General features: G+C 43.9%; 1 protein-coding gene across 2 annotated transcripts; it reads left to right on the forward strand.

Moving 5' to 3' along the window:
* Positions 1-62,120: 62,120 nt before the first annotated feature.
* Positions 62,121-121,508, forward strand: LOC143933898 (prolactin-like). Of its 2 annotated transcripts, XM_077457006.1 has the most exons (5): positions 62,121-62,193; positions 64,367-64,548; positions 73,819-73,926; positions 99,075-99,236; positions 120,675-121,508. In XM_077457006.1, exons 1-5 carry the CDS (start codon positions 62,163-62,165, stop codon positions 120,858-120,860), a joined length of 669 nt encoding a protein of 222 aa, XP_077313132.1. In that variant the 5' UTR covers positions 62,121-62,162; the 3' UTR covers positions 120,861-121,508. The 2 variants fall into 2 exon arrangements, with proteins under 2 accessions (XP_077313132.1, XP_077313133.1); XM_077457007.1 differs by lacking the exon at positions 73,819-73,926.
* The last annotated feature ends 388 nt before the right edge of the window (positions 121,509-121,896 follow it).

Consider the following 121,896-nt stretch of genomic DNA (forward strand, 5'->3'; position numbering starts at 1 on the left):
ATACAATTGATGAAGCTGAAAAAAAGCTATAAAAAAAAAAGGGGGGGAGATATACAGTGGTGTGAAAAAGTGTTTGCCCCCTTCCTCATTTCCTGTTCCTTTGCATGTTTGTCACACTTAAGTGTTTCGGAACATCAAACCAATTTAAACAATAGTCAAGGACAACACAAGTAAACACAAAATGCAATTTGTAAATGAAGGTGTTTATTATTAAAGGTGAAAAAAAATCCAAACCATCATGGCCCTGTGTGAAAAAGTGATTGCCCCCCTTGTTAAAACATACTATAACTGTGGTTGTCCACACCTGAGTTCAATTTCTCTAGCCACACCCAGGCCTGATTATTGCCACACCTGTTCACAATCAAGGCATCACTTAAATAGGAGCTGCTTGACACAGTAAGGTCCACCAGAAGATCCTTAAAAGCTACACATCATGCCGAGACCCAAAGAAATTCAGGAACAATTGAGAAAGAAAGTAATTGAGATCTATCAGTCTGGAAAGGGTTATAAAGCCATTTCCAAAGCTTTGGGAATCCAGCGAACCACAGTGAGAGCCATTATCCACAAATGGCGAAGACATGGAACAGTGGTGAACCTTCCCAGGAGTGGCCGGCCGCCCAAAATTACCCCAAGAGCGCAGCGACGACTCATCCAAGAGGTCACAAAAGACCCCACAACAACGTCCATGGAACTGCAGCCCTCACTTGCCTCAGTTAAGGTCAGTGTTCATGCCTCCACCATCAGGAAAAGACTGGGCAAAAATGGCCTGCATGGCAGAGTTCCAAGGAGAAAACCACTGCTGAGCAAAAAGAACATCAAAGCTCGTCTCAATTTCTCCACAACACATCCTGATGATCCCCAAGACTTTTGGGACAACATTCTGTGGACCGATGAGACAAAAGTGGAACTCTTTGGAAGGTGTGTGTCCAAGTATATTTGGCGTAGAAGGAACACTGCATTTCAGAAAAAGAACATTATACCAACAGTAAAATATGGTGGTGGTAGTGTGATGGTCTGGGGCTGTTTTGCTGCTTCAGGACCTGGAAGACTTGCCGTGATAAAAGGAACTATGAATTCTGCTGTCTACCAAGAGATCCTGAAGGAGAATGTCCGACCATCTGTTCGTGTACTCAAGCTGAAACGAACTTGGGTTCTGCAGCAGGACAATGATCCTAAACACACCAACAAGTCCACCACCAAATGGCTGAAGAAAAACAAAATGAAGACTTTGGAGTGGCCTAGCAAAAGTCCTGACCTGAATCCTATTGAGATGTTGTGGTATGACCTTAAAAAGGCCGTTCATGCTCGAAAACCCTCTAATGCAACTGAATTAGGACAATTCTGCAAAGATGAGTGGGCCAAAATTCCTCCAGGACGCTGTAAAAGCCTCATTGCACGTTATCGCAAACGCTTGGTTGCAGTTGTTGCTGCTAAGGGTGGCCCAACCAGTTATTAGGTTTAGGGGGCAATCACTTTTTCACACAGGGCCATGATGGTTTGGATTTTTTTTCACCTTTAATAATAAACACCTTCATTTACAAATTGCATTTTGTGTTTACTTGTGTTGTCCTTGACTATTGTTTAAATTGGTTTGATGTTCCGAAACACTTAAGTGTGACAAACATGCAAAGGAACAGGAAATGAGGAAGGGGGAAAACACTTTTTCACACCACTGTATATGTATATATATACGCATACATACACACTCATGCGTGTGTGTGTGTGTTGTTGTGGGAGTATCTAGGGATATATCTAGACAGGTCGATGTGCTTGTATATCTCTCTGATGTGAGTGGTATATAGTAAGTATGCATATACACACATGCGCGCATATGTGTATGTTATTTTCTCGTATCCAGAGCTGCAAACACAGACTTCTAGTGTATATACAGAGTAAACCGAAATGTTTTTTTGTGCGTTGCGCTGCTGGATTATATATGTCCAGGATGGGGGGAGGGGGGGAAGGGGGGAGGTTTGTGGGGAAAAAATGGAAAAAACGGAGGGGAGAAGAATGGGATGGGGAAATGGGGTATCTGCTGTGGTTTTTGGTGTATAACAGATTTAGGGTTTCAAATCTGCTGCTCCACAGAATTTTGCAGTTCTTAGTGAATATGGCAGAAAATATGGCAGATGATAGTCAATAGGTAGCTGGCAGGTTTTGATACAGAATCATAGATTATAGTCAATAGTTATAAGGATAGCCATAGGAAAAGGAGGATTTCTTAGCACAAGCAGGTAGGCAGCATGTTCAAGGGTAGAAGGCACCTTTAAAAGATATACAAACAGAAGAAAAACAGCGCCAACCTAAGTGCAGTATTTTACATCACAGGTATTTATTTGTAAAGTAGTACACTCGCTCTCTATCGGAATGTTTCAGGCACATCACGTTTTACGTGTAAGAAAAGCTTTTGGGGGACATCACAGGGCTCCCGGGGAGAAGCGGTTCCTCTTTCAGCTGTTTCTTTCGTCCGGTGGCGCCGGTGGGTCCCAGCGTCTCACGGCCCGGTGTCGCAGCGTCAGGGAGGTCCGTTCATTGGTCGTGCCGGGTCGCGCTGTGATGACGTTAATTGCATGCGTTCGGAGCATGCGTGCTCCTTCCTCAGGCATATCGACCACCATATTGGAAGTGGTCAAATAGAGAGAAGGCAGTTATGATTGGTCCATCAGGTTAGGGTGCCACCCTCTGTGGGGCGGGGTTATTTCGGCCAGGGCCTGGTGTTAGTAGGCTATGTGTTGCAGGCTGGCTGCATATCATTGTGCGTGTACCTATGTAGAGGACTTGGTCATTGTGGAAAAACCTTTTTAGGAGTGGTATATTTGTGAAATAAAAAAGTTTTATTTATGAATATATGGGTAAAAAATAATTTGGGGAAAAAATAATAATAATAATAGTAAAAAATTATAAAAGATGGAATTTTTATTATTAAAAGCAAGAGGATTTTTGCAAAGAAAAATAAAATAAAATAAAAATAAAAATAAATATAAAAATAAAAATAAAAGTAAAAATAAAAATAAAAATAAACAGATGAAAATTATATGAGTAAAAAATAAAAACAAAAATAAAACTGAGTATACACCTTATTATATAAAAAAGGGCAAAAAGGGTCACCAAGGATGTATTTCTTTGAGGGATATTCGGACGTTAATTTTTCTAAAAAATATAGAGAATTCGATAATATAAGAATCAATAATAAAGAAAGAAATTTTGTTTTAAAATTATATACATACACACATATATACATATATACACATACATATATATATATATATATATATATATATATATATATATATATATATATATATATATATATATATATATACACATGCACACACGTGTGTGAGGGATATGAAATAAGAGAAAATATATGGGAACATAGATATATGTAAGATGGAATTAATTTAATTAGTGATGGTACAAGCTTTTTTTGTTGATGATGGTGGAGAGTTGATAAACACAGATATGTGTACATAAGGGAAAGGAGGGGGGAGTACTTTGGATGATAACCGAATAGTGTAGAATAGGTAGAATAGGTAGGTAAGTTGGGTTCAGATGGTATATACATATACACACTATGTATATACAGTGGTGTGAAAAAGTGTTTGCCCCCTTCCTCATTTCCTGTTCCTTTGCATGTTTGTCACACTTAAGTGTTTCGGAACATCAAACCAATTTAAACAATAGTCAAGGACAACACAAGTAAACACAAAATGCAATTTGTAAATGAAGGTGTTTATTATTAAAGGTGAAAAAAAATCCAAACCATCATGGCCCTGTGTGAAAAAGTGATTGCCCACTAAACCTAATAACTGGTTGGGCCACCCTTAGCAGCAACAACTGCAACCAAGCGTTTGCGATAACGTGCAATGAGGCTTTTACAGCGTCCTGGAGGAATTTTGTCCCACTCATCTTTGCAGAATTGTCCTAATTCAGTTACATTAGAGGGTTTCCGAGCATGAACGGCCTTTTTAAGGTCATACAACATCTCAATAGGATTCAGGTCAGGACTTTGGCTAGGCCACTCCAAAGTCTTCATTTTGTTTTTCTTCAGCCATTCGGTGGTGGACTTGCTGGTGTGTTTAGGATCATTGTCCTGCTGCAGAACCCAAGTTCGTTTCAGCTTGAGTACACGAACAGATGGTCGGACATTCTCCTTCAGGATCTCTTGGTAGACAGCAGAATTCATAGTTCCTTTTATCACGGCAAGTCTTCCAGGTCCTGAAGCAGCAAAACAGCCCCAGACCATCACACTACCACCACCATATTTTACTGTTGGTATAATGTTCTTTTTATGAAATGCAGTGTTCCTTCTACGCCAGATATACTTGGACACACACCTTCCAAAGAGTTCCACTTTTGTCTCATCGGTCCACAGAATGTTGTCCCAAAAGTCTTGGGGATCATCAAGATATGTTGTGGAGAAATTGAGACGAGCTTTGATGTTCTTTTTGCTCAGCAGTGGTTTTCTCCTTGGAACTCTGCCATGCAGGCCATTTTTGCCCAGTCTTTTCCTGATGGTGGAGGCATGAACGCTGACCTTAACTGAGGCAAGTGAGGCCTGCAGTTCCTTGGACGTTGTTGTGGGGTCTTTTGTGACCTCTTGGATGAGTCGTTGCTGCGCTCTTGGGGTAATTTTGGGCGGCCAGCCACTCCTGGGAAGGTTCACCACTGTTCCATGTCTTCGCCATTTGTGGATAATGGCTCTCACTGTGGTTCGCTGGATTCCCAAAGCTTTGGAAATGGCTTTATAATCCTTTCCAGACTGATAGATCTCAATTACTTTCTTTCTCAATTGTTCCTGAATTTCTTTGGGTCTCGGCATGATGTGTAGCTTTTAAGGATCTTCTGGTGGACCTTACTGTGTCAAGCAGCTCCTATTTAAGTGATGCCTTGATTGTGAACAGGTGTGGCAATAATCAGGCCTGGGTGTGGCTAGAGAAATTGAACTCAGGTGTGGACAACCACAGTTATAGTATGTTTTAACAAGGGGGGCAATCACTTTTTCACACAGGGCCATGATGGTTTTGGATTTTTTTCACCTTTAATAATAAACACCTTCATTTACAAATTGCATTTTGTGTTTACTTGTGTTGTCCTTGACTATTGTTTAAATTGGTTTGATGTTCCGAAACACTTAAGTGTGACAAACATGCAAAGGAACAGGAAATGAGGAAGGGGGCAAACACTTTTTCACACCACTGTACACACTCATGTACGTATATGAACATGTGGGTGGGACCAGGAGATATACACATATACACACATATACACACATACACATCCATACACACATATACATATATATATACACACACACACACACACACACACACACACACACACACACTTATAAGAACGAAGACAATGTGAAGATAATATGAGGAGTGCTTCCGTGCGCTACTATATACACGTGTGCACTCCTATATAGAATCAAATATACAATATGGACAGGGGGATCTGAAAAGGCGCGTCGATTTTGATTTGTGTTGGGGGGGGGGAATGGGGTCTCGTTAGGAAGGCATAGTGGATGAAGATTACACAACTGAGTTTATTTCTATTTCTTCGTTGAGGCCTCCAGGCGTGAGAGTGTCTAACGTGTATATCCAGAAGGTTTCTCTCTCGCAGAGACGTTTAAAACGCTCTGCGAGGGAGAAAGATCCAGGTATCTGTTCAATGGCCCATACTTGCATGCCCTCTGTAGACCCTTGGTGGTGTTCTTTGAAATGTCGTGGGATGGTGAGATCGGAATCTCCTTCCACTGATCGGCGATGCTCACCGAACCTCTTTCTTAGGGTACGAATGGTACGCCCAATATAGAGTAGGTTGCAGGGGCAGCGGATTGCATATATTACGAATTCAGAGGAGCAGTTGTAAAAGTCTTTAAATTGATATGTATTGCCCTTAGTGGTAAAAGATTTTTGGCGATGGTGGATGAATTTACAGGTCAGGCACTTCAGTTTTTTGCATTGATACATGCCCTTCAGGGTGAGAAATGTCCTGGGTGGTTTTGACTTGTTATTGGTTGTTTTCAATTTACTCGGGGCGATGAAACTTTTTACATTGCGGGCTTTGCGATATGTGATCCTGGGGGTATTTGTAATGGAGGTTTTTAATAGGGGGTCTTCCAGAAGGATACCCCAATGGTTTTGGAAAATCTTTTTCATTTTTTTGTGTTGAGAGTGATATTGAGTGATGAATCTGGTGATATGAGTTTGGGAATGGGCAGTGTGTTTGTTCGGTATGGTTTCGTGTTGTTGGAGTGTGTCTTGGTGTGTTTCTAACTGGGTGTCCAGGAATTTGGCAAAGGCTTCCTCCACTAGGGTGGAGGGATAGCCTTTGTCTTCGAATTTTCTTTTAAACAGGGTACCTTGCTCAATGTAGTCTGAATTGTGAGTGCAATTTCGTTTCAGACGATTAAATTAGAAATAAACTCAGTTGTGTAATCTTCATCCACTATGCCTTCCTAACGAGACCCCATTCCCCCCCCCCCCCCCCCAACACAAATCAAAATCGACGTGCCTTTTCAGATCCCCCTGTCCATATTGTATATTTGATTCTATATAGGAGTGCACACGTGTATATAGTAGCGCACGGAAGCACTCCTCATATTATCTTTACATTGTCTTCGTTCTTATATGTGTGTGTGTGTGTGTATTTATGTGTGTATATATATGTATATGTGTGTATGGATGTGTATGTGTGTATATGTGTGTATATGTGTATACCTCCTGGTCCCACCCACATGTTCATATACGTACATGAGTGTGTATATACATAGTGTGTATATGTATATACCATCTGAACCCAACCTACCTACCTATTCTACCTATTCTACACTATTCGGTTATCATCCAAAGTACTCCCCCCTCCTTTCCCTTATGTACACATATCTGTGTTTATCAACTCTCCACCATCATCAACAAAAAAAGCTCGTACCATCACTAATTAAATTAATTCCATCTTACATATATCTATGTTCCCTGGTGATATGAGTTTGGGAATGGGCAGTGTGTTTGTTCGGTATGGTTTCGTGTTGTTGGAGTGTGTCTTGGTGTGTTTCTAACTGGGTGTCCAGGAATTTGGCAAAGGCTTCCTCCACTAGGGTGGAGGGATAGCCTTTGTCTTCGAATTTTCTTTTAAACAGGGTACCTTGCTCAATGTAGTCTGAATTGTGAGTGCAATTTCGTTTCAGACGATTAAATTAGAAATAAACTCAGTTGTGTAATCTTCATCCACTATGCCTTCCTAACGAGACCCCATTCCCCCCCCCCCCCCCCCCCCCAACACAAATCAAAATCGACGCGCCTTTTCAGATCCCCCTGTCCATATTGTATATTTGATTCTATATAGGAGTGCACACGTGTATATAGTAGCGCACGGAAGCACTCCTCATATTATCTTTACATTGTCTTCGTTCTTATATGTGTGTGTGTGTGTGTGTGTGTGTGTGTGTATTTATGTGTGTATATATATGTATATGTGTGTATGGATGTGTATGTGTGTATATGTGTGTATATGTGTATACCTCCTGGTCCCACCCACATGTTCATATACGTACATGAGTGTGTATATACATAGTGTGTATATGTATATACCATCTGAACCCAACCTACCTACCTATTCTACCTATTCTACACTATTCGGTTATCATCCAAAGTACTCCCCCCTCCTTTCCCTTATGTACACATATCTGTGTTTATCAACTCTCCACCATCATCAACAAAAAAAGCTCGTACCATCACTAATTAAATTAATTCCATCTTACATATATCTATGTTCCCATATATTTTCTCTTATTTCATATCCCTCACACACGTGTGTGCATGTGTATATATATATATATATATATATATATATATATATATATATATATATATATATATATATATATATATATATATATATATATATATATATATATATGTATGTGTATATATGTATATATGTGTGTATGTATAATTATTAAAACAAAATTTCTTTCTTTATTATTGATTCTTATATTATCGAATTCTCTATATTTTTTAGAAAAATTAACGTCCGAATATCCCTCAAAGAAATACACCCTTGGTAAATCTTTTTTGCCCTTTTTTATATAATAAGGTGTATACTCAGTTTTATTTTTGTTTTTATTTTTTACTCATATAATTTTCATCTGTTTATTTTTATTTTTATTTTTACTTTTATTTTTATTTTTATATTTATTTTTATTTTTATTTTATTTTATTTTTCTTTGCAAAAATCCTCTTGCTTTTAATAATAAAAATTCCATCTTTTATCATTTTTTACTATTATTATTATTATTTTTTACCCATATTATTTTTTACCCATATATTCATAAATAAAAAATTTTTATTTCACAAATATACCACTCCTAAAAAGGTTTTTCCACAATGACCAAGTCCTCTACATATGTACACGCACAATGATATGCAGCCAGCCTGCAACACATAGCCTACTAACACCAGGCCCTGGCCGAAATAACCCCGCCCCACAGAGGGTGGCACCCTAACCTGATGGACCAATAAGAACTGCCTTCTCCCTATTTGACCACTTCCAATATGGTGGTCGATATGCCTGAGGAAGGAGCACGCATGCTCCGAACGCGTGCAACGAACGTCATCACAGCGCGACCCCGCACGACCAATGAACGGACCTCCCTGACGCTGCGACACCGGGCCGTGAGACGCTGGGAACCACCGGCGCCACCGGACGAAAGAAACAGCTGAAAGAGGAACCACTTCTCCCCGGGAGCCCTGTGATGTCCCCCAAAAGCTTTTCTTACACGTAAAACGTGATGTGCCTGAAACATTCCGATAGAGAGCGAGTGTACTACTTTACAAATAAATACCTGTGATGTAAAATACTGCACTTAGGTTGGCGCTGTTTTTCTTCTGTTTGTATATCTTTTAAAGGTGCCTTCTACCCTTGAACATGCTGCCTACCTGCTTGTGCTAAGAAATCCTCCTTTTCCTATGGCTATCCTTATAACTATTGACTATTGACTATAACCTATGATTCTGTATCAAAACCTGCCAGCTACCTATTGACTATCATCTGCCATATTTTCTGCCATATTCACTAAGAACTGCAAAATTCTGTGGAGCAGCAGATTTGAAACCCTAAATCTGTTATACACCAAAAACCACAGCAGATACCCCCATTTCCCCATCCCATTCTTCTCCCCTCCGTTTTTTCCGTTTTTTCCCCACAAACCTCCCCCCTTCCCCCCTCCCCCCATCCTGGACATATACAATCCAGCAGCGCAACGCACAAAAAAACATTTTGGTTTCCTCATAATAAGCATAGCACAGGGATGGTGGGAGCCCCTCATAATATGCACAGCAGAGGTACAGCCCCAGGAGGAAGTCAGCACAGCACAGGGATGGTGGGAGCCCCTCATAATAAGAAGCCCCAGTAGAAATATGACACCGCTCAACCTCTTCAAAGAGGAGGGTACGGGCATATAGTACGGTGTGCTTTTTTTGGACAAGGAAGTGAGCCAAATGAAGAAAGAAGGTCTGTGTGCTCGATTAAAAAAATTGTTTATCGACATATACATGGTCTACTGGTCACATGTGTTGAATTCCTCCGAGATCCATGCCTCATTCATTTTTAGAAATGTGAGGTAGTTAACACTGTCGTGAGCTAGGCGAGTACGCTTATCGGTCACGATCCCCCCTGCTACGCTGAGCGTCCTTTCGGACAGGACACTGGACGAGGGGCAAGCCAACAGTTCGATTGCAAATTGGGCAAGCTCTGGCCAGAGGTCAAGCCTGCCCCCCCAGTAGTCCAGGGGTTCATCAATCCTCAGAGCGTCCACATTGGCCGTTAACCCGATGTAGTCGGACACCTGACGGTCTAGGCGTTCCCTGATGCTGGATCCGGATGACACCTGTCGATGGGTCGGCTGAAAGAATGACCTCATATCCGAAGTCACTAACACATCTTCAAACCGGCCTCTTCTTGCAGGCGCTGTTGGATTGGTACCCGCAACCCCTTCTCTGGGAGTGGGAATTGCCAGCGCACGCAAAAGCAGAATGCAGCATTTCTCGAAGCAAGGCCTGGAAGTGCTCCATTCTGCCAGCCCTCTGTGACGGCGGTAACATTTCTGCCATTTTGCATTTGTACCGGGGGTCTAAGTACGTTGCCACCCAGTACTGGTCCTTGACCCTTATGCTTTTTATACGGGGGTCCCTATTAAAACACTGGAGCATGAAGGCCCCCATTTGCACTAAACTGGAAGCGGTGTGGTGGCCTGGCTCCTGCTCATCATCCAGGATAATGTTGTCCTCTTGATTCTCCTCTCCCCATCCACGCACAACAGGGATCCCAGAAAGGTTTAAAGCATGCTCTTCTTGCTCCTCCTCATCCGCCCCGGCACCATCCTCCTCTGACTCGTCTTTAGACTCCTGTTGTTCACTTGTCTCAGATAGAGTAGCCCCCCTGGGAATTCATCCAGCATTGCGACTTCCTCATCTTCCCGCTCCTGCTCCTCCACAGCTTGATCAATGACGCGACGCAATGCACGCTCCATAAAGAAGGCATAAGGTACCATGTCACTGATGGTGCCATGGCTGCGACTGACCAGTTTGGTGATCTCCTCAAATGGGCGCAGAAGTCTGCATGCGTCGCGCATGAGCAGCCACTAGCGCAGTGAAAAAAACCCCAGCTCCCCAGAACCTGTTCTGCCGCAGAGTTCATACAGGTAGACGTTAACTGCACGTTTCTGCTGGAGCAGCCTATCAAGCATATAGAAGGTTGAGTTCCATCGCGTTGGGCAATCGCAAATAAGACGTCTGTCCGGCAGATTGTGTCGCCGCTGAATGTCAGCAAGGTGAGCCATGACCGTGTAAGATCTTATGAAATGGGCCGAGATTTTCCTTGCCTGCCGCAAGATGTCCTGGACCCCAGGGTATTTGACAACGAATCGCTGTACGACCAAGTTTAAGACGTGTGCCATGCATGGCACGTGCATGATTTTGCCCTGTTTCAATGCGCTAAGCAGATTTGCACCGTTGTCACACACCACTTTACCAACTGTCAAATTGAACGGTGTTAGCCACTGATCTGTCTGTGAACGCAAAGCTGAAAGGAGTGCCGGGCCAGTGTGGCTCTTGGCTTCCAGGCACAACAGACGCAGCACAGCATGGCAACGTCTGACCTGGCATGTCGAATAGGTTCTGGGGAGCTTGGGCGGCGCAGCGGAAGAGACGCTAGCAGCGGAAAAGGAGGAGTCAGCCGAGGAGGAGAGGGAGGAGGATGGAGTAGGAGGAGGAGGAGAAGAAGGGCCAGGCCTGCATGCAATCCGTGGCGGTAAAACCAAATCTACACGGCTGCCACGGGTTACATGCTTGACGGCCGTCAGAAGGTTCACCCAGTGGGCAGTAAAAGTGATATACCTTCCCTGCCCGTGTTTGCTAGACCACGTGTCTGTGGTCAGATGTATCTTGGCACCGACACTGTGTGCCAGAGATATATTCACTTCCCGCTGAACATGGCCATATAGCTCTGGGATGCCCTTCTCTGAGAAATACTTCCTTCCTGGGACCTTCCATTGTGGTGTTCCAATGGCCACAAATTTGCGAAAGGCCTCTGAGTCCACCAGTTTATATGGCAGTAGTTGGCGGGCTATGAATTCTGACAAGCCAGCTGTCAACCGTTGGGCAAGAGGGTTATCCAGTGTCATCATTTTTTTACGCTCGAACATTAGGCCCACGGAAGCCTGCCTTTTTGCAGAAAAACGTGAGCTTGGTGTGATGGAAGGTGGAGTGGAGGACAATTGTGAGGAGAGAGGAGAAGGAGAAGTAGAAGACGAGGCTGGACGGTGAGAGCCTGGAGTGTGGCTTTGTGTGTTCCTTTGCTCCCACTGGGCTCGGTGATGGCTGCTCATGTGCCTTCTTAAGGCGGTCGTCCCTAGGTGAGTGTTGGGCTTACCGCGACTAATGCGTTGACTGCAAAGATTGCAGATGGCAACGCTATTGTCAGCAGCAGACACATTAAAAAAAGCCCACACTGCGGAGCCATGTGCCGGTGTCCTGGGAGCGCCAGATGTGACCGTACATGGTCGATGACTCGCTCCTGATACATTTGCAGTCTGCTTTGGCCCTCCTGTGCAATGTAAGTTATTCCTGCTTCTCCTCCCTATCTGCTGGTCCATATCTCCCTCTGAACTCCCCTCCTCTTCCTCTCTTGTGGGCACCCACGTGACATCACTAGACACGTCATCATCGATGTCACCTTCCCCACCACTATAAGTAGAGATCTCGGAGTAGGCAGCAACACTGGGGACCAACCTCCTCCTTGGGCTGATCTGGGTACTGTCGTCAGACTGCTGAGTAGCGGTTGTTGCTACCTCCTCTTCCTGATCCAATACCAAGAGTGGCTGCGCATCAGAAATGTCTTGATATGGATCGGAAAATAGTTCCTGTGACTCAAGCGGAATGTATGTGGGGGTGGTGGTGTTGTTGGTGGTAGTGTCTTTGGGGGTGCACATAGCAGTGAAGAAGAGGGTGCAGATCGAGAGGATGAGGAGGGTGCAGAAGAGTAAGGCTGAGTGAGCCACTCAACCAAGTCTGGTGCATCCTTTAAATGAATTGAACGCACCTTCTGCAACTTCCCACTTTGGCTCAAGCCTGTTGTTCCTGCCCTACCCCTACCACCCCTGCGGAAGGGCCTGCCTCTTCCTCTGCCTGTCATTTTTTAAATGACCCTGTGACAAAACTCTCAGTCCCTATACTGATAAAGGACTGCTGCAGTATAGGGCAGCGGTCAGCAGTAGTGCACCTCAACCCTATGTATTGTGGACCTATACCAGTCCTTATAGAATAGCAGACTGTACCTCACTCAACCCTATGTACTGTAGCACCCTACACCAGGTTACCAGTCCTTATAAGGACCTTTGTGGAACAAGTAGGTTGTGTGTGACTGATTAGCAGACTGTACGTCAGTCCCTATACCGATGAAGGACTGCTGCAGTATAGGGCAGCGGTCAGCAGTAGTGCACCTCAACCCTATGTATTGTGGACCTATACCAGTCCTTATAGAATAGCAGACTGTACCTCACTCAACCCTATGTACTATAGCACCCTACACCAGGTTACCAGTCCTTATAAGGACCTTTGTGGAACAAGTAGGTTGTGTGTGACTGATTAGCAGACTGTACGTCAGTCCCTATACCGATGAAGGACTGCTGCAGTATAGGGCAGCGGTCAGCAGTAGTGCACCTCAACCCTATGTATTGTGAACCTATACCAGTCCTTATAGAATAGCAGACTGTACCTCACTCAACCCTATGTACTATAGCACCCTACTATATAAACTGACAAAACAGAGGCTACTGGAACAATAACTGGAATAGCACTTTTGTGGACCTGATAGTAACAGCTAATGACTAAACTGACTGTCCCTGCAGCACACACCGTCCTGTCCCTTTCTCTAAACTGACAAAAGACACTCAGGCTGCTGCAAAAATCAGTAGCACAGCAAACCTATATCCTGAACTATACCTAACACCTATACCAGTCCTGAAAAGAACTTTTGTGTACCAAATAGCTAGCGATTTGGGTCACTGCAATCTCTCCCTGCTCCACACAGCACCCTCTCCCTTTAGTGACAGAAGAAAGAATGTAAAATGGCCGCCGGATCGGGTGTATTTATAAGTTAGGGGGAATGTCCAAGTGTCCATGTGCTGTAATGTCTGAATTGGCTGTCCTGTACCCCATGATGGATGTGTCATCATAGGTCAAAGTTCTTTTACACAGTAAACACGGAAGTCCGCCGGGCGAACGGCGGCAATAGTCCGCTGATCGGGCGGACCGCAAATAGCCAAAATTCGCCACGAAACGACCGCCGGGCGAACCGTTCGGCCATCACTAGTCTCCAGCCTCCTCCAATAGAGGCAGTAAGGTGGCTGGATTCAAATGTACACATTTTTCATTGTTAGATTTGTAAATAAACAAACAAAACAAATTCATATTTTGAACCTTTCATTAGACAAACATTTAGTTTAGCTGTATATTTGCTGCATAAAATGTGGGACCATTAACAATTAAATATTTGATCAAAATAATGTCTAACTTTGTCTAATAGCACCTTTGCATAAAAGCTACAGCTGTGATCGGGGAGAACTCTTCATTACTGGGTCCAGCTTGCATAAATATATTACAAAGGCTTGTTTTCTATCATGCTGTTTGTGTAAGAACTCCAGTTTCATGTTTCAAAAAGAAAGAGAGATGTCCATTAAGCCAAAATATTCTTCTGCTTATACCACAGCACTTACAAGGAAAAGGGGGACATCATTTCACAATCCACACATGCTGCTTTGGATTTCAAAAATAAAAACAAAAGGATCAACAATCTGTATATGATGGACCAGAAAGCTCTCAGCCACATCAAAAACTATACTATTGGCTGCAGGTGGCATCTATCCTAACAGGGTGTGTGAACTTAAATTTTATTTATTACTGCTCTCACATTATGGACCACACATCAAGTTATTATCAGACCTTTAGATTTAATTTTTATCGAAAAACTTCTTATGTATCCCATCCATCTTGGCTTTGTTAAATATTTTGGCAGATGTATTCCAAATAACAACCTCATCTTAATCTTTTTTGGGTTTATTGTATAAATGTAAACTTACAAAATTGTTATCTCAAACTAAACTAATCCCATCTTACACATTTCCCCAATAACCTGGATTTCATTTCCAACCAAAGGTTGTCTAAACCAGTTACAATATATCTATATTATTAATAAAACTGTTAAACTCATATCAGAAATTAATACTCAATGATAATCTCAATATCACACCCTAATAAAAATATATATCCAGAGGTAAATTTCCTTAAAGGAGGTCATTTTTCACTATCAAAAGATATTAAATCTGTATAATACACAGTTAAATGTAACCTTGTTTAATGTAACCTTGGTTAAATGTCACCTTGTTTATCATTAGATTAATTTACCCGGCACATTTTGTTATAAATGTTTTGTCTAAAAAAACTGAAATTGGCATGGTATCCTTGCAGCTTATCACTGAGCTCTCATCCCAGCTACATTCTTTCAGGAGAGTGCAAAGGAGGGGGTCACATCTGCATACATGACACTCACACAAGAGATAGAACTAAAGGTTCCAGCATTCACGAACATCTCTCTAAAATCGCTGACATTTTTCTCATTTGTACACAACACATGCATATCATTCTCTCACTTTCTTTTAACTTTCTTTAATATTTCCCTGCTTAAATTCTGCTTTTCTTATTTTGTTCTGATATCCCATGTATTGTAATCCCATACTACAAATACTCTAGCTTCTATGATCAGACAGGCAGCCATAGTACTCATCCCATCTTCCCTCTCTGAAAACATATAAAGTATTCTGTTTTACCTCTCATTTCTCTGTTATGACTTTACTAGTTGTAGTGCCTGATCCCAAATTCGTCCCACAACTTAACATCAAAATTTCCCTTTCTACCTAGTGTTAATTGTCACCCTTGATCCATCCTGCTCACATAGATAACTGTTTCTCTAGCTGTTTACTCTGCATGATTCTTAGTCCCTGTGGACTTTGGTGTTAACCCAGTTATCCACAGTTATCCATTGTGGATCCCTGTCCACTTTAACCATTAATCTAGGGGCTCAGAACAGACGGAACCGCACCTTCGGTTCATATATTTTATAGCGCTCCTCTTACGCTGGGCATTTTTGAGGGTCTCTTACCCTTCATTCCCTTACTTATTTAAAATACCCATAATGTCTGACCAGTCTTCTCTACTTGTGCTTATACCCTCTTGCCTCTAAACTACTTTATCTAGCAGATGTGTACTACATATACCTGTGAACAGCACTTTTCTTCCCTTTCTAATCTGTAACACGCTGATGGACAATAGACAGTGACAACATATAATCACCAATCAATACAGTTTGATTAAGGGGAGTAAAGTAAGTACCCTTTGTACTGAAAATGCCTTACCAATCAAGGAAATCAACTCAAATGTAAGCAAAAGGCTTACCTCAGCCCGCTGATTATCAGAAATTCCCGGATCGTCTCAAGCTCCTCGTTTTGGATACTCGGGTCACCTGTAAATCTTCCTCTTGCAATTTCGAAGGCCCTGGAGCACCAGGACAATGGAATCACCCAAAAAATTAAAATAAAACACCCCAACGTATAATCTATGAGGCATAATAAGTCTTTTGAACATGTAATTTTTTTCTACAAATTTTTGGAAAATGTGGAAAGAAAATGAAAACGCATTTTTTTGTTGTGCATTTATACAATATTTCTAACACATAGCATGTACATAGCAAAAATTACACCCCAAAATAGATTCTCCTACTCCTCCTGAGTATGGCGATACCACATGTGTGACTTTTACACAGCCTGTTCACATACAGAGGCCCAACATGCAGGGAGCACCATCAAGCATTCTAGGGGCATACATTTCAAATCTAATTTGACTACCTATTACACTTTGAGGCACTGTAGTCGCACTGATGGGCACTATAGTGTCGTGGATGCAAACTGATGTGGCATGGATGAGCCGTGGATGGGGGTGGCTGAGCATGGTTGAGCCATGAATGTGGATAGCTGAGTATAGCTGGGTATAGCTGAGTATAGATAGGATGGCTGAGTATGGCTGGGTGGGTATGGCTGGGTATGGATGGGATGGCTGAGTATGACTGTCAGGGTATGGCTGAGTATGGCTGGGGGTGGCTGAGTGTGGATGGGATGGCTGAGTATGGATGGGATGGCTGGATATGGCTGAGTGTGGCTGGGTGTGTATGGCTGGGTGGGTATGGCTGAGTATGGTTGGGTATGGCTGGGTATGGATGAGATGGCTGGGTATGGCTGAGCATGGATAGGATGGCTGAGTGTGGCTGGGTATGGCAGAGTATGGCAGAGTATGGCTGGGTATGGCAGGGTATGGCTGGGTATGGCTGAGCATGGCTGAGCGTGGCTGGCTGAGCATGGATGGATGGATGAGTATTGCTGAGCATGGATGGATGAGCATTTATGGATGGATGAGTTTTGCTGAGCATGGATGGATGGATGAGTATTGCTGAGCATGGATGGATGAGCATTTATGGATGGATGAGTTTTGCTGAGCATGGATGGATGGATGAGTATTGCTGGGCATGGATGGATAGATGAGTATTGCTGAGCATGGATGGATGCATGAGTATTGCTGAGCATGGATGAGTATGGAGGGAATGGATGGATGGATGGATGAGTGCTGGAATGGGCACAGATCTGCGCTGTGGGCACTACACATCCAGCCCACAGCGCTGATGCACCCAATCTCTCCCTTCTCCCCTCGCACTGTACTGATCGGTACGAGGAGGGGAGAGATGAATGGGAGATGACGCCGGTTTGTTTACAAGTGCTCTCTCCATCATTTGATGGAGTGATTACGTAGTAAATGTCCTCTGTCAGTGGCCATTTACCATGATGCACCAGGTTCTCCGGACCCAGTGGTCACGGATTTTCCTGAGTGCGCCCAGGGGACGCTCTCCCAGAATAAGCCGACCGCGCTGCAGCCGTCTTTAAGCTATGGCCTGGTCGACAAGTGGTTAATTATGCTTAAAAGGAATGGATGGCTGCACATCGAATCTCTTTATTGTAAAATACGTAACATGAATAACACCACAGGACAGGCAACCAGGTACAGGTAAACGCGTTTCACACAGCGTCGCTGTGTGGAATGCGTCTACCTGTACCTGTTTATGGATGTTACAATAAAGAGATTTATCACTACCTCGGTGTGCAGCCATCCATTCCTTTGATCTATATTGCACGGCCGGTGAGCCGAGGCTAGCACCCCTGGGAGGAGTCCATTCCCCAGCTTACCTGGTTCCATCACTCACCTTGAGCTGCATTTTCTTTTCTTATTGGTTAATTATGCTTAAAGTGCAAAAAAAAATCCTTTAAATATAGTGCCTGGTGGGTCCCCTTAATGTTCCTGTAAAGTGGTGCATCTGTTGCATGCCTAAAACATGCCACAGCAAAAATGCCATTTCTAAAGAAAAAAAAATCCCATTTAAAATGACTCGTATTTACAATTGCCAGCACCCCGCTATTGGAAGGAAAAAAAGAAAAAAAAACGTTGTGGGGTCCACCCCAAAATCCATACCGAACCCTTATTCAAACATGCTGCCCGGCAGGTCAGAAAAGGGTAGGGGACAAGCAAGCGCCCTGAACCATACCAGGCCACATGGCCTTAATGTGGGGGGGGTGGGTGTTTTGTTGATGGGGACAGAAGTCTCTTCTGGCAACCCTGGGCTGTGGTTGTCTTGGTCTGTGGGTGGGGGGCTTATCAGAATCTGAACCACAATAAACAGTTGTTGACAAGTCCTTTATTAAAAAAAAAAAATAGTGTCCCTCAATGTAAACCCATCGTCAATCACGATGCCCGCCAAACTTGAAAAATATAATACCGATCTCACCTCCTGGTAGGCCTCCCGCCATATGTCTGGCGCTTTGACATTTCTTATATAGGCAATGGGCAAGGCCACCCAGCTACGTCACCTTGTGGCACCTCCCCCTTCTGATGTCACGTGACTCATTGGTTGTTAAGGAGTGGGGACAGGAAGGCGGCCACGGCGTCCTTAACAACCAGCTTACACTGTGCCCTGATTAGGCAAAGCTTTGCCCAATTAGAGCACAAAATGCACTGTGTAGCGCTCAGTGCATTGCAGGGTGTTCATCGGGGCCAACACCCTGAAAATGTGGTTATTCAACAAACGGCCAAGCAGGCAAATGTTGGGCACGAACTAATGCTTGTGCCAAACCATTTGCCCATCCCTAATCTTTCTCAAGGGAGGCTAGTGGCAGATGAAACTCCCCTTTAAAGTTCCCTTATTCCCACTCACCCAGGCTCCTTAACCCTTAATCCACTTTTATGATTTATAGTCCCAAAAAACTGGTCTCTTTCACACTCCAATTGTGAAACTCATTATAATGTCTGAGCTGCTCTCCAAGACTAATGCTGGCCATACATGAGATGAAAAATGAGCTCTCTCGAAAAACAAACATACGTTCATGAGATGACACCATCAGGTAAGTAACGATTTTCGAACATAGTTTATGAACATCAATGTATCTTTTTTTTGTGTGGTTTTTGCATATAAAAAGGAAGTGACAAAATGTGTTTGATCTCTGCACCGTGGCTTCCTGTGGAGGAGCAACGTGCGTTCGTCAGAGCGAACCTTGTGCATAGTAGAGATTTACTGCATCAGCACCACCTTCAATATGGATGTGGATGAGAGGACCATTGCCATAGTAATGCTTGGAGTGATGGCTATACAGCAAGTAGAGGAACCCAGAAGCAAAAGGTGAAGGTTATAAAGTAAAGAGGGGCTGCTGAAGAACCGTGATAACTTCTCTCATATGAGATTGGTTCAAGAGCTCAAGGAAAACAATCCCAAGGATATCGTAACTATTTGAGGATGCCTGAGGAGTCCTTTCAGCTGCTACCGTGTCAAGTGTCACCCCTCATAACAAAAAAAGACACAGTCTTAAGAAGTAGCATCACAGCGGACAGCAGACTGGTAGCAACCCTTCGTGTTCTGGCAACTGGACGAAGTTTTGAAGACCTCAAGTTCACCACTGGAATCTCTGCCCAGTCGCTTGGCCACATCATATCTGAGACCTGCCAAGCCATCATAAGAATCATGCAAGACGAATACTTAAAGGTAATGACACTTACTTTTATTTTTAACTCTGAAACACTGTACAGCTTGCTTCATTAAACTTTGAATTTAGAAGCTGAAAAGTAACAGTAACAGCTCAAACTAGTTCATAACATGTCAAACTGACAAAGATAACATTTTTAAAATCAAATGTATGTGATTCGTAAAGATGCGTACTGCTAATGTCCCCAGTTGCTTTGTGGACGATTCTGCTGTGTGAATGGTACGTGCCACTGATACATTTGTTGAGGTAGTTGCGATGATTGGGTGTGTGTGGTTTTGTGCTCAGCTACGTGCGTATTTGTGGTCAGCTCCCTTCTTCACCATTTATTAAGAAGCGGAATGAATTATGGGTCCAGTAATTGTTTTTGGTCTTCTGACATCCTGAATATTTTCTTGGCAGCAAATGCACTCAGGTCATCACATCCATCCCTCTTCTGATTTAACGCTGCAGATGCTTGTAGTAGAAAGTTGCCTGTAGACTCTTGCCTTTTTTTGTTCCTGCTTACTGGTGGTGATGTGACAGTTTGTGTTTCATTGCCAAATAGATCCTGTATAATAAAGCAAATAATAAAATGTATTGAGAATTATCCTTAAATTTTTTAACATATATTTTTACCTTTGCACATCTACCAGTATCTGTGGAGGAGTGGAGAGCAACAGCTAAACAATTTAAAGACTATTGTAATTTCCCCAACTGTGGTGGTGCCATAGACGGGAAGCATGTTCACATAATGCCCCCAGCAAAATCTGGCTCCTTCTATTATAATTACAAAGGCTACTTTAGCATCGTCCTAATGGCAATCGTGAATGCAAAGTATGTGTTTAATCTTTGTGGACATTGGCAAAAATGGTCAAAATTCAGATGGGGGAATGATTGAGAAAAGCGTGTTTTTTTTCGTAGTTTAAAAAACGGACTTCTAAATCTACCATCCAGGGAGGAAACAGTGGAAGGACTAAACTTCATTTTTGTTACAGATGGAGCGTTTGCATTATCTGATGTGTTGAAACCATTTGCCCTTAAAAACCTTACACCTGATCAAAAAATCTTTAATTACAGGTTATCTTGTGCTAGACAAGTTGTAGAAAATGCTTTTGGTATTATGACCAACCACTTTTGTATCTTCCATACAGCAATAAATGTAGTTAATTGTTGCTGTGTGTTGCATAATTTCTTGAGGCGTACTAGCTCCACCTACATGCCACAATCCCTGGTGGGCCGGGAAGACACTCTGTCTGGGGATGTCATGCATGGTGAGTGGTGTAATGATACAGAAGGGCCATTAAACCTAGGCCGTGCCCCACCATGACTCTAGTCAACTAGCCCGTCAGAATCGCCTGGATTATATATCTGGGTCGTGGAGCAGTAGATTGGCAAAACAATCTCTAAATGATATATGTAAATTTTGAGTGACTGCATTTATCTCTTATTTCCTTAAAAATAAAAATGTACAAAGGTACATGTGCTTTAAATTTTGATGTGTGTATAATAAAAAAATAATATGATTACTTACCTGACTGTCTGCCATTTCCTCAAACGTTCCATCTTCTTCATCTCCAGAAATATTTCCACTGATATTGTCTAAACTTGACACAGAAGTTTGTGCTTCCTCCTGGTCAGTCAGAAAACATAGACTCTCAAAACACCACAGGCGTGGCACGTATTCTTGATCTGCATCTGCATCAGGTCTTTTGGATTCATTCATTTTATTCAATTCTTTTTTGAAGATAGTACGCAGATTTGCAATTTTTTTGGTCACATAGGATATATCTGCTTTGGAATACACAACAGTGCATAGTTCCGTTAATTTCGTACATGCTACATTACATTTTTTACAGTCAGAATAGTCTTTGGAGCGTACTTTCGATAGGCATGGAAGGTCTCGGTACATTTCATGGAATTGTGACAGAAAATGTGGTGAGGTAAATTTGTCCACCATTGATCCTGTAATAATAAACAATGCATCATTGTTCAGTTGCCAGACTACACCAAACAATTAATACCCTAGAACTATTGTACTAGTCTGCTTAACTTCAGTTGTTACAAATCTTCTGTGGATTGATCAGTGTAATCGTTCGTCTGGTCAGTGTAATCGTACGTGACAACGTTCTGCGTTCGTACGTGACAACACTCTGTATGCTGGGTCGGAGTTTACAAGCTCTGCCACTCTTCATCCAGTGCCATCTTTAGCAAAAGAACGATGGCTGAAGAAAAGGAGCATACCTTACTGAACGATTTAGCCTGCAAAGTTTTTTTTTTAAAAGGCAACACCTATGTCCCGGGATGAGGTGAAAACTATAGTAAAGATTGTTGAAAAAAATCATTATGACGGGAGGCACAAAAACTACTCCAGGACTAATTCAAGAAAAGACAACATCATGGAGAAGGTTGTCCATGTGCTGGAGAAGAGGTATGGTGTAGAGCGAACAAAAGACCAGCTGCGCAAAAGATGGTCTGACTTGAAGCATAGGGAGGAAGCCCAGTTGCATAAAATACATAGAATGATCAAAAAAGGTATTTTCTGCCATTTCTGCTCTCTCAGCTAGGCATGCAATCCATGTAGCCTCTCTGCAATGTGTTCATCGATGCAAACTATATTCTTTAGCATGCATGCTTTTTTCATAATTTTTTTTATTTTCCTAAACCTAGAAAGACCCAAGAAAGCACACTTTGATAACAGAACTGTGACAACAGGAATGGATATTGTTCAGGACACAGCTCCAGCTACTGCTATAAGACCAGATGATGATGATGATGATGCAGAACCAGGCCAAACTATACCAGATGTTGAAGCAGACCAGGCCCAGCATTCCTCTGATACTAGGGCTGCAACGATTAATCGATATTATCGATAATAATCGATAATGAAAATCATTGTCAATGATTTTCATTATCGATTAGTTGGTCCGCACCTTCCACCTGTCTGTCCGTTGAAAAAAATCCTCCCCTCCTGTGTAATCCTTCCTGTGTCATCCTTCCTGTGTCCTCGGCACCGCTCTCTGTGACCAGGCACGTAGGCCCCACTGCACGTTCGCGGCACGCCTCTCCTCCACGCCGATGTCATGTCATTCCCACAGATCTTCTCAGCCCCGCCTGCTGCTGCCTCGATGGAAAAAAGAGGCAAGGGCGAGAACCTGTGAGGAGACTGAGCCAAGCTGCACACAGTGACAGTGTAAAAAAAAGGTAGCGGCTATCGGCTAAAACTCACACACAGTACAACATTCAGTGCCCCAACTAAGCATTCCTGGGGGGGGTGGGAAGTGCCCCATCATCATTAGTTTTCCTGGGAGGGAGGGGGGAGAATAGTCATAGTGCCCCATTTGTGTTCCTGGGAGGGGGAGGGGGGATAGGGGCCAATTGGTGTTTCTAGGGGGGGATAGTGCCACATTAGTGTTTCCAGGGGGGGGATAGTGCCCCATCATTGGTGTCAATGGGAGGAATAACGCCCCGTCATTGGTGTCAATGGGAGGAATAACGCCCAATCATCGGTGTCAATGGGAGGAATAACAAGGAATAGATCTGGCGCTATACCGTTTACTACTGAAAACTTGTCAATAAGAACTCAATTACATATAATTTTCAGCGTGCTGGCAATTAAATGAAAAAATAGTGGGATGAAAACCATAAAGTGAAAGCTGCTTATCCATATACCCAAAATAGCTATAACAATATGCTGCTATTGGTAAAGTGCAAGTGCCAGTGCATCTACATGTGCCAATATTTATATATTTTAATAAGTAAAATATGAATAGGAAAAGAAATTAAATATAAAATTAAAAATAAGAATAAGAATAAATAGAATAAGGCAGGATGTGTTATCTTTAAACTGCCAGTGAATGTGGTGACTGAGGTGTTTACACAAACTTCATGTGAGATATAAACAAATTAATATTGTAATAAATAATAAATAACACAATACTAGTACATAAAAGTGGAAACGTGTGCAATAAAAATTAAAAATTATTAAAAAATGTGAATAGTCTCTGGTAAGTGACGGAATCTTCCGTAAGTGAGGGAGGGGGGGTGATGATTTCAAATATTGTTCCCCGTGTTCAGTGGTCACTTCTATATTATGCTCTCACCGGAAAAAAGACCCCATCCGGGGTGGATCAGCCTTCACAATATCAGCGATTGTGTCGCTCTCTGGCTTGCTTCAGATGTAATGCTGGGGATCCCTCGTTTTTCCGTGAGTAAAGTGTGCCACGTTATGTATGATAAAAGAGAGGCACATCCATAGTGTGATAACGTTTAAAGAATCATATTTATTCATAAATAGATTAAAACTACTTACAAAAGCAGAAAATTCAATTGCGGTTGTTAGTGCAGCTTTAAAACAGCTTTAAAAGTCCCGCTCGGCTTCCTCGCCGTCTATGCTAGAGGTGTACGTCGCCTGGCCATGCCCTACGCGTTTCGTCATTCAGACGTCATCTGGAGCGGCCATCTTCATACACCTTTTGCTCTATATAGGGTGTAATGTGCCTATCGCGCATGCGCGGACAATCGCCGCCATTTTAAGTGAGGGAATGCCCTCATAATTTAGTACTGCGTGATGGACATTACACCCTTGTGATTGAGACTGCAACTTAACCCACTCGAGGCTTTACAGAGAAACTTTAGCAGAAATACACTTTATTAAACAATAAAACTAAAAAATAAAAAATAAAATAAAAACGAATGTGGGGACAGCTGTGGTAAAGAGTCTAGCAAAGAGGATGATTATAGTTAAATGAATGTGATTAAGTTTAAACGGGAAATTTGATACTGGCTGCTTGTATGACACCCGTATGGCTGAGACTGGAATAATGGGTTTAAACAGTAAATTAGATTTACTGTTTAAACCCATTATTCCAGTCTCAGCCATACGGGTGTCATACAAGCAGCCAGTATCAAATTTCCCGTTTAAACTTAATCACATTCATTTAAATATAATCATCCTCTTTGCTAGACTCTTTACCACAGCTGTCCCCACATTCGTTTTTATTTTATTTTTTATTTTTTATTTTTATTGTTTAATAAAGTGTATTTCTGCTAAAGTTTCTCTGTAAAGCCTCGAGTGGGTTAAGTTGCAGTCCCAATCACAAGGGTGTAATGTCCATCACGCAGTACTAAATTATGAGGGCATTCCCTCACTTAAAATGGCGGCGATTGTCCGCGCATGCGCGATAGGCACATTACACCCTATATAGAGCAAAAGGTGTATGAAGATGGCCGCTCCAGATGACGTCTGAATGACGAAACGCGTAGGGCGTGGCCAGGCGACGTACACCTCTAGCATAGATGGCGAGGAAGCCGAGCGGGACTTTTAAAGCTGTTTTAAAGCTGCACTAACAACCGCAATTGAATTTTCTGCTTTTGTAAGTAGTTTTAATCTATTTATGAATAAATATGATTCTTTAAACGTTATCACACTATGGATGTGCCTCTCTTTTATCATACATAACGTGGCACACTTTACTCACGGAAAAACGAGGGATCCCCAGCATTACATCTGAAGCAAGCCAGAGAGCGACACAATAGCTGATATTGTGAAGGCTGATCCACCCCGGATGGGGTCTTTTTTCCGGTGAGAGCATAATATAGAAGTGACCACTGAACACGGGGAACAATATTTGAAATCATCACCCCCCCTCCCTCACTTACGGAAGATTCCGTCACTTACCAGAGACTATTCACATTTTTTAATAATTTTTAATTTTTATTGCACACGTTTCCACTTTTATGTACTAGTATTGTGTTATTTATTATTTATTACAATATTAATTTGTTTATATCTCACATGAAGTTTGTGTAAACACCTCAGTCACCACATTCACTGGCAGTTTAAAGATAACACATCCTGCCTTATTCTATTTATTCTTATTCTTATTTTTAATTTTATATTTAATTTCTTTTCCTATTCATATTTTACTTATTAAAATATATAAATATTGGCACATGTAGATGCACTGGCACTTGCACTTTACCAATAGCAGCATATTGTTATAGCTATTTTGGGTATATGGATAAGCAGCTTTCACTTTATGGTTTTCATCCCACTATTTTTTCATTTAATTGCAGGACGCTGAAAATTATATGTAATTGAGTTCTTATTGACAAGTTTTCAGTAGTAAACGGTATAGCGCCAGATCTATTCCTTGTTGTCCCCTTCAATATTTTCCACCTAATTAGGTAGAAATAAATAGAGGCTGCTCTTACCTATTTTTGTATATATATATATATTTTTGTTACTTTTTAAGCTGAGTGCTCCATAGCGCAACCTACATCCCTCCTAATGGGAGGAATAACGCCCAATCATTGGTGTCCCTGGGAAGAATGGCGCCCCATCATTGGTATCAGTGGGAGGAATAACGCCCCATCATTAATGTCAGTGGGAGGAATAACGCCCCATCATTGTTGTCCCCAGGAGGAATAGCACCCCATCATTGGTGTCAGTGGAAGGAATATGTCCTGTCATTGGTGTCCCCGGGAGGAATAGTACCCATCATTGGTGTCCCCGGGAGGAATAGCGCCCGTCATTGGTGTCCCCGGGAGGAATAGCGCCCCGTCATTGGTGTCCCCGGGAGGAATAGCGCCCCATCATTGGTGTCCCCGGGAGGAATAGCGCCCCGTCATTGGTGTCCCCGGGAGGAATAGCGCCCCGTCATTGGTGTCCCCGGGAGGAATAGCGCCCCACCATTGGTATCCCCGGGAGGAATAGCGCCCCGTCATTGGTGTCCCCGGGAGGAATAGCGCCCCGTCATTGGTTTCCCCGGGAGGAATAGCGCCCCATCATTGGTGTCCCCGGGAGGAATAATAGTGCATATATATATTGAAGAATCACTTATTTTTATAAAATATCAACTGCAAAGTTTCTTGAACAGTTATAGTTCACCTTTTTTCAGAATGTTTTTGTACTGCTGCAAAGTTGTGTAATGTTAATGTTAAACGTTTTTTATTCTGCAGTTTGAGTGTAAGATTATTACTTTTAAATAAACGAAAAAATTTAACATTATTTTTGTGATTAATCTGATAAAATCATAACGTAATCAGCCAATTAATTGATTATGAAAATAATCGTTAGTTGCAGCCCTATCTGATACCATTACAAGCAGTATGGGTAAGCATGGGTAAGCCACTACACTTAAGCCTCATGACACGATAGGACTTTGTACAAAGGGCGTCGGCCCTGAACTTGTATTACATACACACAGCAGGACTTTTTCAGCCAACTTTCACCAAATCACGTGTTTTTTCTGCTCTTTACTGCCAACTTTGGTCAACTTCTGAATTGTTGTCTGATCTTTTGCATTGGTTCTGCGCATGCATGTTTGTACTTTGTACAAAAGTCCTATGGTTTTCTGTACACACGATCAGACGTTGCTCCATCGGACTTTTGTTGCCAGAAAGTTTGTCCGTTCGCACAGCCAACAAAAGTCCGATGAAAACCAAAAAAGTTTGTCCGATGGAGCGTACACACGGTGGGATGTTGCTCCAAAACAGCTAAATGTGCATGTTTGTTGTCAAAAAGTCTGATCGTGTGTATGGGCCTTTAGAGAAAATCAAAGATCACTTGACCTCTGTCCAAAAAAGTTTTATGGTTGTAGATGACACACAATGTAAAATTTAACACGTGTTTTTTTTTTTTTCTTTCATGTTTGCACAAATTTGCACCAAAACTTCACCTAATTCTACTGTTGAGGACAAGAACTTTATTGTGGAAATACACATGGGATAACAGAAAGGCAACGTACCAAAAAGAAAACACCAGACACAGAGTTTATTTTGTATAAAAGCTGGCCATGGCCATTTATTGTTGGTTTAAAATAATATACTTCAAAAAAAATAAGAACATTGTAAGTATATTTATACACTCCAGACCAGCTTAGCCACCATGGCTCAAGCTGTAACTTAAATAATTTAAATTTTCACTTCCTGAAGAACTCAACTTCACTTTAACACTTTTTAAGACCTAGTCATAAAAAACTCGAGTACACTTCTTTTAACATAATACACCGCCTCCCTTGATTTCAAGGTGACACCACCACACAATATTGACTGCGAAAAAATATTTTTTTTATTTTTTTATTTTTTTGGGTGGGTAACACCACGGCTATGCCTTCTGAGGCGAATGAGTACCCCTTCACGAAACCCTCTTTTATAGGCAGGCTCAGGTGGTTTCTGGAAGGTTCAGAGGTAAAATTTACATGGCCTATCCTAGTCTGCCATGTGACACTACCTCGAATTTGCCAATCCTAACCTTGTATTTTGCCTGCCTGTATACCTCTGACCTGACTCACATGGCCTAACCTCTATAGATCATGTGACCTCACCTTAGTCCACATGACATAACAAGGCACCAGTGTGACTCATTCACACAGGAGGGGGAGCCTTGAAACTGCCTCCTGCTGTAATCCCATGAGGAAAGGGGTGTTCCTAGAAACCTCTTCCCCTTTCCTTCTAGTCTATTTGTAATGTGGGTGCTTCATGCACATTTAAACTTCAGGCCTGCCACGTAAAAATATGGTTGGAGCAAAGCTGTCTTTAAAGTTTGTGCAGCCAGTCACCTCTACTATAGTTGTGTTCAGACACAACAAGTCAAATATGTATGAACACATATGTTAGTAGTGGTTTCAGGCACACAAATATCACATATGTGGACATGCACTTATAGTAGGGGTGACTGCCATCGCAAATTTTAGCTACTTAACCACTTCCCGCCCGCTCTATAGCCAAAAGACGGCTACAGCGCGGACGTTTCCTGCCGGGAGGGCGTCCCTGGACGTCCTCCTATTTACTTCCCCTCTGCATGCCGCTGCAGGCACACATCGGGGAAGTTCGGTGCTGGTCGTGTCCCTCAGACACAGCCAGTCACAGATCGCTGTAAATGGCCAATCACAGCGGCCGTTTAAAATGCGATTGGCATGTCCAATGAGAGATGATCTCATATGTAAACATATGAGATCATCCCTCAGCGCCACTCTCCCTCCTCACATAGACAACGTGTGAGGAGGGAGAGATGAACAGCTGCAAGTTAAAAAAAATAAAAAAAGTTGAATAAAGTGCCATCTGCCCCCAGTGCCACCTGTCCCCAGTGCCATCTGTCATCAGTGCCATGTATAAGTGGCATCTGTCATCAGTGCCACATCAGTTCCACATAGTGCCATCTGTCATCAGTGCCACATATTAGTGCCACCTGTCATCAGTGCCACCTGTCAGTGTCACGTGCCATCTGTTATCAGTGTCACGTGTCATCAATGCCACTTATCAGTGCCATCTGTCATCAGTGTCACGTATTAGTGCCATCTGTTATCAGTGCCATGTATAAATGCCATCTGTCATCAGTGCCACATATTAGTGCCATCTGTCATCAGTGTCACGTGTCATCAGTGCCATCTGTCAGTGCCACATCAGTGCCATCTGTCATTGTCCTGGTGCTCCAGGGCCTTCAAAAGTGTAATAGGTAGTCAACAATTTAGATGTGTAATTTATGCTCCTAGAACACCTGATGGTGCTCCCTGCATGTTGGGCCTCTCTAAGTGGCCAGGCTATGAAAAAGTCCCACACATGTGGTATTGTAATACTCAGGAGGAGTAGCAGAATTTATTTTGGAGTGTCATTTGTGGTATACACATGCCATGTGAGAGAAATAACAATGACAATTTTGTGGAAAAAAAGAAAAAATCTTAATTTTGCAAGGAATTGTGGAAAAAAAATGACATCAAAAAGCTCACCATGCCTCTTAACCACTTCAGGACCGCCGTATTGCCATTGTACGTCAGCACAATGGCACAGGCAGGCAGAATCACGTACATCTACGTGATTGCCTTCCAGCGGGTGGGGGGTCCCATCGGACCCCCTCCCGCTGGATACGGCGGTCCGATTCGGTCCAGGAGCGCTCCGTGATGAGGGAATGGCCGTTCGTTTTCGGCCACCCCCTCTGGATCGCTCCTGGCCAATGAGAAGCTTCCTCCCCTGTGTATTGTTTACACAGGAAGGAGGAAGTGATGTCATTCTCCTCGGGGCGGTCTTTTTGACCGGACTACGAGGAGAAGAGTAAAAGTAAGTCTGCACGAACACTACACTGACATGTAGGTACACACAGGCACACAAACCCCCCCCGATCCCCCCCCCGATCGCCCCCCGATCCCCCCCCCCGCCCCCCCTCCCCCCCCAGTCACAGTGTCACTGATTGCATTGATCATTTCTTTACTGATCAATGCATTCAGTGTCAGTTGTGACAGTAAAAACTGTCAGGACAGTTAGTGTTAGGTCCAGGGTAGCCCCCTATCACCCCCCAATAAAGATTTAACCCCCTGATTGCCCCTAGAGTTAACCCTTTCACCCCCTTTTGCCAGTGTCACTAAGCGATCATTTTTCTGATCGCTGCATGTGTCGCTAGTGTCGCTAGGTAGCTAGTTATTTTTTTAGGTTCACCGCCAGGTTTTTATATCGCTAGGTACCCCGATATACTACCCAATAATGTTTTTAACCCCCTGATTGCCGCTAGTTAACCCTTTCACCCCCTTTTGCCAGTGTCACTAAGCGATCGTTTTTCTGATCGCTGCATTAGTGTCGCTACAGTCGCTAGGTAGCTAGTTATTTTTTTAGGTTCACCGCCAGGTTTTTATAGCGCTAGGTACCCCGATATACTACCCAATAATGTTTTTAACCCCCTGATTGCCGCTAGTTAACCCTTTCACCCCCTTTTGCCAGTGTCACTAAGCGAACATTTTTCTGATCGCTGCATGTGTCGCTAGGTAGCTAGTTATTTTTTTAGGTTCACCGCCAGGTTTTTATATCGCTAGGTACCCCGATATACTACCCAATAATGTTTTTAACCCCCTGATTGCCGCTAGTTAACCCTTTCACCCCCTTTTGCCAGTGTCACTAAGCGATCGTTTTTCTGATCGCTGCATTAGTGTCGCTACAGTCGCTAGGTAGCTAGTTATTTTTTTAGGTTCACCGCCAGGTTTTTATAGCGCTAGGTACCCCGATATACTACCCAATAATGGTTTTAACCCCCTGATTTCCGCTAGTTAACCCTTTCACCCCCTTTTGCCAGTGTCACTAAGCGATAATTTTTCTGAACGCTGCATCAGTGTCGCTAGTGTCGCTAGGTAGCTAGTTAACTAGGCTCCCAAAAAGTCCCCCACATGTGGTATCCCCGTACTCGGGAGAAGCAGCAGAATTTATTTTGGGGTGTAATTTGACTTCTGCCCATAGCATGTGTGAGCAATATATCATTTAGTGACAACTTTGTGCAAAAAAAAAAAAAGTTTGTAATATTCCCGCAACTTTTGGCAAAATATAAAATATTCCATGGACTCAACATGCCTCTCAGTAAATAGCTTGGGGTGTCTACTTTCCAAAATGGGGTCATTTGGGGGGGTTTTGTGCTATTTTGGCATTTTATGGCCTTCGAAACTGTGATAGGTAGTGAGGAGTTAAATCAAAAATTTGCACCCTTAGAAATCCTGAAGGTGGTGATTGGTTTTCGGGGTGCCGTGCGCGACTAGACTCCCAAAAAGTCCCACACATGTGGTATCCCCGTACTCGGGAGAAGCAGCAGAATGTATTTTGGGGTGTCATTTCACATATAACCATGGCATGTGTGAGCAATATATCATTTAGTGACAACTTTTTGTAAAAAAAATTTTTTATTTTTTTTTTTGTCATTATTCAATCCCTTAGGACAAAAAAAATAAATATTCAATGGGCTCAACATACCCATCAGCAATTTCCTTGGGGTGTCTACTTTCCAAAATGGGGTCATTTGGGGGGGATTTGTACTGCCCTGCCATTTTAGCACCTCAAGAAATGAGATCGGCAGTCATAAATTAAAAGCTGTGTAAATTTCAGAAAATGTACTCTAGTTTGTAGACGCTATAACTTTTGCGCAAACCAAAAAATATACGCTTATTGACATTTTTTTTACTAAAGACATGTGGCTGAATAAATTTTGCCCTCAATGTATGACTAAAATTTAGTTTATTCGATTTTTCTTATAACAAAAAGAAGAAAATATCTTTTTTTTTCAAAATTTTCGCTCTTTTTTCATTTATATTGCAAAAAAAAAAAATCGCAGAGGCAATCAAATACCATCAAAAGAAAGCTCTATTTGTGGGAAGAAAAGGACGCAAATTTCGTTTGGGTGCAATATTGCATGACCGCGCAATTACCAGTTAAAGCAGCGCAGTGCGAAATTGCAAAAAGACCTCTGGTCCTTAAGGTGTTTATTGGTCCGGAACTGAAGTGGTTAATAAATACCTTGGAATGTCTACTTTCAAAAAAGGGGTCATTTGGGGGGTATTTCCTGGCTTGTTCGGGTCGCAAGAAATTAGATATGCCACCAGTACATCAGATGGGATGAATTTTGTATGATTCGCACCACAGATTGTAGACTCTCTAACTTTCACAAAGACCAAATAATATCCACTAATTTGGGTTATTTTTACCAAAGATATGTAGCAGTATAAATTGTGGCCAAAATGTATGAAGAAAAAATTAATAATTTGCATAATTTTATCACAGAAACAAAGAAAAATTGGGGTTTTTTTTTCAAAATTTTCTGTCTTTTTTTCATTCATAACGAAAAAAAAAAAAACCCAGGAGGTGATCAAATACCACCAAAAGAAAGCTCTATTTGTGGGGGAAAAAAGGACAAAAAATTCATTTGGGTACAGTGTTGCATGACTGAGTAATTGTCATTCAAAGTGTGAGAGCACCGAAAGCTGAAAATTGGTCTGGGCAGGAGGGGTGTTTAAGTGCCCAGTAGGCAAGTGGTTAAGGACCAGGCCTCTTTTTCAGACTCGGTGTTTACATGTTTAAAACATTTTTTATTTTTTTTGCTAGAAAATTACAATATAGGTTTGGGGTTCTAACACCCTGGAGAATAAAATGGCGGTCATTGCAGTACTTTTTTTCACACTGTATTTGCGCAGTGGTCTTTTTTTGGAAAAAAGTCACTTCCTGACAGACTCCATGGCAGCCTACGTATGGGTTAATCCCGCCTCTCATACCTCATAGGACCCCACTCCCATAAATCTTTTGCTCCTAATCAGAGACCGTGTTCCTTTTTTGTCCTCCTCCTTAAGGACCAAAGGGATAGTTCTTAACTGAAGGAGTCGTGAATCCGGTTCTGCTTCCTGTTTGCACGCATGATGGCATTTTCTGGTGTCTGGAGTCCAGTATCCCAGCTACTAGCAGGGAGGACATGGGGATGTATGTCATGAAGCTGGCAAGCGGCAGTATGGCCATTCGTCCTAGAGACTAGCGGGAGGCCTTTCCCTTTAATTGATCCCCAAGATCGTGCCTATGGATGGGAGCCAGGTTGGGTGGTCGCTGCGCTGGAATGGTATCGTATGGCAGCCTGTGTATGTTGTTTTCTCTGTGTCCTGTACCGATTGTTTTGGTGGGGGATGGCGGCTGGAACGGAAGAAGAACAACAGCAACAACAAGTAGGACAAGAAGAAGAAGAACAACAACAACAAGTAGGACAAGAAGAAGAAGAACAACAACAACAACAACAAGTAGGACAAGAAGAAGAAGAAGAAGAACAACAACAACAAGTAGGACAAGAAGAAGAAGAACAACAACAACAAATAGGACAAGAAGAAGAAGAAAAACAACAACAACAACAAGTAGGACAAGAAGAAGAAGAAGAAGAACAACAACAACAAGTAGGACAAGAAGAAGAACAACAACAACAACAAGTAGGACAAGAAGAAGAAGAAGAAGAAGAAGAAGAAGAAGAAGAACAACAACAACAACAACAACAACAACAACAACCACAACAACAACAAGTAGAAGAAGAAGAAGAACAACAACAACAACAACAACAACAACAACAAGAAGAAGAAGAACAACAACAAGAAGAAGAAGAACAAGAACAAGAAGAAGAAGAAGAACAAGAAGAAGAAGAAGAACAAGAAGAAGAAGAAGAACAAGAAGAAGAACAAGAAGAAGAAGAAGAACAAGAAGAAGAAGAACAAGAAGAAGAAGAAGAACAAGAAGAAGAACAAGAAGGACAAGAAGAACAAGAAGAACAAGAAGAACAAGAAAGTATAAACATGTATATCACTACCTGAATTGTAATAGAACAGTCAAATCAGCCAATGCTCTGTTGTGCAATATTCGGGCTGGGCGAGCTTGTTCAAACTGCGGTTGTCAGACTGCCTATTGCTCTGCTGTCTGCCCATTAGCCGGAGGAAATACTGTGCTCCAGCAGACCTCATGGTGCCTCAGCAGACCCTTTGCTTATTCATACTCAGGTATGTGAAATAGATGCCGGTATGTCCCTCATATGGTGACCACTATACACCAAAGATTGTAACATATTTTAGTACCTGTCCCTATTTATTTATTTTTGCAAATTATTGCAGGGATTCCTTTCTATCTGTCCCTTGATCAAAATCCGTTAAGAACAAAGGAACTTTGAATCTGAATATTGCACAACAGAGCATTGGCTGATTTGACTGTTCTATCACAATTCAGGTAGTGATATACATGTTTATACTCTTTTACTATATATATATATATATATATATATATATATATATATATATATATATATATATATACAGATGAAATATCTCTAGACCTTTTATGTTTATTTAGGTCCTAAGGTTTTGACAGCTCTCCTGTGACCCCCAAATTGGACTGCCTAGCATCAATTTTGGGACCTAATTCTGGTCTAAATTCATTGGATGAGTTTAATAGTATGGGCTGCGAATTGCACAACAAAGACGGTGTTTAGGTGAGATCACATTTGGAGCTATTTTTTTATTTCATTATAAATGATTGCTCCGGCATTATATAGGTTTGATCCATACCTTGTTGTACATACAATTTGAGACACTATAGATTATTTCCAGATGTATGTAATTTTAGATATATCCATATCTGTATTTATTATTTTTTGATTTATATGTATATTCATATCTATTTACAATTTATCTACTAGATATACCGACTACTCCTGAAGAAGCTCATTTCGGAGCGAAACATGTTGAGTGGTATATTCTATAAGCCTCATAAGCTGTATTCAATTCGCTAATCAATGATGTGAATAATTGGTTTTAACTAAATGTTTTGTAATTATATTTTGTATGTATTGTGAAATAAAATATCTCTGTGCTTTTTATGATATTACCTCTTGGCTACTATTTCTATCATCATATACCAGCACCTTTAAAGTCCCTAAGGGCTAGATCCCTTATCCCTGTTTTTGTTTTTGCTTACATACTCTGTATTCAGGAGAAAAGTCAATGTGTAAAAATTTTCCTATGCACACAAAATCTTCTGCAGCTATCCCAAGCTTGGTCCATACAAACTATTTAAAATGACAGGAAACATAGATATCAGCTTTAAGTATTTTTTCACTTTTTAAACCTATTTAATTTACTATTGCTTATGTGTGTTCTGCAATCTCTTTTCTGTAAATTATTATTTTTTCATTAAAATTATATTTAAAAATCACTGAATGCTCTAACTCAGGGGTGTTGCTAAGATTGTGAAAGGCCTGGGGCACCCCTGGACGCCCTGACAAAATGTATGTGTGCCATGGCAAATGGTGGGTATGACCTAATTGCTCCAACAAATGGACTATAGTTAAATAAAAATTGAGCCTACTCACTGTATAAAATAATTGCAGCAATCATTGGGGAATTGGGAGAGGCCAGGTATCTTAAATCCAAGAATCTATCAAAAAGCAACTATTAACAACATTAAAGGCTTTTGAGAGACATGTGGCTTGCAAGTCATAGGTTGGGTACCACTGCACCAAACTTTAGCGGGATATTCTAAAGTGTATCTGTGATCAAAATATAACATTGTATATCCATTTCCACACAGAAATTCAAATTACTTCTATTAATTGGAACAATCTTGAAGATTGTACACTTTTTGAGGAATACCCCACATCTACTTTTTCCTGAAACACATATTCACTGTTTCACACATGTCCAAAAGCCTGCCTTTTGAATTACAGGGTTGCTTAGAGGAGAGAAGAAAGTTAGTACAGGAATCACAGCTAGCATGCAGCAAGGTACCGGTACTACAGTATGTAACATGTAGTCCTTAGAATTTGTATTGCTCTTAATATGCTCATGGTATAAAATGTGAGTGGAAGCTTTGACCATAGAACTTCTAAAAATGTGACCAAATTTGGCATTATACATACATATAGAAATCAGACATATGTTGTCTTCAACAATATTAAAATTCATTAAAAGTGACTTTGCTATTCATGAATTACTCAAATTAATCTTGACATAAACCAGGATTAAATAAACTGACCAGACAGTGCACTTTGAAATATTTATCTATTCATTGTATGACTTTACTACATGGTTTATTTAATTACCAGCTGAGAATTAGTTTTGTATAAATAATGTCAGCACTGTTGGATAAGTAAAGGATGTGGCAAAACCAATAAATGAACCAACTGTTCACTTGAATAAAAGTGGTAAACAATTGTCTGTGTTGCCTTTTGAGAAATTGATGGGTTATCTGACTGAAAAAATAACTGCATTTTTTTAAAAGCATGGTAAGTTAAATGTAGAATTATTACAGTCCCTTGCATTACCAATTTTTCTTTACTGCCTCTTGTCTTGGCTTTCTTTATTCACCCATCTTTTCGGGTTTTTGTCTTCACGCTGTATTTTTCTCTCTTGTTATTTTTGAAAACATCAATAAACTTTATTACAACTATCAGCGGAATACTCATTAGCTAGTTTGGTACTTTTATTAGGTAAACGCATGTAAGAGCCACAGTGAAAATGGGATCCCTCACCCTGCACAGCAAGGCACACTGAAATACCACAGGCACACTAGAGTCAAGAAACAGTCCAGCAACTTTTTTTTTTAGGGGTTAATAAACTTGAATTGGGATAGCAGTATTATGAGATGCTCGCTTGACTTTGCCAAAGAAACTCTTCAGGGACAAAAACTATTTACAGACCATATATACACTCTTCTGCCTCCTGCACAAAATCTTGCTTGCAGATCTCCCTCTGGTGTCATCCTTGAAGAATTTAGTAGCAATGGCCCTGTTCAGGCAGCGACCGTAGGCCCCTATACTTGATAATGGTGGGGCGACACCAAAAGCACTTTCACTACATTTCCTGTCTGTGGTCACTGAGCCCAGCACCACCTCTTCAGGCTCTGCCTGCCTGCCTGACTGCAGCAGCCCCTTTCTCTAGCTCTCCTGGCTGACTCTACAGTTATCCCAAACCCTCACTGACCAGTCCTCTCAGGCTGCCTCTCAGTCCTCCCAGACTGCCACTCAGGAGATCTCCTGGACAGGCTTGCTGGCTCCTGCTGTTCTCACTCTGCTCCCGTGCCTCTGGCCAGGACTCCTCTCATGTGTTGTAGAGGATCCCCCAAGCTCCCAGACCTAAGGTCACCCCCCCCCAGACTAGGGGTCTCCCTCAAAGGCCTCCTACAGCCTCCTCAGCACCCCATCTCCAATCCCGACACCACTGCCCCTGCTGGTCTGACTCTGAGTATTTAAGAGGTGCCTTTCCCCTTCCAGAACCTCTGGAGATTGCTTGGGGCCCTCATGAATACTCTCAGCAGCTCCTCCTAGACCCCACCAAGCAGCTTATGGAGAGTTTTCCATGTTTCCAGCAAGCAGGGAGAGTCATCATAAATGCTGCTGATTAGTCACCCAGCCTCCCTGAGTCACCCAACCCTGACCAGAATAAAAACCCAGGTTTAGCTTCCAACCAACCTACACTGCAAAAAAACCTATGTACAACCTAGCATGCTACACTAGAGGTTGCTGCATGCAGAAGGGTGCTCTAATGCTGTCTGAAAAATCACCCCTTTACACTGTACTTGGAAGGACTAATCTCTGTCTAATTCCTAATGTGACTTTTTTGTTTCTGAAAAAACTAAAGTTTCTGTAAAATTATCTTCTGTATCAAATACACAAGATCAAAGTCAATGCATGACTTTGTAGTTGACAAAGGCAACATTTTTATCTTTTCATTTTTTTCACCAGAAGTAGTTCCACATTAGAAGATTCCTTCCCTCTATAATGAGGGTAAAGGCAGCCATAAGAACCTGTGCCTACTCCCCCTATAGACAACATATAATTAGCACCCTCTACTTAGGTAGGTGTTAGAAGTCAGATTTAATGCATTGTTGTTGGGTGGAAGAACTGAGGATGGAGTGCTAGGATGTCAGGGCTTTTGAGGCCGCTCCCCAGTCTGGGGGGTGACCTTGGGTCTGAGGCTTAGGTGCAGGAAGGATCCATTGAAGAACGCATTAAGGATCTGGACAGGAGGCACAGAGAGGAGTCAAGAAAGACAGCAGGGGCTAGTACTTCTGGGTAAGTCTTCTGGCGGTATCCACCAGTGTGTGAGGCCAGGAGGGTCGTGAGTGGCAGGCACAGTCAGGAGAACTGGCGGAGGCACGCCTGAGAGGACTGGGAGTGTGCAATCTGGGATAGGTGCAGAGCCAGCGGTAAGGACTGTGATGTCACGGGCAGTGGAGTCAGGCACCTGCAGCAAGGAGGGCTGGAAGGGCCTAAAGAGGGATTACTGGGAGCAGTTCCCCCCATTTACTGTACGAGCTGAGGTCTACAAGGGTGAGTTCAGATGGTAGTGATAAATGGAGAGTACTTGGAATGGTCCAATGTGTAGAGTGGGGTTTCTCAGTGTTCTGTCCTGGGACCAATCCTATTTGATTTATTCATAAATGATCTGAACGATGGGATAAACAGCTCAATCTTAGTATTTGCAGATGATACTAAGCTAAGCAGGGCAATGGCTTCTCCGCAGGATGTGGAAACCTAGCAAGAAGATCAAAATGGGGTGGGCAACTACATGGCAAATGAGGTTTAATGTAGAAAAATTTGAAATTATGCATTTAGGTGTCAAAACATGAATGCAATCTACTCACTAGTGGGAGAACCTCTGGGGGAATCTAGGATGGAAAAGGACCTGGGGGTCCTAGTAGATGACAGACTCAGCAATGGCATGCAATGCCAAGCTTCTGCAAGCAAAGCCAATAGAATATGGGAATGCATTAAAAAGAGAATTAACTCCAGAGATAAAACGATAATTCTCCCACTCTACAAGACTCTGGTCTGGCCGCACCTGGAGTATGCCATCCAGTTCTGGGTTGCAGTCATCAGGAATGATGTGCTGGAAATGGAAAGTACAGAGAAGGGTAACAAAACTAATAAAGGGACTGGAGGATCTTAGTCATGAGGAAAGGTTGCGAGCACTGAACTTATTCGGAACCAGACATACCTCTTATAGAGGTAATACTCAAGGCGGGTGCCTGCACAGAGACTGGTGCAGCAGCAAGGATGGCCTGCAACTCAGGTTGTACTGGAGCAGCCACAGTGGGAGAGTCTAGTGAGCCCTGTGGCTCAGGAGCTTTTGTAACACTGTGGATCCATGCAGTGATCTTGCTCATCCAATCTGAAAAAAATATTACCAACAAGTGTATTGACTGTATCATCTGAATTCATGGCTTTCACCTACTGTCAGAAACCATGAAATCAGACCGAGACAAGTACAGTTAAATCACACTTGTTTAATAATAAAAATACATAGAACAAACGTAGTCAAAACATAGCCAGAGTTCAGGAACAGATAGTAAGGCAAGCCAAACGTCACGGAGCTGGAGATGAGCATGGGGAGATGGGAGAGAATATTGGCATCAATGGGCACAGAACAGAAATGGGAATTCTTCAAAAAAGACTGTTTGTGATCTCACTGCAAAGTATATTCCCATGGGCAATAAGTTTAAAAGGCTAAAAATAAAACCTATGTGGCTCATGGCCAAAGTTAAAAAAGCTATAAACTATAAGAAAAGAGCCTTTAAAAAAATATAAAAATGAAGGAACACTAGTGTCATTTAAATATTACAAAGAATATAACAGTATATGTAAAAGAAGTCAAGGATGCAAAAATTCAAAACAAAAGGCAGATTGCAAAAGATAGTAGGACAAACCCCAAAAAATTCTTCAAATATATTAATAGTAAAAAGGTCAAGTCTGAGCATGTAGGCCCCTTACAAAATAATCTGGAGTGAGTGACTGGGGACAAAGAGAAGGCTAATTTATTAAATACTTTCTTCAGCTCTGTGTATACAAAGGAGCATGGGGGAGCTCATGTCCATCATGGGGGTGGTATTGACACAGCCCCAAGTCCACAATGGCTCAAAAGTGATATGGTCCAGAAATATTTGGACAGAATAAAGGTGGATAAAGCACCTGGACCTGATGGCATCCATCCATGGATCCTAAAAGAATTGAGCTCTGTAATTTCAAAGCCATTGTATCAAATTTTTAGGGACTCCTTAATGACAGGAATAGTACCACTGGATTGGCGCAGAGCCAATGTGGTGCCTATATTTAAAAAGGGAACAAAGTCTTTACCAAGTAACTATAGACCTGTTAGTTTAACTTCTATAGTTGGGAAGATACTGGAGAGATTAATAAAAGACCACATAGATAAATCATAAGCTCAATAATAGCATGCAATGCCAAGCTGCGGTTTCTAAAGCGAGCAAAGTCATTTCTTGTATTAAGAGAGGTATGGACTCCAGAGAGAGAGAGATATAATTTTGCTCCTGTTCAAATCATTAGTAAGACCTCATCTGGAATATGCCGTTTAGTTTTGGGCACCAGTTCTCAAAAAGGATATCGGTGGAACTGGAGAAAGTGCAGAGAAGGGCAACCAAACTGATAAGAGGCATGGAGGAACTCAGCTATGAGGAAAGATTAGAGGAACTGAATTTATTCACTCTTGATAAGAGGAGATTAAGGGGGGATTTGATCAACATGTACAAATATATGAGGGGTCCATATAGTGAGCTTGGTGTTGAGTTATTCACTTTACAGTCAACAAAGAGGACAAGGGGGCACTCTTTACATCTAGAGGAAAAGAGATTTCATCTACAAATACGGAAAGGTTTCTTCACAGTAAGAGCTGTGAAAATGTGGAATAGACTCCCTGCAGAGGTGGTTCCGGCCAGCTCAGTAGATTGCTGTAAGAAAGGCCTGGATTATTTCCTAAGTGTACATATTATAACTGGGTACTAACATTTATAGGTAAAGTTGATCCTTGGAAAATCCGATTGCCTCTCGGGGGATCAGGAAGGAATTTTTTCCCCTGCTTTAGCAAATTGGATCATGCTCTGTTGGGGTTTTTTGCCTTCCTCTGGATCAACTGTGGGTATAGAATTGGGTATATGGGATTGTATGATATTATTGTAGCACTGAACCCCGAAGGAGCTGCTGGTTTTATTTGGGATTACCATTACCTCACCTGCTTGCTTCTCCGTCTTGGGGTTCCCATGGTAGATGGCCCAAAGAATGTTGAGATTGACACTGAATCCTCTTTTAAGTTATTTATTTAGAACAAAACAAAATCTCTTAATAGAGGGTAGAGAGTTAGGAGTGAGTTCAGGCACTTATATTGCAAGATGGAAGTATTGAGAGAAAATCCAGAGAATAAAAACTGTTTCACAACTGGATTTAACAACCGCCGGATAGACCTCTCTCACTAGGCCTAGCAGCCGGTGGGATGCTCGACAAAGTCTCTGCCACAGACTTGTGAGATACACTTGAGCGTTACTGACGGATGTGGATAAATTTAAAGAACTGACATACGGTACCAGTTTCTCTCAGCCGATCCGGCCATACCATATGAGTATTGATCCAGGTTGCATCCTTCAACAAAGCCTCCAGGCTCCTTCAGAGAAACCAGCCTTGCACACAGTCTTCTCCTGAAAGAGTCCTCCCCTTGGGTTCTTCAGTTGCTGGGCCTCTCCCTCCAGAGGAGATGGCACTGGACCATCCTTGGATCATTAGGCCCCGAAAGACACAGGATGCATAGTTCCGCACCCCAGGCCAGAAGGGCCATGGGCCTGAGTCAGGAGGACCACCAGAACCGAAGAGACAGAAAATAATCCCCCACCAACATGGCATCGATACATTAAATACCACCCCCCAGAATGCACAGCAGGAAAACACTCCCATTGGACTGGTTCCGAGAGATAAGTGGCATTCAATGCACCCAGCTAGACTGCGTTTCTACTCTTGCTGGCGGGGACAGCGACACCTATGGTCAAGGAGAACCCAGTGCAACCCAGCTGGACTGGTACTGAAACCAGAAATTTTGAGAAATAGTCCCGAAGCCCAACTGTGGCTTCGGGCAACTTTAACTTTTTACAAACAATAGCGCCTGCTCATCAGGAGTCAGCACTACATTATTTATTTATTTTGTGGTTGAACTAGATGGACTTGTGTCTTTTTTCAACCTGACTAACTATGTAACTATGATCGTAGTAAAACAGCAAGCAGGATCTGGAGCCAGAGGGGATGTCAGCCAAGCAAGTCTTTTAACAGGAATGCAGGAGAGGTCTCTGTGATGTTGACTAAGGTGAAGGCAGAGGTCCTCTGTGCTGGACGGCTTAAGTAGGCAGGACAGATGAGCAGGATATCATCAACAGCTGTGTTACTGTGGAGAGATAGGAGCTGGCAATTAGCCAACAGCTGAGCGGCCAGCTCAGAGAAGGAAGGGCTGAGCCCAGCCCTGACAGCAGCATAGTGGCTAAGTGGTTAGCACTTCCACACAGCAGCACTAGGGTCGCCAGTTCACATCCCAGCCATGACACTACCTGCCTGGAGTTTGCATGTTCTGCATGTGCTTGTGTGGGTTTCCTCTCACACTTCAAAGACATACTGGTAGGTTGATTGGATCCTGTCTAATTTGGCCCTAGTATTGGTATGAATGTGAGTAAGGGACCTTAGATTGTAAGCTCCATGAAGCAGGGACTGATGTGAATGTACTATATATATATATATATATATATATATATATATATATATATATATATATATATTATATATATCTGTAAATTGGTGGTATATATATATATATTATATATATCTGTAAATTGGTGGTGCTATATAAGAACTAGTAATAAATAAAAATAGATAAATCCAATTGGTCAAGTGGTTGCAGACTTGATAGGTGAAAATGCAACAAAGTGTAGTTTATAAATGCTGCTAATCATTTGATCAGTGGCAAATAGGGATGAGCCGAACACCCCCCGGTTCGGTTCGCACCAGAACTTTCAAACGGACCGAAAATTTGTGTGAACTTTAGAACCCCATTGAAGTCTATGGAGCTTGAACGTTCTAAATAAAAAGTGCTAATTTTAATGGCTAATATGCACGATATTGTCCTAAAAAGGGTTTGGGGACCCGGCTCCTGCCCCAAGGGACATGGGTCAATGCCAATTTTTTTTTTTAAATGGCAGTTTTTTCGGGAGCACTGATTTTAATGATGATTAATGTGAAAAAAAGTGAAATATTCCTTTAAATATCATGCCTGGGGGGTGTATGTAGTATGCCTGTGAAGTGGCACGTGTTTCCCGTGTTTAGAACAGTCCCTGCACAAAATTACATTTAACAGAAAAAAAGTCATTTAAAACTGCTTGCTGTTTTAATGTAATATCTGGTCCCAGCAATATGGATGAAAACCATTGAGAAAAATGGCATGGGTAGCCCCCCCTGCCCATTACCAGCCCCTTTGGGTCTTGTATGGATATTAAGGGGAACCCCATACCCAAATAAAAAAAAAGGAAAGGTGCGGGGCCCCCAGGCCTTATATACTCAGAACAGCAGTATACAGGCGGTGAAAACAAGACAGGGACTGTGTAGGTTTGTTGCTAAGTAGAATCTGTTTGTTTTTTTGTTTTTTGTAATTTTGGCACATTTTTAACCACTTTCAGACCGGACCATTTTGCTGGTAAATGACCAGAGGTCTTTTTACACTTTGGCACTGCGCTGCTTTAACTGGTAATTGCGCGGTCATGCAATGTTGTACCCAAACAAAATTTGCGTCCTTTTCTTCCCACAAATAGAGCTTTCTTTTGATGGTATTTGATTGCCTCTGCGATTTTTATTTTTTGCGATATAAACGTAAAAAGACCGCAAATTTTGAAAAAAAATGATATTTTCTACTTTTTGTTATTAGAAAAATCCAATAAACTCAATTTTAGTCATACATTTAGGCCAAAATGTATTCAGCCACATGTCTTTGGTAAAAAAAAAGTCAATAATTGTATATTTATTGGTTTGCGCAAAAGTTGTCACATCTACAAACTAAGGTACGTTTTCTGGAATTTACGCAGCTTTTAGTTTACGACTGCCTATCTCATTTCTTGAGGTGCTAAAATGGCAGGGCAGTACAAAACCCCCCCAAATGACCCCATTTTGGAAAGTAGACCCCCTAAGGAAATTGATAAGAGGCATGTTGAGCCCATTGAATATTTTATTTTTTTGCCTCAAGCGATTGAATAATGACAAAAAAAAATTTTTTTTTTTTTTTTTACACAAAGTTGTCACTAAATGATATATTGCTCACACATGCTATGGGCGTATGTGAAATGACACCCCAAAATAAATTCTGCTGCTTCTCCTGAGTACGGGGATACCACATATGTGGGACTTTTTGGGAGCCTAGCCGCGTACGGGGCCCCGAAAACCAAGCACCGCCTTCAGGCTTTCTAAGGGCGTAAATTTTTGAGTTCACTTCTCACTACCTATTACAGTTTTGAAGGCCATAAAATGCCAAGATGGCACAAAACCCCCACAAATGACCCCATTTTAGAAAGTAGACACCCCAAGCTATTTGCTGAGAGGCATGTTGAGTTCATGGAATATTTTATATTTTGCCACAAGTTGCGGGAAAATTACAAACTTTTTTTTTTTTTTTTTTTTTTCACAAAGTTGTCACTAAATGATATATTGCTCACACATGCCATGGGCATATGTGAAATGACACCCCAAAATAAATTCTGCTGCTTCTCCTGAGTACGGGGATACCACATATGTGGGACTTTTTGGGAGCCTAGCCGCGTACGGGGCCCCGAAAACCAAGCACCGCCTTCAGGCTTTCTAAGGGCGTAAATTTTTGAGTTCACTTCTCACTATCTATTACAGTTTTGAAGGCCATAAAATGCCAAGATGGCACAAAACCCCCACAAATGACCCCATTTTAGAAAGTAGACACCCCAAGCTATTTGCTGAGAGGCATGTTGAGTCCATGGAATATTTTATATTTTGCCACAAGTTGCGGGAAAATTACAAACTTTTTTTTTTTTTTTTTTTTTTCACAAAGTTGTCACTAAATGATATATTGCTCACGCATGCCATGGGCATATGTGAAATGACACCCCGAAATAAATTCTGCTGCTTCTCCTGAGTACGGGGATACCACATATGTGGGACTTTTTGGGAGCCTAGCCGCGTACGGGGCCCCGAAAACCAAGCACCGCCTTCAGGCTTTCTAAGGGCGTTACAGTTTTGAAGGCCATAAAATGCCAAGATTGCACAAACCCCCCCCAAATGACCCCATTTTGGAAAGTAGACACCCCTAAATTTAGGGGTACACTAGTGAGACTAGGTAATAAATGGCGGGTGCCCTGAAACTATAAAAAAATAACTAACCAACCAGCGTCACCTGTAACAGTTATATGGTGATCACTGGTGAAAGGGTTAACTAGGGGGCAATCAGGGGGCTTTATGCGGTAGTATATGGGGGTCCCTGGCGCTATAAAAAGCTGCGGCGAACCTAAATACCTACCTGCCTAACTAGCGTCACCTGTGACACTAATACAGCGATCAGAAAAACGATCGCTTATTAGGCTGGGTTCATACTGGAGCGATGCGGGAACGCCACGAATGCGCGGCGGGTTCCCGCATCGCATGCCTCCCGGCGGCAGTTCACACTGCCCTATGCGAACTGCTGGGAGTGTCAGTGAAATGTTACTGACACCCCCAGATCAGTTCGCATATCGCAGTGCGATCTGCAAACTCGGATCGCATGGTGTGAACACCCATGCGATCCGATTCTGCTGCGGGCCAAAAAAAGGGTCCCGTGCGAATTTGCGGCGGGTGCGGCGGGTGTGGCGGGTGCGGCGGGTGCGGCGAATGGCTGAACTCGAATCGCACAGAGATCGGATGTGATTTGCACTGCAGTGCGGTGCGAATCACATCCGTTCTCAAACCGCTGCAATGTGAACCCAGCCTTAGTGACACTGGCGACGGGGGGTGATCACGGGGTTAAACCTTTATTGGGGGGGTTAGGGGGGTACCTTAGAACTAAAGGGGGCTAACCCTAACTGCCCTAACAGTTATTAGTCACAAATGACACCCGCCGGGTGATCAGGGGGTTAAACCTTTATTAGGTAATAAATGGCGGGTGCCCTGAAACTATAAAAAAATAACTAACCAACCAGCGTCACCTGTAACAGTTATATGGTGATCACAGGTGAAAGGGTTAACTAGGGGGCAATCAGGGGGCTTTATGCGGTAGTATATGGGGGTCCCTGGCGCTATAAAAAGCTGCGGCGAACCTAAATACCTACCTGCCTAACTAGCGTCACCTGTGACACTAATACGGCGATCAGAAAAATGATCGCTTATTAGGCTGGGTTCACACTGGAGCGATGCGGAAACGCCGCGAATCCGCGGCGGGTTCCCGCATCGCATGCCTCCCGGCGGCAGTTCACACTGCCCTATGCGAACTGCTGGGAGTGTCAGTGAAATGTTACTGACACCCCCAGATCAGTTCGCATATCGCAGTGCGATCTGCAAACTCGGATCGCATGGTGTGAACACCCATGCGATCCGATTCTGCTGCGGGCCAAAAAAAGGGTCCCGTGCGAATTTGCGGCGGGTGCGGCGGGTGTGGCGGGTGCGGCGGGTGCGGCGAATGGCTGAACTCGAATCGCACAGAGATCGGATGTGATTTGCACTGCAGTGCGGTGCGAATCACATTCGTTCTCATAAACCGCTGCAATGTGAACCCAGCCTTAGTGACACTGGCGACGGGGGGTGATCACGGGGTTAAACCTTTATTGGGGGGGTTAGGGGGGTACATTAGAACTAAAGGGGGCTAACTCTAACTGCCCTAACAGTTATTACAGTCACAAATGACACCAATGCAAAAAAAAAAAAAAAAAAAAAAAAAAATGACATTGGTGTCACTGTGACTGGGGGGCAGGGGTAATTGGGGGGGTGATCGGGGGGTAAAGGGGGGGTGTGAGTGTGCCTGGCATGTTCTACTGTGTGTGTAGAGTGTTGGTGCAACTCACCGATCCGCTCTCCTCCGTGTCGGAACGAAAAATACCGACACAGAGGAGAGAATACATCACTTCCTCTCCTGTGTTTACATTACAGGAGAGGAAGTGATGTCACGGGGGATTTCCATTCGTCGAGAGCGATCGCGAGGGGGTGGCCATGAATGAATGGCCGCCCCCTCATCCCGGATCGCTCTCGAAGGAATGCCGACCGCCGCAGGCACCGGGGGGGGGGCCCGATCGGGCCCCCCACCCGCGGGCAGGCAGGGACTTATATATACGCCCATATGCCTGCCCGTGCCATTCTGCCGACGTATATCGTCGTGCGGCGGTCGGCAAGTGGTTAAAGTGTAGTTCCAGTCAAAAAATCTATTTTTAAGCTTTTTGGAAAACATAGGGAAGGGTTATCACCCCTGTATCATTTTTTTGGCCATCCGTCTTTTTTCATCTCACTTCCTGTTGTCTACTTGCAAGTAGGAGACATTTGTAAGTTGGATGTTTGAAAGTACGGGCCTGCCCTATATGCTCTGCAAAAATGGGGGTCTGAGTGTTGGTGTTGCCACAAAACTGTAAGCCCTCAAAATGACTCTTTGGGTGCTGGAGCGCCCTGCTGTGAACGATTATATCAAGAATTGTAATTACATGCCATTGTTGAACAGTGGTAGAAAAATTGGGCCTTTGGTGGTTGTGGTGGTGGTGCTGGTGCCACAACACTATAAGTCCTCACAGTTACTCTTGGCGGGCGCAGGAACGGGCCCTGCTGTGAAATATTATATCAAGAATTGTAATTACATGCCCCTGTTAAACAGGGGCTGAAAAATTGGGCCTTAGGCACTGCTTGCTGGTTCCACGACACTGCAACCTCTCCCAGATACTCTAGTTGGAGTGCAGGAATGAGCCCTGCTGCAAAGCATTGCATCAAAAATTTTAATTACACGCCCCTGTTAAACAGGGGCTGAAAAATTGGGCTGGTGGCATCACCCGGAACCAAAAATGTTCTTCCAAGATATCAGCAGGATCATTGAGGAGGAAGAGGATAGTCAGTCAACATAACAGGACAGTCACTCAGCATCAGCATAGGCAGTCTTGAAGGGATGTGACATTTCAAAAAAAATTATTCGGTTACTGTCAGGGCTGGCTTAGCCCTTCCTCCTCTGGGCTAGCCGCTCAGCTGTTGGCTAATTGCCAGCTCTCTTCTCTTTCCACGGTTACCAGCTGTTCCCGATGATGCTCGTCTGACCTGCCTATTTAAAGCCTTCCAGCTCACTTTTTCCTTTACCTTCGCGTTGGTCACATCACAAGGAACCATCTCCTGCTGTTTGTTTCAAGACTGGCTTGCTGACATCCCTCCTGACTTCTTATCCTGCTTGCAGTTGCTCTCCTTGGATCCCTGACATCTGGCCTGGCTGATTACCCGATCTGTTTAATGAACTTTGGACTGGCTGACTACCCGATCTGGCTACTGGACTCTGGCTATGCTTGACTACGCTTTTTTCTATTTACCTTTTTATTTTTATTAATAAACAAGTGTGATTTGATTGTACTTCTGTCTCAGTTTCATGGTTTCTGACAGTTACATCAGCTTCAGGTGCTTGGTAACTGGTGGTGATCCAAGAATGATTCATCTTTATGAAGGTCAACCAAGTCGGTGGACAGGCGCATCCTGTGATCGGTTACAAAGCCACCAGCAGCACTGAAGGTGCGTTCCGAAAGAACGCTGGATGCAGGACAGTCCAGTAGCTCAATTGCATACTGTGCAAGCTCTGGCCAGTGATCCATTCTCAAGACCCAGTAAGCCAGAGGATTTTCTGTGGGAAAGGTGTCCAAGTTTGACCTTGCCCCTAGGTATTCCTCTACCATGTAAATAAGATGCTGGCGATGGTTGCTGGAACCGATCATAGTTTGGGGCTGCAGACTAAAAAAATTGTCTGAATGCATCGGTCAGACGGCCACCTTCTCCACCACTCCTTCTGTGACTGACCGAAGCCTCAGCAAAACGTTGTCCAGGACCAGGAGTTTGTAACCTCCCAGTCTCTGGGAACGCGTTGCACAGACCTTTCTGCAAGGCCTCCCGGAGTTCTCATCCTTTGCTCCATTTGCGATGGCAAGATAAGGTCTGCAACCTTACCCTTATACCGCGGATCAAGGAGAGTTGCCAGCCAGTAATGGTCCCTCTCCTTGATCCGAAAAATACGAGGATCCTTCCGCAGGCTTTGCAGGATTAGGGAGGCCATGCAGCGTAGGTTAACTGAGGCATTCGGTCCAGGGTCCTCTGGGTCACTAAGGACAACATGATCCGCAGCCACCTCCTCCCAGCCACATACAAGTCCAAGTGTTTCTTGGGACTGTAAATCATCCCTAAAAGACTGCTGCTGCTGATGCTGAGTGCCAGGCTCCACCTCCATGCCGACACAAGCCTCCTCCTCCTCCTCCTCTTCCTGTGTGATGAGTGGGACAGCAGGAACACTGTCTGGATAAAGGGGGCCTTGAGAGGCAAAGAAGTCCTCCTCTTCCTGCCTCTGTTCTGCCTCAAGTGCCCTGTCCATTATTCCAAGCAGCGTATGCTCCAACAAGTGAACAAGAGGTACAGTGTCACTGATGCATGCATTGTCCCAGCTCATCATCCTCGTGGCCTCCTCAAATGGTGACAGGACAGTGCATGCATCCCTGATCATGCCCCACTGGCGTGGTGAAAAAAAGCCGAGCACCTCTGAGCCTGTCCTGGTGCCGTAGTCACACAGGTACTCATTGATGGCCCTCTGCTGCATGTGCAGCCACTGCAGCATGGCCAACGTTGAGTTCCACCTGGTGGGCATGTCACATATAAGGCGGTTCTTGGGCGCGTTCAACTCCTTTTGGAGATCAGCCAGCCGAGCACTGGCAATGATTGGCAGAAATGCACACAGACTTTCCTGGCCTGCCTCAGGACATCCTGTAAGCCTGGGTACCTGCCCAAAACTGCTGCACCACCAGGTTAAGGACATGAGCCACACAGGGCACATGGGTCAGTTGTCCCTGTCGGAGGGCGGAGAGGAGGTTGGTGCCATTGTCGCAAACCACCATTCCATGCTTAAGCTGGCGTGGCATCAACCACCTCTTGGCCTACCCCTGCAGAGCTGACAAAATATCTGCCCCAGTGTGGCTCCTGTCCCCCAAACAAACTAGCGCAAGCACGGCATGGAATTTTTTTGCCTGCGTACTTGCATAGCCCCTTGAATGCATACGGAGCACTGCTGGTTCCAAGCACAGAGCACTGGAAGAGGTCATGGAGGAAGAAGAAGAGGAGGGGGTGGAGGAGAGAGGTGTGTCACAACCAGTAGTAGCATTTTGGAGACGTGGAGTCGGAACAACCTCCAACACTACTGCACCTTGTCCTGCATCCTTCCCAGCTGCCAGAAGAGTGACCCAATGGGCCGTGAAAGATAGGTAACGTCCCTGTCCATGCCTGCTGAACCATGAGTCAGCGGTAATATGCACCTTACCGCTGACCGCCCTGTCCAGCGAGGCAAGGACATTGCCTTCCACATGCCGGTAGAGAGCCAGAATCGCCTTCTGTGAGAAAAAGTGGCGTTTGGGGACCTGCCACTGAGGAACCACACATTGCATTCAACCGCTGGGCATGTGGACGGCTGGGAGTGTACTTCTTTCGACAGTCCAGCAGCTGGGGCAGGGAAATTTGCCTGCTACAATTGGACATGGGTGTACTGCTAGCAGAGTGCCCGCAAGTACTTGGCTGTGACACATCTAATTCTACACCTTCATTCCTCTCAGTGCAGGTTTCAGAGGACTGAAGGTCTAGTGGGGTTGGAGATCCCAGCTTATGAGGAGCAAGGAGAGGTCCGCTTTGTTCTTTGGTGTGGGTCTTTAAGGTACGCTTGGCAACGAGCTGCATGGCCGGTCAACATATGTCTGGTCAAGCATGTGGTGCTTTGGGCCACGCGAGATACGCTTGAGACATATGTTGCAAATAGCAGCAGTGCGATCTGATGCACTCGTCTCAAAAAAGGCCCACACCAAAGAACTTTTGGAATAATGTGCAGAGGCAGCGCCCTGCACAGGCGGAGCTCTGCTTTGCGATTCAGTCGGTGTGCTGCCCCTAAGCTGGCCCCCGGAGGGCATCCTGACTCATTGGAGATGTGCCTCCTCCTCCTCCTATCAGGCACCCATGTGGAGTCAGTGACCTCATCCCCTCCCTTTTCATCACCGGAGCAAACCTGGCAGTATGCTGCAGCTGGTGGAATATGACTGCAAAATTGCTGTCCTTCTTGAGCATCCCCTCTCTCTGTGCTCACACTACTGCCTTCCTCTAGCTGGGTATCATCATCAGAGCCTTCAAAGCGCTGGGCATCCTCCTGGAGCATGTACCCAACACTGTGCTCAAACAGTTCGGGAGGACATGGTGGGTCTAGGGAAGGAGTGACTGATGACGAGGGAAGAGGATGCGTTGGCAGCTGCTTGGCTAGTATCCTGAGCCTGGATGAGAAAGGATGAGAAGGATGAAGAGGGCTTGGTCATCCACTCTACCAAGTCTACGGCATGATGCATCTCAACACGTCCAGCTGCTGAAAATAAGGACAAGCGTGTCCCATGGCCCCGTGCTGATGACGATGCACCGCATCCACAACCAGCACTGTTTTCTCTAGACACAGAGCCTGCTTGCCCTCTTTTATTGGCTCGTGACTGTCTGCCTCTCCTTGTTGGCCTTCCAGACATAGTAAAGGGCCTGCAGGGAGATGGTAAAATCAGCAATTGGGTAGTGTATATTGTGGTGGAGGCACACAATACCCACTAACTCCTGCAGATGCCTGTATTAGAGAACACCAGCAATAAAGGATAGATACAGGTTTATACTGTGCTGGAGGCACACAACACCCACTTTAACTCCTGCAGATGCCTGAGAAAAGAACACACTGTCCCTGCCTATCTAGCTCTTTCCCTGCACGCTAGAACACACTACACAAGGCCATCGTGCTGGCGGTCTTATATAGTCTGGTGCGTGTACTAAACCCCTGAGCTATAATTGGCCACAGGCATCCTGCCTGTGGCCAATTATGGCTATCTTCGCTGCTGGCGCTGTGATTGGCCAAGCATGCGGGGGTCACAGTGCATGCTTGGCCAATCATGAGCCAGCAATGCACTGCGATGACGCAGTGCATTGTGGGCATTAAGCGCCACACGAATTTGGCACGAACGGCCCATAACATTCGGTATTCGCCGAACGTGTGAACAGCCGATGTTCAAATTGAACATACGTTCGACTCAAACACCAAGCTCATCCCTAGTGGCAAATGATCAGACTATGTGGATAAGTCAGAAGGCTACCAGAATAATGTTTTGTGGATGGATGAGACTAAAATAGAATGAATTAACATTATGCTTGGTGAAAAGCAAACACTGCATTCTAGCATAAGAACCTTATCCCATCTATGAAATGTGGTAGTACCATGTTTTGGGCCTGTTTTTCTTCCGATCAACCAGGATGGCTTGCTATAGCTGATGAAACTATGAATTCTGAAAATGCAGCAAATTATCCAGGAAAGTGTCAGGGTATTCATCTGAGGATAGAAGCACAAAAATTAGTGAAGATCCCCCCTCTCTTTTCTTTTCTCCTGGTAACTATTGTCACTGACTGACTGTGATGGAAAATCCAAAATTTTAGTATTGTGATTAAAGCAAGAAGTGAGGGACAATTCACCAATTGGGACACCTGCTTCTTTCTTCTCTCTAAAAATGTTTTTACTTTAGAAAGATTTCCTCTTATTTCCTTTAGCGTCTCTGGAGCAGGAAGTGAACTCTCCCCATCTGGAAATGGGAAACAAAAAACAACCATTCCCTACTCTAGCCAAAACAAAAAACAATTATTAAATAAAAAAGGTTTTGTTTGCATACACTTTAATTTGGCTCTCATTAGCTAGTTTTACAGTAGGACTGTAAAAAACATATTCCAGGTCATATTTGCAGAAATATTGAAAACTCAAAATGGTTCACAAAAACTTTAAAGCGCCACTGTACATACAAAACATACCAACAATGTACACCATTTCACTTTTTCACAAGACGTGTTTTCCATTATAAAACAATTGTGTAACATTAGAATAATAACCATTTATATAATTCATTACAAATAAGAAGTTCATGAGTTCAAAGTGTATACAGTATAATCCTCCAGATAATATAAGCATAAATAAGCTGTATTTGTTACTATTCATAAACTGTTCCTTTTTCAAAAGTAGAAAGAGTAATAATGAATCCAACGTTCAGGTTTCTGAGCTGGTTACATATGTAAGATACTGCAGGTCAAATACAAATATTCATATATGTAGCATTCTGCTCTTATACCAAGCTCTCTTCCTCATTACTAGCCGGCATTTGAGTTTGTATTAATAATGAGGAGACTGAATATATAACAACTTGTAATACCAATTTGCAATAAACTTGTTTTCATCTAAAGCACAAACTGTCACAGGTAATCCTAAAGCCAAATGCATTATTTAGATAGAGAACATTTCTTCACGGCATGGAAAAGCTGAGAATGATGCTCATTAGTGTTTAAATGGCTAAAGTGTGTCACTGCCAAGTGTCTCTGAATTTCAGGGTCAGATGTAGCTTTTGGAGATTTGCACCTAGTGATGGACCGATGCATCTGCAGGCCTTGATGCAAGTATAACTTTGAGACCCCTTCAAAAAAAATTGTATGTGTTTTTAAAACAACCCTAGGAAATAAGTTACAGCTAAAGAAATAAAGAGTAAATAAAACGAAGAATGATAATAAATGTGTGTGACTATGCTGCGCACATTGGATAATAAGTTTCATTGGTGGAGAACTGATGTACATAGTTCAGTATTCTCTGTACTGTGAAATATGTCAGAGCTATATAGATTAACAAAAACAGATCTATATAAATGTATAATATTAATAATACTCGGGGCTGGCCCAAGACATTGTGCTGCCTGGGTACAAGAATTAAATGCTACTCCCCCCCCCTCCCAAAAAAAAAAATCATGCCCACCAAAAGACCCCACATCCATTATTTTATATCATGATAATTAAAACTAAAATTGAATTTATCAGAAAGTCAGATTTACATGCAACAGCACCTTGTCTATATGCAAAATTATATGGCATACCTTTATGGTCAGTTCCAAGGGGTGGGCTTGGGCAGTATAGGGGCAGGATAGGGCAGTATAGGGCGAGGATAGGGTTGTATAGGGGCAAGCTAGGGTAGTATATAGACAGGCTAGGGTAGTAAACAGGCTAGGGCAGTATATAGACAGGCTAGGGCAGTATATGGACGGGCTAGGGTAGTATATAGACAGGCTAGGGTAGTATATAGACAGTTTAGGGTAGTATAGGGGCAGGTTAGGGTAGTATATGGACAGGCTAGGGTATTATATGGACAGGCTGGGGTAGTATAGGGGCAGGCTAGGGTAGTAGACCGATCTGAGTGTGCAATGTACAGGGATAGGGACAATTGTAGACACTCACTCAGGTTGAACTGGATGGACTGGTGTCTTTATTCAACCTTACTAACTATTTTTACTATGTAACTATATATGACCAGGCTAGGGTAGTATATGGACAGGCTAGAATAGTATATGGACAAGCTAGAATAGTATAGTATAGGGGCAGGCTAGGGTAGTATATGGACAGGCTAGGGTAGTATAGGGGCAGGCTAGGGTATTATAGGGACAGGCTAGAGTAGTATATGGACAGGCTAGGACGGTATAGGGGCAAGCTATAGTTCTATAGTATATAGACAGGCTAGGATAGTATACTGCTAGGGCAGTATAGGGGCAGGCTAGGGTAGTATAATGACAAGCTAGGGCTGTAAAGTGATTATTGAGCATGACAGGTTATGCAACATTTGGCAATCCAGCAGTGCAGGAGCCACTACTAGAAAAAATTATGGAAACCCTTTGTGTCCTGTCACACAGAACTAACTTATATTACCGCTCTCTTGCTCTCTCTCAGTGCTCCCACAGTCTTCAGTGCCTAGCTTCACGCATGCACCAGAGCAGAAGAAGGCGGGCCCGCTGCACCCCTCCCTCCAGTTCCACGCACTAGAAATGCAAGTCTCACAAGTTGTGCCTAACATCAGCTGCTGGTGGAGCTGGTGGGGAAGGGATCTTTCATTGCTCTCAGTCTCCTGTGGGTACCCTTCCCCCGGCACCACACACACCTGAGTTTGTTTTGCTATTACCAACAGGGGACCAGCGGACAGATCCCCTGATGATCAAACAGAGACCACCCCCTGTGAAAGGGCTCTTAGCTTCCCTGCAGGGATCTGTGTGAAATTAACATTCCCCTTCCTCTCAGCAGTGGACTTGAGCCAGTCCGAGTGCAGGAGCATTGGAGCCAATGGGAGCTTCAGAGAGGGGACTTGCTGTGTAACAGTGAATCATGGGATATGTAGTCCTTAAAGGGGCACTGCTCCATACAAGTGAATAGAGACTAATGACTGCAGAACTACTGGACCATAATTCCCTGCACACAGAAGAGGAGAGATACTGTGTTTTTACCAGGCAAAATTAGCTGAGCTTGGAAAGACTAGCTTGGGGAGTGAACAGAGGCAGACTTGTGCTGGGGATTGTGTCTAGCATCTGTGGAGACTGAGCCTGCCAGGCCAAGAGAGAGAATAAACCACAGAAAGAGTTGTTGTGCCTTGAAACTCAGGCTGGGGAGACCTTTTCCCACCACCTCACAGAGGATTGCTTGTGAGGATCTAACCATGAGGGGGCGATCATGCGGATTGAGACTTCTGGGACAACTGATTACTAAGTAGATTAGACATGAGCTGTTGCATACTGTGAGTGGTGAGCATGGCTATCAAGACTAACTCCTTATTGACCCCAGTTAATGCCCACTAAGACTGACTCTATTTAAAGGCCATCAACAATTCTACGTGTACAGTCTTAAAGGAACAGCTTCATATGCACTGATGACAGAAGGGCCCCAAATAAAGATGACCAACATTGGCAATTGGATGCCAGATATATTACAGTCACCTCCAGGGGTAGCCCTTTGCCAGTAACTTAAACACCTACCCACTGTAGAGGCTGTATGTATAAAGTGCAGTCAGGGACACATTTTGGGTAGCTAATACTGAGAGTTTCAGGTAGATTTCTCTTCCATCTATGCTTTCATGGTTGATACTGGTATTGCTGATGTTCTGTGGAATACTATAATGGCCTTATTGTGGCCTTAGGTGAGGGCAGGGGCGGACTGACAACTCATGGAGCCCCCGGGCAATAGGAGATTTTGGAGGCTATGGGAGAAGATTATGGGGCCCCCAGGCAATAGATTATGGGGCCACACAGTATACACACACACACATACAGTATACACACACAAAATACAAATACACACACTGAAAAGGTACTGGAGAGGCGGGGGAGCTATAATCTTGAGATTTAAAAAAAAAACACAGATTTTTCCATACTGTCCCTGGTTTTATTGAGGCTGGCAACCCTGATGGGGCCCCTTGGTGGAATGGGGCCCTCGGGCAGTGCCCAAATGGTCAGTTCGCCCCTGGGTGAGGGTAACCTGCCCGTCAGTCAGTCAATCTAACATATTATTTTTCCTATTTATTCATTCTATGCATTGCATTTGCTCACTCTTCAGTAATACTCTCACTAATTACTTCCTAAGTTGTTTGTAGACCACGTTTTCTGGGCACTGCCATAGAGTGATAGAATATTAACAATTCAGCTACATAGGTGTGTCACGGACTGAGCAGGTAAAGAGTTGTGGCAGTGAACAGAGGGCCCATCATTCAAAGCGGCTCCTGTGGGGGTAGAGCTAAAGAGGGAAATCGATTTGAGATGCTTCAGAGCAGGAAAGCAAGAAGGTAGAACAAAACCCTAGTGGGAGGCAGAAATCATTTTGGACAGAAAAGCAGCTCTGGGATTCAAAACAACCTTTTTTCGTGTGAAGAACAAGAAAGGGTTCTTTACAGTTTAAGGCTATCTCAGAGACCCACCTCCCAGAAGTGATGGCATTAACTGCTTCCCGACCAGATGCCACAGTTGTACTGCAGCAGGTTGGCTCAGCTGCATGAATAGCCATCATTGTACGTCAGGTGTGTACACGCCGATAATTGGGCACGCGAGTGCCCATTCGCTAGAGGGAGAGCCAACCAGTGGGTTCGGCGGACTCAATATCTGCCGGCCACTCGCAATTGCTCCAGAGAGGCAGAATGGGGATTTGCCAATGTAAACAAACAGATACCCTTTCTGTCAGGGGAGCAGAGTGAGACTGTCTGTTCCTAGTGGAAGGGACACAAAATGGAGTCATTTACTTTCCTGTAAGCAAAGCCTGCTGGGATTTGTATTTCTCCCTGAACACGTCTGTGGGGCCATTTTATGTGGGAACCACGTGTCCCAGAATCCATTGCAGCTCTCCCTGCAGTTCAGTACACTCTCTTCCATTGGCTGTTGTAACTGTGCCCTTAATTGGTTTTCTTCTTCCGGTCAATAGGGGCATAAGAGAGGCCACTGAATCCAGAGCTCTGTGAGTGTCAGCTCATATTACATTAACTCAGTCTGTGAAAACAGAAAGGAGGGGGGGTAAAGAATCACCCTTACAACTGCTAGCAGGCAACTCTCCCTAACTCAAGCTGGAAAGCCTGTATACATTGTTACGGACAGCTTGGCAGCATTGCCAGTTATAGAGTGACACCCCCTGCTATTATATATATATATATATATATATATATATATATATATATATATAAACATTTTTAAATTGTAGCTATTTCTTTGTTTATAGCACAAAAAATAAAAACGTCGCACGTGCAATTGTCAGTTAAACAGTTAAAGCAAGGCAGTGCCATATTGCAATATAGTAATAAAGGCAAACATAAACATGCAAGGGAAAATAAAGGAAAATCCAGAGGAGGTTTTTTTAGAAGAACCAACAGGATACGGTTGAATTTCCCTGTAGACACTGAGGAACTCATATGTGAGGGACACCCTGTACAAGGGCCTTCACTAATGAGTGAGAGGAAAGCACTCTGTCATTCCCAAAATTCAGAGGGTAACATCGCTATTTTACACTCAAACACCAAGAACCACCAAATATCACAGAATAAATGAAGAAGCATAACTGCTGACTAATGTCATTCCATCACTTATCGGTATATGTCCAAAGAAATGCAGTATTTATGTGTAGGAGGGTTCCACCACTATTGCAAATCATGTCATATGTTTTCCATGAGCAAGAACAATAATCAGCCTTCAGATTTCCCCACCAGTACTAATTGCAGCCTCTTGCCAAGCAAAAAGCAACAAAATTTAAGATGGTTTAGCATGCTGACAGTAATCAGCCACACCCAGCCTTCAAAACAGATGGTATATGCCAGAAACAGGTGTTTCAATGGTTCTCTGGCCTTCCACAGTACATCCGCATTGATTAACTTATTGCACCCCTGGGAATTAGGACTGTAGGGCACCACAGAGATGCAGCCTCCATCCATATGGCAGCACAGTGGATAACGGGTTAGGACTTTTACTTAGCAGCCTGGGGTTGTTTGTTCAAATCCCAAAAAATGCCACTTCATGTAGAGAAGTTGTCTGTTCTCCCTATGTTGTTAAACATAACTCCTGACTCATGTCCTACACATAAATGTAGTATTTATGTGTAGGAGGGTTCCACCACCATTGCAAATCATGCCATATGTTTTCCATGGGCAAGGACAATAATCAGCCTTAAAGCCTTGTGTCTTTTCACCTTAATACATCCTATGCATTAAGGTGAAAAAACTTCTGGCAGTGACTGACCCCCCAGCCCCCGTTTTACTTAGCGGAACCCCGTATTTGCTTCAGCGGAGACGCGCTGTCCCTCTCTGTATGGGGTCCTGGCTCTTGATTGGCTAGATTGATAGCAGCGCAGCCTTTGACTCCCACTGCTGTCAATCAAATACAATGAGGCAGGAGCCGGGGGCAGGGCTGAGTCTGGCATTCGTGTCTATGGATGCAAATGCTGGACTCGGGAGCCCTCCCGCAAGGTAACGTCCGGGAGAGCTCTTTACCTAGGGGGTTACCTCATGTGGGGAGGAGCCACGAGAGCCACCAAGGGATCCCAGAAGACAAGGATCGGGCCACTCTGTGTAAAACGAGCTGCACAGTGGAGGTAATTATGACATGTTTGTCATTTAAAAAAAAAAATAAAAAAAACGAGCCTCTAAAAATCCCTTTAAGAATTCCCCACCAGCACTAAGTGCAGCCTCTTACCAAGCAAAAAGCAACAAAATTAGAGATGGTTATCTAGCAGCTTGCTGACAGTAATCAGCCGTACCCAGCCTTCAAAACAGATTCCATTTCACAGAAACAGGTTGTTCAATGACTCTTTAGACTTCCACAGTACATCTGCATTGATTAACTTATTGCACCCCTGGGACTTAGAACTGTTTGACACCACAGAGATGCAGACTCCATCCATGTGGCAGCACAGTGGCTTACTGGTTAGCACTTCTGCTTAGCAGCACTTAGGTTGTTGGTTCGAATCCCAAATATGCTGCTACCTGGCTAGAGGTTTGTATGTTCTTACTCTGTTGTGGTGTTAAAGTTTATTTTTCACCAGTGATTACATTGTTGATGGATTTCACATAATGGAAACCCAAGAAATGCTATTATAGATTAAGTGAGCGTGGGTTTGCACCAAATCTATAACTGTGCGTTTTGGGCCAGATATGGATGTATAAGTCTGGTGTGATCCTGCACACATTTTAATGTTGTAACCTGATCATGAATGATGAATGCACTTTGTCAACAATTTGTATGAAGCAGCCCTCACAAAGTTATCATTTCCTGTTTTGTACCCTCCACATGCCAAACAACGTACGAGTTTCATTTTTAGATTTTTGGTATCCCTGATTATGGCCTTGGAAATTTGTTATTTTTATGTTTACCCTGCACAGATATATATGCTGATGCATTCTTTCATTTGTAAAGACTGTGCGTTCCTGATGAATAAGTGTGAGCACTTGAGGCATATATCAGAAGACAGAATCAATTACACTGGTGGGTGTGTCCTTTTACTGAGTGAGTGTAGGTATGCTAGTAATCCTAGCTAGGTTGTATAAAGGCTTGCATTTGTGGTGATTGTTTGGCCTGAGAAGAGGCCAGAATCTTTGTTTGCTCTGCTTATATTGGTTTACAAATAGATATGGTTTTGTTTTTGGGAGTGTGCATAATGCTCGACCCACACCCCACTAAGGGTGTGGTTTGATGATTGGTTTATGTGTTTGCTGGTATATTTATGCATTAAGGCCCTCAAAAGATTTTGTTTTTCTGGGCATGCGTTAGGTACCTGGTGGTGAGCCTGACTTGACGGAAGAAGACCTCTCTTACAGCTCTGGTTCAGGGGCCACTGGAATGGAGACCGTGGTCCCGTGAGCGCAGCGGGGTAGGAGTGTCTGACTGGAAGCAGCAGCTGGGTCCTCCTGGGTACTGGAACTGCAGAGCAGATGGTGGATAAGCAGGCAGCGATCAGCAGACACAGGAGCAGCGGCAACAGGAACAAGGTGCAGCACACTTGAATGACAGAAGAATAGTCATGCAGGCCGGGTCACAACGGGTAATGCAGACAGATATGTTCAGCAGGCAGAAGCGAGGTACAGGCAGGCAGGGGTTCGGCAACAAAGGTACAATCCAAAGCAAGGTCAAGCAGGCCGGGGTCAGGGCAGGAGAGGTCAGCAAGGTCAGTCGGAAGCCGGATCAGAGATACAAACAGCAGGCAGATTGCAGGAGTTTCAGATACAGAGCTGCAGACAAACAGCAGCAGCCTTCCTTAAATAGGGCCACTGGCGCCAAATCGCCCTAACGCGCACACGTGCGTGTGCCCGGGATGCGCGCTGTCGCACACACACGCACCGATGCCTGGCTTGCCCAGTGGCGTGCGTGCGCACTTGCCTGTTTCGTGCGGAAAAAACCCTGACAGCATGGTTTCCAAATTGTGTCTTTGTCCAGTTTTACCATGTGGTCATTGTCTGTGAGCCTCAACAGACCTCTATCTTTTTCTAGTTACTTCTAAATCTCACATGTTAGACTTACAACTGCTAATGTTACTCTAGTTTATGTTATGGTTTAGATGAAAAGGAAGTTTCCTGCTAATTCAAAACATAAGTGTGTGTGTGTGTATTTTGTTTGTTTACTATCTTTTTGGATTTTGTGTTAATTTTGTCAGTTTTCGCTAATGATAATCCTACACTTAACTTTTTAGGGGTTTGGGATGAGGAGTTCTGATCACCAAAAAGGTTTGTCATGGTTATTAGCGTGATTGGTTTCCCTGCTTTTCTAATGTGATTTTTAATGTGTCAAATTTTTTGTGTCCTACCCTTCTAGATTGTAAGTTCTTTTGAGATGGGTCCTTCTAACTATATTGTCAAATGCTGGACCATCTTTTCCACGCCTTTTTAATTTTTGTTTGCCCAAGTACATTAATGTACCAAATGTTTATACTAATGTTGAAAGAGAGAGTTGATTCTTTTTTGCTTTATGGTTGACTTTTGCAGACTATAAATACATATTTTATAGGTGAAAAATATTCCTATGTCTTCAAATCTGTATTAAATCTAGTTGCATATGAAAGTATTTGGTTGTGTGCACATGCAAGTCCTTAAGTAAAAAGTGTAAAGGCGGGAAGGGGAAGGTAAAAAAATTCCCTCTCCAATGCTGAATTTCAGGGCTCTATTCTTCTATGGACTAGGTAAACCATGAAATATGTCAACCCCCTTTCCCTGAAATCCATACCAGGCCCCTTGGGAATGGCATAGATTTTAAGGGGAACTCCACGGCAAAAAAAGGGGGATCCCCCAAAAATCCTTACCAGACCCTTATCCGAGCATGCAGCCTGGCAGGTCAGGATAGGGGGGCGACCTGAACTGTACCAGGCCACATGCCCTCAACATGGGGGGTGAGTGCTTTGGGGCAGGGGGGCTCTGCACTACAGCAGCTGCAGATGGAAAAGGGAAGATCATTTTAATAACATTAAATTACAATATGGCTTGTGTAGTAATTGTATATGCTAGATTCTGTATTTGTTTTATATATGTTTTGCTCCTAATTGTAATTTGGCCCTTTTACCTAAGAGTATACATGATATGTTAATAATAAAATGTTGGGTAATTAAAGTCATTAAGTTTTACAAATCCCTTAAGCTTAGGAGCAAATTAATTAAAACACAGTTGATCCAGCGGGGTGAAGCTCCTAAATATGAATGTAGGGAAGACAAAGGTTCCATGTTTCTGATTAGCACAGTGATTATTACATCAAATAATCTAAAAGGTAGGAGGAGCCAGTAGAATGTATATAAACTACATCTGTCAAAATGCTGATAATAGGCTGATAATTCCAAATTAGATAGAAAGTCAACACAACCATGATTACCTCAAGAAAAACTTCATTTACAGGTAAGAGCATGTTTTAGAGTTATTCCTGTCTTACTGCACTTTTATTGGGTTTCATAGAACAGAGGTCTACAGATACAATTGATACTAGCAATGCCATGTGTCACTCAAACCAGCCGGTGTCCCCAATGGGAGATTTTCCTTGTTTTCCCTATGACCATGGTCAATACAGAAATCGAGGGAAAATCCATAACTGTCAAAGTTGAAACTTCTCCTCATGCTTGTGTTTCTGATTTCCTGTCCAACATGGAACAAGTAACCTGACAGCAGTTCTAGTCCCTACCACTGTATCACGATTTGTTTTATTTTAGTTTTACTTTAAACTATCCAGATGTTTCTCAAGTATTCTGTTGGCGAGATTGCTCTTCTTTGCTGCAATAGCTATGTGGGAATCCCACTCTGTTAGATTGTTACATTAGAATAGATACTGCTATGTCATGAAGAAGGCATTAGAAGAAATGGGGACATCTGGTATCACCCAAGTGTCTTGGGAATAAGAATTCAAGCTAAAAGAAGACGCATCCAGGAACTATAATGGGATCTCCCCAGGGCCAGTGCAAAGAATTTTGTCTACTTAGGCAAAGGTGCAAGATGAGGTTGTACTGAGTAAATCGGTACCCATGTCAAACGCTAAAATTTGCGTGTTCCCGCAACGTTTTAAAAGCTCCTACAGGTCACCAGTGTAGCGTTACAAAGGAGCACTAGTGCTAAACATATTCCTCTCACTCTGGTGTGCATGCTGATATATAACATGTGTAGGACAATTGTTGTTTTCATACTGTATGAACAACTGAGGTGTTTTTTGTAGTGGTGGGTGTGTGGGGGGGGGGGCTCCATTTTTTTTACATTTTTATTGAAATAAAAAAAAAATGTATGTCTCCTTATATACTTAAAAAATGTTGGTTTATTATTTATTTGTACATAACTTGTATTGCTATCACATGGGGGACCAATGTGATAGCATATAGGTGACAGGTTCCCTTTATGGAGACACCCAGGGTACATTAGACCCTGGATGCCCCCCTCTACAATCCACTGCAGCTGATAGAACACAGATCGTGCTCCATCAGCTACTTCCCCCAGTACTGATCTTGGAAAATGACACCTGCGATCCAGAAAGTGACGTTATAAACATGACTTCCCGGTTTGTGTACAGGAGGGAAGCTGAGCAGACAGAGATCTGCTAAGCTCCTGCTGCCCTTCCCAGCGACACCTGCCATGACAACACTGTGCCCACAGGTGGGACTGCAGAGTGGTTGCACAGATGAAAAAGAGGGCACATCGCAGCGGTGGTGGTAGTGATAGATGGCTTCACAGCTGCTCGTATCAGTTCCACATGAAAGCTGACAGTCAATTTTACTAAAGTACACACACTCCCAGTCATTATAGCGGCTGGGAGTGCGTAAATAAAACCATGTCTGCAGCACTGTAAAAATTAGAATCCTCAGCACGTGGCCGGGGATCCAGATTTTACCCCACCCCCCCAACCTTTTGCCCTAAGGTGGCTGCTTAAGCTGCCTTATGGTAGCAAAGGCCCTGGACCTCCCCCATGGAATTCCCAAATGATATAAGAGGTAGAGGGTTTCGAGGCCTACCCGATTTCCTTCTGTAACTGAAATATTACCATTGAATGGACTGCTCCTTCTGATTGTGTAACAATAACATCCACTATTTACCTTCGCTTTGCAGCTTCTTGTTCTGTGTTGTCATATATCATAAAGGAAGCTTTCAAGTAGCAGCCATGGCAATACAGATCAGGAAGGCATCTGTGTAAAGGAAAATATTTCCTTCCAAATTACCACATTATTTTATATTATAATTTGATAAAATGTTTAATGATATAGGTTCTTCAATAGAAAATGGTTGATGGTTCTGTATTTAAATTAGTTTTTCACTTTAAAAAAGTAAGTTAGGAACCCTGGTGAGTTTTCAAGTAAGAAGCCATGTATTTATTTCTCTAATCCAATAGCGAGGGAACAGGGGCCACAGCAGTTGCTTCTGCTAATGGGTTCCTGCTCAAGAGGAGTCTTCCCTCTACAACCCTCACACTAACATTTACTGTATAATACAGTCAAACACAAAAAGCTTACAAAGTACAGATTATAGATTGGAAATTACTGTGGTTCAGTACTATGAATATATTAATAATGATAGTTATGGTTTGTTTTTGCTATAGGAAAGTTGTTCTTTGCACTCCTAGTCTCTAATTTGGTTTTGGTGAGAAAGCTGGTCTTATCCAACCCAATCTGCACCCCAGGAAGCCTCCAATGCCAGGTCCTACTCAGTGATCTTTTCGACAGGGCAATCAGAATCTCACATTATATCCATTTACTCTCCACTGAAATCTTTGAAGACTTTGTAAGTATTTAGAAGATGTAACAATTGTAAATGTTTATATACTATGGTTCTTTAACCACTTGCTTACTGGGCACTTAAACCCCCCTCAGTCCCAGACCAATTTTCAGCTTTCAGCGCTGATGCACTTTGAGTGACAATTACGCGGTCATACAACACTGTACCCAAATTAAATTTTTATCATTTTTTTCCCACAAATAGAGCTTTCTTTTGGTGGTATTTAGTTACAGCTCGGAGTTTTATTTTTTGCTAAACAAACAAAAAAAGATGCAAAAAAATAAAAAATAAAAATCATGTTTTAATAGTTTGTTATACAATTTTGCAAACGGGTCATTTTTCTCCTTCATTGAAGTGCGCTGATTAGGCGGCACTGATAGGCTGCATTGGTGGGCACTGATGGGCTGCATTGGTGGGCACTGATGGGCTGCATTGGTGGGCACTGATAGGCTGCACTGGTGGGCACTGATAGGCATAGTTAAGGCGGCACTAATAGGCACAGATAAGGCGGCACCGATGGGCACAGATAAGGCGGCACTGATGGGCAAAGATGGGCACGGATAAGATGGCACGGATGGGTGGCACGGATAAGTGGCACGGATGGGTGGCACGGATGGGCACTGATAGGTACCACAGATAGATGGGACTGATGGGCACTGATAGGTGGCACTGATAGGTGGCTCTGATAGGTGGCACTGCTGGGCACTGATGGGCGGCACTGCTGGGCACTGATGGGCGGCACTGCTGGGCACTGATGGGCGGCACTGGGGTGCAGCACCTTTGAGGCAGATTTTGGGTGGCACTGTGGGTGGCACTGTGGGTGGCACTGTGGGTGGCACTGGGGGTGGCACTGTGGGTACTGCTGGGTGGCACTGTGGGCACTGCTGGGTGGCACTGTGGGCACTATGGGCACTGCTGGGTGGCACTGACAGGGGGGCACTTACTTTATTTCAGGATGGCACTGCGGGTGGCAGGTGGGCACTGGCAGGGGGCAGGTGTCCGCTTGAATTGCTGGCCGTGATCGGGACTGATGTCCCGAACATGGCCGCCGGCGATCGGCTTTTTTTTTTTCTCCTCGCGCTGTCAGCGCGAGGAGGAATACTAGCCGATTACCGGCTCCGTTTTATTACATGATCAGCTGTCATTGGCTGACAGCTGATCACGTGATAAGGGGTCGGGATCGACCCCTTACACGGATCGGTGATCAGGCGAGTCTCACGGACTCGCCGATCACAGAGCGCGCCGCGCGCGCCCCTCAGGGGGCGCGCAGGCCGCTCGTAACCGGGACGACGTCAATAGACGTAGTCCCGGAAATCTAGGTCCGCGCTAATGCCGTCATTTGGCAATAGCGCGGATCTGAAGTGGTTAAACCTTAAGAATACTAATATTGTATTAACATGACACAAAGACATGCAGGTAGGTTAATTGGCTTCTGTCCAAAATTGGCCCTAGTATATGAATGGGGATCTTGGATTGTGGGCTCCTTGAGGGTAGGGATCGATGTGAGTGCTCAATGTACAGGGATAGGGACAATTATAGACACTCACTCAGGTTGAACTGGATGGACTGGTGTCTTTATTCAACCTTAGTATGTAACTACTATGCAAGTATTCGCTATATTTTGCATGGTAAATGCATGCTTAGTAATCTTTAAGTGTAACACATGCAAGTATTTATTACCTCTCACAGAGATCACAGGTCGCAATTTGATAATACTTTTGTCTACTTTTCACATCAGAAGGATGGCAACATCTTTATTTAGTCATTACCTAGGGTCAGTACCTACTTCATGGACTGAGATTCTGACTCAGAGCTGTGTCCTATACTGTATATCTCCCAGGATTTTGGAAGTTCACATATGTCTGAGCCCCTGTACACACGGTCGGAGATTTCCACAACCAAATCCGTTGGATCTTGTCCGAAACTGTTGCATACACACGGTCGGACAAAGTTGGCGAAAAATCCAATCTTTCAGAATGTGATGACGTAATTTCGTTACGATGGGACTACATTCAGGCTAGTAGCCAATAGATTTGATGTAGGAATTTGATCTGAGCATGCGTGGCACTTGGTCCGATCAAAATTCTCTACACATGATCGGAGTATGTCCGATCAGCCCAGTTGGTCGGGAAATATTTCCAACATGTTGGAAAATTGGGTCCGATGGATATTCCGACGGAATCAGTCCGATGCATACCACACAAAAAAAAAAAATTTGGGTCCGATAGGACACATTCCGACGGATTCTCCGACCGTGTGTACAAGGGCTGACACAGATCAGCACTTGCTGTAGCCTTTCAATTTATGACTTGCTACAGAGTTTTAGAGTCCCTTCACACATGTTTTGTGATAAACTACATCGGTTCATAGCACTATAAATATTGCAGTGCCAATGATTGTGTTGCACATACCGTGTGTTAGGACAGGCTGTGGTGCATCAAAAAAAAATGGCACATTTCAAATAGTTTGACCATTTGAGGTATGTTGCAACCATAGAATTGTAATTAGCACAACTCAGCAGTGGCTATCGTGGGTTGTAAGCACCCAGGTGAGGCAAGTAACTTTTAGATACCCTCACCCTGATCACACCCCCAGATACCCCCCCCCCCACACACAATCTGATCACACCTTCTAGATACCCGCAGATACCCCCAACTTTGATTGCACACCACCAGATACTCTACAAAATTCCTTCACTCTGATCATACCCCCAGATTCCCCCCCCCCCCCATTCCTCCACTCTGATCACACCCCATGATTTCCTCCACTCAAATCCCCCACCTCTGATCACACCTCCAGATTCCCTATGGTAGCAGATCCCTCCACTCTGATCACATCCCCAGACCCCCCACCAGATTCCTCCACTCTGAACTCACCCCCAGATCCCCTCTCATCCCTCCACTGTGATCGTACCTTCAGATGCCCCATCCCTCCACTCTGATCACACCTCCAGACACAGCACCAGATCCCTCCACTCTGATCACACCCCCCAAATACCCCCTCCTCCATCACACATACAATCCCCCCCCACACCAGTCCTGCAGCACCATTGACAGGAGAGTTGGCTTTGTCCCACCTAGGCAGGAGAATATGTCCAGCAGGGTTTCCGGTGGCTGTGGCAGCAACCAACAGGGAGCCTTCTCCACCCTGACCCCCCCCACCTCTGCTGGCACCCTTGCACAGAATAGCGCTCACTGCCTGCACACTGGGGATCCGCCCACCACTCCACCCTGCTCTGTATGCTTGGATCTGTTCTCCCTGCTTTCTCAGTGACAGCAGATAAACAGCAGGTAAACTAAAATCTCCACTCTGCACCCTCTCTCCTACTGGTAATTAAATGTTGTGCCTGGGGCGCCCCTTCATGCTATGCCACTGTCCCTCAGTGTTGCAGCATGATCAATGGTCGGAGAGGAGAGTCAAAAAATGCTTCTCAGCTTAGTGTCAGTTGATAGAAGCTCAATGACTCTTGTTTATGATAAAAAATACAGCCTTTTAGAAAACATTATACTGTTTCTGTAGATTGTGACATATCAGAAATGTGTTCAACTAGACTTGTAAGGTTAATGAAAGGTCTGCTTAAAAATAATTAATATGGAGGAATATTAAATATGCTTTGGTGTCCCCTGCTTGGAGCCATCAAGTCTTGGCTGACTAATATAGCAGCCCAATTATCTTGACACACCATGACTTTGCTGTGATCACATCCCACATACTTAAATCGGTTGTATACCCTCAGAAAAAAAAAATTTTAAAAAACAAAAACAAAACCCTGTAAGGCCAAGGCATAATGAGCTAGTATGCACTGGATACTAGCTCATTATGAAATACTTAGCTTAGAACAAGGTCCACATATCACAGGCCAGTCCACGCTGAGGGAGCTGATATTTGGCCCTCAGTGTGTCTTTTGGGTTCGTGGCTGGGGCCGCGATGACGTCACTCCCACGCATGCATGCAGGAGTCTTCTTCCTGGTAGGCTGCCGGACCTTCAACCGGGTATTCACAGCACATGAACCTCTGATGTCAGTGGCTGCATGCCTGGCAAATATCTCCTAAACCGTACAGGTTTAGGAGATATTCATTTTACCTACAGGTAAGTCTTATTATAGGCTTACCTGTAGGTAAAAATTTAAACTTAATAAGGCACTGCTGCTGAGCTGGGGTTCCTAACGTCATTGTCAATTTTAAAAATAAAATTTTGCTTAGCGATTTGAAGAACATAATTTCTTACACAAGTAGGGCACATAGCCACAAACTAAAACTAAAGCCCCATATACACCATCAGATTTTCTGCTGATATTTGTCTTCAGATTTACCAAAACCATGTAGTGCAAGGGCCTGCCTGATTGCATACACATTGAAATCCCTAAGGTTTGACCTCATATGGTTTTGGTAAATCTGAAGGAAAAAATCAGCAGAAAATCTGATAGTGAGTATGGGGCTTTAGAGGGACACTTCTTCAAAATCAGCAGCCTCATAGTTTCTCCCATCAGCTGAGGGTTAATGAGTCTTCACAGGCTCCTAGCTGTTTCCATCAGCTGCAAGGTAATTGGTCTGGTCAGCATCCCCTGGTTGGATTGGTCCTAAGCAAAACTCAGCTGGTCCAACAAATTATTCACTTCATTAACATGCAGCAGCTGTAAGCACTGTATAAACTGGATGTAGGCCCAGCTACACATACAGTGTACAGTGCAGTGTTCCAGCAGTGGGATAGAAACTTCATGCCCCGCTCCCAGAACAAAATATAATCAGACTGAGCACTACTCAGCCATTCACAGGGAGCTTAATATTCTATGTTTATGTTACGTCACAGCCTCAGCCAATCATATAAATCTTTGTTTTCATTATTAGAATACAAGCTCCCTGTGAATGGTTAAGCAGCACACTGTAAAACTTGATTTTGTTCCGGGGCCAGGACAAAAAGTCCCCATCTTACTCCCAGAAAGTAGTGCTGTATACTGGATGTAGCTGAGGTTACATACAGTTTATACAGCACTTGCAACTGCTGCGTCTGTTAGTGAAGTGCATAGTTCTGTGCAAACAAATTATGTAATGTTTCCTAAAACCTGGAGATCAGTTTTAAACCCCATTAGCCTATGCTTGTCAAAGCTCCTGGTAGGAAGAGCTAAAACCCCATTAGCCTATGCTTGTCAGAGCTCTTGGTAGGAAGAGCTAAAACCCCTATTGGGCTATTTTTTGCAGTCTGTGTCCGGTTGGAGAGCGTTACCTTCACTCCCTGTCCTGGAGTTGCAACAGGAAATCTACTAAAGTAAGGAAAATCCTCATCCTAAACAGTTGTCACCGTAAACTGTGTCCCCATTGGAACTTACTCCTTTTTCCTGGTAACCACTCCACAAATGTTACTTTTTGATCACTATTTGTCCACTAGCAATAGTCACCAGAACAAAAAAGAGAGATTAACTCTACTCAGCAAGGACCTACTCCATCCAAAACTAAGATAAAAGGTTTTGTCTTTGCTTTATAAACAATCAATAAATGTCAGGAGTGGTATATCTGGCTTACTTCTAAACAGGTTAGCTACCTGGCTGTTATGTTCATTCTCAGGTTTCGTCACTTTTTGAGTTATTGAACTGAAACGGGGTTGCAGATGAGCAAAACTTGAGAAAAGCTTTAGCTCTTTTAGGTGGAGAAGCCAGTAATGGCCCCCTCAATTGGTCTGTTATGATGGTTTAATTTTATATCACATAATATAAGAGAACCAGAAATTCTGTTCATTGCTATTCTCCATATCTGTACCAAAGTGGAATGGCTATTGTTTTAAACTTTGGTCAATAAAAAATTGTCACCTACATTATAAAAGGTATAAAAGAGTGAGCGTTTCTCAACTACACTATAGCTGTATTATTACTAGCTGTTATTGTACAGGACCTGATACACAAACTTAGTACATCCCTTAGCATACACTTTACATTGGCTTAAAAAAAGAAAGGTCAGCATTTAATTAGTAAACTGGCATTTTTTTCAAAATTGGACTACAACTTATATCAGCAACACATTGTGTGCAATTTATTAAAGGAGAAGTATGGGTTTTGTTTTTTTCCCCCATCATACTTACCTAGGTGGATGTAGCATCGGTCGGAAGCTGCATCTGTCCCCAGAGTCTGTGCTGAGAACCGAGCCATCAAATACTGCCGATGGCTAGGTTCTCTAGGCTCCCCAAGCAGAGAACTGCTGCCTGTCAATCAGCAGCTCTACTTCTCTGCTCCTCCAGGCTCTCTGGAGTGCTGAGTTGGGGAGAGGCAGGGAGCGGCTGCCTCAGCGGCTTGCTGAAAGGCTGAGACAGCCATCAGTCCAGGCACCTGGTGGATCCAGACTTCCATAGTTGGGATGACACGGTGCCTGGACTGATTCCAGTGACATCAGCAGAGAGCAGACTGCAGACTGCTCTCTGCTGAAAACAGGTCACAGGAGTGCCAAACAAATTGCACTCATGTGACCCATAGGAGAAGCCCAGCCGAATGAGCTCAAGCTGGACTATTCCTTTAAACCTGGCGCACCTGTGCATAGCAACAAACCAGCTTAATTTTTAGTTTGTTCAGTTAAGCTTTGAAAAAACTATAGAAGCTGACTAGTTGCCATGCAGAACTGTTGTAGATGCTATCTCCTCTAGTTTTGATGAATCCCCCTTTCTGTCTGTTTGTTATGGCACTACGCTGTCCATGTCCCCCGCTTATGACCCTAATTGCTCTGATCACCAATGTCATTGCGAATCAAAGTGAGGGTGAATCCAAAGTTGTGAGTTGCCACCAAAACAGGAATAGAGGAGGAACACTTCCAACAGGAACACTTTGTTCTGTCTAAAAGGGGATATTCCTAACATTGGAAAGGTATCCTCTCACTTCCTGTTGGGTCTACAGGATAGGAAATCTAGCTGAGACAGTAATGGCTAACTATATAAACACAGCTGTTTTAACCTTCCCAGTGCCATCCAAATTGAAAAACAAACAGTTTGGCCTTAGATATACTTTAAAGGAAAACTCCACTTTTACCAAAATAAAGTATACAACATGTGCTGCCACACTTGCATTCTAACGTCATATTATTATAATCTACTTTTCGACTATTTCTACTTCCATCTGCAGCTTGTGGGAGTTTCTAGAACTATTAAACAAGTCCAATGTCACAGCATGGGGCCTTATGTAAATTACAATAATACAGAACTCCACACATTATTTCCAGCTTGAGTGATTTGCTTTCTTCTTTTACTAGAATTCTTCAAAGGGTTTATTTATAGAAATTTCTGTGGACTAGGTGTTTTATTTTGGGCTAGATATTGTTTAGGACCCATCCACACATAACATCTAATTCTGGGCTTTCTAACAAGCAGTGGTGGCCCATCCATTAGGGGCACAGCGCCGCCGCCCCCTCCCCCCCCAAAAAAAATCATTCTGCCCGACCCCTAATCTCCATGCAGGGTGCCAGACGCATGGATTTCTATGTATTTTTTTGAAGCACATGATTAGAGATGGAGACTCTAATTGGCTTCAAAAAGGGTGGGCTCAGGGTACAGAGCACTGCGTCCTGAGCCCGCCCGCTTAAGTGGCATTACCAAATTAATATTCACTAAATGTCTTCCTGCTTCTCCTCCCAGCCAATCAGGAAGCGGCCCTGAGACCCAATTGGCCGGGAGTCTTAGAATTCCCAGTCAATCTGGTCTCAGGACCCATCTCCTGTTCAGCCAGGAGAAGCAATGGCCCCTGGGGCAGAAAAAGCCTCTTCCAGGAGCCCAGATTCAACAGTGTACCACCACCTCATCCCCCACCCAACACCTCTACCGCAGTATAAGGTAAGGCCACGGATCGCATGCACGGGGGTGTCTTGGCAGTAGTGCAATTGAGTCGGTGTGAGTGGATCAAGAGCCACAGGAAGGGTGGCGGTAGTGCAAGTGGATCGCCGTGAGTGGATAGAGAGGTTCCCCAAAATATTGACCAGACGCCACTGCTAACAAGATATCCTCAATCCCAGCAACACTAACTCACTTATGAATATTCTATCACTACTCCATTTACTGCTCTATGGCACAGGGAGGGTTTATCTCTCTCCTGTTTCACATTAGGCAGTACGTGTTTTCAGACTGGAGCTGGAAATAACTGGATCAAATAGGTACATTTACAGAAAATATGCAATCAGACTGCTGGCTAAATACATATTCATATTTACCTGAAAAAGAAATGTAAGTGATTAATCTAGAGCAGTGTTTCGCAAACTTTTTTTTAGTCACAGCACCCTTTAAAAAGTTATGCACAACATCAAAGCACTCCATTCTAAAATGTAAACAACAAAACGAATAGTTTTATATTATGCATCCATACACATAGAACACCCAACGTTAGAGGTGTTTTATTTGCAAATACAGCAACAGGGAGGGGCAAATGAGGATGTTGTGCATGTGCCTGATGTCCTCCTTATCAACTAATGAAATCATTGGTTGTTTGAACACTGGCAGCTAGAAGATTGTAATATGCACAACAGTGGTGGTCCTTCCATAGAGGGCGCATGGGCACCATCTCCCCATCCATGGGTCTGGCCCCCTGATTTACATATCAGTGGCGCCGGACCTATGGATTCCAATATGGGGTGAATGTTTTTTTTTGAAGCGGCTGATTAGAGCCAGAGGCTCTTATAGGCTTCAAAAAAAGGGTGGGCTCGGAGCGCAGAGCATTGTGCTCTGAACCTACCCAGTTGTGTGACCATAGCAAATAAATTTTCACTATTATCACGCTAAAGTTCCTCCTCGCCAATCAGGAGGCAGGTCTGTGAGACCTGTTTCCCGATTGGCCAAAGCATCAGGCGAACCTATTGGATGCCTAACGCTTTGGCGGAAGGGGAGACACACAGCTGAGGAAGCTGGAGGAGTGGACACCGTAGCTGCCGCGGCCGCTTCCTGCACTCCAGGAGAGGAGGAGAGGACACCACAACCCCACCACACGAGCGGGTACGTGCCAGACCGCCTGCGGGGGGTGCTGTTTCAGTGCCATGCCAAGCTACTGGAAGGGAGGGTGTTGTTTGCCCCCCCCCCCCCCCCCCCGAAAGAAGAACCCACTAGCAGCCACTGGTGCACAATGAAAACCTGTGGCTTTGTGTAACTAAAAGAGAGGCTTGATCCACCTGCTGATTGTGCATACAATTTTTGGGCAATTTTTAGGCATTTTGCCAAGGCACATAACAAACAGTACAAAACACTACACATTTGCTTTAAAACTAGGGTTTCTTCAATGTATAAATTGGATAAGAAATATTTGTTTTACTCTATTACAGGACCAACAATATTCTCAGGGAAGGCAGTTACTGGGAAATGTTTTGAACAACTGTCACACTTCCACTCTTAATACCCCAGAAGACAAGGAACAGGCATTACAGTTGCAAGTAAGTTGATGCCGTCAAAAAGATCTGTACCCACAAGACTATATTATATTTTAGTCTTTCTTTATCCAATATTCACTTTATTTCCTATAAAAATAACACTCATTTAGATCAGAATCAAAACCAGAAAACAATGGGGGATCAACTAAAGACTTTAAAGGCTAAAACAGGCCATAGATGATGCAATTCTCTTTCCTGCAACCACAGGACAAGAGGTCATTCAGTGCCCAGGGTAAAAATTGCAAACTGCATCCCCCACCAACCGGTGGAGCATCTGGTAAAGACTAATGTGCAACTCAGCTACAACCCCCACTCAACATTCTTTTTTTTTTCATTTATTATTATTTTTATTAAATTATTATACAGAGCTAGTCTCCTACGGCCCGGGTTAAGGTGAATGGTGGCCTTCCCTCGTCGTTCCCTATCCGTAACGGCACGAGACAGGGCTGCCCGCTCTCGCCCCTTCTATTTGCACTGGTTTTGGAACCGTTACTACAGAGGGTCAGAGACAACCCCAGTGTCAGGGGGGTGATGGCGGGCTCCCTAGAACACAAACTTTCTGCTTATGCAGACGACATTTTGTTTCATGTGGTGGACCCTCTGGTCTCGTTGCCGAATCTGATGGGAGAGCTACAGGCGTACGGCGAAGTATCCAATTTTCGGATAAATTATTCAAAATCAGAGATACTGCCGATCACCGTTCCCCCGGCTCTGGGGGACGCTTTGAAGGGCTCATTTCCGTTTACATGGGCTACCCCCTCCTTGAGATATCTAGGTGTCCAGCTCACAGATAGTACTGACTCACTGTACGCACATAACTATTTGCCCCTACTGCAGAAAATTTCAACGGATTTGTCCACTTGGGACAAATCACTTTTTACATGGGTGGGTCGAACGAATATTTTGAAAATGACGATTCTACCTCGCATTTTGTTTCTCCTACAAATGATACCGATACACCTGCCGCGGGGGTTTTTCTTGAGCATACGTGGCCTTTTTGTTAAATTTGTGTGGGGCGGGAAGAAGCCGCGTTTGGCCATGGCGACGCTCCAACGGTCTAAGCTGAACGGCGGTCTAGGCATACCTAACATACTTCAATATTACCAAGCGATCGCATTACAACGCATTTTAAATTGGAAGTTTCATACGCGACATAAGCTATGGGTCCCGCTGGAAAAGACTATGGCGGGAAGAGACCTAGCCTACGCTCCCTGGGTCCCGGCTGGGGACAGGGGGCTCTCAGCATGGGTATCCCCATTTACAGTCCACTCCCTGGAAACGTGGGATAGGGTTAACGCACGCTTGGCACTAGCACCGCAGCTATCCCCTCTAACACCGGTGAGTGGGTACCCGTGGTTCCCCCCTGGGGAACAGATGGCCGCGTTTGGTGCGTGGGTACGGGATGGGACGGTTAGCCTGGGCAGATTCGTGGAGGGAGGGGAGGCGGTGCCACTTTCTACTTTAAGGGAGCGATATGGTAGCTTCCCCTTTGATTTCTGGAGGCATCGCCAACTGGAGGCCTTTATAACCAAGCACAGTAAACAGACCCCACTTCGGGCCACCCTGACAACTTTCGAGAGCATGTGGGCTGCCGCGGAGCCTCTGACACACATGATCTCGGAGATGTATGGGCTGTTAGAGTCCGCCACGCCTGCTCCCAAACCACACTATATTACGGACTGGGAAAAGGACCTCCAACATGACTTTACGGGTGACCAGTTACATTGTCTATACCGACTAACACATACCAGCTCGATAGACTCTAAGACCCAAGAAAATAGCTATAAAATTCTATCCAGGTGGTACAGGGTTCCCGTCACCCTGGCTAGAATTTTCCCAAACACTTTGGATGTATGCTGGAGGGGGTGTGGAATGAAAGGCACCTTCCTCCACATTTGGTGGGAGTGCCCTGTGCTCGTGCCGTTTTGGACTATGGTTCGCAAACACGTGTCAGACAGCCTGGGTACTGATATCCCGGCCCTGGCTAAGCACTTCTTGCTCCACATACCCACTATGCCTCCATCACGTTATAAAAAGAGTGTACTCCCCCACCTCCTCAACGCAGCCAAACGCTTGGTGCCACTATATTGGAAGAGCTCGCAAATTCCAAGCGAGCAGGAATGGTTGAGGAAGGTGGGGGAGATAATGGAAGCAGAGAGCTGGATGGCCACTTGTAGGAACACCAGGGAGAAATTTGAGCACACATGGGCGCCATGGAAGGCCCATGTCCAGACCGCAACTGTGGTTCCATCCAGTCTAGATGTCGCGCTTCTTGCCTTAGCAGACCCTGAATTTGGGAGACTTGTCCAGGCGAACCTTCCTCCTCCGCATGCATCTTCTGCCGGTGAGCTGAACACATAATCCGGTGAGGCTTGAGGTTCACACTTTCTTTCCCACCCCCATCCCAACTCTCTTCTCTTTCTGTTCCCCCCTTTATCTCTATGCATATTCTCAGGGAAGAAATTTGGTTTTGATTGATTTAGTGTATTCTTCTCTTTTACTATGCGGTAGGAGCCACTTGTAAGGCTTTAACAGTGTTAAGGGGGCACCCCACCCTCTTCTAGTATGGGAGAGGGACCTGCTCATGGGATCGAATGTCTGGAGCGGGAGGGGTGCTGCCCTGGGTTTGTTGAATGGAAGTGACTCTCAGCCGCCACGTATGCTTACATGTAACTTGACTAGGTTGTATGTATTCCCTCACCCCTCGTTCTCCCTTATTTTCCCAATGTATGTTGATTTTTTGTGTTGATTTTCCTTCTCTTTGTTAATTTTTGAAAATAACAATAAATACCAATTACATAAAAAAAAAATTATTATACAGAGCTAAAGCCTTACATGTCATCCCAAAAACATATATACAAATCATTCAAAAACACAAAAAACACAAGAATGGATCTCTCCTAGAATATATCATCCTCAAAATTTTCAAAGTTCTTAGAAAAAGGAAAAATGTGAAAAAAATGGCCCATATTCCATTAACTCACTCCGTTTCCATCCCCTCCCATATACCCCCCCCCCCCCATTTCCTATTACATAATGTGGAAAAATAAATATATTTTTCCACTGTTGTGTACTGCAGGTTGTTCCCCTTATTCCTTCCAAAGTTATTGAATACCCCTACCTAATGTTCTATTTGTGTAAAGTAAGTCTTTATCTTTCCCTTTTATTTAAGAGGGGGTGATAGTCTCAACCCTCTACCCTAATTTCCCATAATTCTTTCCCCAAATTTATCAAATATCCCTACCAAATTTTATATTCCCAATCTTCTTACTAAACCGTCCATTACAGTGTATAACAAAAATGTGATTATAGTTTAATTATATATATAACACAAAACACACATCTCCTCCCTCTAGATTCCATCCAAAGAAAAAAAAAAAAGAGGGGGCAAGGGGAGATAGGGGAGGAGGGGGAAACAGAGGGAAGTCAAGGATTGTTTGAATTCAAACCAACTCTTCTAGGTCCTATGGAATCTTACTTTAGAGTAATTTTGTAAGTATATTAATTCTTCCATTAGCCTAGTTGTATCTACTTCCCTAAACCAATCCTTTATTGTCAATATTTTCTTTGATTTCCATTGCTTTGGGATTAATGTCTTCGTTGCAGTTAACAGAAATGGGGTGGATTGTTATAATTTTTCCTTGAGTCACCCATCGCATGGAACAAGCATTGCCAAGGGTCTTGCCCAATTTCAGCTCTGCTGATCTTCTTAAGTAGAATACTTCCTCCCAATATGGCTGGATCAAAGAGCATTTCCACCATATAGGAGCATGGGCTTCCACCTCCCCACATTCCCTCCAACACAGAGGCGAAATATCAGGATTGTTTTTATACAATTTTGATGGAACCTAATACCACTTAGTTAATAATTTATAATTCATTTATTTTGTTCTTGTGTCCGTTGAAGTGGAATGTATGTAATCAATAACTTTACGTTTCAGTGTTTCTGGCAATGGCTCATTCAATTCCATTTCCCAACTCTCCAAAAACACATGGACCCAGAATCGGGGGGGGGGGGGGGGGTTATTAACATAATATATATACGAGAAATCCCCTGCCTATTTATTCCCCCTTGGTCAACAAGTCTTTCCCATGGGCTTAACCTGCTGACCGGGCGGAGGGGTTTTGGGAGAGACGACACAAAATGTTGGAGTTGTCTGTTATCCCCAAACATCCCATGGTGTTGTGTCATAGCTTTCTCACAATTCCAGGATGAACAACAAACATTTCCTTTCAGAACATCTTTTAGTCTCAGACAGTTTGAGATGGTCCATTTTAAATACAGCTTGTTCTCTTTCCCTAGCGGGAAGTAGTTTGTATTTGAGAGAGGCATCAAAGGACTGTTATGTTGCCATGATATACTTTTAAGTTGCTTATCCCACAATCTTAAATTTTCTATTCTAATTGGGACCATTACTATTACTGAAGCCCTCTATATTGCCTTGGGACCTAGATAATCTGGCCCAAAATTAATTTACTTATATTTTCCTCCAGTGACACCCATTTTTTATCGGAGGTGCTATGAACCCAGTCTATTATTCTCCGCAGTACTGCTGCCTCATGGTACTTCTCAGAGCCTGGAAGGAATACGACCCCCTTTTCTTTTGGTCTATTCATTTTATAGGCAATACGTTTGCCTCAATTTTTCCATATGAATTTCTGCAGTAAGAGTCTAAGGGTTATAAAGTATGCCCCCGGGATGTTAATCGGGAGGCTTTGAAAGATATACAGGGCTAAAATTACACTTGGAAGTAAAGTCACTGTAGATCCGAGGGGGATGTGCAAGGAGAATAAAAAACAGCATTTTAGCTTGCACATGATTGGATGATAAAATCAGCAGAGCTTCTACTCATTTCAGATCTACCCCTTAGATTTAGAATGACCGCACTTGCAGTGCAAAGTGGATTTGGCTTTTAGTAAATAACTACCTTTGTGTTTTTTTTAAACTTGTCGCTCTTCTTTTGTTTATAACGCAAAAAATAAAAATCGCAGAGGCGATTGAATACTACCAAAAGAAAGCTCTATTTGTGGGGAAAAAAAGCTTGTCAATATTATTTGGGTAAAGTGTTGCACAACTGCGCAATTGTCAGTTAAACTGACGCAGTGCCATATCGCAAAAAATAGCCTGGTCATAGAGCAACCAAATCTTCCAGGGCTGAAGTGGTTAATTACACTTATCCTGCCAAACTAGGACAACTTGTGGGCAGGGTAACCTTTCAGATCTTGTTTAATTGTATTCAATAAAGGTAGGTAATTTTCTTGATACAAATCTGTTGTTGATACTGACAGAAATACCCCCAGATACTTTAATTCGTTTTGCTTCCACATAAAAGGATAGAGAGTTCTAAGGTCCCTACATTCTATTAGGCTGGGTGCACACTGAAGCGATGCGGGAACACCGCGAATCCGCGGCGGGTTCCCGCATTGCATGCCTGCCGCCGGCAGTTCACACTGCCCTATGCAGACTGCTGGGAGTGTCAGTGAAACCTTAATGACACCCCCAGATCAGTTCGCATATCGCAGTGCGATCTGCAAACTCAGGCAGGAATCGGATCGCATGGTGTGAACACCCATGCGATCCGATTCTGCTGCGGACCAAAAAAGGGCCCCGTGCGAGTTTGCGGCGGGTGCGATGCGAATTCAGCCATACTATCTGTATGGCTGAACTCGCATCGCACAGAGATCGGATGTGATTTACACTTAATCAAACCCGGTTCTCGTAGCCGCTCCAGTGTGAACCCAGCCTTAAGGAGACCAAAATATGTAATATCTGTCTTCTCCATATTGATCTTGAAATTTGAAATAGCCCCATATTTACTCAATTCTACCAAAAATTTTTGGAGCGTTTGTGTGGTATTTGTTATGTATAACATAATGTCATCCGCAAAAGCCTTATGTTTTTGTCCAGCCAGCTCTATTCCTTCAATTTCATGATTTGCTCTTATAGTTGCTAGAAGAGGTTCTAAAGAAAATACAATAAGTAGGGGGGACAGCGGGCAACCCTGGCGAGTACCATTATAGATCAAAAAGGGGTCTGACAGGGTCCAATTTACCTGAATTGGGGCAGTAGGATTAGACTACAGTGCCTCTATCCACCTAAACATGCGTGCCAAATTTATGCATTTATACATATACTCCCAATCTAACCTATCGAAGGCCCTTTCGGCATCAACCGATAGAGTACTGGTTTCTTTCCCTTTTTTTGCTTCATGCATTACAAAAAAAAGTGTGTTACAAAAAAATATGTTGTACCCTGCTTCCCATTTGGGGACAAAACCCGGTCTTTCTCCATACATTTTTGCTTATAAGGTTTCAATCTTTTGGCCCATATCCTTGCACACATTTTTATGTCTTCATTAATCAGGGATATTGGCCTGAAGCTGGAACACAATGTTGGATCCTTCACTTCCTTTACAAGGAGTGATATATAGGCCCCCAGGGCTTCCTTACGTATTTTCAGGCCTCCCCCGATGGAGTTCACGTATATCTGAAAATAGGGAGTCAGGTTTCCTAAAAACTTTTTTAAATATAGGGACGTATACCCATCTGGACCTGGGCTTTTACTGACCCTAGTGTTTTTAATTGCATGTTCTATTTCTTCTTTAGTAATATCACTATCTAGCTTATTTGAGTCCTCTTCTGATATAGTTGGAAGCTTTACCTTGAGTAGATACTGCTCTATTTTATTTCTTCTATTTAATGTATCATAGCCATTTTTGGTATCGTTTACTTTATATAATTATTGATAATATTCCAAAAAGGGGGTGTAGGATTCTCCAAGCCTCTACTAATTGCTGCTGATGCAATTTTTGTTTAATTACCCTAAGATGATGTTTTCCCTCTGAATGTAAGGAAAGAGGTTGAATGTCTAGGGTTGGATCAAGTACAAAATTAAAGTCTCCTGCCATGATCAATGTTCCCTCTTTGAAACTTTCTAATTTGTTCATTGCCTTTCTCAGGAAGAGACAAGGGTGGACACTGGGGCAGTAAACATTAGCCAGTGTGTAATCATTAAACAAGGAACCCTTAACAAATAAATACCTTCCTTCAGGGTCTGACTCTGAAGCTTTTAGAATAAATGGTGTATTCCTATCAAACCCCATCACTATTCCTTTAGATCTCTTATTAGGGGAGTAACCATGGAACCAAACTGGGTCATTTTTTAATTCAAACCAGCACTAAAAAAAATACATATATACACACACACACGGAAAGGGAACACATATACATCAACAAGGTAGGGACAAGAGACAAGGGGAAAAGGAGGCCAGATAGAGGGAGCAGAAGCAAGGGGGAGCTGGAAGCAGGAATCAGAGGACAAGTCACAGGAACAGGGTACAGGAAACATAGCCCAGGACAGGGCAGGAAGCGGATCAGGAACGGGTTTCAGGCAACGGATCAGATCAGGCAGGGACAAGGCTTGCAGAGGGAATACTGAAGCCCTGAGCCTCAGTGAAGGGCAGGCTTATATAATCCCAGCAGCTCACATCAGGTGCAGCTTGATCAATAAAAAGTCCATCTACTGGGAGACACCCGCTGGTGGCCACCAGAATTACACCCTTTGGTGCTGAAAGCAATAGTGCCACCAGCGGGTGACCCAGGCAATAACACTGATTATGACAGTCGTCCCCCCTCCCCCCCCAAGGAGTGGCCTCTGGACACTCCATTCTGCCCATGACCTGGCATTGCATGTAGGTGCAGAAAAGTCCCAAAAAGTCTTCGGACTGTGGACTTCTTTGTGCTTTTCCGGCCAGAGTCTCTGAATCTATTAGGAGGCGTGCCACCCGAGTCCGAAAATGGAACATGCACCCCACCACCAGGGTCGGGAAGTTTGGATCTAGAGAGGAAAACAGGCAGGACAACATGCATGAACCTATCGGGGATAGACAACATGAGAGCATCACAGTCAGGTTGAAAATCAAACAGGGGAGGATCAGTGGCAAGCTGAGTACCAGGAACTGGTTTAGCAGGTATCATGACAGCAGGCTGGGCAAAGGGCACTGGATCATAAGGCTGGGCAGTGAGCTCCAGGTCATCATGCTGGGCAGCGAGCTCTGGGTCAGCAGGCTGGGCAGCGAGCTCTGGGTCAGCAGGCTGGGCAGCGGTCAAGGAACCACCAGGCAGAGTATCAAGATTGGGACCATCAGGAACTGGATCGTCAGGTAGGATACCAGGTATGGGATCACTAAGCAGATCACAGATCAAATCATCAAGCAAGACATTGTGTGCTGGGACATCAGACTGGGAAGTGGGCACATCAGACCAGAAGGCGGGCACGTCAGACTGGAAGGTGGGAATGTCAGACTGGAAAGCAGGTGCATCAGACTATAAAGCAGGCACATCAGACTCGAATGCAGGCACAGAGACATCAGACCAGGCAGCAGGTACTGGAACTTCAGACTGGGCAGCAGGCACATCAGGCAGAACAGCAGGTGCTGGCACAATAGGCTGAACAGCAGGTGCATCGGACTGGATAGCAGGCACTGGAACTTCCAACCCGGGCAGTGGTACTGGAATTTCAGACTGGGCAGCAGACAGGAACACAGCAGGCTGAGCAGCGGACAGGAACACATCAGGCTGGGCAGCGGACAGGAACGCATCAGGCTGGGCAGCGGACAGGAACGCATCAGGCTGGGCAGCGGACAGGAACACATCGGGCTGGGCAGCCGACAGGAACACATTAGGCTGGGCAGCAGACAGGAACACATCAGGCTGGGCAGCAGACAGCAACACATCAGGCTGGGCAGCAGACAGTGGCACATTTGGCTGGGACACTGGATCTTAAGGCTGGGAAACAGGCACCAGAACTTCAAGCGGGGACACAGGCACCAAGACATCAGACTGGACAACGGGCACACCAGATGGAACAGTGGGCACTGGAATGTCAGATTGGACAACAGGCAGAGACACTATGGGTTGGGAAAAACTTCTGCTTCTTTTTGGTTTTAGCCACTGAAGTTTTGTATGTGGATACAGGGCTGTAGGTAATGGGTGCAGCTGGTAGAGGTGAAGAGCTGGAGGATGGCAAAACAGAGGGCACAGACTTTGAAGGGGATTTTGGTGGAACCGATGGAGGTAGCCAAGAAGAAGCAAGAGGGTTAAAGGCAGGGTAAGTGCAGCAAGAGGAAACAGGGTACCGATACTTCACTGTTAGCAGGGTGTATTGGTCAGCAACTGTGGTAGTTGGGGTAAAAGGAGAGGAAGACATCCCAGCAGGCTGGTGTCTAGACACAGAAATGGGTGGTTGGGAGCTGACAGAGACAGAGTACAACAAACTTGACCAGGCCTGTAAAAATGGTTGCACAAAATCAGGTTTGCACACGGTTTGTCTGACCAGAGACTGCACTGAATCAATATTTTGCAAGCACCTTTTTAGGACAAGTGGAGTACTGCTCAAAGAAAAAGACTGAGAGTCATCTTCCAACAGCCACACCAAAGACTACCTGAGCTGCACTAAAAGCGTTTTTTTTTTTTTTTTAGCAATAGCAATTGCCTAGACCCAATTCCTAAGTACAGCCAATCTGTTTGTATGGCTTCACTATTCTGTCATGGAACAGATGCCTAACACAGGCATCCAGCACAGAGTAAACAGATCAGTGGGCTGCACTAAAGGAATCAGGCACAAAGGTAAGTGAAAATATATATATATTTATTAAAGATAAAGAAAAACAGCAAACCATGAACAAGCAAGAAATGCAAATAATGCACAGCAACCCCAAACACCTAATCTAACCAACTACAGTAATATATATATATAATATATACACACATACACACACATTACACACACACACACACACACACAAGGAAAGGGAACACATATACATCAACAAGGCAGGGACGAGAGACAAGGGGAACAGGAGGCCAGATAGAGGGAGCAGAAGCAAGGGGGAGCTGGAAGCAGGAATCAGGGGACAAGTCACAGGAACTGGGTACAGGAAACAGAGTCCAGGGCAGGTAGCAGATCAGGAAAGGGTTTCAGGCAATGGCTCAGATCAGGCAGGGACAAGGCTTGCAGAGGGAATACTGAAGCCCTGAGCCTCAGTGAAGGGAGGGCTTATATACTCCCAGCAGCTCACATCTGGTGCAGCTTGATCAATGAAAAGTCCATCTACTGAGAGACACCTGCTGGTGGCCCCCAGAATTACACCCTTTGGTGCTGAAAGCAATAGTGCCACCAGCAGGTGACCCAGGCAATAACACTGATCATGACATTAGGTATTTAACATAATTATCTTCAAAGGTACCATTTAAAAAAAAGAAAATTCATAAGCAGCAAAAAACGTTGAGCCATAGAAAAGAAACCTATTTCTTCCCACATTCCAGAAGTATTCCATTCTACTAACAGCACAATAATTAACAAAACATCATCTAATTTTTTACCGACAGACACCCCCACAAGAAACCCCCCTCCCTTATTCCACCCTCCCATACATTGAATACCAATGTTATATCCCACCAGGCTGCCACCTAGATTATAGGCACACAGCCGAGCAGGGCATCCCTTGGGGGCTTTTGTATGCCTATATATTCATCCCCTTTTTTTATTTCTATTTTTGAGGTTCTAAACTTTATTCCACAGCTGATCTTTTAACCCCCCCATTCTGTTTTTTCCCCCAATTCTCCAGGTTAATGCATTGCAGATCTAATTTGCTGCAGAATTCCTTTAAGTCCTCTGCAAATCGTAGGCGATACCATGATTTTTTGCTATCAAACATGCTGGAAAACCTCATCTATAAGAAATGTTTTGCTTGTAGCTGGCTTGTATAGGGTTTCAAAGCCTTTGGGCTAAGGTCTCTGATGAAAGATCTGTAAAAATCAGTAGCTTAGCGCCATTTAAGTTGATCAATGCAGCATTCCTCATGCCCTGTGAGACTTGTTCTTTTATTTCAAAATGAAGAAATCTCGCTATTACGCCCCTCACAATGTCTGTTGGCCACTTAGTTATTCTTTGTATTCTATGGACTCTTTCAAAGCGCATAGATGATACTTCTTTTTTTCAATATTTTATTGAACACCTCTTGGACTCTGGTAGTTTGCAAATCCTTAAGATATTCCATCTGTTTCGATTTTCCTGATCTTCAAGCCTATATCGAATGTTCCTCAATTTTAACCAGTCCAGTTCAGCCCTCTCTCTCGCAGTTCTGTATGTCCATTCTGGTAAATTCACCTTTAATCATGCATTCTAGATGGGACAACATCTCTGCCATATCTTGCTTTGTAGGGAATGCTTGTATGCTTTTGTTTTTTTCTTTTTCCATTTTCTGCTCTTGTTGATTTTTTGGAGAGGCTTCTACTTCTCCCATGTGGGTTCTCTTTTTGCTTTGCTCTACTAGGGGAGACGTTATCTCAATTTGCATAAGTAGCTGCAAAAACTCGGCTTAACCTGCATAATATTGGTATAATTACCTGCATAATAAATACTTGCAAAACTATCTGCAAATATCTGTTTGTAAAGCTATCAGCGTAACTACCTGCACTAGTACCTGAATGGAAATCTAAACGATTGTATAGGTATTCGCATGAACTATTTGCAAAACCGCATACATGACTTGATAATTGCATTACTTGGAAGATAGGAGGGGGGTAAGTGCTGCAAATAGTCTGGAAATGGCCTGATCCACATCCCAGTTAATGGTAGATGCGGAAAGGGTGCCTCAGCGGGACTATAAAGGGGCAGGACAAATATTTAGTAGGCAATATTTTACTTTAAAACAAATATTTTTATTTTACTACAAGTAAAATCAAAGGGGTAGTGGTAATATGGGCAAAACAGAAGCCCAAATGGTAGAAGGAATATGAATGAATGTGTGGATACAAAAAGCAAAAACAGGATGCAAAATACAATAAACACAAAGAGCACAATACAGGTGAATATTCCTATTCTAACGCGTTTTGAGTGTTTCAAACTCTTCCTCAGAGAAATGGATCAGCAAACATATAATATCAATCTACAAAAAAAGAGAACATAAGATGCGTGGCTAATACAAAGGTTATAGTCACTGTAGCATACTAACATTGAGTAAAAGCTAGGGTTGTACTGACCCTGTATCAGAAGCTCGATACCTCATAAATGCATCCATAATTATACATAGTTAAAAACAATGATGGATCTCAGGAGAACAGGAAGGGGGGATGTTTTTTGTGTGCTGCCTTTTATCTCCTCGCATCCGGCAAGGGAACCAGGAGGTGGAGAGAGACTGATCCTTGAAAAATTGCTCCCGCCCTGGATGGAAGGCTCGCGACCTTGAGTGAGGAAGTGGGGATTCACCCAACAGAGGGCGTCAATGCAGGTCGCTCACAGAACCCGCGGGGGGTAATCTAAAAAGGGTACATAGGATGTAAAGATTGAAATAAAAGTAAGTAATATGTATATACATATTAAATATATACTGGGTAAGCTCAAACAGGTCAGCATAAAATGAAATGATTGACTGGATATGGCCTCTCCGTGAGCAATTGAAGTGGTAATAAAGGAGTATAATTACCTGGAAAGCCACTGAAAAATTTGTAGAATTGTATTGCGGAAAAAAGCTGGCGGTGGTAAATGACGGACACAGCGCTGTGTCCGTCATTATTACTATTAATAATGTGTATATGTTATATTTCAAAGGTCACAGCAGCCTCATTCTTTAGATTCCATGTATTATGAATAGAATGTGGGGGGGGGGGGGGGCTTATGGGGCTCTAATCAGGTTTTTTTTGTAGTTGGGTTACATCACAGTTAACCCCGCACTTGTTGGAGGTGGAGCCCAGTGGGAGCCAAATCCTACATCTGCTCGCTGCATCTATTCCAGAGGTAGGCAAACTTTAAAAGGTGGCGATCAACCTAAATAACATGAAAGAGAACAAAGATCACTGTGGTTCAGCACCCCACCCCGATCCTTTTTTTTTTAAAAGAAATTAACCATCGAGGCCTAACTAATAGTTAGAAAAACTTAAAAACATAATAAAATAAATGTTACTTCTTAAAAGTAGACAGTGTCAGTCAGTAGAGCAGTGGAGGGTGTGTGGACATTATCAGCAGGGCAGTGGATGGTGTTAGTAGGGCAGTGGACGGTGCCAGAAGGGCAGTTGGGGGCTTTGGTGAAATATCAGCGGTTTAAACAGACCTCTGATGTCTCACTGTTGAGACAGAGAAAGGAATTGAGGGCACAGAGTCTTCAATTTCTTTCTCTGTAGCCTCAACTGCACTGAAGATTAGTAGGCGCCACAAAAAATAAAGCATAGTAAATGCAGTTTACTATGCTTCAATTGTGAATGAACACCATGAGTAATGCGGTACCAGTTGCTCACTGTCTTCATTCAGAAAAGGAAGGGGGCAGTTAATTACATATTTACTGGCCACTACCCCCACTCTCCATCCTGAATAGATCCCCTGCAGCAACTGGCAGGAGAGGATGGGAGCCAGCAGTGCTGTTGAGGGGATACGGCAGCAGTGGGGGGCAAAGGACAGAGGTGTGTCAGTCAGTGAGGGGCATAGGACAGGGGTGGGTCAGTCAATGAGGGGCATAGGACAGGGGTGGATTAGTCATTGGGGGGGAAAAGGACAGCGGTGGGTCAGTCATTGGGGGGGCCAAAGGACAGCGGTGTGTCAGTCAGGGAGGGGCATAGGACAGGGGTGGGTCAGTGAGTGAGTGAGGGTCATAGGACAGTGGTGGGTCAGTCAGTGAGGGGCATAGGACAGGGGTGGTTCAGTCAGTCAGTGAGGGGCAAACGACAGTGGTGGGTCAGTCGGTGAGGGGCATAAGACAGGGGTGGTTCAGTTAGTCAGTGAGGGGCATAGGACAACGGTGGGTCAGTCAGTCAGTGAGGGGCAAAGGACAAGGGTGGGTCAGTCAGTGAGGGGTATAGGACAGGGGTGGGTGAGTCAGTTAGGGGCATAGGACAGGGGTGGGTGAGTCAGTGAGGGGCAAAGGACAGGGGTGGATCAGTCAGTCAGTAAGGGGCATAGGACAGCGGAGGTTCAGTCAGTCAATGAGGGGTATAGGACAGGGGGGTGGGTCAGTCAGTCAGGGAAGGGCATAGGACAGTGGTGGGTCAGTCAGCCAGTGAGGGGCATAGGACAGTATGTTACTGGTCAGTGTTGATCAGTGATTTGCAGGGGGGGTGAGGGTGTCAGTTTTCTCTCACTTGTTTCCTCTGTGTGTCATTCCCCAGCGTCCCCTACCATATACCCTCCTCCGGTTCCTGGACCCTGGACTGGTGTCTCCTCGCAAGCTATAGGGCCCTCACTCTTCCTGAATTTCCCAGCACAGGGGCACAGCCAAACTTACTTGACCAGTCAGCCAGCACTATTCAATCAAATGCAGGGGGGTTCTCTTACCTGCATCTCCAATGTCTGTCTTTGACTCCCTGCGACATGTACCTGCCTCCTCCTCGAGACGATGGATCCACTCGATCTCTCCCTGGTACAGGCACCTCCAGGTACTGCTGCTGCCACCTATTGCCTGCATCGCAAGTTCACCAGCAGAGCCGCTGGTTCTCGCTCCCTTTCAGCAGCCAGCAGGTCTGGTCAGATTCTGACTCCCCCTGCCCTGAGACCAGCAGCAGTGCGGGCACCTGTCAAAATCGAGCAGCCACCCGCTTGGTTCGTTCAGAGGCTCTCTTTAGGAGCAGCGTGCAGGCAGGAAGCACTGTCTGAAGCGCTCAGCTCCAGCAGTCAATAAGCCTATGTGACAGATTCAGCCTGACACAACCAGCCAGCGGCCGCCGTATCTCTACAGTAGGTATGAACCGAACACCCCCTGGTTCGGTTCGCACCAGAACCTTTGAAGGGACTGAAAATTCGCGCAAACTTTAGAACCCTGTTAAAGTCTATAGGACTCGAATGTTCAAAAGCAAAAGTGCTAATTTTAAAGGCTAATATGCAAGTTATTGTCCTAAAAAGGGTTTGGGGATTTTAATGATGCTTAAAGTGAAATATTCCTTTGAATATAGTGGAAAAAAAAGTGAAATATTCCTTTAAATATCATACCTGGTAGTTGTCTATAGTATGCCTGTAAAGTGGCACATGTTGCCCATGCTTAGAACAGTCCCTGCACAAAATTACATTTTTAAAGGAATAAAAGTCATTTAAAACTGCTTGCGGCTTTAATGTAATGTCTGGTCCCAGCAATATGAATGAAAATCAGTGAGAAAAAACGGCATGGGTACCCCCCCCAGTCCATAACCAGGCCCTTTGGGTCTTGTATGGATATTAAGGGGAGCCCCGCACCCAATTTAAAAAAAGGAAAGGCGTGTGGCCCCCAGGCACTATATACTCTGAACAGCAGTAGACAGGCGGTGCAAACAAGACAGGGACTGTAGGTTTGTTGTTAAGTAAAATCTGTGTGTAATTTTGAACTGGTACATTTTTAAAGTGTAGCTCAATCCCAGTTCTTCAAAAAATAATTAATGCAGAAACAGGAAAAGGTTTAATTTTGAAAATATACCCACATATAAACAAGGGGAGAATGGGAGGGATAGAGACCCCTATGTACAAGAGGAAGTGGGAAAAAGATGTGGGAGATATCTCCGAAATACAATGGAATCGAATTCTTGAACTGGCTCCGTTGGTATCACTCTCTCCCTCTCAGAGGATGTCACATCTGTTGTTATTATATAGAACCTATTATACTCCTCGTAAACTTTTTCAATTTGGCCGACGGCTGGATGCAAGCTGCCCCCGGTGCGGGGACATGGAGGGAGACATGATTCATATGTTTTGGAGATGCCCGAAGTTGATCCGCTACTGGACAGAGGTGACAGGAACCATTGATCGGGTTTTTGGAACCTCCACCAGGATGGAGGCGAAGTATTGTCTCCTGGGATTAGTTGAGAGAGTTGGAAACCCGGGAAGCAGCCAGACGGCGGTCCTGAGATGCCTATTTCAGGCAAGGAAACTGATTGCCCTAAGATGGTTGTCGGTGTCGCCTCCGTCCGGTAGAGAATGGATAAATAGCATGAATGTGGTAATTCTTAAAGAGAAAGCATTATATATAAAACAAGGGACTTTAAGCACCTCAATACAGTGCAGTTACACCCCCCTTCCTGACCAGACCAATTTTCAGCTTACAGCGCTCTCACAGTTTGAATGACAATTACTCAGTCATCCAACACTGTATCCATATGAAACTTGCGTCCTTTTTTCCACACAAATAGAGCTTTCTTTTAGTGGTATTTAATCACTAGTGGGTTTTTTATTTTTTGTGCTATAAATAATATAAAACGTAAATTTTGTGAAAAAAATGCCTTTTTCTTTGTTTCTGTCATAAATTTTTGCTAATTAGTAATTTTTCTTCATAAATTTTGGCCAAAATGTATACTTCTACATATCTTTGGTAAAAAATAACCCACATTAGTATATATTATTTGGTCTTTGTGAAAGTTATAGAGTCTACAAACTATGGTGCCAATCACTGAAAATTGATCACTTCTGATCAGGCCTTCAGTACATCAGGTGTATCTCATTTCTTGAGACACTAACAAATCAGGAAAGTACAAATACCCCCCAAATGACCCCTTTTTACAAAGTAGACATTCCAAGGTATTAAGTAAGTAGCATGGTGAGTTTTTTTAAGTTGCTATTTTTTCCCACAATTCTTTGCAAAATGAAGATTTTTTTTTATTTTTTATTTTTTTTACTAAATTGTCATATTATCAGGTCATTTCTCACACACAGCATATGCATATAACAAATTACACCCCAAAATACATTCTGCTACTCTTCCCGAGTACGGCGATACCACATGTGTGAGACTTTTACACAGCCTGGCCACATACAGAGCACTAACATTGATGTAGTACCTTCAGACGTTCTACGAGCAAAAATGACGCATCTCATTTCTCAACCACCTATTACACTTTTGAAGGCCCTGGAGTACCAGGACAATGGAATTTCCCATAAAATTACCCCATTTTGGAAAGCAAACATCTGTGAGGCTTAATGAGTCTTTTGAATGGTTAATTTTTTTCCAGAAGTTTTTGGAATATGTGGAAAAAAATTAAAACACATTTGTTTTTTTTTTACACAAAATTGTCAATTTATGAGATATTTCTAACACATAGCATGTATATAGCAAAAATTACACCCCAAAATACATTCTGCTACTCCTCCCGAGTATGGCGATACTACATGTGTAGGACTTTTACACAGCCTGGCCACATAGAGAGGCCGAACATTGAAGTAGTACATTCAGGCGTTCTAGGAGCATAAATGACACATCTCATTTCATTCCTACCCATCACACTTTTGAAGATCCTGGACCACCAGGACAGTGAAATTACCCACAAAATGACCCCCTTTTGGAAAGCAAACACCCCAACATATATTCTATGAGACATGGGCTGCAAATAGGTACTCGGGTACTCTGATGGGCTGGAGATAGGTACTCTGGTACTCTGATGGCCTGGTGACAGGTACTCGGGTACTCTGATGGCCTGGTGACAGGTACTCGGGTACTCTGATGGCCTGGTGACAAGTACTCAGGTACTCTGATGGCCTGGTGACAGGTACTCTGATGGTTTGGTGACTGGTATTTGGGTACTCTGAAGGGCGGTGACAGGTACTCATATGGACTGTGACAGGTACTCGGGTACTCAGATGGACTGTGACAGGTACTCTGGTACACAGATGGACTGTGACAGGTACTCGGGTACTCAGATGGACTGGAACAGGTACTTGGTACTCTAATGGACTGTGACAGGTACTCGGTACTCTAATGGACTGTGACAGATACTCGGGTACCCTGATGGACTGTGACAGGTACTCTGTACTCTAATGGACTGTGACAGGTACTCGGTACTCTAATGGACTGTGACAAGTACTCGGGTACCCTGATGGACTGTGAAAGGTACTCGGGTACCCTGATGGACCGTGACAGGTACTCGGGTACCCTGATGGACCGTGACAGGCACTCGGGTACCCTGATGGGCCGTGACAGGTACTCGGGTACCCTGATGGGCTGTGACAGGTACTCGGGCACTCTGATGTGCCGTGACAGGTACTCGGGTACTCTGATGTGCCGTGACAGGTACTCGGGTACTCTGATGTGCCGTGACAGGTACTCGGGTACTCTGATGTGCCGCGACAGGTACTCGGGTACTCTGATGTGCCGTGACAGGTACTCGTGTACTCAGATGGGCTGGGACAGGTACTCGGGTACTCAGATGGGCTGGGACAGGTACTCGGGTACTCTGATGGGCTGTGACAGGTACTCGGGTACTCTGATGGGCTGTGAAAGGTACTCGGGTACTCTGATGGGCTGGGACAGGTACTCGGGTACTCTGATGGGCTGTGACAGGTACTCAAATATTCTGATTGACAGGTACTATGAGGGGTGGTGACAGGTCCTCTTTATTGGGGGGGGCAGGCAATCAGTGTGATCGGTGTACACTAGGCGATAACGAGATGTTACCGCAATCTCCTCCTCACACACGATCGGTGTGCGAGGAGGAGAACCCGGTAACATCTCGTTACCGCGGTTTGTTTACATTTTAGTGATCTGCTGTGAAAGGATCACAGCCGATCACGTGAGTAAACAGCCGGCCAATGGCTGTTTACCAGCGTCGGTGACGAGCAGTGTTCCCGGGGAACACGCCGCCACCGACGTGCACTCGCAGCGCGCTCATGATCGCGCGCATGCGCCGTGCACAGTCGGGGTGTGACCATCTGTGATCGGCCGTGACTTCATCATGGCCGATCACGTGGTAAACAGCCATAACCAATGGCTGTTCACCCCCTTCGGTGGTGAGCGGTGTCTCCGTGACACGCCGCCACCGAAGAAACAGGGATGCGCGCACACGATCGCCCGGATCCCCTGTTTAAACGGGAGGCCGTCATATGACGGCCTCCCGCCACAATAGGTGCGCCGCCTGGCCGTCATTTGACGGCCGGCGGTCAGCATCTAGTTAAAGAAATATGACAAGATGTGGAAACCTTGGTGGGATGCCAGAGGGATTGATATGTGAATAATAATAGATTGAAAAATAAACATTTTACCGATAAAAAGTGACCCAATAAGAATTAAAGTAAGAGGACAAATGAAGAGGGTGGAAGTGTGCGAGAATGGGGATGGGAGGGAAGATTGATAGAGTGGGAATCTAGAGTATATGGAACACCAGCTAGGATGGCCCTCATGATACCAATCCCCTCTTAGGTCACCCAAGATATGAATCATCCTTTTTTATACTTTTTTTATCTTATAAGGTGATTGGGGGGGGGGGGGGGACTGAGGGGATGTTCAATTTTGATGTATTTTGTAAACAAAATAAATATCTTAATAAAGAAATAAAGTTTAAAAAAAAAAGTGTAGCTCCAGTTAAAAAAATCAGTTTTTAAGCTTTTTGGAAAATATAGAGAAGGGTTATCACCCCTGTAACATGTTTTATTTTTTGCTGTCTGTGCACCTCTTCAGAAGATTTCACCTCACTTTCTGTCCCAATGACAAATGTTTTTGAAAATTTGGGGTTTTTAGTGAAACAAGGATTGGCGCTAAAGTATCAGTGGAGAGGAGACAAGTTTTTCCCATATAAACTCTTACAGGAGAGAATTTCCCTTCCTAGGGGTAGATTTCATCTCACTTCCTGTTCTCTCCTTCCGTTTGCAAGTTTGATGTTTCAAGGCAGGGGCCTGCCATATATGCCTTGCAGAAATTTGGACCTAAGGTGTTGGTTTTGCCACAACTCTATAAGCCCTCACAGTTACGGTACGCCCTGCTGTGAACTATATTATCAAGAATTGTAATTACATGCCATTGTTGAACAGTGGTAGAAAAATTGGGCCTTTGGTGGTGGTGCTGCTAGTGCCATAACACTGTAAGTCCTCACAGTTACTCTTGGTGGGCGCTGGAACAGGCCCTGCTGTGAAATATTATATCAAGAATTGTAATTACATGCACCTGTTGAACAGGGGCAGAAAAATTGGGCCTTGGGCACTGGTGCCACAACACTACAACCCCTCACAGATACTCTAGTTGGAGCGCAGGAATGAGCCCTGCTGCAAAGCATTGCATCAAAAATTGTAATTACATGCCCCTGTTAAACAGGGGCTGAAAAATTGGACCTTAGGCACTGGTGCTGTTGCCACAACACTGCAACCACTCACAGATAGTGTAGTTGAGCGCAGCAATGAACCCTCCTGCAAAATATTGCATCAAAAATTGAAATGACATGCCCCTGTTAAACAGGGGCTGAAAAATTGGGCCTTAGCCACTGGTGGCGGCGCCCAGAACCAAAAATGTTCTTACAAGCTATCAGCATGATTACTGAGGAAGAGGATTGTCACTCAGCATAACAGGATAGTCACTCAGCATCAGCAGTCTTGAAGGGATCTGACATTTCAAAAAAAATTATTCGGTTACATCAGCATCAGGTGCTTGGTAGCTGGTGGTGATCCAAGACTGATTCATTTTTATGAAGGTCAGTCGGTCAACCGAGTCAGTGGACAGGCGCACTCTGTGATCGGTTACAAAGCCTCCAGCAGTACTGAATGTGCATTCCGAAAGAACACTGGATGCAGGATAGGCCAGTAGCTCAATGGCATACTGTGCAAGCTCTGGCCAGTGTTCCCTCCTCAAGACCCAGTAACCCTGAGGATTTTTGGTGGGAAAGGTGTCCAAGTCTGATCTTGCCCCTAGGCATTCATGCACCATGTAAATCAGCCACTGGCGATGGTTGCTGGAACCAATCATACCTTGGGGCTGCAGACTAAAAAAATTGTCTGAACGCATCGGTCAGACGGCCACCTTCTCCACCTCTCCTTCTGTGACTGACCGAAGCCTCAGCAACACGTTGTCCAGGACCAGGAATTTGTAACCTCCTAGGCTCTGGGAACGTGTTGCACAGACCTTTCTGCAAGGCCTATCGAAGATGTTTCATCCTCTGCTCCCTTTGCGACAGCAAGATAAGGTCTGCAACCTTACCCTCGCAACGTGGATTAAGGAGGGTTGGCAGCCAGTAATGATCCCTCTCCTTGATCCGACGAATACAACGATCCTTCCGCAGGCTTTGCGGGATCAGGGAGGCAATGCAGCATAGGTTAGCGGAGTCATTCGGTCCACAGTCACCTCTGAGTCACTAAGGATGACATCATCCACAGCCACCTCCTCCCAGCCACGTACAAGTCCATGGGTTTCTTGGGACTCTAAATGATGCCTTAAAGACTGCTGCTGATGCTGAGTGCTAGGTTCCACCTCTATGCTGACACAATCCTCCTCCTCCTCTTCCTGTGTGATCGGCAGGCCAGCAGGGACACTGTCTGGATAAAGGGGGCATTGAGAGATAAGGAAGTCCGCCTCTTCCTGCCTCTGTTCTGCCTCAAGTGCCCTATCAATTATTCCATGCAGCGTGTGCTCCAACAGGTGGACAAGAGGGACAGTGTCACAGATGCATGCACTGTCACTGCTCACCATCCTCGTGGCCTTCTCAAATGGTGACAGGACAGTGCATGCATCCCTGATCATGGCCCCCTGGTGTGGGGAAAAAAAAACAACCTCCCCTGACCCTGTCCTGGTGCCATAGTCACACAGGTACTCATTGATGGCCCTTTGCTGCGTGTTCAGCCGCTGCAGCATGGCTAACGTTGAATTCCACCTGGTGGGCATGTCACAGATTAGGTGGTTCTTGGGCAGGTTCAATTCCTTTTGGAGTTCAGCCAGCCTAGCACTGGCATTATATAACTGGTGTAAATGCACGCAGACTTACCTGGCCTGCCTCAGGACATCCTGTAAGTCCAGGTACCTGGCCAAGAACCGCTGCACCACCAAGTTAAGGACGTGAGCCAAACAGTGCACATGGGTCAGTTGTCCCTGTTGGAGGGCGGAGAGGAGGTTGGTGCCATTGTTGCAAACCACCATTCCATTCTTAAGCTGGTGTGGTGTCAACCACCTCAGCCTGCCCCTGCAGAGCTGACAGAATCTCTGCCCCAGTGTAGCTCCTGTCCCCCAAACACAACAGCGCAAGCACTGCATGGCATCCTTTTGCCTGCGCACTTGCGTAGCCAGTTGAGCGCCTACGGAGCACCGCTGGTTCTGAGAGGACAAAGCACATGAAGAGGCCACGGAGGAAGAAGAAGAGGAGGGGGTGGAGGAGAGAGGTGTGTCACAATCACCAGTAGTAGCATTTTGGTGGTGGAACAACCTCCAACACTACTGCACCTTGTCCTGCATCCTTCCCAGCTGCCAGCAGTCACCCAATGCGCCCTGAAAGATAGGCAACGTCCCTATTTATGCCTGCTGGACCATGAGTCAGTGGTAATATGCACCTTACCGCTGACTGCCCTGTCCAGCGAGGCCAAGCCATTGCCTTCCACGTGCCGTTAGAGAGCCGGAATCGCCTTCCATGCGAAAAAGTGGCGTTTGGGAACCTGCCACTGAGGAACCGCACATTCCACAAACTCACGGAAGGGGGCAGAGTCTACCAACTGAAAAGGCAGCAGTTGAAGTGCTAGCAATTTAGCCAAGCTAGCATTCAACCACTGGGTATGTGGATGGCTGGGAGTGAACTTCTTTCGGCGGTGCAGCAGCTGGGGTAGGGAAATTTGCCTGGTACAATCGGACGTCATGTACCGATAACAGATTGCCGGCAAGTACTTGGCTGTGACACACCTAATTCTACACCTTCATTCCTCTCAGTGCTGGTTTCAGAGAGGACTGAAGGTATAGTGGGGTTGAAGATCCCAGCTGATGAGGAGCAAGGAGAGGTCCCCTTTGTTCTTTGGTGTGGGTCTTTTAGGTACACTTGCCAATGAACTGCATGGCAGATCGACATATGTCTGGTCAAGCATGTGGGGTTTTGGCCACGCAAGATACGCTTGAGACATATGTTGCAAATAGCAGCAATCAGATCTGATCCACTTGTCTCAAAAAAGGCCCACACCAAAGAACTTTTGGAATAACGCGCAGAAACACCAGTGCCCCGGAACATGCAGAGCTCTGCGGTGGGAAGCAGTTGGTGTGCTACCCTTAAACTGGCCCCTGGAGGGCATCCTGCCTCGTTGGAGATGTGCCTCCTCCTCCACCTCCTTCTCCTATCAGGCACCCACGTGGAGCTGCCGAAAAAAAAGGCCACGTGCTTATGAGGATGCACAGTGTCCACAACCAGCTCTGTTGCCTTTAGACACAGAGCCTGCTTGCCCTCTTTTATTGGCTCGTGACTGTCTGCCTCTCCTTGTTGGCCTTCCAGACATACTAATGGCCTGCAGGGAGATGTAGCTGCACAAAGCTGGGACACATATATATATATATATATATATATATATATATATATACGGATTATACTGCAGCTAGCAGAATCAACTGCCTGCCTGTAGTATTAGTATGAGAACACCGGCAATTGAGCACACTGTGCAAAGGACACTAAAACAAAATACTGCAGCTCCCTGCCTGTATTTGTATGAGAACGCCGGCAATTGTATTCAGGTAAAGCTTTATGTGCACACCGTGCAAAGGACACTAAGTGAAAATACTGCAGCTCCCTGCCTGTCAGTATATTATGAAGAGAATAACAGGAACAGATCTATCTAAACTGAATACAGTGTATAAATTTATATATATATATATATATATATATATATATATATATATACACATAAATATATACACACACACACAAAACACACCTGGGATGCATATATATATATATATATATATATATATATATATATATATCCTCTACACACTGTAACTGAAGCTAATTGACTCGCCTGCCTATTCTATCTAACTTAAATCAAATGACACTATATCTCTGTCTATCTCTCTCCGCCATCGCATCACACTATACAAGGCCGCCACGCAGGTGGCCTTATATAGTGTGGGGCTTGTACTAAACCCCTGAGACATAATTGGCCAAAGCCACCCTGGCTTTGGCCAATCATGGCTCTCTGTTTTTTCTGTGCTGTGATTGGCCAAAGCATGCGGGTCATAGTGCATGCTTGGCCAATCAGCAACCATCATTGCACTGCGAAGCTGCAGTGAATTAAGGGCCATGACGCGCCAATCGAATTTGGCATGAACGGCCCATAACGTTCGGAATTCAAACGGACGCACAGATGATGTTCGAGTCGAACATGGGTTTGACTCAAACAGAAGCTCATCCCTGCTCTACGGTACGCTAAGCTGGCTGGCAGTCAAGTGCCAGACAGTCATCTGATCAATTGGTCTCCCAGGAGCGGGTGGCACCCACCCAAAGTTGACGCCCGGGCACATCCCCCCTGCCCCCACCCCTAGTTTCAGGCCCTGGTCGTGCACTCCACAAATCTGGCCTTTATGGAAGCATAGCGAAAAGCAAGCCATTGTTGGAAGAAAGCCATAACATAAAAAGTCCTGTTTTGCCTTGCAAGAAGCCATGTGGGGGACACAGCAAATATGTGAAAGAAGGTGCTCTGGTCAGATGAGACCAAAATTTAACTTTTTAGCTTAAAAGCAAAACACTATGTGTGGCGGAAAACTAGCAATGCACATCACCCAGAACACACCATCCCCGCTGTGTGAAACATGGTGATGGCAGCATCATGTTGTGGGGATGCTTTTCTTCAGCAGGGACAGAGAAAAGACTTGAGACTGGGGCAGAAGTTCGCCTTCCAGCAGGACAATGACCCTAAACATACAGCCAGAGCTACAATGCAGTGGTGTTGATCAAAACATATTCATATGTTAGAATGGCCCAATCAAAGTCCAGACCTAAATCCAATTGAGAATCTGTGGCAAGACTTGAAAATTGCTGTTTACAGATGGTCTCCATCCAATCTGACAGAGCTTGAGCCATTTTGTAAAGAACTGGCAAAAATGTCACTCTGGACGTGCAAAGCTGGTAGAGACTTCCCCAAAAACACTTGTAGCTGTATTTGCAGCGAAAGGTGGTTCTAAAAAGTATTGACTCAGGGAGGCTGAATACAAATGCCCCCCACACTTTTCACATATTTATTTGTAAACAATTTTGAAAAACGTTTATCATTTTCCTTCCACTTCACAATTATGTGCCACTTTGTGTTGGTCTATCACATAAAATCCCAATAAAAAAACATTTACCTGTCTGGTTGTAACATGACAAAATGTGGAAAATTTCAAGGGGTATGAATACTTTTTCAAGGCACTGTATGTAACAGTATTTTCTAGGTATTTGTAAACATACCTTTTTTTATGTTTACTAGATTTCTTGCATTTTTACCACAGCACAATGACTTGTTAAGCCTTGTAAACCAGTTACTACGATCATGGAACCAACCACTACAGCACTTGACTACAGGGGCTCCAGATCACATGATCAAGAAGTTAAAAGAGGCTGAGGAACATACACAAGTGCTGCAAGGCGGAATAGACAGAATCTCTGGAAGGGTAAGTAGCTGTATAACTGTACTGTAATAGGGAAAACTACACTACACAAATAGCAGGCAGAAATAATATTGATGTACTTTTATGAAGGTAGACATCTCACAAACTTCCATAATGAATGTTCCATACTTTACATAGGTTGAAAAAAAAAAAAAAAAGACACATGTCCATCTAATTCAACTATTGCATTGCAGAATTATAGCTACTATCCTGAATAGTCTTAAGCCTCGTACACATGATCGGATTTTCAGATGAGAACTGTGTAATGAAAGGCTGTTGGCGAGAAATCTGACCGTTTGTACGCTCCATGGGACAATTGTTGTCGGATTTTCTGCAGACAAATATTGGATGGCAGGCTTTACATTTTTCCGGACAAATGTCTGTTGTCGGATTTTCTGAGTATGTGTACATAAGTCCGTCGGACAAAAGTCCAAAGTACAAACACGCATGTTTGGAAGCAAGGACGAGCCAGAAGTGGTTGGTCTTGAAAACTAGCGTTTGTAATGGAGAATTAACATTTGTGACATGGCAAATTGTGAAATCTCAAAATGAAGCGCGAGGTTTCTTCTTCTTTAATGGGATAATAATGAACTGCTTTGCTGGTGATACTGATGGAGTTACTGCAAACAAATTTTCAAAGGCTTTTTTTTTTCTAGTGATATCAAGAATAATATTATGCTTGTTTTTTTTGGTGCAAGTTACCACAACACCATTATCCCATAGTTTTTAAGATCAAAGATACAACTATTTTGGTGTCCCTTGTTAATTTTACATTGTATTTTTTATTTTTTTTTGTTTACAAAAATATTTATTAAGGGAATAAAGACAAGTACATAAAAAAGATATAAAGCGTACATTAATCCACATTGAGAATAGCATATAAAGTTAGAAACAATGTACATACAATACGTTCTCTGACTAGAGTGTTGAACTCAATATTACAATGTAAAATAGTATATCATTGAAATGTACTCCATGAAAGAAAAGAAAAGGGAAGAAAAGCAGAGGAGGGAAAAAATGAAAAAAAGAAAAGAAAAACCAAGAACACAACCACAAGCGAGTGCAACCAGGTAAGTTTTATCTCTCCAGCTGGTAGACAGGGTGCCATACTACTGCCTTAGACCCTAAGACCTACTTATCAAAAAGACGACCACGAGGCCCACTTTCTTTCAAAGATAGGCATGGTATCCATTAGCGTGTGATGTATTCTTTCCATAAGCTTAATCGCCTCCATGCATCTAAGAACCTGTTCCCAAGGGACTGATGGTGATCTCCAGTGTAAAGCTATTGTCCAGTGAACAGCACTGAAAAGTCTGTGGGCTAGTTTCTGGGCCGGAGGAGCTAGTTCTGGGAGGTCCGCGTACAAGAGGCCCACCTGGCAAGTGATCCATATACGCGTTTCTGTGGACTGGAACAATTTATCGACTACCCTTTGCCATATGGGCTGGAGAACCCTACAGCTCCAAAAAGTGTGGAGGAGGGTGCCAACCTACAGCCACCCACGGAAGCAACCCCCCGGGACCAGAGGATTAAACTTGTTTAACCTTGAGGGGGTATAATACCACCTAGTGTGTAGTTTTGCTACCGTTTTTCTGACCGCCAGAGATTTAGTGCATTTTCTCATGTTGGTTATCATATCCACCCACACCTCAGGGGTTAGTTCAATACCAATCTCCTTTTCCCAACCAGGCATGGCTTGAGACTTAGCAGGAAGCTTCAATTCATTGAGAGACTGATACAACATAGAGATAGTACCTTTGTCCCTAGAGGAGGATCGACAAACACTTTCAAAGGCAAGTGAAGACGGCCCCTTTATCTGATAATGAGAAGCATAAAAATGATGGACCAGCAAGTATTTATAGAAATCCCCCCTAGGTAGACTGTACTGTTCCTGCAAATGTGCAAAGGAGCTAAATGGGGGCTCTTGGGAGAATGCCTCAAGGGTAGTTAAATTCTTTTGTGACAAGCCCTCAAAACTATTGGGCGATAGGAATGCTGCTGGGAACCTGGGGTCACCCAGGAATGAGGCCAGGCTAGAGCAGGGTGGGCTCAGGGCATATTGTTTCTTGTAGAGGAACCATAGCTGTAGCGATTGTGCCACCAACCCATTTAATGGGGCTAAGTGCCTGGGGCAAACCCCTTCTACCCATAAAAGACTCGGGAGGTAATATGGATTCACAGAGGTTCTCTCGAATTGAAGCCACGGAACTGTATCCGGGGGGGAAGTGCCACTGAGCCATCTGCACCAACCTGGCCGAAACATAGTATAACCACAAATGTGGGAGCCCCAGGTCCCCTAGCTCAGCTGGTCTGAAAAGAAGCTTTTCATGCAGCCTAGGTTTTTTGTTTTGCCAAACGAACTTATTGATCTCCTTTTGTATGCCGTCTATCGTATGGCGAGAAACATATAAAGGCAAAGATCTAAAGTAGAACAAGAGTTTCGGAAGAATGGACATTTTGATAGCCTGTATTCTACCCATGAAAGATATACGATATCTGTCCCAAGAGTGTAGCAATTGTTTAACATATGCAAAAACCTTGGGGTAATTTACAAAGTATAGTTTGGGGAGGGACGTAGCCAACTTAATACCCCGATAGGGTAGTGTTTCCATACATAGAGTGAATCCAAAGCTCGATTGAATGCCTGTTAGTGTATGTTCTGGAATATTGATTGGAAGTGCAGCACACTTCGCGAGATTAACCCCCAGGCCTGACAGACCGTGGAAGGTGTTCAATAGCGGGATCAGGTTTGGCAATGAGACCACCGGGTCAGATAAAAATAAAAGCACATCATCTGTGGAACATACTTAACTTATAGACCCGTTCTCCCTTCATGTATCCCTTGATGTTGGGGTTCAAGCAAATCGCCCTGGCCAACGGTTCGATCGCCAGGGCAAAAAGCAGGGGAGAGAGAAGGCATCCCTGCCTGGTCCCTCTACCCAGCGGGAAGTATTCTGAGGAACACCCCAGCAGTTTAATCCGGGTGCGGGAGTGATGGTATAGTGCCCTGAAGCCAAACACAAATTCTCCCCCAAACCCAAATTTGGACAGGACGGATTCTAAATAGGGCCAAGTAACACTATCAAAAGCCTTATGTAGGCTTAACAGTAAGACTTTTTTGGTGTATAAATTTGCATCTTGAATGACATTGGAGGCTAATCGAATGTTATCTGTAATTTGCCGAGAGGGAATGAAGCCCGTCTGATCGGGAGATATCAAGGTGGGAATAATATTGGAAAGTTTATTAGCTAGCAGGTGGCCGAAGAGTTTCAAATCATTATTAATTACAGAGATCGGTCTATAATTTTGAGGGAGGGAGTGGTCCTTATTCGGTTTAGGTATCAGAGACATGTTCTCAAGTAACATGTCTTCTGGGAAAGTATGACCTTCCAAAATATAGTTAAACATTTTCACTAAATAGGGATTTAGCTGGGATGAATTTTTTTTTATAATACATGGAGGTGAATCCGTCCGCTCCAGGGGCCCTGGAGGGCTTCAGAGAGGCAATAATTACCTTTATTTCCTCAGAACTACAAGGGGCATTTAAGGACTTAGTTTGTTCTACCGTAAGCGAGGGAAGGGGCAGGCTATCCAGCCATTCCCTCATGGAGGGACTAGGCAGGGAGGATGGGGCTGCCAACAGATTTCGATAAAATTTTGAAAATATTCCTAAGACTTCTGTGGGATGGGTAACCAATTCTCCTCTGTTATTTCTAAGTTTATAGGTATGTGGCGGTTGTATGGTAGAGTTCAGCTTCCTAGCAAACATCGCTGAAGCCGAGTTGCTGTGCAATAAAAATTTGGCCTTTGACCATCTTAATGCCTTCTCCGCTTGCTCAGAGAGAATTGTGTCCAATTCGGCTCGTTTTGTCAATAGCAGTTTATAGGTGTCTGGGGAGTGTGATTGACCATGAACATGATAAAGTTTTGCCAGTTCATTAGAGAGTCTGGAAATGTCCTGTAGTCTCTGTCTTTTCTGTGCTGCCGCTAGTGATGTCAAGTGTCCGCAGATAACCAATTTGTGGGCAGCCCACAGCATGGTGGCGGTAATGTCTCCTGTGTTGTTTAATTTAAAGTAGTCGTCAATGTGGTCATTGATCTTATAAACTAGGTCTGGGTCAGAGAGAAGGGAATCATTAAGACGCCAAGAGGCATTGACCGGTGAGATACCTATGTGCGTGACTGTGTACATCACCACCTGATGGTCTGACCATGAACATGGGTGGATATTGGCTGCTGTAGAGTTAGCTAATAACACTGGGGTACTAAATATGCAATCGAGCCTGGAGTAGCTGTCATGGGGGTGGGAGTAAAACAAATAGTCTCTGGATCCCACATTATGGGCCCGCCAGGTATTAATCAGTTGGTGGGAACTGAGCAATAGGACAAAGGTCTTCGGAAAGGCATTAGCAGTACTCACAACTCGGCTTCTGTCAAGTCTGGAATGTGCCACGAGGTTGAAATCACTACATATTAATAAGTGGGGAGAAAGGTACCTGTCCAGAATCTGGAAAAAATAAGTAAAAAAGGAAGCTTGTGAGGCATTCGGGGCATACACGTTTGCCAACGTAATCTCCTTTCCATTCAGTAATCCCTGTAGGATGAGAAACCTACTAGAGGGATCTTTATATATATGCCGCACATCCAATAACACCGAGTTTTTAATGAAAATAGCAACCCCTCTGGATTTGGAGCTAAATGTAGTATAGTAATGCTGCTTATATTGGCGGTCAAAATATCTCGGGTAGTTAGATTCCGAGAAATTAGTTTCTTGGAGAAACAAAATATCCCCCCCCCATGTGTCTATATGTTCTGAATGCCTTCCTCCTCTTATGGGGGGCATTAAAACCTTCCACATTATGTGACACAATTCTAAGCCCCATATTCATATGGTGTCCGAAGGTAGCTTGGGGGTAAAACGGCTATACCAATAGGGATAGAACCATGTCTGAATTAAACTCCCGTGTGGTGAGAGAACCCAGGGGGTCCAGCCTATACCACTAACTAAACACTCCGTTCCTACCGTATGTGGTACAGGGTCTACTAGGCATATAAAATAAAACTTATCAGAGCAGTAGGGCACCCAAGAAAAATTAAACCATAAAAACACTTGTGGTAGATAGAAAAGTGAACAGATATGCAAACCCAGTAATAAAAGAACAAAAAACATAATGAGACCATATGGCGTCGGGGGTATACAAAAACCAAAACCCAACATATTGGTTCCCCCGATTGAAAAACAAAAAGTCATTAATCAAAAGGACTTTAAAGTCCAATGCTCTATATCATGGGCTCTGCCACAAAAATAACCAGTGCAGACAAAAATCACTGGGCCTAAAGTCCTGAACCCAGGCCCTGACAATATTATGGACTGGTAGGCCCAGTCGCAGCTAAAGTAGAGCAGGGGGTCACTTAAGCGGGCACAGTGAGACCGGCTATACCGCTTATAACACCAACATTTTAGAAAAAATAAAAAACTTCTGGATAGTGGGAAAGTCTACTGAGTTCCTCGGCATAGAATACTCACCACGTGTCTTGATCCGAATAGCTGATCACAGCTGCAGCTCACGAAGCTCCTGGCGATGGCGTCTGCGATCCCTCTGGGGAGATGGGGTGGCCCAAATAGGTGAGGGGCGAGGTCAGTCTTGGAAGCCCCAGCTTGATTAGCAACTCTTTGCTGTTTTGTAGCGTGGTAACCGTGTAGGTCGTCCCGTTGTGTGGGACCTGCAGCTTAAAGGGGAACCCCCAACGATACCTGATTCTCGCTGATTGTAGAGCGGAGGTGACTTCCTTCAAGTTCCTACGCTTTTCCAAGGTTGCTGGGGAAAGGTCCGGATAGATTTGAACTCTCACTCCATCAAGCTGTATGTTAGGGGTATTGCGAGATGCTCTCAGGATCTCTTCTTTAATAAGAAAGTCCTTAAGACACAGCACAATGTCTCTGGGTGGTTTGTCGTCTGGGGGTTTGGGCCGCAACGCTCTGTGTATCCTGTCACAGGCGAACGTGCTCTCCTGAGAGTCTGGTAATAGGGACACGAATAGTCTCTTAATGGCTGGAATCAAGTCTGTGATCTGCTCAGGGTCCCCTCTCACCCTCAGGTTATTACATCTGTTACGATTGTCCAAATCCTCGAGATTGGGTTGTAACTGTGTCTGTGATGGAGTCATAATCTCTCCGCAGGTCTGAGTAGGCCAGCTGGAGTTCGTCATGCTTAGCTTCCAATAAGTCCGTTCTCCCCCCCAGCGCTGCCAGCTCTTGAGTCAGCGTGTTGGTGGACTTGTGGAGTTCCACCTGAAACTTATTGGCAAGTTTTTCGTACATAGCAGAAAGGCTGGTGTCCAGCTCCGCTTTGGTGAGGTGAACAGCATACTCACTGTTGCTTGCTGGGCCAGCCGGAGAGGGACTCGGACTTGGTGTAGCTGCCTGAGCGTGTGGAGGCTGGGCGCCATTTTGCGACACCCCGCTCTGCTCTCTCGCCCGGAGGAGGTAAGTTGTTAGGGACTTCTGTGTAGTTTTCCCACAGTGGGCTTTGTGTTTCGGCATGCACCTCTGAGTCCCCTAGGGGTTCGGGCTATAGAGGATCGGTTTTGCGGTCTGAAGTCCCCCAGGGGAGCGATCGTAGTCTCGTCGGCTCACGGAGCTCTCACTCCATGCATCCTCTCCTCACCGCGCATGTGCCACATTGTATTTTTTTTTTAATGTAGCTGCTAACAAACTGTCATTTGAAGTAAAACACATAGCCAAGTATTATTCTCCACAATTTTTTTATTATGCATTAAAAAAAGAAAACAAATAAAATGAGACATGCTATCTGCCAATAGAACTTAACCAAAAAGTGCATTCTATGCATCCAAAAATATACCAAATCAAATTATTATTCAACCAAAAAATAAAATAAAAGCCTCAAGCATGTGTCCTGCTTCTTATTATAGGGGGTCAATAATGCAAAGAGTTGTTGAAAGCAGGGGTCCGTCTTCCGGAGATGATTCCAAAAATCATCTGGATTATTCTCCTGGTGCTCCTGCAGCAAAGGCATGTGTCATAATTGGTCACAATTAATAAAGCAACCAATTTTGGTCCAAGAAATCCTCCTCCTTCTGTTCCTGGATTGGACTTGGGTCAAAGCAATAACTCCAAGGCCAATAATAAATAAAACGCTATCTCCTCCGATTCTGCAACATGGCTAGTTGACGAACATGGCTGGTCACAAATTAAATGAAAAGCGCAAAATGAAAAGCGCATAACACTCAAAATTCTACTAACATAAAATTAGCATAAGGAGCCCAAAGGGTGGCGCTAGGGTTTGTTGGCCGTTTGTGTGCAAGACAAGTTTCTGGCGAATGCTTTTCAGACAAAAGTTTGAGAAAATGCGATTGTGTGTACAAGGCTTTATTCCTTTTTCCACCCAACAGACATAATGTGAAAACTGTTTCATAACCTACTTTTATTCTCCTTTCCTACAGCATCTCCAGAGCAGCATACAAATAATTTGATAATAATAATAATACTCCCTCAACCTATAGAACAGAACAGTCTATATTGTTTTCCTTACAATGGCAGGGCCTTGTTCTTTTACTATTACTCACCAAAGGATAGTAACAAAAAGCAGCTCTGAATTCCAGAATGTATAGATTATCACTTGACGTGAAAGAATACTATAGCATTTGAGACAAAGGTGTGCTTAGTGGGCACCCAATCCTGAAAGGCTGGTATCTGAAGTAATTTGTATCTGTAGGGAGATTACTGCATGATGATCCCTCTAGATTCTTGACTTTTGACCACCACCAAGGCAAATTTTATCTTCTAGAGTAAACTGACTCTGTTACAGTATCTTAAAGTTGTTCTAAAGGCTCATGCTTTTTTTACCTTCATGCATTCTATGTATAAATATAAAAAACTCCTGTGCAGAAGTCCACCAGCCCCTGCCAATACCTGAGCCCCATCATGATCCAGCAATGTGCACGACAACCTTGGCTCTCTGTGGACTCTCCCTCCTCATTAGCTGATAGTAGCCAGCGAGCCAATAAGGAGAGAGGGGGCAGGGCCGAGCTTTGGATCTGGGTGAATGGACACACAGAGCCACAGTTTAGGAGCGAGCCTGCCTGGATGTCCCCATTGCAAGCTGCTTGCTCTGGGGGCACTGGGCAGGGGCCAGGAGAGGGACCCTAGAAGACGAGGATCGGGGCTGCTCTGTGCAAAACCATTGTACAGAGCAGGTAAGTATGACATGTTTGTTATTAGAAAAAAGGATTTTACAGGTAGGCTGTTATAAAAATCCTACAGTATTTTCTTATCATACATCATGGGACACAGAGCCATAGTAGTTACTATGTGGGATGTCCCATAACAATGCCAACTGAAGGGAAGGAGACACAACAAAAGTAGGGCACTAAGAGACTAGAGGACCTATACTGCAGCCTACAGTCCAAAGGCAATATCCTCATTACCTTTTAAATATACTTGATAGAATCTGGTAAATGTATGGACTGAAGACCAAGTTGCAGATCTGACCCATGGAGGCTTGGTGATGCACTGCCCAAGAAGCACTCACAGCCCTGGTGGAGTGCGCTTTAATATGAAAGGGAGGAATTTTCCTTTTTAAACCATAAGTTTGAACAATCACTTGACTAATCCATTTAGAAATAGTAGATTTCAACACTGCCTGCCCTCTTTTAGGACCATCTGGCAATACAAACAAAACATCTGTTTTACAAATCTGAGCAGTCACTTTAAAATAGACCTTGACCACTCTCACCACATCAAGAGGATGTAGTGACTTTTCTTCCACAGAACGAGGTTCTGGAAAAAATGAAGGCAGAACAATTTCCTGGTTTAAAGGAAAACCTGACACTACCTTTGGTAGGAAATTAGGATAAGGCCACAATACAACCTTATCCTTATGAATAATCAAATATGGCTCTTTACAAAAAAGAGCAGCCAAATCTGATACTCTTCTTGATAAGTCCCAAGGGTTCAGGGGTGACCTAACTGAGGGATTAATCCGCGTTGCCCCCTGAATAAAGTTACAAACCAGAGAGTGTGAAGCAAGTGGTTGTTTAAAAAATACTGATAAGGCCAACACCTGGCCCTTGATAGTACTCTAATCCCATCTGTAGGAATTCAAGGATCCTACCCATGACATTTTCTGGGGTGCCAACCCCTGGATTCACACCAGGAGACATATGCCTTCCAGACTCTATAGTATATGACTCTGAAGGCTGGCTTCCTAGCATTAAGCAAAGTAGAAACTACAGAAGTTGACAGCCCATGGTCCTTTAGAATGTGGGTCTCAATAGCCAAACCATTAAATTTAGCATTTGAAAGTTTGGATGGAATAGCGGACCTTGCGAGAGAAGGTCTTGCCACAGTGGTAGGGTCCAAGGGTCCCCTACCACCATCTTTATGATCTCGGCAAACCAAGATCTCCTGGGCCATGCTGGGGCCACCAGAATCACCTCCTTCCCTTCTTGCTTGATCCCGCAAAGAAGACGCAGAAGCAGCAGAACAGGAGGGAACACATAGATCAGAGAAAACTGATCCCACAGAAAGACCAAGGCATTTGTTCTGTATGCCATCGTATCCCTTGTCCTTGACACAAAGTTGTCAATCTTGTTGAACCTGGACACAAACAAATCCATGCCCGGAACGCCCCATTTTTGACAGAAAGATGCTGGAATGAAGGGACCATTTTCCCCATAACAATTGTTAGCAACTCAAGTAGTCCGCATGCCAATTCTCTATCCCTGCAATGAAAATTGCTGATAGGCAAGGAATGTTGATTTCTGCCCAAGAAAGAATATGATTCATTTCTGTCTGGGCCACGCTACTTCTCGTGCCCCCTTGGTGATTGATAAAGTCCCCCTCTGTGGCATTGTCGGATTGGATTCTGGCAGAACAATTCCGTAGTCTGGACAATCAGGCCTCCAGGGCCAGGCGTACTGCCCGAATCTCTAGAACATTGATGGGCAAGGTCATCTCTGATTTGGACCATTTCCCTTGGACAGATGCCTCTGCCAGGACTGCTGTCCAGCCCAGAAGGCTGGTATCTGTTACCACCTTCCAGGCAACTGGTAGAATGGATTTCCATTTTTGAAGATTCTTGGAAATGAACCACCAATTGAGGCTCTGACGCACATTGGGGGATAAACGCATTGGGAAGTCCAGAGCTTGGACCTTCTTGTTCCAAGTTGTCAGGATACTTTTTTGCAGCAGTCTTGAATGAAACTGCACATAAGGAACAGCCTTAAGAGAAGCCCCCATCTTTCCCAAAAATGTTATGCAAAGTCGAATAGAAGGATTTTTCTCTGTTTTGACCAACTGAATCAGTTCCTTTATGGAACTGATCCTTTCCTGGGGCAAAAACACCCTCTTCTGAGCTGTATATATGATCAGCCCCAAGTACTGCAATCTCCTTGATGGTTTTAAGGAGGATTTCTCTAGGTTGAGAATCCAACCTAGGTATTTCAGGTAGCTGACTGACCAAAGTTTGGTTTAAGCGGGTCACCGATTGATCTATCAAGAGTAGATCTAAGAAGGCTTGTATCGTTATACCTTGAGCCCTTAGCCTGGCTAAAGGAGGAGCCAGGACCTTTGTAAACACTCAAGGTGTAGTAGCTAGACTGAAAGGAAGAGCTAATAACTGGAAATTAAGATTTTCTATCTCGAAGAGTAGACATTTCTGGTGAGCGGGGAAAATCGGCACATGGAGATAAGCATCCTTGATGTCGATTGATGCCAGAAGTTCTTCCCCTTGTAGGATGGAGACTACTGATCGGATTGACTCCATGCTAAAAGAACAGATATTCAAAAAACGGTTTAGATCTTTGAGCTCTAAAATGGGTCTGACATCCCTGTTTGGTTTTGGAACCGTGAACAGGTTTGAATAAAATGCCAAACCTTGCTCTTCCAATGGGACCACCGATATCATTCTTTGAGACAAGAGATGATCCAAAGCTAGAAAGAGAGACGACTTTTTCACTGGATCACTGGGAACATTTGATCTGAGAAAAACGAGGAGACGGGAACTCTCAAATCTGTAGTTTGTAACCTAGAGAAATGGAGGAAGCCACCCATCTGTCCTGGCATTGTTCCTGCCAGACCTTTGAAAACTGTAGAAGTCTTCTCCCCACTTGAGCGAGCGGGGGCGCACCTTCATAAGGAGGCTTTAGTATCCTGTTTTGTGGATTTCTTCACCTAGGTCCTTTTTTGGCCCTGGGACTGACCCTGAGGTTTACCTCTCAAACCTGACGGTGGAGGCCATCGTGACTGCCTGGAGGCTGATGCCCCCTGGCACTGGAGAAGAAGCACATTTAAAAGAAAAATGCTTAAACTTCTTAACTGGTAAAAAAAAGGGAACTTTTCCCATTAGAAATTCTTTGAATATACTTATCCAGATCATCTCCAAACAAAATGAAAAGGGAAACTGACCAAGAGCTTTTTGCATGGTGCTTCGGCTGACCAATTTTTCAACCATAGAATTCTATGCACATGTACCAGCCCTAGCATGAGCCGTGAGACCTGGAGAATAGAAACTTTCATAGCGTCTACTGTAAAACACAACGCTTCTGATATCCCCGCCAAATCCTGAGCTTGCTGATCAGGAATAACTTTGGGAACCTCTATAAACTTTAATTTCTTTAAGGACCTTTAAAGGTCCTTTAAGGACTGAGATACTCTGATAGCTGCCAGCGCAGGTTGAACGACTGAACCTGCGAGCAAAATATCGTTTTTAAAAAGGAACTTCAACTTCTTATCCGTTGGATCCTTTAGCATATGAGCATTGTCTACTGGACAAGTCAGGTTTATTTTTTTTTTTAAATAACTTTTTCTTTATTCGTTTAATACAATGCGATACAAGTCAGACTGTACTAAGTCAGGTTTTTATTTACTATAGGCTATAGCAGCGTCAATTTCTGAAATTCTTATAAAACTCTTCCTCCATAGGATAAAGAATTGAAAACTTTTTCAGAAGAAAAAACTGTTTATCTGGGTGCTCCCACTTAGAATAAATTAGCTTCCTTATGCTGCGTACACATGACTGGACTTTCCGGCAGACTAGGTCAGACGGTCTTCCCAACGGACTTTTGGCAGACTTCTGACGAACTTTCCGAACAAATGGAATTGGCCACACACAATCACACCAAAGTCCAATGGATTTGAACGTGATAACGTATGACTGGACTAGAATAAGGAAGTTCATAGCTAGTAGCCAATAGCTGCCCGATTTTTCGACCGGACTCGAGTCCATCAGAAAGATTTGAAACATGTTCTAAATCTAAAGTCAATCTGATTTTTTGACAGCAAAGGTCCGATAAAGCCCACACACGGTCGAATTTTCCAACGGATTCATTCCCTTTGCTGTCAAAGTCCAGCCATGTGTACATGGCTTTAGCCACAAATGGATAGGAAAAGAATAAACAGATTGGGGAGGCTTTAGTGAAACCAAACCTGAAGTGGGCTCATCGACTGACTGCGTTATTGGCAGTAAAAATGTGGAGCGGACCAATTCAGTGAGAGACTGTACCAACAATCTTTCCTGCAAACATGACATTTCCATATCAGGTTCTTCGGAAGAGGAGACTTCAGCCTCTTTCTGGTCCTTCTAAAGAAATTCCTCATCTCTTGCTCCTTGTTCCTCAGCAAGAGGGTCCTGAGCGATGGACGGGGATCTGCTGCTCTTAGTCCCACTCTGCGATGTAATTAAAGCATACATTTTTTGCTCAAGGCTTAAAATGGTTAAAGAAAAAACCTCCTTAGTAATATACACAGGGGCTGCAGTGTTAAGAGCAGCTGCAACACTTACCCCTCCTGATGGCTCACTCTGACCAGCCATATTACTCTCATGGGAGAATGCCATCCTTTTTAAGATGGTTCTAGGCTTCCATGTGACTGTAGAAGTAGTTCTATAATCCTTTTTTGAGGTGTTTTTACTCCCCCCTTCCACTCATAGCCCATTGCACAAAACAGAGATACTACCAGAAGGAGCCCTGTCACTGCTATTAATGCTTAGCCTAATGCAGTAGTAAATGTGCCAAAAGGAATGCCTGTGTCACCAAACATCTTATATGCCACCTTTGCTCTTGTGTCTCTCCTGCAGCATGTAACAGCACAAATGGTGCCTATTAAAATATACCTTCCCATGCTGGACGTTGGAGGACGCCAACACCGCGCTAAGCCCCGCTCCCGTCGCATACGGCCCTTCCCCTCTCTTTTTAAAAAGAGCTTTTTCCCGCAAAAGCGCGGGCTCTTGATTCTACAGGAACCACAGGGAAGGAGGAGTGGTGAGGCGGATTCTGAAAACCGCCGAGCAGTGCACCATTCACACTGTCCCCCCCCCCATTTCTTGTGACGCTCTTTCCCTGAGAAGAGGGGAAGAAAAAACAACACGGGGTGGTTGGTGGGGAGAGGGTACCCCCCAGACTTACCGGGGGTCTGCTGCTTCTTAGACACAGCGTGGGCTGAGAAGCATGAGATAGCAAGTGCTCAATACACCCCTCAGTGGTGACACTGGCATGACAACACTTACTAAATTTAAAGGAGATGATGTAAGAAAATTTGAAAAAAATTCTTAGAAAACTCCACTTACCTTTCCCGCCGCAGGACTTTCTATGGTAAACCAACAGACCCAATCACCCTTCATGGTGGGTTCCCGTTAAACCTTCAGGAGCTGGGGATCCTCAAGGAAACCCACAATCCTGGACTTATAATAGCACCACAATAAAAACTTTATGGCCTTAAATACCAAAAAGTACTGGATCCCGGGGTCCAGCTCTCTAAAAAGAGAAGCGGTACAAGCAAGACCTTGTTTCTTTGGATACGAGGCCCGGGTACCATTCAATTTGGCCAAAAAGACACTTTGAATGGATCCGGCTGCATGGCTAGCCCCAGCAAGGATTGCTCCAGTGGAGCTCAGCACAGCACATCTTCACTCGTGACCAACACCTTAGACACTGGCAAAAAAACTGAGGTACTCCCAGTAGTGGGAAGGGTTATATAGGGAGTGCACTTCTTGTCTTAGGGCATGCCAGTGTCCATCACCTGAAGGTGGCCTATAACCCACATAGTAACTACTATGGCTCTGTGTCCCGTGATGTACAATAAGACATACTGGTAAGCAGAGAGGTGGGAGCTGTGTATATCTCGTTTTCTTGCAGAGTTGGTAAGGCTTGTTTTACCTGAGACTTCTCTTGTGGAGATTCTAATGTATTCTTGAGAATAGCCCATCCAATTAAAAACCTTGATTTTGTCAGGATTGCTTTTTTCCATCAATTGATTAACCATCAGATTTATTGTAAGCGGTCTGGCAGAATTTCTGCAGTTGAGAGTGTCTTTAAAAGTTACTGTGACCCCCACAGTTAGAGTGATTTGGTATGAATTGTACTCACAACTGGAGGTAGTTGGTAGAGTTTTGATTGTTGAGGGAAGGCTTTTATTTTACTCATTAGTAAGTTCTTTAATTGTGTATGTATTAGCAAGCTCCTCTTGGGAATCAAGATGATGTGAGATTTCCTATGCAGTTTTTGCTGGAATGAAGGAATGGCTGGTTCTGTTTGATATGACCATGTGAAAACTCAGACAGACAAAACTATGCATAGCCTCCCAGACCACTGACATGATTTCAAATGATATCAAATTCTCCATCTCTAGTAAATTTGTAAAAAAATAGGATTTTTTATTACAGCTTAACTGTAAAATCCTTTTCTTGAAGTACATCATGGTACACAGAGCCTTAAGTAATTAATTACTTAATGGGTTATAGGCCACCTTCAGGCGTTGACACTGGTAAACCCAAAGGAAGTTTACTCCAAATATAACCCCTCCTCCTTCCAGGAGCACATCAGTTTTTGTTGCAAAGCAATATACACTTAAGTCCCAAAATAGAGGGGAGGGACCTCGGTGTCCCGTGATGTACTCCAAGAAAAGGATTTTACAGGTAAGCTGTAATAAAAATCCTATTTTTTTTTATGGGTCACAGAGCCTTAAGTAATTACTTAATCGGATGTCCCATAGCAATACCACTTGAGGGGTGGGAGAAACAACCCGTAGACTTTGAAGATCTATACTGCTGCTTGCAGCACACTGCGCCCAAAGGCGATATCCTCATATCTCATAACATCCACCTGATAAAAATGTTTGAATGTATGCACTGAAGACAGGGCCAGATTAACATAGGAGCTATTGGAGCTACAGCTCGAGGCCCTTTCCTTAAAATAGGCCCAGCACAGTGGTGTGAGCGAGTCATTAATGCTGCCCAGCTCTGTAAATTGTGGCGCCATGATATGTAAATCGCGGGTGGCATTGATATTTACATTGTTAGAGCGTTCATAGGTATGTTAAACTCTCCGAGCCTTGGTCCACCATCACCTTTGCTGAATGCTGCCAACATTGGGGATGTACAACAAGCCCTACCTACCACAGTCACTGAGCCTGTCTCAGTCTGTACTGGAAAGGTGAGCAGATGGATTTGGGGGTGTGTCCAGAGGTAAACCGAGAAGGGATTATAGTTTGGAGGACAAACCTGACCAAAGAGGGGGTGTGCAGATGAGCAGAAGTTTGTGGAGTTGTGCAGAGCTAGGGGGGGTTTGGGGAACAGAGGTTAGCAGGGGGATTTATAAAGTAAAGGTGTACTGAGAGGAGGTGGATAAAGATGCAGAAGTTAGCAGAGGGTCAGGGAAGGGCCTGTCATAGTAAATACCCCTGTTACATGGTTGGTAAGTATAAGGTTCCATTCACATCATGCAGATGTGACAGAGTGCACATATTCTCTTGCATTGCATGTAGGGAAGCCCCTCCTACTCTTACCGCAATGTGACTCCACCCACAGTTCGCCATGGCATAACATTACTACCACACTAACACTACCCAAGGGCACCCCCTCTCTCTCACCCCCCTCTCCAAACCCCTCTTTCTTTCTCAGCTCCCATCCCAAGCTCTCTCTCATCCTCTCTCTCTTTCTCACCCTTCCTCCCTCTCGTACCCTTCTCTCTCCCCCCTCACCCGTTTCTATATTTAATTTAATTTGTTTAAATATTAAATTTGTTTTTAACAACAATTGTTTACATTTTCATTTTAGTTATTTACATAAAAGGCCCCCCATAATCCTCAGCACCAGCCCATGATGCTCTTAATCCAGCCCTGACTGAAGACCAAGTTGAGGCCTTACAGATCTGAGCCATGGAGGCTTGATGACGCACTGACCATGAAGCACTAACCGACCTGGTAGAATGCACCTTAACTTGAAACGGGGGAATCTTACCCCTTAAATCATAAGTTTGAATTATTGCCAGATCCACTTAGCGACAGTGGATTTCCTCCAGCAGAATAAGACATCAGTCTTACGAATCTGAACAGTTTTCTTTAAATAGATTTTCACTGCTCTCTTCATATCAACACAACGTAGTGACTTTTCTTCCCTGGAACATGGTTTTGGAAAAAACGATGGCAGGACAATATCTTGGTACAGGTGAAAACCTGAAATTGCTTTTGGCAAAAAGCCTGGACGAGGGCGTAACACCACTCTGTCCTCATGAAAAATTAAATATGGCTCTTTACAAGAAAGAGCAGCCAATTATGAAATCCTCCTTGCTGAGGATATAGCAACCAAAAATAAAAACTTCCTTGTCTGAAGGACTAGGGGAATATGTTGTATCGGTTCAAATGGCTGTTTTTGTAACACAGACAAAACTAAGTATAAGTCCCAAGGGTTCAATGGAGGTTTGGCCGGCGTATTAAGCCATGTCACCCCTTGTATAAAGCCATGGACTAAAGAATGAGTAGCAAGTGGTCTTTGAGATAAGACAGATAAAGCTGAGACTTGGCCTTTATTAGTACTTAAGGCCAATTTCATTTCTACCCATAATTGTATAAAGGCAAGAATTCTGCCTATGATATATCTCCAAGGGTGCCAACCCTTGGATTCACAGCAGAAAACATAAGCCTTCCAGACTTTATAATATAAAGTTCTGGAAGCTGGCTTCCTAGCATTAATCAAAGTAGAGATAACTGACCCGGAAAGCCCACATTTCTTTAGATTGTGGGTTTCAATAGCCAAGCCATTAAATTTAGAGACTGTAAGGAAGGATGGAATATCAGTCCCTGAGAGAGCAGATCTGGCCATAATGGGAGGGACCATGGTTCCTCTACTGCCATCTTTACGATTTCTGCGTACCATGACTGCTTTCTTTCCAGCTTGATTTTGCAAAGAAGTCGAGGCAGCAACTGAATATGGGGGAATGCATAGAACAGCAAGAACTGTTCCCATGAGGTCACGAACGCATCCGTTACGGATGCGAATGGATCACTTGTTCTGGCCACAAAGTTGACCAACTTTGTGTTGAACCTGGATGCTAGAAGATCCATCTTTGGCAAACAGCCCGAAAAAAAGTGAGGGTGAAGAGACCACTCCCATGGGAATAACTGCTGCTGACTTAAGTAGTCCGCCTTCCAATTCTCTACTCCTGAAATGAAGATTACAGAAAGGCAAGAACATTCCTTTCTGCCCAAGTTAGAATATGGTTCACCTCTCTGTGTTGAGAGACTTTTGGTGCTCCCTTGGTGATTGATATATGCCACAGCTGTGGCATTGTCGGATTGAGTCCTGACAGGACAAACCGTAACCTGAGTCCAGGCCTTTAGAGCCAGACGAACTGCCTAAATCTCTAAGATATTGATGGGCAAGATTATTTTTGGTTCTTGACCACTGTCCTTGGACAGTTGTCTTTTCTAGTACTGCTCCCCAGCCTGAAAGGCTGGCATCCATCGTTACCACTTTCCAGATGACTGGTCTGAAGGATTTTCCTTTCAGCAGATTCTGAGTTAATAACCACCAAGTGAGGCTTTGGGCTACTCTTGGGGACAGCTGCATTGGCAAGTCTAAAGCTTGAATTGTTTTGTTCCAAGCAGTCAGGATACTGTTTTGCAACATTCTTGAGGTAACTGCTTCAAATGAAGCCATCATGGTTCCTATTACCCTCATTCGGAGACGAATGGAGGGATTGCCATTTGACCTGACCCTCCGCACCAGCTCTCTTATGGAGTTGATCTTTGCTTGAGGCAAGAACGCCCTTTCCTGGGCTGTGTCTATGATCAGACGCAAATACTCCAGCCTTTTTTCAGTATTAAGGAAGATTTCTCTAGGTTGAGAATCCAACCAAAACTTTTCAGATAGTTGGTTGTAGTGCATACACTTTGCTCCAAACGAGCCACTGATTGATCTAGAAGTAACAGATTGTCTAGGTACACTACAAATGTTATGCCTTGTGCCCTTAACCTGGCTAGAGGTGGGGCCAGCACTTTGGTGAACACCCGGGGTGCTGTGGCTACACCGATGGAGGCTCTTTACCACGTGATCAGCCGTGTCCAATCATGGCTATTCCTCGATCTAAACAGGAAGATCTGCTTTTCCTCACTCACGTCTGACAGACGCGAGTAGAGGAGAGCCGATCGTCAGCTCTCCTGACAGGGGTGGTCTGTGCCGATTGTTTATCAGCATAGCCCCCACCCTCAAATGCCCACACTGGACCACCAGGGAAGCACATAACATGTGGATGGCCAGGTACATTCCCATGACCATCCACACGTGCAAATTAATGCCCAATCAATGCCCACAAATGGGCACTGACTTGCACCATTATGGAACAAATTTACTGATGCCCAGCAATGCCACTCATCAGTGTCATATCAGTGCCACGCAGTGTCCATCAGTGCCACTTATCAGTGCCGATCCATGGCACCTATCAGTGCCACCCATAAGTACCACCTATGAGTGCCAATCAGTGCCACCTACGAGTACCCAACAATGCCACCTATGAGTGCCCATCAGTGTCGTATACCAGTGCCACCTATCAGTGCCTATAATCAGTGCTCCCTCATCGGTGCCCATCAGTGAAGAAAACCGTACTTAATTTACAAAAAATTTAACAGAAACAAAAGATTTTTTTTTTTCACATTTCCAGTATTTTTATTTGTTGTGCAAAAAAAAAAAAAAAAAAAAATTGCAGAGGTGATCAAATACCACAAAAAGAAAGCTCTATTTGTGGGAACAAAATTATAAAAAATGTGTTTGGGTACAGTGTAGCATGACCGCGCAATTGTCAAATTGCGACAGCGCTGGAAGTTAAAAATTGGCCTGGGCAGGAAGGTGTATAAGTGCCTGGTATTGAAGTAGTTAAATTGGTCCTTTAGGGCAGAAGCCTATGGCGGGCTGAGTGACGGCACCTGCTATGGAAAAGGCAGATTTTAGTAGGGATTCCAACCTCTTATCTGTTGGATACTTAAGCATCTGTGCATTGTCTACAGGACAAGTTAACTTATTATTCACATTGAAAATCACAGCGTCAATTGCTGGTACTTTCCATTTTTTAGAGAATTTCTCCTCCAGAGGATAGAGAATTGAAAACCTCTTAGGAGAGAGAAAATGCTTATCCGGGTGATCCCATTCAGCAAAAATAAGCTAGTGCTGGAAACACATGCAAAGGATAGGAACGTTTTAAAGAACCTAAGGAAGAGGCCGGGTTTTCATGAGACTCTGTTAGAGGCAGCATGAAAGTGTAACAAAATTTCTGTAAGAGATTGTATCAGCAATTTCTCAGATTGAGAAGCTGAAAAAGGTTCATCTACCGTCATTTCCTCTGCATAAGAATCATCGGTTTGCTTTTCTTAACGATCGAGTAACACCTCGTCGTATGCCCACTGTTCCCCTTGCAAAGCTGAAGTAGGGGAAGGGGACCAAGTATGCTTCCTATCCTTTTGAATGGAGGATGTGATTAAAGCCGCTAATATTTCTTCCAGACCCTGGAGGGTGGCGTTAAGGGCATCTTCAGTCATGTATACAGGTGCTGAGGTGTGAGAGGCAGCTACACCATCAATTTATTCCAATGGCTCACCCTGAGTTGCCATAATTTGGCAATTCAGGCGAGGATGACAGCGTGGAAATACAGCTCCAGATCCCAATGCCTAGGGGTGAAACCTTTACTTGTTGGCATTTGGAGTGTCTTTTTTGGCAGGCATAGTCCTAAGTACAAAAACAGACGCTATACAAATTGCACTAAATCACTGAAAATAGTCATGAATTTTAAAGCCGTTATAAAGTTCAGCCTAGTCTGGAAAAAGAGTGTCCTTCTTGAACCAGGCATGCCAGTTTTGCAACCCATACATTTCCCACAGCTCGTGTGTCCCTTGTTTCCTCAGCAGAGGAGAGACTGACAGCTGTATTTATCTGCTTTTAGCCTGGCGTGCGTCCTTGTGGATACTCACAGCACATGCGTTTAGGCTCCCACTCTAAAAAAAAAAATTCTGGCCTTTTTTATTTAAAACGTGTCCTGCGCCTGATCACTGTGATTTTCGGGTCCCAAACCTAACACGAGGGGCGGGGGGAGGCAGAGACTCCTGCAGTGAGGCACAGATATTTTAAAAATACAGCCACATTAACAAACTTTTAGTGGTAAAATAGGGGGACTTCCCCATCACCCGCAGCAGGGGGTGCAGCGCTGCTGTCACCCTAACCCTCTGGTCCCATCAGACATCTTTTGCAGATTTATTTTTTACCTTGCAAATCTCTCTCCACGCGCTGTGCAGCCAGACACGGACTGAGCTGCTAACAGTGAAGACAACAGAGTATGGTATGTGCATAGACTCTATCTAGTGGAGAATTAAGGCATGACATTTTTTCCTTTAATGGCGGAAATATATAGATGTTTTTAATACCCAAGTTTCTTCCCTTACCTTATCCTCGGCACATGATTTTGCTGAATTAAACAGAAAATCCAACCTTCACCCATCATGATGGGCTACGTTTAGCAAACCTTCAAGGACCAGGTCGCTAAAATGGGGTTCCAATTGCCTTGGGCCATGTACAAGCACCCTGTCAGGAAGCTTTAGGTAATATCACAAGACCTAAGCCCTGGGTTCCTGCCTTACAAAGAGAGGCGTTACAAGCAAGACCTTTGGATATGATGTCCCAGGTACCATCCATCTCAGGCCTCAGTGGCACTTTAAATGGAGCTGGCTTCTTTTTATGGAGGAATTTAAATCCAGCCTGGATCTCTCCTGGAGCTCCTCAGAGCACTTCTTCCCTAATGACCAACACCTTAGACACTGGCAAAAAAAACTTGTGTTCTCCTGGAAGGAGGAAGGGTTATATAGGGAGTAAACGTCCTTTGATGGGGTTTACCAGTGTCAAAACCTGAAGGTGGCCAACAACCCATTAAGTAATTACTTACGGCTCTGTGTCCCATGATGTATGATAAAGAAATAGAATTTTCAAACCATTTTATCAGGAAGTCCGATTTGTCCACATGCCTGTTTATAGTAGCATCTTGAGCCAGAATAACCTTTGTGATGAGAATGTGAGTAATGATCTTGAAATGGGAATGTCATTAACTGAAAGCTGAAGTATAAAAGCAATTTAGAGTTCCACAAGGTTACCATTTCTTCTATTGCAGATGCTGACTGATCTGGATGACTTTTACCCACCATGGTTTGGCCCCATAGATGCTGCAGTGCCACAGAGAGAGTCTCAGATGTTTTCTATCTATCATTTGCTGCACTGTTTCCGTAGAGACTCTCACAAGATTGACAACTATCTGAAAATCTTGAGATGTCGTATGATACATGCCAACAACTGCTAGGGAAAGTAATACAGTATGCCGCTTATAGCTGAACCCTGGGATGAAACACAAAAATACCCTTGCAGTGGGACCTTCTTGCACTGCAAAGGTTAAATGTACCTTATTTCTAGGAGGTAGTAGAAGATGATCTATTGTGCACGCTATTCCCCCATTCCAGCAGGCCCCAGTGCTGTCTTCTCCCGGAAGCTCCCTGTGGAAGCCTGCTGGGGGGCAGAATAAGGCAAGTACTTCACTTTTCCAGCACCCCTAGACATAAGGAACAGTGTGGGGGATACCACAGCAAAGGTTATTTTTTTTTTCCACTTGGAGTTAAGCTTTAAGTTTTATGTGTCTGCTATTATCTCAACTGTATTTCAATTTGCCATTATGACATGCTAGTAAAGAAACCAGTATGGGGGCTCATAGCTGTGCAATAATGTGCTGAATCTCATAATAATGAGTCAGCATGCTTATTCTTTTTTATTTTAATTTTTTTAAATCAGACCATTTTTATTGAAAAAGAGAACATTTCTTTTTACTACAAAAATAACAATGTTGGGAAGAGACAAGCTTATACATTGGTATAACCAGCCAGTTCCACAGTAGTTACATGCTCACTGTGTACAAAACAATATTCCATGTAAAATAAAGAAACATATTATAAACATGTACCTGAGTCTATGTTTTTTTTGTGCTACAACATAGGTTGTGTGTCCTCATTTATATCCTATCCTCCAGCTCCACTCTCCAGAGCCTGGCAGGCCTTAGAGTGGGACAGGAGTTCTAGGCACGCCTAAACAACGGAGTGAGTGTCACGGTATTCATAGATATACCCTTTGAGTGAAAAAAAACCCCACAAATACTTAAAAAAACAAAAATCTAAAACAGTTAACCTCTGCAAGTCAAGGTACCATATTAAGTGCATTGCTTGACTGAACTGTAAATTGAGCTCCTGTATCTATTGAGACGATAATGTCCTGCCACCCAGAATTCTGTTCTGAATCAACTATAAAGGAGCTAAATCTAGAACCCCCAACCAATCATCTCATATTTTTAA

The sequence above is a fragment of the Lithobates pipiens genome, unplaced genomic scaffold (assembly GCF_037356315.1).
Source record: "Lithobates pipiens isolate NorthernLeopardFrog02 unplaced genomic scaffold, aLitPip1_a1.2 Scaffold_27, whole genome shotgun sequence".
NCBI classification, from domain to species: Eukaryota; Metazoa; Chordata; class Amphibia; order Anura; family Ranidae; genus Lithobates; species Lithobates pipiens.

Coding starts and splice junctions, on each gene's coding strand:
- LOC143933898 (XM_077457006.1), top strand. CDS start 62,163: ATGATTACCTCAAGAAAAACTTCATTTACAG. Junction 64,549..73,818: donor CTGAAATCTTTGAAGACTTT/GTAAGTATTTAG, acceptor ACTCTATTACAG/GACCAACAATATTCTCAGGG. Junction 73,927..99,074: donor AACAGGCATTACAGTTGCAA/GTAAGTTGATGC, acceptor TTTTTACCACAG/CACAATGACTTGTTAAGCCT.